Below are 144,179 nucleotides of genomic sequence, written 5' to 3' on the forward strand. Positions count from 1 at the left end.
GGAGCTAAAAAAGTTCAATTAAATGTATGCATGTTATTTATTTTTCAGAATTCATGTGCTGTATATAACCTATATTAATATATGTCCGACCACTTAGGAACTTGGAAATTACGTAAATACATGGCGAAAATGAACATATTTAGTTGATAAAATTATCTTGTGTCATTCTCAATAGCTTTAAATGATTCCTTGACAGAGAAAATGTATATTTTGACACCAAGATTGACCTTCTAATTGGTTGTCATAGACTTTATATGGCTGCCATCTCCGCTCCGCAATCTTGATGAAGTGGCTCCCATCAAAAATCCCCATTCTTCTCAGATCTGGTCCTGACTACTTTGAGTGGTCTCAAAGACTAGAAAAGCAATATATATGTGCAGTTTATTTACCATTAAGAGGAAAGCTTTCTTGGAAATATAAAAATCAGTGAAAATTCCTGTTTTTTTCACAGTTTCCCATTAAAGTTAATGGTGTCATTTTGGTGATAATTTTTAAGGAAACGTATCCTTCAAACCTGACGGCAGTTTTTAAATGGATAAAAACAGCCCGTCAGTCAGTTTGCTCAATAGCAGATTACAGATAACTGCTGAGCTGAGCGCTTTGCAAAAGTGCTGGGGATTACTGCTGTCGAGACAGTTAATGGAGCTTCAGTTTGGATGACAAGACATGTTGCTTACATCTCAGCCTTTTGAGTATCATGACTCTGCATGGTGCTGCCGTCAAATGTGATGTTCAAGGCCCTATGGATGGCCATACAAGAACCTCAACACTCACCTGTGCATCTGTTTACTTTAAGATTATAAACTTGTCTAAACATTACAAATTACTAGTTAAATATGCCTCAATATTTAGAACATTCTCTTTTTTTTCATCATGTAAATAGGTTTTTCAATTTAATTTCAACATCAAAACCTGATAACTTGAAATTCAAGCATCATCTTCTCATTCCGTAATCTCCAACGACTTGAACATTTTTCTATCTACAGGAAATTAGCTGATTTATTCCCACATTTTATAGATCAAAATCTAAAACTTAAGAATTAAATAGTGTTAAAGGCAACTAATATCGCTCATAAATCATCTTCCTTTACCTCCAAGTGTGGTGGTGAATCCATGGATAGCATGGGCAGCCAGTTGGTGTGATTGGGATGGTGAGTCCAAATCCTCATCATCAGTCCTCCCACAACTATGCTAACCAAAATATAGAAGAGAGGTTGTTGGAGCATCTTGGTTCAGGAACAATGAAGTTCATCATCAGATCAGGAGAAATGCACGGAAACCGACAATGATTTAAGAGATAAAAAATTGGGTTACTCTAAAAGACGTCTCACTATCCCTGTTGGACAGGGATGTATAGATGTTCTGTTCCCTGATTCAGTAAACATCTTCAGTAAGTGGGTGGTAAAGTTTAGCTTGTCTCAAGATTTGAGTGGATCACTGGGCTATCCACTTACAGTTACAGTGTTACTTACAGTTGTTATTAACAGTGACTTGTTTCAAATGACCTCAACGACACCTAATTAATCCAAAGGCACTTTGGATTACTGGAAGTAAAACTACAAAACCAAGTAAAAAACTAGATTAAAATAGCAATAAAAATGATATAACGATCTACATTGAGCAAGCAAAAACACTACCACAAACAAGCACAAAGCTATATTTCACAAACAATATGTTACATTTCACAAGCAAAAAACCTACATTAAACAACCATGACCTACATTGAGGAAGTGAAAAGACTCCCTTCAAGCAATCAAGCAGAAACCTTAAATTCATTGTAAATGTCTTAATTTAGCAGTCTTTCCTTCCAGTATATTCAAAATAGTGTATCATCTGTAAATTTGACATTTTTAATGGGAAACATTTTGTTTTACAGTGGACTAAGAATGCTATTGTGTCTGTGCTCTACTACCAATGTAATCCAGTGGTCCAACAATTATTATCTGCTTGAATTTACTTCTTTGACTTACTGACTTTTAAGAATGGGCTCCCTTCAGATAAACCATAGGCAACATATTTGATACTGTATGATCTTTGCCAATTATAGTGTTACTATAGCTAAATGAACATAAATTAGATTTTAGGACATGCTAACTCCAACCTGTTACCATTGCCATGTCATTCCAGGACAGCAGCTGAGCATAAACCAATGAAGATAATGGCACTAACAGGTCATCCGTGATTCCAGACTTATTAGCTTGTTTTCATGATGTCACAGGAACTGTTGTTTAAACCAGGTTGACTCTTTAAGCAGGATTAGGAGAAGGTTTTATGTGGAGCAAATGAATTCCTGCCCTCACAGTCCGGTGATAAGATTAATTACTTGTTCTCTTCACAGTCTTTTAATCCTCTTTTGGCAATGTAATAATTGCCAAAGTGGTGGGGTATAAAAACACACTCCACACTCTGTCCACCAGCAGTCTTGGTTTTTTTTAGCTGAAGAAGCTCAACAAAACAAGAGACTATTGAAGATGGTTTGGGACGGAGGAATCGAGCCTAATGGCACAGAAGGCAAGAACTTCTACATTCCCATGTCCAACAGGACTGGGATTGTTAGAAGTCCTTTTGAATACCCACAGTACTATTTGGCAGATCCTATCATGTTCAAGCTTCTAGCTTGCTACATGTTCTTCTTGATCTGCACTGGAACTCCCATCAACGGTCTGACCCTGTTGGTTACGGCTCAGAACAAGAAGCTCCGGCAACCTCTGAACTACATCCTGGTCAACCTGGCTGTGGCCGGACTGATCATGTGCGCCTTTGGATTCACCATCACCATCACATCTGCTGTGAACGGCTACTTCATTCTTGGAGCCACTGCCTGTGCTGTTGAGGGATTTATGGCCACACTTGGAGGTATGAAGTATACTTCACTACCACAGAGCAGCTATAATGACATGAATGGCTCTCTGAGAATTTGTGATGCTCTTGTCTAAGATGCCTTTTCTCTTCACAGGTGAAATCGCTCTCTGGTCCCTGGTAGTCTTGGCTGTTGAGAGATACATCGTTGTCTGCAAACCCATGGGAAGCTTCAAGTTCACCGGCACTCATGCAGCAGTTGGAGTTGCTTTCACCTGGATCATGGCTTTTTCATGTGCTGGACCCCCACTGTTTGGCTGGTCCAGGTAAATCACATTTGTATTTACTTACAATAAATATGACGTAAAGTATGTAGATTTAAAAACATTAAGAACCACTCAAAAGTGTAGAAGCATAGTTATGAGGTTTGCAGATACTTTAGATGCTTCTTGAACCTCACACAGGTACCTTCCTGAGGGCATGCAGTGCTCCTGCGGACCTGACTACTACACTCTGGCTCCAGGCTTCAACAACGAGTCATATGTCATCTACATGTTTGTCGTTCACTTCTTCGTTCCCGTCTTCATCATTTTCTTCACTTATGGAAGCCTTGTGCTGACAGTCAAAGCTGTAAGTGAAGTTTAGCATGTAATGTGTACCTTATTCGAAATGCAAATGCATCTATTCTATGGTTGCTTTTTTCTGTCTCTGCTGTGAATTCTGATTATGTTTCCTGGTTTCCAACACTTCAGGCCGCAGCAATGCAGCAGGAGTCAGAGTCCACCCAGAAGGCTGAGAGGGAAGTGACACGCATGTGCGTCTTGATGGTCATTGGATTCCTGGTAGCTTGGGTGCCATACACAACTTTTGCCGCTTGGATTTTCATGAACAAGGGAGCTAGCTTCACTGCCCCGACAGCAGCTATTCCCGCCTTCTTTGCTAAGAGCTCAGCCCTGTATAATCCTGTTATCTACGTGCTGATGAACAAACAGGTTGGTTCAGTATATTGTCTTTTTTCTAGTATTTGCTTTCCTGTTCTTTGTTCAGTCCTGAACCATGTAACTCGTTTCTGATTTTGCCGTCTTTGCTCTCTTTTTCAGTTCCGTAACTGCATGCTGAGCACTGTTGGAATGGGCGGCATGGTGGAGGATGAGTCCTCAGTCTCTGCCAGCAAGACAGAAGTGTCCTCCGTCTCTTAAATACAAAGACATTTTCGTACACCTGGACATTTTCCTTTCGATGGTCTCTTTGGTTGTGAATAAACCTGGATGTGGACTAAGTGAAGATCAGGGATGTCTGGAGTACTTGACCAGTGATGAACAGCTCCAGCAACAAAATCAGAAACTGCATTTTCTGTTTGTTTTTTTTATTGGAAGGATGTTGGAACGTGTTTGTCATGTAGATGTGATTTAGAATCATTGCAAATAATGGTAAGATCTGTGAATGCTCACTTTGACTCTTCTTGCTGTCAGAGGTTACTCACTGAAACATTTAAACTATTTTGCATTATGGAATCTGCTCAACATCCTGAAAGAAAATTTGGTTTGAATGCAACAATATTCTTTTCTTTCTGTTTCATCAATGGGAACACACTTTGTATTGGGTTTTGTTTTTTTTTGTTTTTTAATTGAGCAACTGTATAAGTTGTAAAACTCCACGTTTCTGTCACTTGCTGGGTTGGTCAACCTGAACTGTAAACTTTGTATATATTAATGAACATAGATAAATAAATGCATGCATAAATATGTGTTGTCACATTGAGTTAATTTCAAACAACATGCCAAAAAAATACAGGCTGCCAATCATGTAAAAAGGTGATTATTAGGGGGTAGTAAAGGACAAGTGATTCAACTAGTAGTTTAACTACATTTCGCAATAGCTTGCTGATAGGTCAACAATGTGTTTATCATATTTGCATAGTGACTGAAGTAATCAATTTTTTAAATAATCTCTTTTAACCCATTTTGTTTGAAAGTCAACCAATGAAGCTACAAACATTCTAGGGCCATAAAATGTTTGTTTTTTTCATTCATTATCCTTAACCGATTATCCAAACTGGGGTAACGGGGGGCTGGAGCCGATCCCAGCTGACTGGGAGAGAGGCGGGTACACCCTGGACAGGTCGCCAGACTATCACAGGGCTGACACCTAGAGACAGACAGCCATTAATGCTCTCATACACACCTACGGACAACAGAGTCACCAATTAAACCTAAGCTGCGTGTTCTTGGACTGTGGGAGGAAGCCAGAGGACCCGGAGAGAACCAACACTGAAATGGGAAAACGAGCAAACTCCACATAGTAGAGCAGCAGGCCAGAGTCAAACCAGCGACCCTCTTGCTATGAGTGCTAACCACTACACCATCCTGCACGCTCTTATCTCTTGTCCTTACTAATTTGATTTATTGCTCTACCATAATGCTACTTCTCTCATGATCCATTAATCCAACACGTCATTATTGTCAGATGCCTCCTGCACTGACCCTCTCCACAGGCAGAATGCAGAGGCATGTGTAGGGCTTGAGAAGAGATAAGACATAAGAGCAGGGTTAACACAAGCCTCGGTGTTGTAAGTCTTGATTCAGCAACATTAGTTCTGGAAAGTGATGTTAAAATAATACAATTATTAAAAATATTTTTATTGTCCTAGAATGTTTATAGCTTCAGTGATTGACTTTCCAAACAAAATGGGTGAAAAAAAACATTTTAAAAAATGATTACTTGACAATTAATAGATTAATTACAATGAATTAATTTCTAAACAGAACAACTTGACACACACTGATGAGCTGCATCTCAAATTCATTTTCAGGTTCACATCTTTCAGATGAACATCTATGTGGCATTTGTTGTTGACCTGCTATCCCCCCCTAAACATCCACTGCTCACAACCTTCAATTTTCAATAAACTAGTGTCTCCTTGATCATTCTAGAGGAGCAAAGAGGTTTAACAAACAAAGAACATCCTCTGCTTGACCTTTTTATGCATGTGACCTGGTTATATGTAATTATATGTACTGTAAAATATGAGAGTCTGTACATTTGTTAGCTGCCAGATTTTGCTGAATATTCAGGTATAAATAAATTGTCTGCTACCGGCAAATGTTTAATAAGTGGAGGCTGTATTATTAGCCTGGCTAACGCCAGACTAATCACAAATGAGATTAGTCTGGAAACCAGCCATTAATTTCTCCGTAGAGGAGGTGTGGTTAACGATCCTCCAGAACCGTTTATTGGGCGCTAAGAATGTCTATCAAAAGCGTCTGTAGGTAGCTCTTAGCCAGTCGTATCAGTTATTACCAGAAAACGTATGTAGAGCGACAGAAATGGATGTTTACATAGCCAGGCTAGCCCTCTAGCATCTCTACTTTGAGACTAAAATGCTCAGTTGTGCTTCTGCAACTTTTTTCTGCAGCATGTTCTGGCTCTGGCTGAATCCCATAGACGCCTGCCTGGTACTTGTCACCGGCTCATTCGAGGGACCCTGGCCCCACCGCCTCTGCCCCCTCCGGCTCTCTCAGCACGGGATAAACCACCAGCTCCTGAGGACGCTGCCTCGGGCCCTGATCCACCAGGCCACAAGCCCCGCCGGCTCCCACCAGGATCGTCTTGTTGAACGCTCCGGTCATGTCTCGAAGACATCAAGGCCTGGATGGCCTTGAACTTTTTGAATTTCAATGAGAAGAAGACAGAAGTGATGGTGTTTGGCCCTAGTGGCTCTTGTGTGACCTCTCCTGTTGACTTGGGTACTCTGGCAGATTTTATAAGGCCGATTGTCACAAATTTAAGTTTTAAGATGGACAGTGATTTTAAATTAGATCGTCAGATAAGTGCTGTTGTTAGGTCCAGCTTTTTCCAGATCAGGCAGCTGGCTAAGGTAAAGCCTTTTCTTTTGCACCAGCACTTTGAAACAGTAATCCACGCCTTTGTTACATCTCGGCTGGATCACTGTAACTCTATGTACTTTGGAGTCAGCCAGTCCTCCCTCGCACGGCTCCAGTTGGTGCAGAACGCGGCTGCTCACCTCTTAACTGGAGTTTGTGGGAGCACATAACTCCCATCCTGGCCTCCCTCCGCTGGCTGCCTGTGCATTTTAGAGTCCATTTTAAGATTATTTTATTTGTTTTTAAATTTTTAAATGGTCTCGCCCTGCCTTACCTCTCTGAGCTCCTCCACCCCTACGCTCCTGCTCGGTGCCTCAGGTCAGTTAATCTGCTGCTCCTGGAGGTACCGAGGTCAAAACGAAAGCTCAGAGGGGACAGAGCTTTCTCTGTTGTGGAATGAGCTGCCTTTGCCCATCAGACAAGCCTCATCACGGTCCATTTTTAAAACTCATCTTAAAACCTATTTTTATTCTTTGGCTTTCAACCGCACATGAGACTCTGCTCTTGTTTTAGTGTTTTATGGTTTGCTTTTATTTATTGTTTTTTAAATTGTTTTTTTTTTTAAAAGCAATATAACTATTTATTTATTCCTGTTTTATTCATTTTATTGTTTCTTGTTTGCTTGTTTATGTACAGCACTTTGTTGCAGCTGTAGTTGTTTTTAAAGTGCTTTACAAATAAAGTTGAGTAGAGTTGATTGTGTACCATGATACCTGTCAGCACCTAAGAAGACACATTTTTGCCAAAATGTGAAAATATGCACGTTCAGCAAGCAAGTATCTGGATGAGTGTGCGCGCTTATGCGCGCATGTGTGTGTGCTTGTGTGTATCTGTAACCGTAATCACATAAAGTGACCTGTGTGTGTGTGTGTGTGTGTGCGTCCTTGTGTGTGTCTGGGTCTCTCTTTCTGTGAGAGATACATCAAAGGATGAAAGGCTTTGGGGTCGACCAATCAGAGCAGAGCAATCAACGGAGTTAACTGCTGGTGTAGAATGTTCCTGCACAGTGACAGCAGCCAGATGTGGACAGACTGGAATTTCTGGCCTCGAACAGAAAGCATTTTTGGCGAAACCATAATACCTATCATTGATCCGACTTCACTTTGAGCGTCCTGAGTTCTTCCTGAACAGCTACATATGTTTTTGTGAAGAAAAATGAAGAAATAGCTTTGTAAGAGCGATCTGAAAAACTTTTAAATATGCTTTTCTACAGAAATCTTCCTGCGTTTTTAATATGGGAGTCAATGGGGTTGTTCGTGCATGTTGGTGGCGCATCTGTGCGTCCTACGCCCAAACTATTACTCTGACAGCTTTACCAGAGGATTATGAGTGAGAAGACACATTTTCCCACGTTTCAATGTATAAATTATTTCTGTAGACATGTTGCTTCCTTCTCTGCCTTTTGAGTATCATGACTCTGCATGGTGCTGCCGTCTGAAGGCATGAAATGTGATGTTCAAGGCATGGATGGCCATACAAGAACTTGTCTAAGTATTACAAATTACTAGTCAAATAGGCCTCAATATTTAGAACATTGTTATTTTGTTTTTCATCTTGTAAATAGCTTTTCAGTTTAATTTCAACATCAAAACCTGATAACTTGAAATTCAAGCATCATCTTCTCATTCCGTAATCTCCAACGACTTGAACATTTTTCTATCTACAGGAAATTAGCTGATTTATTCCCACATTTTATAGATCAAAATCTAAAACTTAAGAATTAAATAGTGTTAAAGGCAACTAATATTTCTCATAAATCATCTTCCTTTACCTCCAAGTGTGGTGGTGAATCCATGGATAGCATGGGCAGCCAGTTGGTGTGATGGAGATGGTGAGTCCAAATCCTCATCATCAGTCCTCCCACAAGTACGCTAACCAAAATATATAAGAGAGGTTGTTGGAGCATCTTGGTTCAGGAAACTTGAAGTTCATCATCAGATCAGGAGAAATGCACAGAAACCGACAATGATTTAACAGATAAAAAATGTGGTTACTCTAAAAGACGTCCCGGTATCCCTGTTGGACAAGGATGTATAGATGTTCTGTTCCCTGATTCGGTAAACATCTTCAGTAAGTGGGTGGTAAAGATGAGCTTATCTCAAGATTTGAGTGGATTACTCAGCTATCCTCTTACAGTGTTAGTGTTAATTACAGTTGTTATTAGCAGCGACACCCTTTCAAACAACCTGAATCAAATCCAATTAATCCAAAGGCACTTTGGATTACTGGAAGATAAACTACATTAACCAAGTAAAAAACTAGGTTGAAAAAGCAAAAAACCTATATTACGAAAGCATGATCTACATTAAGCAAGCAAAAACACTACGAAAAACAAGCACAAAGCTATATTACACAAACAATATGCTACTTTTCACAAGCAAAACACCTACATTAAACAACCTGTAGAGTGGAATTTGCGGCCTGGAGCGCAGTTTTCAAATTTATATTTGGATAATTTTTTCTATCCCTCTACCCTCTGCGCGATGATGTCACACACTGTGACACAAATTTCTCCAAAAATGATCATGGTCATTGAACAGGGATTGATAAAAAACTATATGACCTATCAAAACGTGGATTAATACACCAATACACAAGACTTGTGTCTACTGTTTAAACTTTAAATGGAGTCTCTAGGTGAAATTATGCCGGAGAAGTAGACGTTTGAAAATCTCCAATTATTGTTCTTTTTCACTAATTTTTTTCGGCCGTTCCATTCACTTCAATGCAAAATTTTCGGCAGTTTTTCGCGATTTATATCGCGAAAAATTCGTACTCCGTAGAGGAAAGTAATAGCATACCGATCCCGATCAAACCGCACAATTTGATATAGTAGCGGGACAAAATTGTGTACGGAAGAAGAGGAAGAAAAAATCCACAGTATAACAGTAGTGCTCGGTCCGATTGCCCCGTGGCCCTAACTATAAATATATTAATACCTTAGAATACATTTTTATAGGTTCAGCTTCCAAGCAGTATATACAGTAGTTAAATGAGCTCCATATTTTTAAGCTGTACCAGTTAAGTAATGCAAAATTAATGGGTCAGTAATATATTATGAAATAGGCCATTCTGCATGAGTACTTTTAATTTCTTTAATTGCAATCATTTGTTAATCCTTTGTGACATATATTCAATTGGCATCTGTACAAAGACAGTATTTTTAATGTTCAAACAGATTGTAAACATACACCAAATCTGATGTGTTCGGTTTTTATTTACATTTTAAACAGCACTTTATAAACTGGGTTGTATTTCTACTCTATAAATGAATTACGCACTTAAGTTATTAAGTACTTTTACTAGAGTAATAGATCTGATTTCACTTCCCACTGCTGGTTACTTCATGTAAATAAACCCTCTGAACCCCATTCTGTTTCAGTGCATTTTTAAAATGTTTTGCTGAAAAAAGTCCACAGATTTGAGTATGTTATCGTGATATTGTTATCGCGAGTCTGTGGCTCAGTTGGTAGAGTGGTCATCCAGTGATAGGAAGGTCAATTAGACCATGGCAGCCTACGTGTCCTATATGAGTATCCTTGAGCAAGATACTGAACACAAATTGCTGCGTTTGTCAGTGTGTGAATGAAATCCTGATTGTGGCAGTGGCACCATTTAGGGTAGCCTCGTCCACCAGTATGAGTGAGTGAATGTCTGTAGTCTGTAGTGTGAAGCACTTTAGTTAGGCAGCTTCGCGAAATAAAGGGGACATGCCGAACAAAAACACCAAATTTTTTGCAGCCATATAAAATCTATGAGGACCAATATATCTTCCAAGCTACTTAGATGGTCAATCTTCGTGTCAAAATATACATTTTCTGGGTCGCGGAATCATTTAAAGCTCTTGAGAATATCACTAGATGATTATTTGATCAAATAGATATGTTCATTTTGGCCATGTATACGTAATTTTCAACTCAGTTCCTAATCAGTGTGTGAAGCATTATATTCATTGTGTCAAAAGCCAACAGTGAACTGGTCAAGTGTGGTTGTAAAGGTGCAAGTGGCTGTGGTGCAAGTTGCTCATGCAAGAAGGCACACTGGAATTGCACAGATATTTGTAGTTGTAAATGTAACAAATAATACAAGTGGAGCTAAAAAAAAAAAAAAAGTTCAATTAAATGTATGCATGTTATTCATTATTCAGAATACATGTGCTGTATATGACCTACATTAATATATGTCTGACCGCTTAGGAACTTGGAAATTACTTAAATACATGGCGAAAATGAACATATTTAGTTGATCAAATATCTAGTGTAATTCTCAATAGCTTTAAATGATTCCTTGACAGAGAAAATGTATATTTTGACACCAAGATTGACCTTCTAAGTGGCTTGGAAGATATATTGGTTCTCATAGACTTTATATGGCTGCCATCTCCGATCCGCAATCTTGATGAAGTGATGGAGAGCATGTGGAAAAAATGTGGTGCTTTTGTTCGATGTGTCCCCATTCTTCTCAGATCTGGTCCTGACTACTTTGAGTGGTCTCAAAGACTAGAAAAGCATTATATATGTGCAGTTTATGTACCATTAAGAGGAAATCTTTCTTGGAAATATAAAAATCAGTGATAATTTCTGTTTTCCCATTAAAGTTAATGGTGTCATTTTGGTGATCATTTTTAAGGAAACGTATCCTTCAAACCTGACGGCAGTTTTTAGTATAAATGGATAAAAACAGCCCGTCAGTCAGTTTGCTCAATAGCAGATTACAGATAACTGCTGAGCTGAGCGCTTTGCAAATGTGCTGGGGATTACTGCTGTCGAGACAGTTAATGGAGCTTTAGTTTGGATGACAAGACATGTTGCTTACTTCTCAGCCTTTTGAGTATCATGACTCTGCATGGTGCTGCCGTCAAATGTGATGTTCAAGGCCCTATGGATGGCCATACAAGAACCTCAACACTCACCTGTGCATCTGTTTACTTTAGGATTATAAACTTGTCTAAACATAACAAATTACTAGTTAAATATGCCTCAATATTTAGAACATCGTTATTTTTGTTTTTCATCCTGTAAATTGGTTTTTCAATTTAATTTCAAATAAAAATAAAATAAAAATAAAATAATTTCAAAACCTGATAACTTGAAATTCAAGCATCATCTTCTCATTCCGTAATCTCCAACGACTTGTAGACATTTTCCATCTACAGAAAATTAGCTGATTTATTCCCACATTTTATAGATCAAAATCTAAAACTTAAGAACTAAATAGTGTAAAAGGCAACTAATATCTCTCATAAATCATCTTCCTTTACCTCCAAGTGTGGTGGTGAATCCATGGATAGCATGGGCAGCCAGTTGGTGTGATGGAGATGGTGAGTCCAAATCCTCATCATCAGTCCTCCCACAAGTACGCTAACCAAAATATAGAAGAGAGGTTGTTGGAGCATCTTGGTTCAGGAAACTTGAAGTTCATCTTCAGATCAGGAGAAATGCACGGAAACTGACAATGATTTAACAGATAAAAAATGTGATTATTCTAAAAGACGTCTCGCTATCCCTGTTGGACAGGGATGTATAGATGTTCTGTTCCCTGATTCGGTAAACATCTTCAATGAGTGGGTGGTAAAGATGAGCTTGTCTCAAGATTTGAGTGGATCACTCGGCTATCCACTTACAGTGTTAGTGTTAATTACAGAAGTTATTAGCAGCCACACCCTTTCAAACAACCTTAATCACACCTAATTAATCCAAAGGCACTTTGGATTACTGGAAGCAAAACTACATTACCAAGTAAAATAACAGATTAAAATAGCACAAAAAACTATATTACGAAAGCATGATCTACATTAAGCAAGCAAAAACACTATCACAAACAAGCACAAAGCTATATTTCACAAACAATATGCTACTTTTCACAAGCAAAAAACCTACATTAAACAACCACAACCTACATTAAGGAAGTGAGAAGACTGCCTTCAAGCAATCAAGCAGAAACCTTAAATTCATTGTAAATGTAATAATTTAGCAGTCTTTCCTTGCAGTATATTCAAAATAGTGTATCATCTGTAAATTTGACATTTTTAATGGGAAACATTTTGTTTTACAGTGGACTAAGAATGCTATTGTGTCTGTGCTCTACTACCAATGTAATCCAGTGGTCCAACAATTATTATCTGCTTGCATTTACTTCTTTGACTTACTGACTTTTAAGAATGGGCTCCCTTCAGATAAACCATAGGCAACATATTTGATACTGAATTACCTTTGCCAATTATAGTGTTACTATGGCTCAATGAACATAAATTAGATTTTAGGACATGTTCACTCCAACCTGTTACCATTGCCAGGTCATTCCAGGAGAGCAACTGAATATAAATCAATGAGGATAATGGCACTAACAAGTCCTCCATATGGAGCAAGATTTGGATCAGATAAGATATTCCTTATTGTTATTATTAGTCCCACAACGGGGAAATTTACAGTGTGACAGCAGCAAAGTGTACAGCAAAAATAGAAGCATCAAGAAATTAACACACAATAAAAACAAGCAATATTAACAAGAAATATAAAAGTATTAACAATTTAAGCAATAATAATATGAAACAGTTTACACCACAAGAAATGTAAAATTAAGAACAGTATATCGGTATATAATCAGGATGGCTTACATTTTATATTACATTCCAGAAATCATAAAGACAACCATTTAACATAGTTTGAAGCAGTCAAGGAAAGAGAGCAAGGAAATGCCTGAAACATAGTATTTAATGTTGTTGCTGTATGGATGTAATATTATTATTAGTTTCAGCTCTCAAAGTAAAGGCTCATGTCATACTTATTCTACATGTATATAGACGAATGATTCCAGACTTATTAGCTTGTATTCATGATGTCACGGGAACTGTTGAGTGAATCAGGTTGATTATTTAAGCAGGATTAGGAGAAGGTCTTATGTGGAGCAAATGCATTCCTGTCCTCACAGCCAGTGATAAGATTAATTACTGGTTCTCCTCACAGTCTTTTAATCCTCTTTTGGCAATGTAATAATTGCTTAAGTGGTGGGGTATAAAAACACACTCCATGCTCTGTCCACCAGCAGTCTTGGTGTATTTAGCTAAAGAAGCTCAACAAAACAAGACTATTGAAGATGGTTTGGGAGGGAGGAATCGAGCCTAATGGCACAGAAGGCAAGAACTTCTACATTCCCATGTCCAACAGGACTGGGATTGTTAGAAGTCCTTTTGAATACCCACAGTACTATTTGGCAGATCCTATCATGTACAAGCTTCTAGCTTGCTACATGTTCTTCTTGATCTGCACTGGAACTCCCATCAACGGTCTGACCCTGTTGGTTACGGCTCAGAACAAGAAGCTCCGGCAACCTCTGAACTACATCCTGGTCAACCTGGCTGTGGCCGGACTGATCATGTGCGCCTTTGGATTCACCATCACCATCACATCTGCTGTGAACGGCTACTTCATTCTTGGAGCCACTGCCTGTGCTGTTGAGGGATTTATGGCCACACTTGGAGGTATGAAGTATACTTTACCACAGAGCAGCTATAATGACATGAAAGGCTATTTGAGAATTTGTGAAGCTCTTGTCTAAGATGCCTTTTCTCTTCACAGGTGAAGTCGCTCTCTGGTCCCTGGTAGTCTTGGCTGTTGAGAGATACATCGTTGTCTGCAAACCCATGGGAAGCTTCAAGTTCACCGGCACTCATGCAGGAGCTGGAGTTGCTTTCACCTGGATCATGGCTTTTGCATGTGCTGGACCCCCACTGTTTGGCTGGTCCAGGTAAATCACCTTTGTATTTACTTAAATATTGTATTTACTAAATATGACGTAAAATATCTAGATTTAAAAACATTAAGAACCACTCAAAAGTGTAGAAGCATAGTTATGAGGTTTGCAGATACTTTAGATGCAGAACTTGTTGAAGTGTTAATGATTTGCAACCATTTCTCTTCTTGGACCTCACACAGGTATCTTCCTGAGGGCATGCAGTGCTCCTGCGGACCTGACTACTACACTCTGGCTCCAGGCTTCAACAACGAGTCATACGTCATCTACATGTTTGTCGTTCACTTCTTCCTTCCCGTCTTCATCATTTTCTTCACTTATGGAAGCCTTGTGCTGACAGTCAAAGCTGTAAGTGAAGTTTAGCATTCATGTAATGTGTACCTCATTCAAAATGCAAATGCATCTATTCTATGGTTGCTTTTTTCTGTCTCTGCTGTGAATTCTGATTATGTTTCCTGGTTTCCAACACTTCAGGCCGCAGCAATGCAGCAGGAGTCAGAGTCCACCCAGAAGGCTGAGAGGGAAGTGACACGCATGTGCGTCTTGATGGTCATTGGATTCCTGGTAGCTTGGGTGCCATACGCATCTTTTGCCGGTTGGATTTTCATGAACAAGGGAGCTAGCTTTACTGCCCCGACAGCAGGTATTCCTGCCTTCTTTGCAAAGAGCTCAGCCCTGTATAATCCTGTTATCTACGTGCTGATGAACAAACAGGTTGGTTCAGTATATTGTCTTTTTTCTAGTATTTGCTTTCCTGTTCTTTGTTCAGTCCTGAACTATGTAACTCGTTTCTGATTTTGCTTTGCTCTCTTTTTCAGTTCCGTAACTGCATGCTGAGCACTGTTGGAATGGGCGGCATGGTGGAGGATGAGTCCTCAGTCTCTGCCAGCAAGACAGAAGTGTCCTCCGTCTCTTAAATACAAAGACATTTTCGTACACCTGGACATTTTCCTTTCGATGGTCTCTTTGGTTGTGAATAAACCTGGATGTGGACTAAGTGAAGATCAGGGATGTCTGGAGTACTTGCCCAGTGATGAACAGCTCCAGCAACAAAATCAGAAACTGCATTTTCTGTTTGTTTTTTTTATTGGAAGGATGTTGGAACGTGTTTGTCATGTAGATGTGATTTAGAATCATTGCAAATAATGGTAAGATCTGTGAATGCTCACTTTGACTCTTCTTGCTGTCAGAGGTTACTCACTGAAACATTTAAACTATTTTGCATTATGGAATCTGCTCAACATCCTGAAAGAAAATTTGGTTTGAATGCAACAATATTCTTTTCTTTCTGTTTCATCAATGGGAACACACTTTGTATTGGGTTTTGGTTTTTTTTGTTTTTTAATTGAGCAACTGTATAAGTTGTAAAACTCCACGTTTCTGTCACTTGCTGGGTTGGTCAACCTGAACTGTAAACTTTGTATATATTAATGAACATAGATAAATAAATGCATGCATAAATATGTGTTGTCACATTGAGTTAATTTCAAACAACATGCCAAAAAAATACAGGCTGCCAATCATGTAAAAAGGTGATTATTAGGGGGTAGTAAAGGACAAGTGATTATACTAGTAGTTTAACTACATTTCGCAATAGCTTGCTGATAGGTCAACAATGTGTATCATATTTGCATAGTATAGTATATTTGCATTTGCATAGAAGTAATCATTTAAAAAATGATTTAAAATGTTTTCTTTTAACCCTTTTTTTTTTTTTTTTTTTTAAGTCAACCACTGAAGCTACAAACATCCTAGGGCAGACCTGGGCATTGGCCCAGAAATTACAAATAAATACAACCGCAGTGCTTTTATTTTGAAGGCGATTTACGTATAACTGAGTTACTCGAGGTACCTTGTCAAAAACACCTATTGCTTTTTGCATGAAGGTAATAAATTAACAAGTTAATAAATTCCTTGGTCACCTTGTGAATCCACCGTAAGAGCTACGAGGTGGGAAAACAATGACAAACATTAGCATTAGCACTTGAGCAAACAAGCACTTTTACTATAGCCTAGTTAAAACAACAAATATAGCCGCTAATAGGCTATATATGACAGAAGAAAATAAACTTTAACAAACCTTGTGTCCTGTCAGCCAGCCACTATAGAAGCCTTTTTCATACTTTATATCAACTTTATACAACACACTCGTTATTATTTACCGTTCATTTTTCATATTAACAGTTCCACTTATTTCCTGTCACTACCTTTCAAAATAAAAGCACCCGTTTCACACTGGACAGCACCTTTTCAAAATAAAAGCATCACAACATTGTAAAACACCTAGAAAATGTACAAACATCAAAAACAAGCTATATAATTAAACACCTATAGGAACCTTGCTAAATGTCATTTACAGTTGAGTTTAACATAAATGTTAGTGATTGGAGTATTTACTACTGGTTACTGCTGTATTTGATTTACTCCAAATTAACAGTCTTAACATAGATAGATAGATAGATAGATCGAACTTTATTGTCTGTCACGAGTGACAGAAATTCATTTTTGACAGGCTCATATAAAAAACACTAAGAAACAAACAAACATTAAAAACACAAAAAAGTGTACAATCATGCTAAAAAGGAGGGGGGGGGGGGGGGGGGCTGTTAAAAGCAACAGAGTGTTCATTTTTTGTTGTTCAGGGTGGTTATTGCAGAGGGGACGAAGGATTTTTTGTAGATGTTTTTCCTGGCCAGTGGAACCTTATAGCGTTTGCCTGATGACAGCAGCTGGAAGCAGTGGTGGAGGGGGTGAGAAAAGTCTTCTGTGATCAGGGTGGCCTTCCTGATCACAGACCGGCTGTACAGTTCTGAGAGGGGGGTTTGTGGTGCTCCAATGATTTTGCCGGCCTGGTTAACTGTACGGGAAAGTTTGGTCTTGTGTTTGGATGAGAGGAGACTGTACCAGGAAGAGATATTGAAAGTGAGTATGGATTCAATGAGGGACTGGTAGACCAGAGTTAAAACATGTGTGCTGACATTGAAAGTCCTTAATTTCCTCAGCAGGTAGAGGCGCTGTTGGGATTTTTTAAAAATGGTGTCTGCATGCTGAGAGAAGGAGAGGCAGTTGTCCAGGTCAGTTCCAAGGTATTTAAAAGACTCAACCTGCTCCACCAGCTGACCCTGGATGCTGAGTGGTTTAAAAAGAGCGGTTGCTGACTCTCTTCTGCCCCCACAGCACAGCTCTTTGGTCTTCTGGACATTTAGCTCAAGACAGAGCTGGTTAAAAGTCTGTGCCAGGTTTTCAACAGCCTGCTGATACCGGTCCAGAGCAGTGGTGTCAGTCAGGTGAGCCACCAGGGCCATGTCATCTGCATATTTAAAAAGGTTCATTCCCTCACTGTTACAGGTGAGGTTGTTTGTGTACACAGAGAAGAGAACGGGAGATAAAACACAACCCTGGGGAACACCTGTGTTTAAAATCAGCTTCTTTGATTTAAAACCATTTAAAAGCACCTGTTGTGGCCTGTCAGTTAAAAAACTCTTGATCCATAAAACCAGTGTGGGATGAACTTGGAGGTCTAAAAGAGCATACAGCAGGGTGTCAATGTGCACAGTGTTAAAAGCAGAGGAGAAGTCCATAAATAAGATCCTGGTGTGAGGGTGAGGGGAGTCCAAATGTTTCGTGACGGTGTTCAGCAATGTGAGACTTGCGTCCTCAACCCCCCTTTTTGCCCTGTAGGCAAACTGAAAAGGATCCATTTTATGTGACAGCATTTTGGCCAGGAGGTCACACAGGATTCTCTCCATGCACTTGCACAGCACGGAGGTCAGGGCCACTGGTCTGTAGTCCTTCAGCTCCTTAGCTGGAGTTTTTTTGGGGATGGGAATTATGGTGGATTCCTTCCAATTTGTGGGGACATTTCCTGAATCCAAGAGGCACTGAAACAGTCTGGTGACCACTCCACCTAGCTGAGCAGAGCAGTCCTTCAGTACCCTGCCTCTGAGCTTGTCAGGGCCAGAGGCTTTATGTGGTTTGACCCGGTGAAGGATGGAGGTTACCTGCTGCTTGTTGATGGTGATGGCTGGGTGGGGGAAGATGGTGGTTGAGCAGTCAAAGTCAAAGTTGGGTGGAGTGCTATTGTTGTTGAACCGGGCGAAGAAGATGTTGAGTTGTTCTGCAAAGGGGGCGGGGTCCGGAAGGCTGGCCACTGCGGGTTTGGCAGCTCTGTCCATCATAGTATTTAGACCCTGCCACGCTTCCCTTGCATTGCCAGATGTTAATTTTTGCTCCACCTTGTTCTTGTAATTGATTTTTGAGAGCCTAGCCATCCTTCTGAACTCTTTCTCCAACTCCCTCACTCTGAGTGTGTCCCCTTGCAGGAATGCTGCTTTCTTTTGGACTAGGCAGATTTTCATGTCCTTTGTAATCCATTTTTTATTATTTGGGTGAATAGTTATCTGTTTAGTCTGTGTCACTGTGTCCTCACAAAATAAAAAGTAGGAGGTTAACACATCAGTTAGCATGTTCAGATCATTATCACAGGTGTCAAAAAACAAATCCCAGTCTGTCAATTCAAAGCAGCCTTTCAGTGCTTCAGTTGTTTCATCATTCCAGACCTTTATTGTTTTTGTGATGGTTTCACCTGTCTTTAGCTTTGATCTGTATGTGGGAAGCAATAAAATAACATTGTGGTCAGAACGGCCAAGTGGGGGTCGTGGTTTTGAGGTATATGCACCAGGAATATTGCCATAGCACATATCCAGTATATTCTGTTTTCTGGTGGGGGTCGTAACATACTGCTCTAGGTCTGGCAGATGTGTGGTGACATCACACCGGTTAAAATCCCCCAGCAGAAATACAGGCTGTTCTCCAGTTTGGTTGACTACTCTGTTGTAGTGGTCAGATAAATGTTCAGCAGCAAGGTTAAAATCAGGGCCTGGAACATATGCTAAAATGACAGTGATCTGAGAAAATTCTCTTGGTAAATAGTGTGGTCTGAACGACACAGTCATCAGTTCATAGTGTTTGCAGCAGACAGTCTCTCTCACTGTGATGTTTGTTGCCCAGCTGTGACTGACAGCCATACAGAGCCCGCCCCCAATTGACTTCCGTGTTCTCGCTGCATCCCTGTCAAAGTGGATGATTTTAAAACAATCCAGACAGAACTCCGTATCCTCCGTCAGCCATGTCTCTGTAAAACAGAAGAGACTAGTCTGCCGGTAGTCCTGGTCAAACTGGATGAGTGTGGAGAGCTCCTCCGTCTTATTCCGCAGCGATCTTACGTTTGACAGCGTTATTGCAGGTAAAGGTAGACGGCTCCCTCTCCTCCTCAGCCTGTTCCGTATCCCTCCTCTTGACCCCCTTTTCCTTCGTATCCGTCTCCTTTTATGTCCACGGAGTAGTTCGAGAGGTATATTGTCTGTGATGGGGGATATTTGAGCGGCTGTCAGTGGCTCACGGCGGCCCAGCTCCAGCAGGTATTCCCGTGAATAGGTGAGCCTCTCTGGGCTGACAGTGAACGGCGATTGATAAAGTCCGTTTACATGCCTTGGACCGATGATCAAAAGCCAGAGATAGACCAGGGAAAAAACTGTTGCTATTAACATGCTGCCCTCCAAAAGACGAACAAAGACAAGCAGTAGAAGTACCGAAAAAACACACTTTTCCCACACACACACGTGAAGCCCGTCAGGAGTCGCTCACTCACGTAGCGCCCCCATCCATCCATAACATGTGTTCTTATCAGTAACAGCTCAAAACTAGATAATTTACTTTATTTCATAAAGCGGTTAAATTAATACTGAGCAGAATTTAGTTCAGAGTGTTGGTCCTGCCCCGTGACTTTCGTGGTATTGGTCATGTGGCCCCTTGGGAAAATTAATTGCCCACCCCTGTTCTAGGGCCATAAAATGTATTTTTTTTTTTTATTCATTATCCTTAACCGCTTATCCAAACTCGGGCAACGGGGGGCTGGAGCCGATCCCAGCTGACTGAAATGGGGAGAACATGCAAACTCCACATAGTAGAGCAGCAGGCCAGAGTCAAACCAGCGACCCTCTTGCTATGAGTGCTAACCACTACACCATCCTGCACGCTCTTATCTCTTGTCCTTACTAATTTGATTTATTGCTCTACCATAATGCTACTTCTATCATGATCCTTTAATCCAACACGTCATTATTGTCAGATGCCTCCTGCACTGACCCTCTCCACAGGCAGGATGCAGAGGCATGTGTAGGGCTTGAGAAGAGATAAGACATAAGAGCGGGGTTAACACAAACCTCGGTGTTCTAAGTCTTGATAAAATATACTGTCCTAGAATGTTTATAGCTTCAGTGGTTGACTTTCCAAACAAAATGGGTGAAAAAAAAACATTTAAAAAATAGATTTTTGTGATGACGGATTCTAATTATTTCCTGGATTAGCCTTTTAAACATTTCTGTCTCATTATTTAATGTATAACAATTTGTGAATTTATTTTCAATTATACTATATCACTGAATATATAATTTTATAGTTATTGTGTGCCATGATACCTGTCAGCACCTAAGAAGACACATTTTTGCCAAAATGTCCTTAAACCGAATAAAGTCTGCTGCATATTTTTGTTAAGTCCTCCAAAGTTATGTTTTTTTATTTTTTAGCATTGGTTTTAGTATTGGTTTAATAGGTAATTGTTATTTATAAGCAAATAAGAATAATTGCAATAGAAATCCTTACAAATCTCAGCTTCAAAGTAAAGTTGTGTATTAAAGAAAGATACCAAAAACCAAGAAGTCTTTTCATTAATGCATTTAATAGCTTCTATCAACACTTTTGTGTTTATAAAACATATACAGAATATTATGACAGAGGCCAACAGATATGCTAACCTCTCCTTGTCATAACCACTCACACCTCCAGGTGTTCTTTTTTTTTTTTTTTTGCTTGATTCTTTTTCAGATGAGGTGTGTTTTTTGGAGTCCAGTTGTTATCAAAGACACAAACTAATGAAGAATCTGCAAAGACAAAAAATGTTGTATCTTGTATACTGAAATCAATGTCCATTTGTTGCAGGAAAAAAGTACTTTGCTTGTATCCATTCATTCTTTTCCATTTTAAGACAGGCATTCAGAAGCAGGAAGAAATCAGGAAGGAGGATGTCTGGAGTTGGGAAGTTATTAAGTTTAAGAGACAGAAGAGACTTCTGTCTTGCTGGTTGATACTGAGGTCTCATCATCAACCATACCGCCCATTCCAACTGTAGAGAGCATGCAGTTACGGAACTGAAAGAAAAAATCCAGAGGTAAGATATCAGACCAAATTGAATTGTTTAGCTAATATATATGAAGTAGGACTTCAGAATTATAATGATAGATGAGTCGAAAGATTAGTCATATATTTAAAAATGACAAAAGATTTTTCACAACCTTGATCCTTAAACTGACCTGTTTGTTTAGCAACACATATATAACAGGATTGAACAACGCTGAGCTCTTTGAGAAGAAGGCAGGGATAGCCATGGCTGTGGCTGAGAAAGCAGCTCCTTTGTTGAAGAAGATCCATGCAGCAAAGCTGGCATATGGAGTCCAGGCCACGAGGAAGCCCAGCACCATCAAGAAGCACATGCGTGTCACTTCCCTCTCAGCCTTCTGGGTGGACTCTGACTCCTGCTGCATTGCTGCGGCCTGAAAGTTTGGTCAACATACTTCATTCAATATTCTTTAATATTTATAAGCTTAAAAAAACTACAATTTCATATGCAGTAAAAGCAATCATGTTAGATAAATCTTTCTTACCGCCTTCACTGTGCACACTAAGTTTCCATAACTGAAGAAAATGGTGAAGACAGGAACACAGAAGTGGCAGCTGAACATGTACAAGACGAATGACTCGTTGTTGTAGCCTGGGGCTTGAGTGTAGTAGTCAGGTCCGCAGGAAACCTGAATACCCTCAGGAATGTACCTGCAAATATAATAAAAACATAAAATGTGGGATGCATATATAAAATGTAAAACTGAGGTTGTTGTGTAGCCAGCAGATATCCAGATAATGGATATCAGTGCCAAGACTATTGTCTTCCATTTCCCATGCGTCAGTCATTTTATACAGTCCAATTAGCAAATCCAAACGCGAGAGTGGACCAGATTGTATCACAAATTGCCAGTTAAGCTACGTTAGCTAAGCTAATAAAAAGATAATCCTTGGTCAGATGATAGCCAATGGGTTCAAAGTTTGCATTTCGGCCAAGGATAATTACCCACAGTCATCCAAAGCTTCCTCAAACATGACTGGTCAATACTAATAGTTAAATTGCATTACAAGAAGAAAGTCCATCAGGGTAGGTATCAAGGGCACACAGGTTGTAAACAAACAGAGGTTAACACCACTCCAGATTAACAGCAAGGCTGAAGTGGATGTTTGATTACTTGTGTGATCATGTGACTGCTTGTGTTGTGTCCTTACTAGACCTTTTCTAGTAACAACACCACATTCCAACATCAGTCATTAGCCCAGGCACCCTTGCATCTGTGATCGACACTGGGGAATTACCTTGACCAGCCAACAAGAGGAGGGACAGCACAGGAGAGAGCCATGATCCAGGTGAATGCACAACCTGCTGCGGCATGGGCGGCTGTAAATTTGAAACTACCCATGGGTTTGCAGACCACAATGTATCGTTCAATAGCTAGAACCACAAGAGACCACAGAGACACTTGACCTGTTGATAAAGAAGAAAACAGACGTTGTTATGAGCACCTTGTGCTTAGGCTTACAGACTTGACTTAAAAGTCTGAAAGAACTACATTTTTCGCAATCTATGTACATGATAGCGGCATATCAACATTGTTCACAAGATTACCTCCAAGTGTAGCCATGAATCCTTCAATAGCACAGCCCAGTGTTCCCAAGGAGAAATAGCCCATGATGGAAGTATAAAAAGTGACTGTGAATCCAAAGCAGACCATGATCAATCCAGCCACAGCCAAGTTGACCAGGATGAAGTTCAGGGGTTGCCGGAGCTTTTTGTTCTGAGCTGTGACCAGCAGTGTCAGAGCGTTGATGGGGAAACCAGTGCACATCAGGAAGAACATGTAGAGAGCCAGAAGTTTGAAAAACCATGGATCTGCCAAATAATACTGAGGATACTCGAAAGGACTCCTCACAAGCCCCGTTCTGTTGTTCAGGGGGATATAGAAGTTCCTACCCTCTGTGCCGTTCTCCATCTTTGGAAGATAGGATTTGTATTGGCAGAGCAGAGCAGAGGTAGCCTGGAGCACTGTCAATGCAGCCAAGAATCTGTATACTACAGCAATGGTTATATAGTCCCCGGGGGAGCTAAGAACATAAACCAAGGGGGCTTTCGTGCTTCTAATCTGTCATATAATCTGTCATATAATCACTACTTGCACAACAGAACAGGTGTTGTTTTTTCAGGATTGGAATAATGAATGAATCAGAAAAAAAAATCAGAAAAACATCTATTTTTCATGAAGACAAATTCCACTCCATAGATCCACTTTTAATTGACTTTATACTACCTTAATCTACTACAATTAAAGGAAGTCTCGGACTGATCTGATTAGCACACTGTCCAGTTAGGCTGGATTCAAATATCTTAATAGGATTTCAGAGCGGAGGCCACTTTAGATGGCAAAGCCGTGCTGCAGCTGCACCAGTGCTGTAGAAGAAGACAGGATGGTTTTCATTTTTCAAACATGATAGATAGACACTGTAGTTGGATTTTTTTTTTTTTTTTAATGTACTGGTAGATTTTAAATGGAGCTAATGCATTTTCTAAAACATGTGACTTTCTGTAATTAATAATAATGTGATATCACAAAGACAAAAAGTTGCTTATCGTCTGCGTAAAGTTGAACTCAAGCATTATATTACTGAAATGCATGTTAATTTATATCGAAATCTTTCCTCCCAAACGAACATTTGTACCATGAGTGCAATTTCAGTGTTAGAGTAAGGGAAATTAGCAAGAGCTGGTTCACCACTTCAGAGCAAATAATATTTCGATTTTAAAGATGCAACGCTTTTACCTAGTTAACCCAACAAATACCTTGGGCTTCCTTACATTGATGGCAGTATTTAGCAGTATTCAGTGTGTAAATACCTCCCTTTTTCATCCTGAGCATCAGTATTAGGGAATGTATTGTTAAGCCATCATTTCAGTTAAGTGTTAACACATGCAAGAACCAAATTTCATGATTTTATTAACTTTGACAGAGTGCTAAAAGCATGCAAAACTGGTAAAGAAAATAAAGCCTATGGTGAAGGTTAATAAAAAAAGTAGGTTCATGCAGGACATTAACTCCAGTGACCTGATGCGCTATACACCAATCCAGCACTTTGAGGTGACATCATAATTTTTTGTGATATTATGGTGGTAGATAAAACTTCATTGTACCCATATGTAGCATACTGTTCCTCATACTTTTTCACTCACTGGCAGCACGCACAGGAACTGTTGTATGTATAGAATTTTTTTTTAAAGAGAATATGCATTTCACGATCAGCTATCCTCTTTTGTGTTTTTCTTGCTTTGAGAAATTAAACATGTGGATAGTGTTCATCATTAACGTAGTATTGCTGTAGTCAGGCTTTGGAATTCATAAAGACAAACTTAACACCTTGAGATGATCCTCTTACAGAGGTGTGAAGTCAAGCCTAAGAGCATCTACCATTCTCAGGGGGTTAAATAAAGGTAAAGCAATGTTGTTGTTTTGCAACCTAAAGCGGGTTAGCCTCATTAAAGTCCAGTATTACAAGAGAAAATGTGAATAGCGGGCTATAAGTTTTGTCTAATGTACAGATACATGTAAGTATTTGTTTTAGTTCTTCATAGTTTGGGCTTAGAGAGTATTGGCTTTGTTTTGATATTTCAAGAAGTCCACAAACCTTTTTCCATACCTGTTGGGCTCACTGGAACCTATTAAAGCCTGTTAACACACCGTATCATCACAGTATACAGTGCTATAGTCAAAAAAAGCCTAAACATGTATTTCTGTTCCAGTACAACTTCCCTGTTCTCACAGGTCTGAGTGTTACAACTATAATGGAGAGCCAGGTAATCCATTCATTGGGAGATCAGAGGGATTGTGTTCTTATTTCATTAGTTAATCAAGAACCCATTACCAGTTACCAACTACCTTGCATGCAAATGGCAGCAGTTAATTGTAAACCAATAGCTGCAAGTAGTTATAGTCAACAGGCTTTTGGATTTAGACATTGCTTGAATTAACTAACTGACTAGACTGTGCTTTGAAGATCAGACGGAGATATTTATGAAACCGTCAATCCTGTGAGTGTTAAATAAATTTAAATTCATGCTGTATGTTTACTACTGTAAGATGTCTACCCTCACTCGACTGCCCTGCCTTTAATTAACAGAGAATCAGCAGTGTTTGACATGAATTGTACCGACCCACAGCCGCCTAGCAACAGCCTCTGCTGGGTTACGGTAACGCCACATGCAGTGCACCTTAATGTAAGGATTGGTAGTAACAATAATGCTCATTTTAGTAAAAATTTATTTTTCATTATGATAACATTTGCTGAGGATTTTTTTTATGCATTTATTTTTATTTATATATGGAAAATAATCCTACAACCTGGAAAAGCTGGAAAACCACAAAAACAAAACTGGAAGGTTCAAACAATTTGTAATATTTGCAGTAAACTGTAAATTATCGGTGGTTGCCAAAGGGTTACATGAGAAGGTATTGTTATTATACTGTAGGCCTATGCAAAACAATTAAGTAATTTGGACTCATATCGGACGGTTGCCTCCACGGGGACCATTAATTATCAACACCTGAAAGGGCAGTAAACCGTTTATACCATGGTCACTTCCCAGATACTATTAATTTATATTTTCATGTGTCTTCCACAAACCATGGTAATGCCTGAGGGCTTAATGCCTGGAACAACCATCCCATGAGGTTCTTATGCACTAAAAACATTTTTTATTTCTTCAGTAAATAGGATGAGCCTTAGATTTGACTTGTCAATGCAAAATATTAAGATCACTAATTCCACCAAGCTTTTATCGTGTTTTTAATGTTACAGAAAATGAGCCCAGCAGTGGCGGCGCTCCAGACTACTGTGCTCTCTGGAACTGTGTCTTTTGTCTTTTGTTGTCTGATAAATAGTAAATTAATCAATGCAGCCATTGAGAATATTTGTGACAATAGGTGGCTTGTTAATGTTAGAATGGGCTGGGAGATGATTGGCAGGCTTTGTAGCTGTTTTCAAACCCGATCTGAGCACCCAGAGCGTCCGGAATCACATTTCTAACACCTCCAAATGGGGTTTGGATCAGATTTTCAAAAATTGCATTTCATGACATAAATAGTATCCACTCTGGTCTGCTGGTTTGGGTGGATGGCATGTTTAAAGTAATTGAAATTAACAAATTGTGTGTCTTTTAATCAACCATTTACACTGATGACACTAGGTGAGAAAGTAATTTGATTTCTACTGATCTTACTACCATGTATGGTAATGCCCTGCATGTACAAACAGGAAACCATCTGTCACACAGCTTTATGCCAACTCCCACAAGTGGGATTTCCAGACCAAGGAGCTTGTGTTTATCTGCTTAGCATCCAAAAATTGTCACTAGCAAGCTGTTAAACCGGAAGGGTTTGGCCCTTTCTAATCTTCAATCCTCACAAATTGGATTCACACTTCGTACGCAATTCGGTGGCACTGAGCAGGTTGTCTGGGAGTCAGGCCGCACGTTAGAGGTGACACCTGTCACTTTTAATTCACGTAGTCGTCACAGGTGATTACAGTGACCACACACTGTCTCCAGAGGTCAAAGACCTCAGGTTGACTCTGAAGGCAGAGACTCAAGGTCAGGTAGATTTTATCATGCTCCACTTTCCTATTTCTATTTCTTTTATGTAATAGAAGCTGCATGGTCTTTGTGATTCGATGCATACTCGTCTAATTATGTAGACGTTATGGTTCTATATGTTGTCAAAGACAGAAGTACTTGGATCTTTAAGTAAAAGTAGCAAAACTACACTCCAGCAATACTCTGTTTAAAGTAAAAGTCCTGCATTCAAACTTTTACCTTCTTAAAAAAGTAAAACAACTCATTGAACAGAATTGCCCATACAGAATAATATATATTAATAACATTAATAATATAAATGCATTAATGCCACTGTAACTTTATTTTTGCAGCTATACAGTTAAATGCAGGGTTTATTTATACTGTTGCGAACCCTTAATCAATCTTGTCTTAATTCATAATAATACATCACAATTTCTTTGTATTAATAATCTAAATTGGCAACGTAACTAAAGCTGTTAGATAAACATACAATATTTCTCTCTTAGATGCAGTGGAACAGCTGTATAAAGTAGCAGAAAATGGAAATACTCAAGTGAATAACTCAAAAATTGGTATTGAACAACGTTACTTCAGTAAATGTACTGGCTGGTGCTTGTGTTATATGGTGAAATTGTGTTAACTGTGTGTCAAGATAGACAGATGGATTGCTACTATTTACAGGCCTGTACAATATACTATACATTACGAATGAATATTTCTTTTGCTTTTTCATATTTTAATAACTGAAACCTTTTTATTGTATGCATTACCTTTAACCTAGAAAATCCAGTGTCCAACAATTTAAGTGAATCCAATGTCTTGATTTAGCCTCAGTGAAGGTGTTTTTGCATGAATTTGTTACCTGCTGAGCACTGAACAGTCAAACCGCAATCGAATAATACACCTCTTTCCAATGATAACAACTACAACTACAATTATTCATAAAGCCAGGTATTAAATACTTATTTAGCATAGTTGAAAGCAGTCAGAGTGTTGATTTGCTTATGTGGGGCATCAGGTACAGTGAGGATGTCGCAGCTGAGCTCTAAATGAGATTGATAGTGAGGCTTGGATGCTCCTAAGCCCGGCAGGTGAGAAGTCCAAAGCTTAGATCAAAAGGGTGCCGACCTCATGCTTACACTCACACGTATACGATGGTAAATTGGAATTAGCTTCCTGCTTTACAGCTACGCAAGTGCTTAGCACACTCCTGTGGAGGTTAAGTGATAAAAGTGTTACAGGAAGTGCTGCACTTGTAAAAACAGGAACTGTCACTAATCTGTAAGTGGGTCAGAAAGACACATTATATGACTGATCTAGAACATTTTGAACCACATTGACGTCAATTAATGACCATGCAAAGATGTTACAGACATGCACGCTAACGATGTTACGTGACATGGAACAAAGAGTTCATTTCCAAAAACAGATATCTCTGTTTTGATTTGTTTTCCTAACCCATTGTGACCTGCTGCAATGTTGCAATATTAACTATATAGCTTTTAAGTAACAGCCTCCAAAATCAAATCCCCTTCAGTAAAGAATCTGAATATTCTCCACACTTACAGAGATTTGTGTCTGAATATAAATGGATTGCACTTGTATGGCGCTTTTCTAGTCTTTGCAGCCACTCAAAGCCCTTAAACACGACTGACAGCGCTCATTCACCCATTTACACTCACATTCATACTGGTGGCCAAAGCTACCCTACACGGAATTAATTCACACACCGAAGAATGCAGCATTGGGAGCAATTTGGGGTTCAGTATCTTGCCCAAGGATACTTTGACATGTAGAATGCCATGGTAAGGGTGGGGCAACTGCTCTACCGAACTGAGCCACCACCCCCAAATATGGCCGTTCTAATTAATATCATGAAACAGAACTACTTGGTTACATTTATAACTACTTTCATATATGTCGTAGCTACATAGGTAAGGTAGAATGTGAGGTAGTAATGAACAAAAGTGAACTTACAATGATTCTCTTTAAATTATAGTAAAAAAAAAAACAGCGCTTAAAATTTAATTCATGCATTTGATGGACCTGTGTATTTTCATCATCATTTTTTTAAGCAGAATATTGGTTGTTTACTGGATGTTGCTTGTTGTTTCTCCTTTACATGACAGTAAGTGAAATATCCAAGGGTAAGAGGGATAAAAGGCTCAAAGAACATGGCTGTTTCCACCTCCACCAGTCTTTTCACTTCTCTCTTGTAAAAATCATTGTGAGAAATGATCCATTCATTCATTGTTAAATCGTGATGACCTTCCTGGTAAGTAAGCAAATGGGTCACTGTGTTGCAGTTAGATAAACATGAAATAACTAAACACTTTCTCTAATGGCCTCTCCACAGACCCCAGATCAGTCTAATCTCTGCTCTGGAGAGTGACCCAGACACTGAGCAGCGGAGGATTAAGATCTAATGTTCTCCTCACCTCTCCTACCTGCACATGCTAAATAATGCAGAGATATTACAACACAGTGATACCAAATCAAATAAATATTATTTTTTAGTACATTTCTTTATATTCCCCAACAATTCATGAACATAATGGATATAATTTATTGTCTGCTGTGACATATGTTCTCATTGGTCTGTTAAGCTGAATGTTTTGACCATGACTTCTATCTGATTATCATCCATCCTATTATCGTTTGAAACAGGTGCATCAAATATATGAAGGACACTGCATTTGTTTATGAAACGACCTCTGGTTGTTTGTTTTATTTTGCAGCCCAGCTCAATCTCACCATAGTGGTATACACTCACTTTGCAGTTTACATTAAAATCAGTGCAACCTAATGCAAAAGCGCTGCAAAAATGGCTGACAGCATGAAGAGCAATAAAGACTAAAACAAACAGTTTCGACCTTAAAGCTGTCATTGCCCTGAGCGCCTCCAAGAAATAAATAAATAAAATAAATTCAAAAATTCAAAAACATCTCAATACTGTGGAACAAACAGTGCAATATATTTATCTTAGGTGCAATAACTCCCATTATGTGCCTGTAAATATCCCAAACCTGCTGCTCTCCCCTTCTTCTTCTTGTGCTTTTTTAAAGGTTTTCTTATATTTTTTTCCACTATGTTTAAATTATTATATTCTGTTGAATTATTTTTATTTTTATTTTGCTGTACTTCTGTGCAATGACAAATAAAACTATTCTATTCTATTCTAATTCAGCTTTTGGTTGAAACGGTGTTGACAATACAATCAAACTGTAGATTGTGGTGCTGTGTTTTTGTGCTTTAATAATCTCTAATGTTTCTAATATTTTGTCCACCTAGTTTATCACAATGTTGGTGGAGCAAAAAACAAAAGCAAATGCTTCACTTCTGTGTCAGTGTGCAATGTGACAGCTTCACCAGCAGACAAGTAGCACTACTAATTTATTAATCTTCAGTTTTAGCACATTAGCATCCACATCATTCATTCATTAATTCATTATCCAGTATACATCCACATCGGCTGTTGCACATTTGATAATAAAATAATCTTTAATTGTGCAGACATGCAGGTCAGATCAGATCAGCTGTTGCAAATTTAATAAAACGTTTGTTGAATAACATTTTTCAACAGCTCAAACAATATACATTGAAAAAATATAATAAAAACAGGAAATATAAATTAAGTTTAACAAGAATACAGGTAAAGGTTAAATGCTTAGTGTTAGAGAGAAAGTAAACAATTTAAAAGACCCACTAATAAAAAATATCTATTGCATATTGAATATACAGTGCTACCCTCTCTTAGGTTCTGACAATGCTATGGAGATATCTGCAACAATATAAGGACAACTCATAAACATTATAATGGTAATAAGTTCTAAGTGCTCCTAAAGGCATGACAATGTTTTTAATTTATTTTACTTATGCAGGAATCAGCACCATCACAATTTGTATCTTACATTCATCACAATTTAGGAAATTAGGAAACTAATGTGTAAACAGTATTTAACAGCAGGAATATGAGAGAGTAGGTATTGGTATGACAGCCTACATTGGCAATGTAAAAACTGAGGTGTGTGGGTTTCTGCTGTAAATGAACCACAAAGCGCCCTCTGGTGGTACATTTCACACTGCTCATAGTGGCTCAAAATCAGCAAATGAATGCTGGGGTTTGTTTCTGTTGTTTGGTGCTGTTGTGTGTTGGGGTAACAGCATCGCAGCCAATAATAGGAATGTCATCAAACATGTATTGGTGCTGGTTCTATTATAGGTTTTACTTCTGATTCATTGACTAAAGGAAAATAGCTCAAACCACACCGGGAACTGACAAATTAATGATTCTACACGTGTTTTCTGTAATATTTGTATGTTTTTTTGACACAAGCTTTTAGCTTCCACTTCATATGTAAATCCTATCTTATTGGTCTGTGTTTTTGTGATTAATTTTAGTCGCTGTGCTACTCATACTAATGTCCTCTTGGAACTTGTGTTAGTTTGTCTGTAAGTATTATGTTGAAGTGTGACCAAAAGCAGTCTCAGATCTAAAATAATCCTTCATTTTAAGACTACGCCTTAGCAGAAGTTCCTGCTGGAGCTATGAATGTCATTTACAGCTTCCTGAAGTAAGGTCCTCTTTCATCTGTGGAGTGAAATGTCAGCCAGCAGGTCCTGCTGTCAACATCCACTAGAGGACAGCACTGCTTTAGGACCTGGCTGTAGTATCACTGCTATCAGGTCGGAGAGCCTTTCCTGATTTTACTTAATATTTACTTTTAATTGCACAGAATGTTGTAATTTCCTTATTTGACTGCCTTGGTATTTCTACACTAGAATTACTTGTATGTGTTGATTTCTGACGATTTTTATGTCTGTTTTTAATGGGCCATTGTGAAGCACATGTGTATTGAAAAGTGCTCTATAAATAAAGGTTATTATCATCATTATTATCTTATGTATTTAAAATCACACATACAGAAATAGCAATTCACTTCACTTTAAAGGAACTTTTTTTTTTTACAAAAACTTTACAGCTTGGCTCAGCTCATAAAACATATTAGGCTGCAATATTCTAAATATTCACAAGCAGGTTTAAGTTTCACACTGTGTAAGAGCATGGATATACTAACTACTGCAGCTAATGCTCTGTTCAGACCTGGAGGAGGAGGAAGATGTTAGAGACCTTATTGCAGCAGGTGGTTAGGAAGCAGGAAGTCCTGCAGCGCCCCCCAGAGGCCAAACAGAACAGGTGTATGATAGGAGACAAACTATGGCTGTGTTTGCTGTATTACTACAAGAAATGTGGAAAAAAAAATGCTCATAAAGTCATAGAGTAGTAGTGATATAATTTATTCACAAATTACAATATACTTTACCAAAATCATTATTGCACATTAAGCAAAAAAAGTACACTGTAAGAAATGTTTAAATATGGAGCATGTGGGTATAGAGGGAAACAACAAGTCTGGGGGAAGAGGTGTATTCTTAATATACTGTGGCTATAAAATACCATTATTATTATTATTATTATTATTATTATTATTGATTTTAAAAAGAAGCTTAGTTATTAGGCAAGAAGAAGTGAAACAGCCAGACACATGATGGCAGTCACTGTTTATGGAAATTCAAATGAGAGTCCTTTGTCATGTTTTTCAGATTTTGTTCAGAGTGTTCTTTGAAATTAATTTGAAAATAAGTAATTTAAAATATGATGTTGGGCTTTCTTGTGACTAACACCTGAAACCAGGGAAACTGAGAGTCAACAATGTCAGGAAACTCTTTATAAAGTAGTTTCTCTTTAGTTGTTCAGTGTGTGTGCAGTGAGCTCTTCTTTGTGTTAATTGTGAAAATAAAGTAAAAATAACTAAAGCCACAATACTACAACTATAACTATAACATTAAAAACCATACCAAGCTGTAACTCTTAGATCATCTTTAGATCAAGGCTAAAGATTTCATGTGAACTAGTGCGATTATTAACTTAACAATGCACTGTAACTCTTATTCATGTTTTTCTTTTTTTATTCTACTTTAACTTGTTCTTATTTCTATTCTCCTGGCTCTGTAATGCCAGTTTTACATTGTTAAGCTTAAGTTAAGTTTCAAATGTCCTTTTATATTGATGATATTGCACTTGGTCTTGATGCTTTTGTTTTATGTAAAGCATTTTTATTTTTTCTTGTTGCTGAAATATATGATTAAACTTGCTTTTCAAATGTTCTTATTACCAGCTAATGTCTATTTGATGAGATGTTACCTTGTACACAAGTTTTATGTTGCAGCCCACACAATGTGTACTTACCCGTAAATTAAGGTGTAAACAGGGACGTTTTAGGTTTCTCTGTAATTTCAATGAGAAAAGCTTGAAACATGCAATGTGTTGAATTACAGTCTGCATACCAAGTTTCCCCTCAGTTTCAGGTGTTAAAGGCACACAGGTGTGGTCTGTTCTACTATATGTAAACTGCTGTACTAAGCCAGCAATCTTTTTTTATCTCTATACTGTATTTTATATACCTATTTTCCTTTTGGAGCAAGTACAAAGCTAATTTACAAACAAGAACTGCAAATTTCTGTTGAATGCCTTAATCTTCCCAGGCTTCTTATTGATTCTCGAACAGCTACAAAAACAATAATAATGTGCCTAAAAGTTCAGTATTAAACATTCTAACATTCTCCATATTAAATGATACAAAACCATCTTAGTAGTGTGTTAATTGTGCTGTTATTGTTAATATCATTACCAGTTTTCCAGCTTCGTTTGCCACCCAATAAAGATTTTATCATAACTGACAATTTCATAGGATTCAGGTATTTAATTTTAATACAATGCCTACCGGAAATAGATAAAACCACGCATTAAACTATTTTGTAGTTTCTTGCGCCCCTTCTCCCAGACTTGTTTTATTCCCCTGTAACAATAATAATGTCACACTGTAGTTGTTTAATAAACACTCTTCCAAATGTATCCCAGTGTGATTTACAAAAGCATCTGAAATATATTGACTACGCAAAAGAAATAGTAATTACATGTATGTACAATAAGTTTTATATCTACATTCACAGCCTGAAAGAACACTGTAATATGTTGGGATGTGTATTTATCCATAAACTGTATTATGTTTGTTTGTTTGGTCTGTGTTTTGGCAATTTTCCCTGTTAAGTGAAACTGGTCTGGATCTTCCTGTTCCATTTGAGTACTTTTTTCTTGCAGTTTATACGACGGATGATCTGTGACTTTTGTCATGATGGCTCTCTGTCGTGGAGAGTGTGTATAAGTCCGTAAAAGTCTGAAATGCTTCTTTGTTTAATGCTTTCTTCCCCGTTGCAGTTGGTAAGTCTTTTGCTGGAGTGCACAGAATTTTCACTCTCTGTGAAAAAAGAAACAACACATTTTCATTCATGTCTACAGCGTGTTAAAGGAGCAGTGTGCAGGATTTAGCAGCATCTGGGGGTGAGTACTAAGTCCTTCAGGAAAGTGCAGCAAACACCACAAACCATTAAGAGTTTTTCAACCACAAATACATAGTTTTGAGTGTGATACTGATGTTTTTTAATCTGATAGATTGTCGGCTCATTGTGACTGATCAGTTGCATTCATTCCTATTCCTTTTACAGACCCTAATTTGAAGTATTCAGAAATTTATTTATACCTTTTATTTTAACTCAACTGTCTAACTGATCTATTTTTGTATATAATGGTAAGAACCTGGTCTCACAGGAATCCGTGAAATAGCCACGGATTCGCTTAACTCAAAATCCGTGGAATAGCCACGGAATCACTCAAACTTCCGTGAAACTGACACGGATTTCGCTACAATGCAAGTTAATGACAATCATATCCCGTGGCTATTCAATGGATATTTTCCTATTGGTTTGTTCCAAGTCACGTGACTTTTAAGGTCTCGGCGGTCAGAACAAAAAACATGGCGGACAGTTCTTTCATTTTTATTGAAAAAATCAATATTTTGACTTAGTTTCTGCATAAAAATGGATTTTGATCACATTTTTAGTGAAAAATATATGTTTTATTTTCTAAATATTCACTCAGTGAATGTACATAATCACTTTGTTATGTTGGACTAGCCACGGGATATGACTGTCATTAACTTGCATTGTAGCGAAATCTGTGTAAGTTTCACGGAAATTTGAGTGATTCCGTGGCTATTCCACGGATTTTGAGTTAAGCAAATCCGTGGCTATTTCACGGATTCCTGTGAGACCATGTTGAATGGTAACAACAGGTTACTGTACCTGTCTCAGTGTTCCTGGAGTGACGCTCACAGAATAAAGCATCCACAGAGGAATCATGAGTGTTGAAGAGAGAGTGAAGAATCCTCCAATGGCGTAGCCCCACCAGGGGTATTCATAAGTGTTGTTGAATTTCAGTGGAGTATATTTGATCAAGGCGAAGAGAAATGTGCACTGGAAACACAACACAAGCCGGGAGAAGAGAAGAGGAGAGGACAGAAAAAAAAGAGAAGAGAAGAGAAGAGAAGAGAAGAGAAGAGAAGAGAAGAGAAGAGAAGAGAAGAGAAGAGAAGAGAAGTTTAATACATTTTAATCAGCTGACTGGTAATATCCAGTTAAATTCACATTCCTGTCTTGCAATACCACTGGTGTCTCGAGAAGCCTTAGCGAGTTACTGTAGCGACCAGTCTGCCCTTAGAGAGGACGTAGAACTAGACACAACAGTAGCACAGTTAGCAGCTTTTCATCCAAAACTTGGATTAGGACCAACATCCGAACTGTGATTGAGCGACTAATCTCAGCCAGGGGGCATGGCTCTGAATTTTGGTTTGGAAAGTTCGCTATACTTTTTTGAGATTTCTTTGCCAAAAAAGATTCCAAAAGTTTTCTTTAGATAATCATATGATTATCTATTAGTAAATATGTATGGTGGAGTATCATGTCAGTGACGACACAGATTCCTCAAACACTTAATTCAGAATGACACTGAACAGCCTCGAGTTGCAACACAGTTGCCCATCAATGGTACTGGTTCCCATCTGTTTGAGACATGGACTACCTTTAGGACAGAAGCCTCTGGCAGCTGTCAAATACACTCGCTTGTTATAGACAGTGGTGGGAAAAGTATTCAGATCCCTTACTTAAGTAAAAGTACAAAAGTATCATCACCAAAATGTACTTAAAGTATCAAAAAACAAATGTTCTATTCCAAATATATTATTAAAAATGTATATATTGATGCATTTATGTAAGCAGGGTTTTAATTTTGTAAGGATAGGGCATGTCAACTACTTATTATGCTGTTAATGAGGTTACATTTAAAAAAAAAAAAGTCTTATCACTTTAAATTGATCATGTTTTTCATGATAAATCTTGACCTGAAAAGTAACTAAAGCTGACAGTTAAACACAGTGGAGTAAAAAGTATAATATTTGCCTCAAAATGTAGTGGAGTAGAAGTATAAAGTTACATAAAAGGGAAATACTCAAATAAAGCAACTTAAAATTGTACTTAAGCATGAACAAAGTTACAAAGGAGGCATGCCTGCATACTTACAGTACAGATAGCTGGTGTGAAGTACTGCCAACAATATTTCATAAAAGGCCAGGGTCGATATCCAATCATGTCCTTGACATTATCATATAGACGATCTGCACCTGAGGACAATAAGTCGTGTTAGTTACATCAGCATTTTGGCCAAATTTAAATCCTCTGAGTGTTGATATAGCTGCCTAAAAAATCCTTACCATAGACCCAACCGATGCAGACAGACTGGAGAACAGCAAAAAGCAGGAGTGTCATGCCACTGCAGGCATAGTAGTCAAACAGCTGGAAGATATAAAGGCCTCCCTACAAAGAAGAAGTTAAAGTCAAAACAAGGTTGTTACATGCATGGATACTTTTGTTCCTCTCTTCTCTTAAACCTTACAGAAGCTGCATTTATTTGATTTAAATGCTTTAAAGCAGGGGTGTCAAACTCTGGCCCGCAGGCCAAATTTGTATTTGCGAGGCAATACCAAATTATTATATTATTATTGTACTATAAAAGCTGACCTGCCGGTTTTATACGGCGCATTTAGAGCTAATTCTACAAATCCCACAATGCCCTGCTGTTGTTTTGCCGCCTCAATCAGGACAGGACCTATGGACAGGACCCAGAAACGCGCTCCTCTGTGACAGTCGTCATAGCAACATCAAGCTAGAGCTGTCTCCGAGCTACCCCTTCCCAAAAATGGCGAAAAGAAAGGCAGAATTTATTAACCTGTTGAAAAGGTTTATTTTGATATTTAAATCAGAAGGATGCAAATAGAAAAGAGGCATATGATTTTTATTGAATAATAAATTAATGACATTGATGTGTTTTTTATTTGAAATTTGATTTTGCATGTCTGCACTATTTAGTTATACATTGTATGTTTATAAGGGTTGCTGGTTCCATATTTAATGTTAAAGCAAAACATGTTTGGTATATATTAAAAGGTTTATTTGTTCAATGTTGGCCCGCGATTTTATTCAAGTTTTAAATTTTGGCCCATTGTGTATTTGAGTTTGACACCCCTGCTTTAAAGGCTTAATTGACTGAAGAAAGTTTTCACCACTCACCTCTGTGACCATCAGAAGGCCAATAAAGAAACTTCCAACCGAAATGGCAAGAAGCAGCAGTTTCCGGCGACCCTTCCCTTGAAAGAAGTCAGGATACATGTCGGAGATAGTTGTGACCAATGCCTCTTGATAGACAAACTAGTGATGAAAGAGGTTTTTTTAATTAATACAAAAGCATCTTATTATTGTGTCTGAGTAATCCAAACAGATTAGTGGTCCTACCTCACTATCTAATCCTAAAAAGATGATCATAATGAAGAAGAAAATCGCCCAGAGCTGGGGAAGTGGCATTAAAGCCACAGCACGAGGATAAGCAATGAAAGCCAACCCTGGACCTGCATGGAAAAAAATGACATTTTTACTTCAAAGATACAAACTGTATGGATGTGGGCTTCTGTTGAGCATTAACCTTCCATACCTGATTCAGCCACCATCGATATATCAACACCCTGCTCCTTTGCCATAAAGCCGAGCACAGAAAAGATAGCAAAGCCAGCTATGAAGCTGGTGAAACTGTTCAACAGGCAGAGGTAAACACAGTCTCTGCAGAGGAAACACAGACACATGAGTTAACCCTTATCCAAACTACAGTCTGAACTGAATTCAGTGCTGGATGAAAGAAATACAAACCTATAGCAGTTGTTGCTGTACTTGTTGTAACTTCCTAAAGATGTCAGCACACCGGTGCAAACTCCGTAGGAGTAAAATATTTGGCTGCCAGCGTCCATCCATACCTGAGGGGTTTGATGAATTTCAGAATCAGAATCAGAATCAGATCATCACAAATAAAATAAAATAAAATAAAATAAAATAAAATAAAATGAAATAAAATAAAATAAAATAAAATAAAATAAAATAAAATAAAATAAAATAAAATAAAATAAAATTGAATTAAATTAAATTAAATTAAATTAAATTAAATTAAATAGATATAATATAATTGAATAGAATAGAATAGAAAAGAATAGATATAATAAAATAGAATAGAAAAAATAGTATATATATAATAGAATACAATAGAATACAATGCAATAGAATAGAACAGAATAGAATAGATATAATACAATATAAAAGAACAGAATAGAATAAAATAGATAGAATAGAATAGAATAGAATAGATAAGATAAGATAAGATCGAATTCAATAGATGGAATACAATTGAACAGAATAGCCTGTGTGTGTGTGTGTGTGTGTGTGTGTCTGTCAAGGCAGAAAATCCTCATACTGAGAGTGTCTGCAATATGTTCACTGGCAAAGTATTTCATTTCAGTTTATCCAAAATCTGTGTGAAATCTGTTGTTAACGGTTATATTCAGCCACTCAAAGCATTTGTTGAGGTCGAGGGTGAGTCATACCTCTGGGTCTGTGAGGCGGGAAGGGTCTGGGTAGAGGTAGAACATGATGCCCTCTTTGGCCCCCGGTAATGTAAGACCACGGACGAGCAAAACCACCAGCATGACGTACGGGAATGTGGCAGTAAAGTAAACCACCTAAGACAGAAGTGTTAGCTATTTTTTTAAGATTAAGTATTTTAAGAACAGTGTTGACATGAACTCAGGTTGTACCTTTCCTGTTGACTTCACTCCATTCCAGACACAGAAGTAACACAACGTCCAGGCAAGAAGTAAACAAAGGGCCAGGTCCCAGCGAACATTACCAATGTTATCAATTCCATCAGACAGGCCCAGGATCCTCCTCCTGTAACAAGGTTTTATTAAAGGACATGCAATACAAAATAGAAGCCCTTAAATGATGCTTAAATTGATGCAACTTACTCCCAAAACTCTACGACTGAAGATGTGCTACTTCCGTTGAGGTTGAGAGAGGCAGTTTGATTGTGGCCATGCTCAAAACAGCCAGCTGACATGAAGGAAAAAGAACGGTTGTGAAAACTGAGGAAACAATTGATAGTTAATTAACCTTAAATTAATTTTAGTTACTGTTAAAAAAATCTGAAATAACAGTCAGTAATGTTAACTTATTATCAACAAGGCTGTAATTTGTGCTGTTTAACAATGTTGCACACAATCTAACCTCTTTTATTAAGTGTTTGTTAATGATTATCGAACTCTTTGTAAACATCTATTACATTATTCAGATAATTGCAGTGTGCATGCGATTAGGGAATAGCAGATATTCAAGTGTATTTGCATGAAATCTGGTTGTTTTAGTCAAGACCATGCTAAAATATATTTTCCCCAACTATACTTAAGTTCCCTTTAAAGGGCCAACCTTCAATTTTGTAAATTCACGCTTTTATTCCCGTGTATTCCAATAAATTCCCTTTAATTCCTATGGGAAGTTTCCGACTTTGAAAATTCCCACAATTTTGCAACCCTTATTATTACTGACTATTATTATTTCATTGTTTGTTTATAGTAAAACAACTTTTAACTACAGTCCAATTTACAGTCAATTTACCGTGTATTAATGATGGTTATTACAAAGTGTGATAACGCTTTATAATAAGGTCCTTAATAACCATTTATTAACAAGTAATAAGGCATTGTTCTCGCTTTAGATCCGGTAGTTGCAAAAAGCATAGTTAAATTATAGTTAGCTTATAATAGATGAGCAATAAAGTATATTTTAATATCAATAAGCAAACAAAATAAGATTAATAAAGGCATGGCAAAGACATAATGGGTGGGTCATGGGTGTTTGTAATGCCATTATTAACACTTATATAAGCTTATAAACACACAATAATGTTAATAATCATCTTGTAAGGACTTACAAGGGCCTTATTACTTGTTAATTAATGGTTATTACAAGGACCTTAATATAAAGCGTTACCCAAAGTGTTTCCAAAACAGAATCAACTCAGTGAAAATATCACACAGTTTTGCATCACAGCTGGAGAATGTCGTCTCTGTACCTGTGTTCCAGATGTTGCGGCAGCTGGCCCATGGGAGCTCCGAGCTGAAGGATGAAAACAGGTAGAGAAACGCCCAAGCTAGTATGATGATGTAATACACTCCCGTGTACAAAACAACCACCTGACTTCCATAACCTAAACCTGTTGAAACATAGAGATGTCATGTTCTAGTTCAATACATATAAAAGCATGTGATAAGCTTATAAAGTACATTGTTTCAGATTAAACCTCTTAGAGAAAAAAACCTTGTCACATTTCAGATGTTAAACTGTTTAACCTAGTTAACCCTATTTATGGTCACCTAACATATATATTTATAAAAAATAAAAATAAAAATTGCTTATTTTGTCTCTTCTTCTTTACTTCTTTAACATATAGCACTCCTGTAGCAATGACAGTTAGCTCTTAAAGTTATGTACTTACTTGATTCCTGTGGTCTAAGTCTAGTACCGTCAGGTTGAATGCACTTATTGTAAGTCGCTTTGGACAAAAGCGTCAGCTAAATGACATGTAATGTAAAATGTAATGTCATTAGAGCCCCGCCCTTGGTAAATATCAAAACTAATATTTAAAAGGGTATTATCTGTGCATGTGAAATGAATTATGCATATCAACTAACTTGGTAGAACTATATAAGATAAATTACTGGATAATAATCACCTACTAAGCCTGAAACGTGGGGGTAATTAAAAAAAAAGTTACTTGGGGGTCATTTCAATTAGATTGAGGGAAAAACCTGCTTACAATGAAATTGAATACAATGAAAAAAAAGTTACTTACAGCAGATTTTAATAGGTTAAGTTGACTTTAAAGGCAAACTATAAAGGAATTATTAATTAGTTTACTCTTTTTTGTTTTTGTTTTCTCTAGTGGTTAATTTTATATCTTTGGGCCCAATAGGCGACACTGAGAAATGTCCAGAGCAACAAAATGAGAACAAAAGAGCTCAGAATCTCTGCAGACACGCCGAAACACATATTGTGGGTCAAAAGTAATCACAACGAGAGATTATTTTGTATGAGTCTATACATCGTTTTTTTTTTTCTTTTAAGAAAAATCCTACAGAAGTGCATTGCATTCACTGAATAAAAAAAATTGAAACCTTTTCTCGTAATTAAGAGATCCTGATCTCGTAATTATGAGATTTTTTCTCGTAATTACAAGATCCTGATCTCGTAATTACAAGATATTTTCTCGTAATTATGGTATTAATATTAGTATGTCAACACTGCGCAGGCATCTCAAGTCGTTACATGCCCATAAAATTTCATCGGGATTGAACTATGTTTCGTTTGGATGGCAATGCTTGGTAATGGCTTTTAGCTGAGTTTCTCCCCGTCATTTTGATATGCTACCTGTTAGGATTGGTGCTTCTTAGCAGACACTGTTCGTCTGTATTGTGCATGCATCTCACGCTGTCCCCCGTAAGGGGTTTGATCTCGTAATTATAAGATCCTGATCTCGTAATTACGAGAAAAGATCTCGTAATTATGAGATCAGGTGTCTATTTTTTTTTTTTATCAAGTGAATGCAATGTGCTTCCGTAAAATCCTGCATAGTATATCTTTAACTCATAAGGACTTCATTGTGCAGCTGGAATTTCATTAGTGCCTCTTGGTAACACCTGGGCCCGGTGCTCCTCAACAACCCAGTCTGTTCATTATTAATAATAATAATAATAATAATAATAATAATAATAATAATAACAATAATAATAATAATAATAATAATAATAATAATAATAATAATAATAATACCTTCAAAAAGTGGGCAGATTTTCCTCCAGCACGTAATTCCACCTTGACTGGTGTACTGGCCCAGAGATGTCTCCAGGAAGAAGAGTGGGATGCCACAGGTGAACAAAAACAAAACATAAGGTATGAAGAAAACCCCTTTAAAAATAAAAACAAAATATCTTGTTAAAGTATTGATACAATTAAATAAATTGGTGAACACTAAATAATGATTTGTATAATGAACATTGATCCCCGATTCCAAAAAGTTGCAAAGTTCTCTAAATAAAATTATTCAACCGAAAACTGTACAAATATATTTAATGTTCATGCAGATAAACTTTTGTTTTTCTCAATATAAAGTCTTAATTTGATGAAGTCTGTTTTGAATTACACAGCATCACAACTTCTTTGGAATCAAGGTTATAGTTAGAAGAAACAAAACAATATATAAAGATATACAGCGCTTAACAAATTTACTGACCACCTGTCATAAAAACGAGACAACATAAATGTTTTACAACATAATATTTAATCTTTCAAAAATGTTGTTTGAAACTAAAAGAAGTCAGAGATTAATCAACCATAACATTCAACCAGAAAAACTAATTTGTCTGTTCAGGAATGCAAGGAAATAACTACAATTTGAAAATTCATTGATAACAATATTAATTATATTTTAGCATTAAAAATATAATTTTGGTTAAAGAGCTATAACATACTGGTGTATTAACCATTACAGAAAATATTTTGGTAATTACTAACGCTGTGAATTTAGGACGGGTGTGGCATAAAGCACTGTATATTCAATATTAAGAAAACATACACTGCAATAAATTATTCTGTAGTAATTTAATTTTACTAAATATATTTGATAAAATGTATTAAACATAAATGTGTCCTTGATTTTGAGGCAGTTGTTTAAGTAACTTTAAAATAAAAAATTTTGAGATATAATCTACTTATTTTGACCACATTAAATATAATCTTTATGTGTATGTAATCCTAAATCAAGAGAATTTTGAATGAATCCAACACAATAGAATTAGTCCGTTTTTAATTGACAGGCACTTCCTGTTAAGTTGTTATTAACTCAACTTGTAACATAGTTAGATTTAATAAATCTGTCAATCTGTTGCCTCAATTTTATTGAGTAGCTATTGTTTATCTTTTTTTACAGTGTAGTCTCCAGTGGCGGTTCTACACAGGGGCCTCCAGGGGCCACTGCCCCTGTGAAAAAGCCCTTGGCCCCTGCTGTGGCCCCTGTGTCAAATTAATAATAAAATTATCAATTTATAACAATGAACAATGGAACAATTCTAGCCATTTTTTGTTCAAACAATATCTCATTGTACACAAAAGGAACCCAGAATGTGTACATTGTATAATAGTTTAACTCCATGGAGTCTTATAGGGCTATTTTGTCCATTTTTGAATCCTTTTCATGTCTTTATGTGTCTTTTTTGGTCATTTGTGTCTTTTTTTTTTAATAATTTTGTGTCTGTTGTTGTGTCTTTTTTTTATTTATTTTGTGTCTTTTTTTGTTATTTTGTGTCTTTTTTGTCATTGGTGTCATTTATGTGTCTTTTTGGTGTCTGTTTTAGTTATTTTGTGTCTTTTTATGGTCATTTTGTGTCATTTTTATGTCTTCTGTGGGGTTTTTTTGGTTATTCTGTCTTCTCATGTTGTGTCTTTTTTGGTCATTTTGTGACTTTTTCAAGGCATTCAAAGATTTTGAATACTTAAATATCATCTTTGCCATTTTTCATGTGGTAATGTGCCCCTCTAATTAAACACTGGCCCCTCCTTGGCCCCCACAGTAAAATTGGTCTAGAACCGCCACTGGTAGTCTCTACTATTACTATCTACTGACAGAGTTGACCACATCAGGCTACAGCACAGGACATTGTACATGGCCATAACAATGAATATTTACCTCCTCCATTTTTGTAGCAAAGGTATGGAAACCTCCAGACGTTCCCCAGACCAACAATGTGTCCGGCCACTGCCAAGATGAACTCGATCTTACTGCCCCACTGCTCCCTCTCCTGAGGTTTGGCCTGAGTCATACCAAGGTTCATCAGAGTCCCTTTTACCTGTGACTTTTGTATTTGGTCCATTTCAACCTTTAGGAAAAAGAGAATTGGTGTATGTCAGTTTATTGTACAGCAGTTGACATGCAGATCCAGCACCATGTGCGATACAGTGGTGCAATGTAACTAAGTACATTTACTCAAGTACACAGCAAAATCTGTAGTGTTGTTTTTTCGAACCTGGTCTCACAGGAATCCGTGAAATAGCCATGGATTTCGCTTAACTCAAAATCCGTGGAATAGCCACGGAATCACTCAAATTTCCGTGAAACTGACACGGATTTTGCTACAATGCAAGTTAATGACAGTCATATCCCGTGGCTATTCCATGGATATTTTTTCCTATTGGTTTGTTCCAAGTCACGTGACTTTCAAGGTCCCGACGGTCAGAACAAAAAAAATTACGGACAGTTCTCTCATTTTTAGTGAAAAAATCAATATTTTGACTTAGTTTCTGCATAAAATGGATTTTGATTAAATTTCTAGCGAGAAATATATGTTTTATTTTCTAAATATTCACTCAATGAATGTACATAATCACTTTGTATGTTGGAATAGAAAAAAAAATGCACTTTAATTTGTCAAAGTAACACAATGAATGTTAAAAATTAACACTCACGGTGAAAGGGAATAACAAAATTTTAAGTTAAAAGTGCACTTATGTGGTGTCATAAAACAACACCAAGGATGTCAAATATTTGACACTAATAATAATAATAATAATAATGCATCAGTTTTATATAGCGCTTTTCAAAATACACAAAGAGTTAAAATATTAACACTTTTCAAAGTGTAATTTTAACTCAGATCCGTGAGAACTATATAAACTCAGAAAAAAGTTTTAAATTTAACACTCTGTGAGTTGAATTCACACTCTTGATTTTGCTGTGTACTGTACTTAAGTACAATTTTGAAGTACTTGTACTTTTCTAGAGTATTTCCATTTTATGTTACTTTATACTTCTACTTCGTTACATTTGGAGGCAAATATTGTACTTTTTACTCCACTCCATTTAGCTGACAGCTTTAGTTACTTTTCAGGTCGAGATGTAACATAAAAAAACATGATTAATTTTAAATTATTATGCATTATTATATGAAGACTTTTTTTTAATCTGGCTTTTCATTATTAATAATTTTACACTTTTATGTTATTTAATTCTGTTGACTTTTATTTGTTTTTTTAATTAAGCTGTTTTTTGCTGTATTTTAAGTGGTTTTTTTAGTGTACAGTGAAACACTGCTTACAGTTGCGAAAAAAAGTATGTGAACCCTTTGACATTACCTAGTTTTCTGCATTAATTTGTCAGAAAATGGGACCTGATCTGCATCTACGTCCTAAGTGTAGACAAACACAATGTGCTTAAGCTAATGCCACACAAACAATTATAATATTTCATGTTTTTATTGAAAAATATTGATATTGAATATGCAGCACTACGTGTAAAAAGGGCACCGCATACCAAAATGAAAACACCATTTTTTATTATATACAATACGGTGGTTTAAACTCAGGTGAAAATTGTATCTACATGCAGATTTTAGTATGTAGCTCAAAGTTCAATGCCATTCATGTTTTAATGCAAGTTTACAGTGAATTGTAGGTTCAAGATGATATGGAACTGACTGACAATGTGAAAGCAAATTAGCCTGGAAGCTCTGTATTTTTTTTTCTCAAAAAACATACAAAAGTGACTTACTGCATTCTTTCTAACTTAAAGATGCAAACAAATGAAAAACCCAAGGTGAAAAACAAGTTTCAGAGGCTATAAGATGGTTCCCCCAAGCTTATTATCATAACTGGTTGAATGTTTTTTGTTGCTAACTCTAAATAAACCCAATTTAGAGATGTTGGTTTTGAATTCACAAACATATCTCAGTCATGTGCAGGCCTGGAGGGGGATCGTGTGTTCTGCTGTCTATTTGCAGCAAATCTCTCATACTACTCGACCCATCACAACAATATTTCTGTGCACATTTTTGACCTTTCGTGGTTCAGTGATTCACCATTTTTGTTTTATACGGAAGAGGATTGGGGGAGAAATGTAGAGGAAAAAAAATAATGAGAGGAGGATATTTTTTCTCATCATGCAGTTTGAGAAAAAAGTAGAGATGGTGAGAATAAAGTCGTCTTTCCGTGTTCTGGATTGGTTGTTCCTGTGTCAATAAGTCATCAGAGGAACATTGTTTTAGAGAAACAGCACATCTACCCGAACAGTTAGCATGCTGCACGCTACAACCTGATTTCCATCAATGTCATAAAAGGAGCAACCCTTTGGGTAATGGCTCCATTAAGATAATCAGGAGTTAGCAAACTTGGCATCCTAACAATTAAATGAGATTTGAGTGAGGTGTAGAGATACTTTGACCTGTAAAAAAACACTTTTTGAGTTTGCTTTTCACAAGAAGCATCTGCTCATGTGAACCGTACCTTGCAAAAAAGAGATCTCCGAAGGCACAGCGCAGAAAGCTCAGTGAGGTAAAAAATAACTCCAGAGTAACAAGTAAAGACTTGAAGGAGTCACTGGAACTGGTTAACATCTCTAGTCATCTCTAGTCTACCACACACACGAGATTGAACCGGTGTGGCGTCCAGGGCAGGACACAAGGAAGGACGCCGCTGCTTTCCAAAAAAACATCACTGCATGCCACAACACTACTGGGAAAATGTTTTGTGGAATGATGAAACTAAGGCTGAATTGTAGAACACGTAAGGCTGAATTAAAGAACACGTAGCACTATGGTGTGAATAGGGCACCACATACCAACATGAGAACAGCATCCCAACAGTGAAGTATGATGGAGGGAGCATCATGACTTGGACTGTTTGGCTGCCTCAGGGCCTGGAACACTTGCCATCGTTGAGGGGAAAATGAATTCCCAATTTTATCAAGGAATCCTACAGGTTAATGTCAGGGTGGCTGTCTGCCAGCTGAAGATCAGTAGAAGTTGGGTGATCCAGCAGGACAATTGAAACTTTTTCCACCATCACTATGAATGTTAAATGGATGTGTTCAATAAAAAACATGAAATATTATAATTGTTTGTGTGGTATTAGGTTAAGCACATTGTGTTTGTTTATACTTGGGACTTGAGATGCAGATCCGATCCCATTTTATGACAAATTTCATGAAGAAAACTAGGTCATTTCAAAGGGTTCACATCCTTTTTTGCAACTGTACATAAATGCATCAAAAATAATAAAAATCAAGTAATAAGTGATTGAGTGGGTCCATTCTAAATGATGAATACTTTTACTCTTAATACTTTAACGGCATTTTGATGCTAATATTTTTGTACTTCAGTAAGTTTTGAATACAGGACTTTTACTTGTAGTGGAGTAGTTTCACACTGTGGTGTTAGAAGTTTTACTGAAGTAAGGGATCTGAATACTTCTTCCACCACTGGTGTGATACATGTTGGATTCAGTATTTTCAGTATCCTCTGGTTTCTCTTCAGTATTATCAAGTTTCAGTCAACATGTATGATCTAACTATACAGCAAGGATCTGCATGTGTGTGTGAGTGAGTGAGTGTGTCATTCAAAGATACATTAAAAGCAAAATAAAACTGACATGCAAAGTGAAGTATAAATCATGAATGGCTTGGAGGAGTACGGGAAGCATCATGCAAAGTAGGACATGCAAAGTGCAGGCAATAACCTAAAACAATGTTTAGCAGATAATTAGCTTAAGCAAGTTAAAACATGATAGCATAAACAAGCATTACATTATAATGTATAGACACTACCAAAAGGACACATTCTGAAAAATACATAAAAAGCAAAGCAAATAACAGCAGACAAGTCATGCTGTGACTATATATGACAGCAGGTCTGGTTAATTTTTAACCATGATTTAAAGATTACATGCAAGGAACGGTCACAGTAGTTATGTTGTATATTTAACGGCAAGATCCAGAACTGGCGAGCTGTCGATGTTTTGAGAGCTTAAATATTGTAGAGTCATTAATATTACCTCAGAAGTAAGAGACCTCAGTTATAAAAAGACTCATTGAAAGTTGTTTTTTTTTGTCAGTATAAGACTACTGAGATATTAATTTATATACACACATCTTCACCTATCAAAAACTGGATGTAATCCAGCATGCAGCCCTGTGGTTTCTAAAGGCTTCTGTACATTCTGTTTGTATTTTTATATGAAACTTTTAATTCTGCTGCCTATCTTAAAGGGACCTACACTACCAGTCAAATGTTTGAACACACCTTCTCATTCAATGGATTTTATTTGTTTTTTAAAATATTTATATTTATATATTTTACATGTTTGTAGATTAATACTGCACTGTAAACAATTGTCTTGTAAATTAACAGTAAAATACTGGCAGCAGGGTTGCCAGTATTCTACTGTTAATTTTACAGTTCCTCTACTGTTATCTACTTTACACTATGTTAATGTGATAAAACCACATACTGAATTACAGTAAAATCCTGCATTTCATTGATTTTTACAGTAGACTAAAACACAGTATAGTGCTGAAGCTAGTTGAAATAGTGTTGCAGTATACAATGCAGTCATTTTTTGTAAATAGAGCATATTACTGTCTGAAAGCCAATTACTATGAATTAAGCGCTGTCTTCACTGTAACCTTAGTCATTTTAATATACCATATACTGAATGAGTAAAATACAGCCATTAAAATGTGGACAAGAAGAGACTTATATTTTATGGGAAATGACAAGCTACCTACAAATATTGCCCAAAATGCATTGTTTTCTACAGTATAATACCTTTTTAATGGAAAACAGTATGTTACTGTCACAATTTGGCTGTTTTCTTACAGCAATTTGTTACAGTGTGCCATCAAAACTATGGAAGAACACAAGTGTTTTAGATTTTTGGAAAGTATCCACTTCTTGTTTTGATGATAGCTTTGCACACTTCTGTTATTCTCTCAGTCAGATTCATGAGGTGTTCACCTGGATGGTTTTCAGTTAACAGGTGCGCCTTGTCAAAAGTTAATTTGTGGAATTTCTTGCATTTTTAATTTGTTTAAGACCATCAAAGCAAAATGTGATTACTTAGAAAACATATACTGGTTTGTTTAACACTTTTTTGTTTACTGCATAGTTCCTCATGTGTCCCATCATAGTTCTGATTTTTATATTAATATTTTATATTAATATTAATCTACAATGTAAAAAATATAAGAAAAACAAAGAAAAACCAGTGAATGAGAAGGTGTGTCCAAACCATTGACTGGTAGTGTATATCTGCTAGTGCGTGTGTGGCATGAGGCCTGGTTGACAGATGATAACACCTGTTCATTTAACTGGAATATTCCACATGGTAACATATTACTCATTACCGTTCACATTCAGTATTTGTAACATGCATCTTTATTTCCTTCTAAAGGCCGCTTTTAAGAAATTCCCTCAAATAGGAGTCCTGGTAAGTATGCAATTGTTCTACATTTAGTTACTGTTCAGTAACAGTTCTAACATTTACAGGTAAATTCTCAGTGAGTTATAAAGTAAGAATTCAATGAATCTGTGTAACTATTTAATAATTGTTTTAGTGAGAAGATGAAGTAGCCTTTATATGAAACTTTTTATTCTGCTACCTATCCCTGGCAGAGAAGATATTTTGTCTCAATGGGTCCTTTCTGGTTAATTAAAGGTTCAAAAGAATATACATATAAGATATACTAGAAAACAGATCTAACTGCATAAATTGCAAAAAAAAATTACCTTGAGAGGTTGAAGTGTTTCCTCCTCTGACTGCAGTCTTCTGAAATAAAACACCAGTCGCTCTCTGACAATAAGTTGAGTGAAATGGGTTTCTGTGAGGAGTGGCTTCTGAGACCAACTGAGCCAGTCTTTTCTTTAGAAACAGACAGAAACCAATAGAGAAGGGTACACACGCACACACACACACACACACACACACACTCACACACACACACACACACACACACACACTCACACACCTACACACGGTCTCAGTGTTTTGCCTGTTCTCTAAGATAAAACAGATAACCACTCAGGGGGAGGGAGCTTTTTATCTTGGGGGGACAGACTCACGTGCAGCATATTTGTTTTACTCTTGCTGTTTTTGTATTACATTTAATGTTAACATATCAATAAAACCATTGGGAAACAATGGATTAATCTACCTATATATATATATATATATATATATATATATATATATATAAGTATTTAAAAGTCACCACTTCAGTCTCCAACAGTAAAATTCTACCTGCATTTATGCATGAGTGTTAACGATCAAATATCACTATAATCACTATTATCAAGAATACATGTTATTGGATACTTTAAGTACATTAAGCAGATAATAGGAAGAATTATACAGGATTTTGAATGAAAGACTTTCTATTTGGAATGGAGTATTTCAACATTGTGGTACTAATAAAGTAAGTAAAGGTTCCGAGTACCTCTTCCACCACGATTTACGCCCTGAAGTTGACATAATGTAACTCGTCAGCAGGCAGATTCCTGTTTAATAGACAGCGCTGAGGTGATCTCTTTCATATATACTGTACATTGTCACTTGGGGCATTGTTTATACAACAATATTCATCAGTGCAGCTTAAAGTACATAAAACAGTGTAACAAAAATATCCGGTATGATAAGCAGCTCTGTCTCTGTACATGGGAGATAAACAAACACACAAATTTTTCCAGCCTGACTCCACCTTTTATATAAGCTTACCCAGTTTAAAAACTTTCCATGCACAGGCTCACACAGGTGTTGTTATGGGGCACACAAGGCTTTGTGGGAAAAATATAATAAAACCTACAGGAACAAAAACGTGACTTTCTTAGTAGGTCATGAAAACATTAATGAATTTTAACACCTGAGGTTGTTATTGATGGATTTGCGCAATATTGCTTACATCACCTGTAAGTGGACAGTAAGTTGCAGGCAGGCTTAACCCATTTCTTCCCTGTTTTGAACCTTGTTGTCTCTTTTATTGCGGTCATTTAGACTTTATGACTCTTGAACTTAAAGAGACTTATATCTGCTAGTGTGTGCGTGGCATGAGGCCTGACCAACAGATGATAACACCTGTTCATTTAACTGGAAATATTCCATATTGCAACATATAGCACATTACCATTCATCCAGCATTAGTAACATGTGTATTTATTTCCTCCTATAGGGCCCTTTCAGGAAATTCCCTCTGGTAAGTGTCCTGCTAAGTATGCAATTAATCTACATTTATTTACTGTTTAGTTACAGTTATAACATTTACAGGTAAATTCTCACTGAGGTAAGTTTTCAGATAAGTATTCAATCGATATGTATCTATTTAGTAATTGTTTTAGGAGAAGATAAAGTCGCCTGTTTTCAATAAAATGCTTAAACAAATGTGTTTAAATGAATACTACTATTAAAACTACTATATTACTCGTTAATTAACCTGCTATAGTGGAGTGGCTAAGTGATATAATCGTTCAGTTTATGATACAAGCGTGAAAATTGGCATGAACACTCTCCATGGGTCACTTAACAAGAAAATTGTCCGAGACATTTGAAATTTTAAGATGGCGGCCATTTTTCAAGATGGCCGACACCTTAGTGAAGCAGTTAAGTGATATAATGGTTTATTTGGTGATACAAGCATACAACACATTTTCCCAGAAGTGTCATGGGGTGTCAGGTTGCTCTTTGGCAAACTTCAGGCATGCAGTTATGTTTCTTCCTCCGTAGTGTCCTGCCAAGGACACTTCACCTTTTCAATTTTGTTTGTGCGGCAGACTCATGACTAGAAATGTTAATCAGTTCCAATGACTCCTTCAAGTCTTTACTTGTTACACTGGAATTCTTTTTTACCTCACTGAGCTTTCTGCGTTGTGCCTTTGGAGTGAACTTGGGTGGTGCCCACTTCTAGGAAGAGTAGCCACAGTACTAAATCCTCTCTATTTGTGGACCATTTGTCCAACTGTGGACTGGTGAATACCTAAAGTCTTGAGGTTACTTTGTAACCCGTTACAGTCTGAAGCAATAAACAATTCTTGATCGCAGGTCTTCGGAGAGATCTCTTTTTTGCGAGGCATGGTTCACATGGGGAGATGCTTCTTGTGAATAGCAAACTCAAATGTTTGAGTGTTTTTTATATGTCAAAGTATCTCTACACCTCACTCAAATCTCATTTTATTATTAGGACTTCAAGTTTGCTAACTCTTGACTCCAATCAGCTCTTAATGGAGTCATTAGCAAAAGGGTTCACTTTTTCTACTAGCATTAAGAGTGTCTCATATATATATATTCAATAAAACATGGAATATTATAATTGTTTGCATGGTATGAGGATAAGTACGTTGTGTCCATAATCAGGACTTAAATGCAAATCAGATCACATTTTATGACAAATTAATGACGAATTAACTTTTCTTGCAACTGTATATTTGGAACAAAGTTATTGGGCCATCACAAATTCAGACCCTGGTTTCCATGGGGCTGATGGTTTCTAAGCACTACTAAGAACAGAAGTGCTTGCTCTCCAATCATTGAAATTACTAAATCTCCAAAATGACTAAGGTTTTTGAAGACAAATCACAGCAAGGATTTTTCTATGTTGTTACAAAAGTCTGGGTATATTGATGTAATATTCTGGAGGGGTTTTGATCATTTTTATACATTCTTGATATTAGAGAAATGCCTAATTCAGCAACAAATGTATGTAACAAATGGTATCAACTTGTGGAACATAGTTGAGCATGGACCTCAGACTTCAACTTCAGAAAGAAAAAATGTAATGTTCTTAACCTGGATAAACCTTAATAGGTTTATTAGATTCACAGTGCTAGGCTGCATCTCAAATTAATCTTCAGGTTTACAGTTTTCAGATGATGTACACCACTTTAATGTGGCATTTACTGTTCCTCCAATTGTCTATACAATGGGGCGGGAACTTAAAGCGGTTTTAACTGTAGCACTTGCAAGTACAGTTGCATGTTAACATAGGCCATGTTACATTGCTACACTTTGATGTGTGGGATACAACTAAGTTTATGCCTTAACCCTACACTTAGTCCGATCGTTCATCCAATGCCATTTTTACCCTGTACGATCTGTACACCACCCGATTAACTAAAACTACTCAGAGAGTTGTCGTCTGTTCTTTGACTAACTTTACAATTGGCTGACATTGAACCCCACTCTGAGTTTAACAGCAGTCATATATCACCAGTGTGCCCTGGTAGTGCAGATACTCACTCTTGTCTAATCTGTCTGTGATCAACAAATCAACACAACTGTATTTTGATGTGTTAAAACTTGTTCTTTAGAATAATCTAAAACCCAATACATTTCTATGAGAAAATTGATCTTTTGAGGATCAAGGGGGCGGCCATCTTGAAAATAGAAATTTCAAGTGGCTGGGAGTGTTTTTTTTGTCAAACCAAGTAACTGTGGGTGGCTTATTGTCAAATGACCCATGGAGACTGTTCATGCCAATTGTTATGCTTGTATCACCAAATAAACCATTATATCACTTAACTGCTCCACTAAGGTGTCGGCCATCTTTAAAAATGGCCGCCATTTTGGAATTTCAAGTAACTGTGGGTGGGTTATTGTCAAGTGACCAACAGAGAGTGCTTATGCCAATTTGTATGCCAGTATCACCAAATAAACCATTATATCACTTAACTGCTCCACTTAGGTGTCGCCCATCTTGAAAAATGGCCGCCTTCTTAAAATTTCAAATGTCTCGGACAATTTTCTTGTTAAGTGACCCATGGAGTGTGTTCATGCCAATTTTCACGCTTGTATCATAAACTGAACGATTCTGCCAAAAATGAGCACTTAGTCGCTCCACTACTAGTTCGATTGGCTTGTTTAGCATACAGCCACCAACTGCTCATAGCTTTACAGGGCTAAGTGAATGACAGTGCTAAAAGATATTCATCCAAATTGTAAACTGTAACCCAATGCACTCATTTTCCATATCGTCACCCTGTTAAAAACTTAAAAAACGCTAAAAAATCATTTCACTCAAAAATGATGTAACAAAGGATGGCTATTGGCATAGTGATAACACTGTGTGTAAATTATGTAATTTAAGAGAAATAAATGACTTAGGCAATTTTTTGAACATGCTTTTGTGACTTAAGCAAGATATGGTAACACTTTATTTTGAAGGTGTCTACATAAGAGTCACACAAGCCTGTCAGAAACATGACATGACAAGTATCATGAGCACTAATGTTACTTCAAAGTGTCATTAATGTTCATGACACATCCCATGTCATGTTTATGACACGCTCTGATAAACTAAACTGATAACTAAACAATCTCCCCTATGAATGTGGCAAATTGTCACAGTGATGATCTTAAAGGGGTAAAATCACATGACCTGATCAACTGAGGATGTAGGTGATTTTACCATAGGTTGCCGGCGTCATGAGGAGATGATTTAGGCAAAAAAAAAAAAAAAATTGACAAAAAAATGACTTAGGCAATTATTTTAACAGTGTGACGATATGTACAATATACTCAAGAACCGTAGCTAGAATTAATACATTACAAAATAAAGTGTCAAGGTGCCAAAATATAATCAAAAGGAAAATAAGTTTTCCTAGCCACCTTTAACCGTCAGCTTTCGTTTAAACTCGACATTAAACTTTATATACAAATATATTTGATATGAAATTCAACAATTATGAAGTTTAGTACTTATCCTTACCATTTACAGTGTTTCATTGTGATTCTGCACATTAGAAACCTGTTTAGGAGAGGAACAAGGAAGAAACAAGAATCAGACAGTCTTCATTTCAGACTCTTTTGTTCTGAGGAGAGAGGAGCTCCCCCTTTTATAGACCAAGTACAACACAGCCCACGGCTCCCTCTGGTGGCAGCAACAAGTAAATACATTTTACCACAACAATGGAAAGATGGCTCAGATGGACATGAACTTATTTTAACATAAATTGTGACTGCATATTCTGGTGCGTCAAATGGAAATGCAATGTCTGTACTTTGCCTGATGCTTCACTATGGGCTTATAATAATTCCATGATAATATTCATCAAATTAAGCTGCAGTAATAAAAGATTGTGGATGCGATATTGTAAGCAAATTAATTGTCGCTGATGTTTTTCCATGTTGGATGCGGTTATAATAAATAAATAATACTTACCTCAAAGTTCAGTTCACGCACAACAATCAGCAAATTTACATTCATCGTTCATAGTTTAAATCTGAAATAAGTTCACTGTCCCAAAACATGAACTAGTTCACATTCCTTTCTTTATTATTTTTTAATGCTTCTTGACACATTCAGCCGAGTCACTTGTTAAACACACGGATCACCATTTTAACAGAAGAAAACGTTTTATTTTGTAGCAAATAAAACAACCTGACTATGAATAATATTAACATTCACCTTCAGTTAAAGAGAGCACAGGCCTTTTAAAGATTTATTGCTTCAAAATATTTTTTAAAGATTCAAGATCATTTATGTTGTGCTAACACTGTCAGGAGTAAATACCAGCTGCGCATTCCTTCAGATGAATGCATTTTTACAAAGGTACATTTAAATTTTCCAAGCTAACTCAGACAGGTTTTTACCTCTTTTCTCATTTGTGTCACATTGCATAACAAAAGGAACAAAAGCAGCTTGTCAGAGGATAGGATTTCTCACCTCACACAGTCTCATTGTTCTTCCAGGAAATTACAGCCTGAGATGAGACATTTTTATTTGGTATTGGGTTGTCGTGTGATGTCTTTGCATAAATCTGCATAACTGCTGTTTTTTTGTTCGTTTGTTTTCTTTGCGGGAGTAATAGAAATTCTCAGATCTAAGTTGCTTGATATACTATGGTTGACTAATAAGGAAATAAGTAAATAAATAATAATAATGATAATAATACATATTTATTTGACATTAAGTGGCTATATATAGAGATACAAAAAAGTGTTGAGTATCAGGGGATAGGCCTAGATAAGTATTTTATACTTCAGCCTACTCCCTTTTTTTTCTAACCAAAATAATATAAGGAAATGCATATTGAATATTAAGTTAACTGGTTCTTATTTCTATCTTATTACTTAAACGGGGCAGATGCATGTATATGTATAGGGCTTTATATACTGTATGTGTGTAAATGTTTATATGTTTATGTACATCTGTTTAATGGTGCCTATGTGAGTATGTGTATGAATATGTTTATGCATCTAGCCTACGCTGTTGTAGTTTATGTTTATTTTTTTTCGGTTCGAAAAGAACAATTAATAAAATGAAAAAAAAAAAGAAAATACTTGAACAGTTTTTCATACATATACAGTATATAGTGGCAACGTGTGGCAAATACTCATTCAGACTGAAATTTTGGAAAGGTTTAATAACATTACACTATCTACATGGAGGCATAAAACACTGTTGAATATATCAAGACTACGAATGCAACTGGGTACCGGTAAAGTCTCATACATACTCCGCAAGAACAGAGAAATCTGTTCTCTCTCCCAGGGCTATAGGAACAGAATGACATCATTCCGAGAGAACAAATTTATCTGTTCTTGACACACATTATCTGGGCAGAACTTGTTTCTTGTGTGGTGTCTGAGAACTATTGTGTAAGTGCTCAAAACATTATACTATATTATATATTTTAATTTGATGTGTGCTGCAGTGGGAGGGCCTTATGAGGACTTCCCTGGAGTTCTGCACTTAAGTTTCTTGTGAACCACCTAGAGTACCAAGAAAAAAATTCTGTTTTTGCAGAGTATGTATTAGCCTAAATATTCAGCGTTTTCTGGCAAACATGATTTACATTAGTTATATTAAGAAGATCACATTCAGTAGGTTTCAGAAAGGACAGTTGACCAAAACAGGTTAACACAGTACTTTCAGTGAGCAATTTTAAGTCTATTTAATTATATTAAAGATATTACAGAGTTTTTCCAAACCATCTATGTGCTGTTTTTTTCTCTCCTCTGTTTCTGGCTGATGTAGGAGATCTATTTTGGAATTGTCTAAGATGGTGAAGAAGCTGCAGAGTTTGCCATTACAAAACCCCTGAACCCCCACTGGAGACTGTGTGTCACTAACCCATTGACCCACGGACAAATTATGAGGCCCCTATAGACACAGGCATGGAAAAGGCCTCACCACCATGCCATCTGTTTGTGATTGTTGTTTTCTGATTGTCTCTTTTCTGTCTCTTTACAAGTTTTTTTGTTTGTTTTTGCATCACTATATTGGTGGTCCTGAAGTGCAAATCACAACGGCAAATCAAAAAACTGATTTGTCATTGTGTTTTTTGATTTGCCGTTGTGTTTTCTGATGTGTTGTTGTGTTTTTTGATTTGTTGTTGTGATTTGCACTTCAGGGCCACCATACTTCATGGTTAATAGTTTCTTTGTGGTCATTTTGAGTCTCTTGAGGTGTGCAGTGGTGGAAGTATTCAGATCCCTTACTTCAGTAAAAGTACTAGTACCACACTGCAGAATTACTCCACTACAAGTAAAAGTCCTGCATTCAAAACTTACTTCAGCATCAAGATGTACTTAAAGTATAAAGTACTTTAATTAATTTATTTTATTTTTTCCAAATATAATATTAGATTATTTGTATTGATGCATTTATGTAAGCAGTGTTTGGTTTTTTTTTTCAAGTTGGGTTCATTTAACTATACTTCATATACTGTTATGAGGTTAGATTTTTTGTTTTGTTTTTTATCATATTTTTTATGATAAATCTTGACCTGTAATGTAAACCTAAAATGGAAATACTCAAGTAAGTACAAGAACCTTAAAATTGTACTTGAGAAAATGTACTTAGTTACATTCCACCACTGCAGGTTTGTGTCTTCTTCATTGAGGTTTTGTAGATAAGGCCTGAGGGGATCCTGACGCTTTGGGCCCCTGGGCCTGTGAGCCCCCCTGTGCCAGTTAGACCCAGAACTAAATCTTTTAGGTTTTGTGTTCTGTGTCAGCAAGTAATGTTCATTTTACACACAAAGTAATGCAATATTAGATAAATGTTTTACTTGGCACAATGACCCTGATGTGTCTGCATCTGCGGAGGTTTGTTGGAGCTGTTGTTGTTTCACTAGAGCTGACATCTTGTTTGTTCCTGTCCTTGGGTGTGCATTGAAGCTAAATCTGTGTTGTTGCAATTAAAGTCAGGAAGGTGTGTAAAGCTATTTAATTTAAATGCATTTTGTTTGTAATTTTGTATTCATCACTCACTTTCAATCACACATGGAACAGAACCCAAAAAACAGCAGAGAATGTTCCGTGTTCTAAGTGAGATCATGTTTATACACTAACTGTAGAATCGGTCACCTTGTCGACAGTTTAGTTGTGTTGTTTTTGAAAATTATGGAGAATCAAGAAACCTCCAACATCTTATGTCATTTTAGGAAGTGGATGCAGAGCGATGGCGATGATGTTGATGTATGTAACCAACAATAGTGATCTCTGACCTTCCCTAAGTCTCAGTCAAAGCTGCATCCGGAGCATCTTTGAAAAGTATTCTCATCTTTCAGTCAAACTTGATCAACTCAACAATATTTTCTTGTACTTTATTTCCACAGCAAACTGGGAGCCAGTGTAGACAGCAGAACTCTGATGGCTTCACCAGTGAGTCCAGGATCCTGGACATACAGAGGGCTGAGAGGGCTGTGGTAACTCAAAATGCAGAAAGGCTGTGTGCTGCAGAGAAAGCCAGAACTGATGCTGTTCTGGGGAGACTGGGACTCTCCACTCAGGAAGTCAGCCAGCCTTCACCCAGACCACAGGCTTTTCCCAGAGGAAGCATAAAATCTAATGGGAGGAGAATCAGATCCATGGCAGATGTTCCTCTGGAGAACATCGAAAGAAACCAGAAGAGGCCTGAAAGTTTGGATGAAGAGGATTTCTTCTGGGACAAGGTTCTTCTTGGTAGCCAGAAGGCTGTCCCTCGATGTGAGACACACAGAGACAGGAACCAAACTGCTTCCATTAGTTCTGTGCTCAGCCCCAGCCCTGTAGATACTCACACACCCAGTGAGCTGAGGGACATTTGTTTCATTGAGGATACTTTCAGACTGACTCCTCCTCCTCCTCCTCGAGCAGGTCCACTGTCCAGGGGCAGAATGTCTCGTCTGCCTGTGTTTTCTGCCAAACTCAGTGGAACAGGTCAGTTAAAGGCATCTTGTTGAATGGGATTGTCCCCAATGTCCACAATGGGAAGCCCAGCTGTTTGTTCTATGTTTTTAAGTGTCTGGCGGAGTAAAACAGCATTGGAATGTTTTGCTCAACCTTTTACATATAACACCTGCATTTTTCAAATTTTCCGTTGACTTACTGAAGCCTATTTTGCCATTAATCTTAATAGACAAAGGGGTAGCTGATGGATTTAGGCTCCAATCGGCTAAAAATAAAATCGAGGCTATTGAGGAAAAACTGCAGCACTTAAAGCTAAACTACGTCGCTTCACCACTGCCCCCAACGACCCCAAAGATGACCCCTGCAATGGCTCCAAAGAAGCACTCTGAGGTGCCTCCTTTAGCCCCAACCCCTCCAACAGTTTCCAAAACCAAGAAAAGAGCAACTGGTCCTGGGCTGGTCCTGCACCGTGCAGAAGGTGTCAGTGAAGCTGGTAAGTAAATCCTAAACATCCCGAATAATTTTAGTTTAAGCTGTTAACTGTATTCATGGCCTTCTGATCATTTTTTTGTAAAGAATTATAGCAGTTACGATGATTTAAGTGAGTATTTGTTTGTTTATCAGGCAGGAAGGCGGCCAGCGACCGCAGGCTCCAGGCAGCAAATGATAAAAAACTAAAAAAGATTGAGCTGCAGCCATTGACCAACCCTATGGAAAGCCTGTCTGCCTGCTTGGAGCCGCTCCCTTCAGATGACTGGTGAGGCACTCCAGATCAGCGAATACTTGATCTAAAGTTTGAATTATGCTCATTGAACCATGATCTGTGAGAGATAAAGAACACCATTGCACTAAATATTGATTGAGATGGTTGGTAATGGAGTTATTAATGAAATATAATCAATGTTTATTGGGATTTTTGACACTTTTGGATAATTAAACATGCCACGGGTCAAATTGACCCACAAATATTATTGCTGTGAGAAACGAACATAACAGCAGGGTTAACCTGCAGGTTTGTTGGGGCTGTTTGTGATGTGCAATGTTGTTTCTTAACCTAATTCTTGTCATGTAAACATACAGGATGCAGAAAATAAATGACTTGAAAACAATTCAAGCTCTGGCACAGCACCACTCAAAGACCCTGAAGCCCAAACTCCATGAAGTGTGTCTGGTTGTCATCGAGCAGGTGTTGTACTCACTTTCCTCTTTGCATTTCTTCTTCTGCAGTCTTTGTGTCTTTGTGTGCCATGCTCCTTAAGTCTTGACTGACTCTTGTTCATTCCAACCATACAGGTAAATAACCTTCGCTCAGCAGTGGCCTGTGCAGCTATGAACACCTTGGCTGAGCTATATGTGAACATGCAGAAGGCCATGGACCCGGAGGTTGAGGGAACAGGCCGAGTTCTGCTTTTGAAACTGGCACAAACTACAAACGCCTTTATTCATCAGCAGACCAATCTTGCACTTGATGCCATGGTGGAAAACTGCAGCCACGGTCGTATCGTGAGCACTCTGCTGAACGTAGGGCTCAAGTAAGACGAGAAAGGAGGCAGCATTCATTTTTATAAGCAAAGGCACTAAAACGAAAGCGAATTAGATCAAATTAAATTTGACTAGTTTGTTGCATACAGTGGTGAAATGTAACTAAGTGCATTTACTGAAGTACTGTACTTAGGTATTTCCTTTTTATGTAACTGTTTTACTTCTACTCCACTAAATTTTGACGAAAATATTGTACTTTTTACTCCACTACATTTAGCTGCCAGCTTTAGTTCCTTTTCAGGTCAACATTTAACATAAAAAACATGATCAAAAATGAGCCCTATCTTTACAAAATTAAAAAAACTGCTTACATGAATGCATCAAAACAAATAATCTACTAACATATTTAGAATACATATAATCCATTCTGCATGACCAGTACTTTTACTTTTGATACGTTAAGTACATTTTGATTCTGGTACTTTTGTATTTTACTTAATGAGTTTTGAATGCAGGACTTTTACTTGTATTGGTAAAGTGTGGTTTGAGTACTTTTACTTAAGTGAGGGATCTAAATACTTCTTCCACCATTGGTTGCATATTGACCTGTCTTTGTCCCTCCTCAGCCACCGTTCTGTCACAGTCAGAGGAAGCACAGCGCAACACCTGCACCAGCTGGCTGACAGACTAACCGCAGCTCACATCTTGACAGCAGGAAGAAGCTTCACCGAGCGCTTCCTTATTGCCGTCTCTAAAATGTGTGTGGATGCTGCACCTGAAGTGAGGTGGGTCATCAAGTTCTAAAGATTTAATGGACGTGTAGTGGCTATTTTGTCAGAAAAAATAACAAAATTAAACTTAAAACAAACTTAATCAAAATGCCACTGATGCACCATGAGCATGTGGTGTACGCAGGCAAAGAAGGTGATGTCCATGCATGAATGTTAGTTCCAAGGGTTTATTTTATCCATTGCGAGCAAGCAAACAAAAAGAACAAAGAAACATGGCTCCTGCTGCCTCTCTTCGCGGTGGTAAAAAACCATCGGCCCACCCAGGTGCATGACGGCCCTCTGCCTACCCACCAACCTAAATAACATCAGGCGCCCATGGTGCCAACCCAAATTCCATAAAACACAAAAAATATGTAAACTAAATATGCTAAACAATAACGATGATTAAACTAAACAATTAAGTAGCAAACCCAAAACAAACATCTAGAATAATCAAACAATACTGATTGTTAATAATAAACTAAACAGACAACTAAATACTATCCATCCATCCATTTTCTTCCGCTTATCCGCAACTAAATACTAACAAGAACTAAATAGCTCCAACAGGACAACATTTGCGTTGTGTAACTTTTTCTCTCTTATTTCTTTGTTGAATGATCCCAATACCTTTATTTTATTAATCTGAATATTGTCCTAACTAACTAATGTAACACAGAAGTATAACGTATAGCACATTCCTTCACCAGGCACCACGGAAAAATTCTCCTCCAAGAACTGGCTCTCAACAAGGACTTTCTGACCCTGTGGACAAAGATCGTTCCAGAAAAAGAAAGGCGATCACTGGATAAGATCTTCAAGAAGGCCAAGCTTTAAAAAAAAGAAAAAAAAAGCTAAGTAGTAATAAACATAAATTGCTAAAGCACTAAGTCTACAGTTTCATCAGAATAATAATCAGTTTGCTATTTGGGAAAACAAAGAACACTATGAGCATTTGGAAATATATTTACCAGAATGGATTATATATCAATATTACATCAATTTGATTCTTTGAAGGCACAAAAATTGCATTGCCCAATTTAATGTGATTTCAGGTACAAACCAAGGCCACTTCTGGTCTTTTATCTGAATACATGTAGCAACCAATAACAGATCATTTTCAGAACATTGTGTAACAAATTTGCAGTGTTGGAAAAAAATATTCTGATCCCTTACTTAAGTAAAAGTAAAACCACACTGTGAAATGACTCCACTACAGGTAAAAGTCCTGCATTAAATATTTACTTAAGTAAAAGTACAAAAGTATCAGCATCAAAATGTACTTAAAGTATCAAAAGTAAAAGTCCTCGTTATGCAGAATGGCCCCACTCAGATTGTTTCATATATTCCAAATATATTATTAGATTATTTGTTTTGATGCATTTATGTAAGCAGGGTTTGAATTTTGTGTTGATATGGCTAATTTTACCTTATATACTGTTATGAGGTTTAATTAAAGTGTAAAATGTTTTTACCTTAAATCTCGACCTGAAAAGTAACTAAAGCTGGCAGCTAAATGTAGTGGAGTAGAAAGTACAATATTTGCCTCAAAATGGTGGAGTAGAAGTTTAAAGTTACATAAAATGGAAATACTCAAGTAAAGTACAAGTATAAAGTACTAAGTAATTTATATATATTTATTTAAAAAAAAGAAACACTAAAAATTCAGCAAAAAATGTTTAATAAAGAACAAATAAAAGTCAACAGAATTAAATAACATAAAAGTGCAAAATAATTTATAATGAAAGGCCAGATTTAAAAAATAAAAATAAAAAAGTCTCCATGTGAATATGTATGATCATTTCAAATCAATTACGTTTTTTATGTTACATCTCAACCTGAAAAGTAGCTAAAGCTGTCAGTTAAATGTAGTGGAGTAAAAAAGTAGAATATTTGCCTCCAAATGTAGTGGAGTAGAAGTATAAAGTTACATAAAATGGAAATACTCAAGTAAAGTACAAGTACCTCAAATCCAAGTCCAGTACTTGAGTAAATGTACTCAGTTTCATTCCACTGCATATTTTTTACTGGTGTAAAAGTGAATAGGAAAACTGCATGTGGAGAATTGTAGGTAATGAAAACTTCTGGTTCCTTTCTGTACAACATCACAAAGTATTGCCCTTGTTGTTAAAGCTTTGAAACATTCTGATTTTTGCGACTACCAAATACTGATACTGTGAAGCACAAGAAAATACATGAAAATGTATAAACTAGAAGAGTAGTAATTCTGTCTTTTTCCCCCAACAAAGTTAAATGCCATTTATTAAAAAACAACAAGAACTGATAAATTGTTTTAGTGAAACGATCCTCGATTACACGCTCTGTACGTCTAATGTCTTTGGTTTTGCCTAAAAATATGTGTACTTTCCAAAATATTAAGTGGTGTATTATATCTTCTTTGTGCATACAAAAGCCTGTTACAATGGCTTTGCAAGACTTCAAACTATTATCGAACAATTCATTACAGTTTTCTGATTTACTAAACTGTGAGTTATTGTCCAATATCAACATAATTTTAGTATTTGTCTGGTTATGTTTGCATTCCACTGAATCCAATGAAGAAGGCTGGACAGCTCTTTTTTTTTAGTTTTTACCCTTTCTTGTACCTGTAGCCCCAACACTCAGTGCCTCTGTTTCCAAGAAGCTGTTGTGCCTGCATGGCAAGAGCGTTGCAAAACAACCAATGTCTAAGGTCGTGGTCAAAAAGGGAAAGAGGGTTGTAAAGGTTAAATATTCGGATAGCATATGAACCACAGTGACCATACAGGCAAACCATCCACCTTAAAAAAGAGAAAGAGCTTGAATAACAACATCAGGAGTTGCTAGTCAGGAAAACAATTTCTATTTTTAAGCATTTGAACAAATATTACGCCATCTCTCTATTTAGATCTTTGAGTGTCATTCCTGCGTGTCTTGTTTTACTCTGGAAATAAATTAATATTGATACAGGTAAAGTAAATACCAACACAAGTATGAAAACTCAGTTACTCATCCAATGTTGTGCTTTTAGGTATTCAGTGTACTTAGAGTAAGACACACTGTTTTACATGTAACTTAATGTTTTAATACATCACCAAGGGAGCCAACCGTGGGTTAGCTTAACGGTTAACATATTGTATGATAAGGTTGGTGGGTTGATGTTTTTTCAGATGTTTTAGCAGAGGTTGAAACAAAGCACTTACCAACTTAACTTGTATCTGAATATGTTATTAAGGGGAAAGGAAACCTCAGTACAAGTACAGTATTAAGATTTGGAAATATGTATCAGAATTAATTATATGCTTATTTAATCAGTGCAAACAGGAAAACTCAACATACAATGTATATAAATAATAATAGTACCGTAAATATACTAATGTGTTATTATAAATATTGAAATGGTCCTATGGTCTATGTCTAGTACCATCAGGTTGAATGCACTTATTGTAAGTCGCTTTGGACAAAAGCGTCTGCTAAATGACATGTAATGTAATGTAATGTAATGAAATATTAACGTAACAGTTGTCACAGGGCGACTATAAAGGAGTACAAAGGGAAAAGCTTTCAAGGGCTCAACTGCTAGTGGGGGCTCTAAAATAATCATGTTCATCCCACAAAAATTATGAAATACTTAGAATAAGTTTTATAATGAAAACACTTTTTTGTGCAAGAAAAAATGGGCGGCTGACAACTGAGAAATGCACTGATCTAAATTATTAGCTGATTGGGGTTGCCCAGCCATTTCTGTGGGCGAGTATATACAGTGGCTTATGTTTAACTGATGTTAAGTGTCATCAGACGTAAGAACATGTTGTTGTGTCTGGTTGTTTTAGTGTTCAGAGCTGTGTAACATCTACCTGAGAGGAGAGGCCTCGGGGCAATCGCACCGAGCACTACTGTTATACTGTGGATTTCTTCTTCTTCCTCTTCCGGACGCAATTTCGTCCCGCTACTAGTCCTACAACTTGAAGAGTTTCAGGACAAATTATATATCAAAACGTACGGTTTGATCGGGATCGGTGTGCTATTACTTTTCTCTACAAAAACTGCCCAAAATTTTGCATTGAAATGAATGGGACGGCTGAAAGAAATGAGCGAAAAATAACAATAATTGGAGATTTTTAAACGTCTACTTCTCCGGCATAATTTCACCTAGAGACTCCATTTAAAGTTTAAACAGTAGACACAAGTCTTGTGTATCGGTGTATTAATCCACGTTTCGATAGGTCATATAGTTTTTCATCAATCCCTGTTCAATGACCATGATCATTTTTGGAGAAATTCTGAGATTATAATGGGTGTGTATTGCAGTCCACCTCTGGCTGCTGTCACTCTTTCGGAACATTAACAGGTGTCAGTTAATTCTGTTGATTGCTTTGATCTGATTGCCTTTGATCTTTGATGTGATTACAGTTACAGATACACACACACACACACACATGCACTAAAGTGCGCCCACTCCTCACACATGCATACACATGCTTCATACACGCACACACTGGATCAGAAACGTTTCATAACTGCTGAGTTTTATGTTAATCAGAAGTATCCTGTAATATAACAATCAGGTTTAAGGGCATTAAAAAAAATGTAAACTTAATTAATTATAATGTGCAAAAGAGGAAGTGATAGTATTATTAGTTGAATAAAATATGTGTGCAGCATTATTTTTTTTACAAGGTACATTATAACAAGCCTCTCACTATGTGCGATTGAACCCAAAAGGTTATAATAAAAATAGTTGGAAGAAAAAGGTTTAAATATAAATAATACCAGCTTAAAGTTACACTTTGAGATTTTTGAGTGCATGTGCAACCCAGTTTGATGAAGACTTGTGTTGTTGCCTCAGGTGTCAGCTGTGTTTCGTTGAACTCAAGTACCGCCTCACTTTGACGGAGGTTGCCAAAGATAATTCATTAACAACCAATGCAATGAATTGTTAAACACAGCGCTTTGGACACTTGTTGCAAGATCATTCTGTCAGAGATACACAGACAGACATTAGCACGAAACTAACGAAGACAAGTATTTCAAGATGGAAATACCTGAAAAAGAGTCAGGACAACAACAAAAAGGCCAGTCTGCTTCAGGTTATGAAGAATGGTGAGTTAACATAACATCTCGTTTTTTTGCCAAGCAATTTTAGGGTTTTGGTTCAATGTCACCTTGTGTCTTCTGTTGTTTTCTGCAGCGACAAAACAAGATCTTAAAACTTATTGTACTTGCTGAGCAGATGGAAACGAATGTAGTTGAGCATTTAGCAGCTAAAGAACCAGATATTTACCTCAGTTGTTGGAGACCAATACTGAGCTAAAATAGAGTGAATATTTGACTTTCAACAACTGCAATGTCATGGTGATGTAGCTACATAAGTGTGGAATATAAAGATAAACAAATGTTTGCTAACACGTTCAGCATGTCAACCTAAAAGTTCCCAATGGAGCAAAAAGAAAACCTAATATTGTAGGTTTAGCTACTCTACATATAAAGGAAAACTAATATTACAACTATAAAAGAAAACAGATACTAAGATTAAAGTGAAAGTAAACCGGATGTCGATGATGAAAAAATAAGCAAGAGAAAATATTTTCGACTGAACGCACTCATCAGAGCACCACACACTCCACATACTTGACACTTTTGTAGTATTTCACACAACGCGTGTTGAATCTAACATGACGTTGTGGTGGAGGACCTCGGGGTGCTTGTGTGGGACAGAGTATGGCGCAGAGGGAGGGAGAGAAAGGATCATCCTGGGTCACCAGCTGTGCCTTCGTGTCAGGAAAAAAATTATTTTGTGGCTGTGAAAGATTGCTAACCTACTCTAGGATTAAGTGACTTTAAGTTGTTGTTTTATACATGTTCCCCCAAATTTTCAGGTTAATTATAACTGTGTATAGGGTATATCTGTTCATTTATATTTCCTTTCTGGTGCTGTAGCTTTTTAATCCTCCACATTTTGTTTCCTCTCTTGGTATTACAATACTTAATTTTGACCAGTTTGTCGCTGAATTTAAAAAGGTTTACACATGAATTGCACTTGTTGTTTATTTTGGAGATTTGTTTAGCAAATTACGGCTGAATGATTTATTATTTTAATAAGAAATGAAATTTCAGCATGGTAAAACATGATACATACATGAAAATGTCCTATTAAATAATTTTTCTTCAGATGAATGTGTTCCTTCCTACTTACGATCGTACAATAGAAATCATTTTTGGCAAAGTAAGGCTTTATAAAGGAATAACATGCTCTTACTCAGCTGACCCTTTAACCAGGGCAATTCATAAAATATCAAATAAAAGCCAACAATTTAGTTCCCCAGCTGTCAACTGTGTGCAGATGTGCAGGCCTCTTTACTTAAATCTTGTTAAAGAGCGTCAGTGCTTCAATCATTTTCTTGTTTTCTTTTTTTTTTTAATGGAAGTATTTAGAACCTACTAGCATAAATGGAGTTCAATATTCATTATTATATTTAGCTTAGAATGAGCCCTTCATATCTACACAGGAAGCAGGTCCTCCTCCCAGTGGCGGTTCTACACAGGGGCCTACAGGGGCCACTGCCCCTGTGAAGAAGCCCTTGGCCCCTGCTGTGGCCCCTGTGTCAAATCAATAATAATATGATCAATTTATAACGATGAATGACGGAACAATTCTTACCTATTTTTTGTTCAAACAATATCTCATTGTACAAAAAATTTACCCAGAATGTGTACATTGTATAATAGTTGAATTGTGCAATAAAAGCTTGTGTGTATATATATATAAAAAAGATCATTCTCACTGTGCTGCACTTTCAAAATAAAAAAAATAGTTGTTATTGTTGGTAAGTCTCATTGTTTCAATCAATGTATTTGTATCTTCCAAATATACTTAAATTCGATTTTCAAATAACCTAAGATAAAGGATTTGAATGCTTAAATATCATCTTTGGCGTTTTTTTAATGTGCCCCTCTGATTAAACACTGGCCCCTGCTTGGCCCCCACGGTAAAATTGGTCTAGAACCGCCACTGCCTCCTCCACAGAGTTTTTCATTTTGCACTGCCAAGTTTTCACTTCAGAAAGGACCGTAGTTCTATGACAGACCTGGGCCTTAGGCGGTTACTGGGAAGTTAGAGATCAATACAACCGCAGTGCTTTTATTTTTTAATGTGATTTCTGTTCGTGCCTGCATGCATACGCACCTGCACAAAAATGTTTTCACAAAAACACCTTGTCAAGAACACATTGCCTTTTGCATAAAGTTAATAAATTGCTGGATTACTGCAAAACATACATGCTCTTTATTGTTTTTGTGATTTTAATGCATGTGTTTAAAATAAATGGAAAAGGGAGATAATGATTGGAGTTTTTATTATTTTTTACGATTATATTTGAGTTACTCCACATTAACATACCTATCATAATATGTATTCTTACCGGTAGCAGCTAAAAACAGCATAATTTACTGCATTTTATAAAGCAATGAAATTAGTATTTAGCAGAATTAAGTTCAGTGTATTGGTCTGGCCCCTCCACAACCTTTGCAGTATCTCATGGGTAAATTTAAAAAAAAATTACAGGTTAAAGTATCTCTACATCTCGCTCAAATCTCATTTCATCGTTAGAACTCTTGTTTTTCACCTTGGGCTTTTCATTTGTATTCAATTTGCATCTTTAAGCTTGAAAGAATGCAATGAGTCACTTTTGTATGTTTTTTGACAAATACCTACAGAGCTTCCAGGCTAATTTGCTTTCACATTGTCAGTTAGTTCCATATCATCTTGAACCTACAATGTACTGTAAATTTGCATTAAAAACGAATGGCATTGAACTTTGAGCTACATACTAAAATCTGCATGTAGGTACAATGTGTGTGTGTGCATGGTGAATTGAGTTATGGTGTCGACACATTTGTTTCCTGCATATCTTAAACCAGAAAAATCTATATTTCCAGATTGAAGTGTGACTCATTCACTGTGCAATCTTCTCATTCATCATTCATTCTACCATCCCCAAAATGTTTTTTTTACCTATTGTTAACACATTTTTGCTCTTAAAACACCTTAAAATGCATATATTTAGAACAGGGAAATCAAAAAATAGTTTCTAAAACCCATCCATGGCTTCATCACCATCATACTAAGGATGCCCCTTTCATAGTGCCGCTTCATGCCGGGACATTTACGGCTCTGTAACATCTCGTCTGCACTATGAACACTTAAAGAAGCGGGGTGCTGGGATCAAGTGATCCCAGTCAATTTTCGGCCTCTGTGACTACCTCTGGAGGCGGAAAATTGGTGGGACTGTTGGAAACGGGACCAATATAAACAGGCCATCCCGGCAAAGCGGAATATTTAACGTTGCGCTTGACGTCTAACACACGCCTCACACTTGGTCCGACAGTCATCGAATCAGCAGCACGCGTGGCCACCTTTGCTACAGAGTGTCCTCCGCTTATTGTAAACAAACCGGTATGCTAACTGTACACAAAGTGTCTGCCGCTGATTGTAAACAAACCGGCATTGCTAACTGTGCACAGAGTGTCCGGTGCTTGTTGTAAACAAACGGAGGTCGCTAAGTGAACACATCCTGCTGCAGCACATACATACTGTACTGCTACAGAGCTAACTGTTAGCCTGTTAGCACTGTGCTACTGTGCAGCACTGCTGCTGCTCTGTCGGGACACCGGACTTCACTATGAAAGGACACAAATATCACGCCTTCACGGGATCACTATGAACGCCCTAAAGTGAAAAGCCGGCATAGATTTTTCCAGCACTATGAAAGGGGCTACTGATGGGATTGTTGAGATTTGTTTTGCAAAGTACTGGGCGATTTTGAAAAAATTACCAGTTGGTTCCCTTATGGAATTAAGGACATCCACTCAATTCATTGTTGAGTCTATTCACTAAGAACTCAACCAGTTCGTGGCGCTAGCTAAGAGAAACAGTTTCATCCTCTGAGTGTGGAGCATGACGACCTACATTATCACCCACAGAGCCACGCAACGGTCTGCTACTGTGCAAATCCCCTCCTCTTTACTGTGAGACCATGTGGCCTCCATGAACAGTCTCCGCCTTAAGTTGCTCATTCAGAAACACATAACAACCCCGCCCCCTCCTCTCTGTCCCTCTTGCTCTTTCTCTCTCCCTCATTGTCATACAAACACAGCTCTCTCAGACCTCTACTCATGGGCTCACTCATGCTCAGAGCTGAGAAGAGCACTTGTCCCGGAGAGACTGGGGGATCTAAGCTTGTATTTTCCCCAAAAGGCATCTGATGAATCCCACCTAGGGCTAAATGGAAGCATAACCACAGACTCCAGACGTGAAGCGACCTTTCTCAGGTACTCTTTATAAATCCCTTTCCCTTAAAAGGTCACAAGCAGCTTTTTTTCTGTCTGTATCATTTTATCCTTTGTACGATTTGTTAGTGTACACATATTTGCTTTCATTTCTTAAACGGGAAACAAATGTAGCCTTGCGGTACAGAGACAGCTGGGTTTTAGCGGGTGCACTTCTGCTTGGCGCCCGTAGCTGCATTAAGTAGGCCAAAGGTTACCGGCTATGCTGCACTGAGAACAGCTATTTCCCGTGTTTAGTGTGTGTTTAGTGTGACACCTCAGGCTGCTCTGTAGTCATCGCTGCTGAAAACTCACGTGGTTTTAAACAAATTCATTTTTCAATATTGCAAAATAATAGTTACTTTGCCAAAATGAGAATACATAAGAAATAATTCAATCTCTTTCTCTGATTGTTTTCAGGAAATACAAGCTACATTTTTTTATTTTATTTAACCAGATAAAGCAAATTCAGCTTTTTCCATGTCAAGCACACATCGAATGCAGACGGACTATAAGATGTAGAACAATACATCACAAATGGTGTAGAATAAAAACGAAAGCATCAATAGAAGAAGTTAAGTAAACACACACAGTGTACAACAAACAGTCAGGAAAGACAAAGCTGTTTTGCGTTATAGCAAGAACAGCTTGTAACAAAAGTGCCTGACAGGTTGTTGTATTCAGCACCGGGGGCAACTTCAAGTGTATCCAATTATTGGATCTAAGATTGTAGGTAAAGATAGATACATATAAATAGAAGTGTTTTCATTTATCTTAAGTCCTAAAAGCCAAATAGCTATTGACGTTGATTAACAGCAGCATTACATGTTTGTTTGTTCATGTCTGGTCTGGGAAGATGAGATAATCAAAACAAAAACAGAAAATTATTTGCCACTGAGCCCACGCTTCCCTGTTGGTGGTTGACTCGGATAAAAAAAGACTCTTACTCAGCAGAAGCGACCAACAACTATTCCCTACACTGCCGAGGTTGAGCCACAAGTAGAGCAAAAATATTATCCGAGCTATTATTGAAAACCCACCATAAGTTGTTGGCAGCCGTTGTTTTTGACACCTGGCTTGATTTTTGACTCCTCGTGTATTTACTCACTTACTTGAGCAGCTTTCCAATTAGCTGCTAGGTTCAGTGAGTCTGGTGCTAAGAACCTTTTCCTCCCGTCACCCCATCTCCCCGGGATAACATTCCTGTGCAACTAATTTGAGATAATGTTATCTGTTCCTCCAGCCAGACAAAACATTTTCCAATGTTTTTTTTTTTAAAGCTGCAACAATTCTGGGGTGTTTTGCCTGGTGATCATAAATTGGCACACTATGTTTGAGTGAAGTTAGAGGCATGACTGTATGCATGGCAGTGTACCACTTTGGACTAAAATATAAACTCAACTGTTGCATCGCCATGAAATGCTGTGCAGAAATCCCTATCAGATCAGTGGTGGAATGTAACTAAGTACATTTTCTCAAGTACTGTACTTAAGTACAAGTTTGAGGTACTTGTACTTTACTCTCTCTCTTGTCACTAGCACTTGTCATTGATGCACTAATAGCTCTTACTGCACTATACCTTGATTGTTTGCTTTCATTTTTCTTTAAGTTGCTTTGGATAAAAGCGTCTGCTAAATGACTAAATGTAAATGTACTCGAGTATTTCCATTTTATGTAACTTTATACTTTTTACTCCACTACATTTAGCTGACAGCTTTACGTTTCAGGTCAAAATTAAACATAAAATACATAATCAATTTAAAGTGATTACACATTTTCTTTTAAATAACCCTTACAACAGTATATTTAGTAGTTAAAATGAAACCTATCTTGAGAAGATTAAAACACGGTTTACGTAAATGCAATGCAAAATAGTAATAATCCAATAATATATTTGGAATATATAAAACAATCTCAGAGGGGCCATTCTGCATAACGAGTACTTGTACTTTTGATACCTTAAGTAAATTTTGATGCTGATACTTTTGTACTTTTACTTAAGTAAGTTTTTAATACAGGACTTTTACTTGTGGTGGAGTAATTCTGCAGTGTGTTATAAATCCTTTTACTGAAGTAAGGGATCTGAATATTTTTTCCACCACTGCTCCAGATAAGGATGTACCAGTCAGTATGACTCCTACTGACTTTGCTGGTACCCTTACTTTTCTTCTTGTGCCACAAGCAGGTCAATATTTTTTTTTTGTTTGAATACATGGCAATGACTTATCACAAAAAATGTTTTTCACAATGTTTTTTATGCATGTCCATCTAAATGTAATGCCAGCTTTAAGAGCTAGAAAACAGAGGTAAAAAACAAAGCACCCTAAAAGAGAAACTTCTTCCATTCTCCCTGTTCAACCGGTCTGACCCTAACCCAAACCCTGACCCTGACCCGGCCTGTCACTGCATGCCACAGCGCCTAGAGCATCCCTCACTCACCCGCCAGCAAAATTCCACTGGATGACAGAGAGGGAGACTGGGTTGTTTTTACTATATGTAGTGTTCATACCTACATCGTAGCATATTTAGTCGGGCCTTCCACAGTAAGCCAAACTAGACATTTGGACAAAAAATGATGTGTGAACGTAAAATTCCCTTGAAATTAGTTCTCAAAACAAAAGCTGCATTCATTGATTTATTCTCAACATGTTGAATGGTGATCTCTTTATTATTAGTTGTACTGTTTTGTTTTTTGTGGCCAAAATAAGATGTTTTCAGAGCAAATGTTAATGAATAAAACCCATTGTGTTTGAACATACTCTTCTTGTCTTCCAGGACAACAATGGTGCCATTAAGAAATGAACTCGATAGATGACAGTTATGCCATATGCTCTATATATACATATGTTATGTGAATTTCCTGGTTTCCTGAGAAATTTCTCAATTAAAAACAGAAGAGTTAACACCCTCGATAGGGGGTTGTTGGGTTGAAATCTCACTTCAATGTTTTTGTGGAAGACACTGAGCCTCAATAGCGCTATTGTCTCACAATTGAAGATCACTTTCACAGAGACACAGAAACACCACATCCCTCACCATCCCTCACCATACTGGCAGCAAAGCGCATACAGCCAGCAGCTAGTTCCTTCCCCTGCTGGTTTATAAAATAGAGTGAGCTTGGTAGATAGTGTGCCGGGTGTGGAACATCTTTAGTTGTATGTCAACAAGACAGTATTGCTTTTGGTGAGAGTATGTCATGGAGAATCAGTTGGAATGATTGTAGTTATGTCCTGAGGGCAGGAATGCTTCGGTTGTTTAGTTTATAACTGCATTCAACCCATCCTTTTTTTTGACACACCAGTGAACACACCATGCGGGTTGCCTTGCTCAAGGGCACTTCAGGTTGGACCTGTCAGTCTTGCATTTTCTTGCATTCTAACCAGGCCACAGCCTTTTTTTCTCACACTGGATGCCAGAAAAATCCAGGACAAGGCAAAATGGATTATTGCAAAAAAAAAAAAAAAAAAAAAAAAAAAGCTAGAAGAAAAATGTGCGATCGGATTACACAAGCACTGGATTTTGATTATGTTGTGCCCACATGATGGGAATATATATTACTTATTTAACAGACTTTTCCCCAACAGGGTCACTTATTATTTGGGATGGCATGTTATCTGGCGACTTTCAACTTCCACCTGTTACAACTGCTGCTGGGAACGGGGCTTGTGCTTTTACGCTTAAAAGGACTGAATAGCTCATTTACGCAACACATCATTACATACGACGTATCTGTTTTCAAACAGAATTTTTTTTAAATGAATGCCACAAACCACAGACACATTCGGCTAAAATCGCCAGTTAACATGGTTACTTGTTAATCAGTAACACTGGCTGTTTTGAGACTCGTGAAAATCATGGTGTTCATTTTGAAAATGAAGGTCTAATGTAGAGTAAAATTAGCCTGGGTATACCCATACTGCCTTGCACGTTCGATTTCATTTCGAACCTGCAGCCAGTCTGGAAACGGCGTCTGTTTCTTAGCCCTGTTTTAGGGATCCAATCACAGAACGGGGAGGGACGGCAAGACGATGACGCGTACTACTCGGCAGACGGAAGCTTGTAATTTTGTAGTTTTCTTACGGATCCAACATGGCTGCTGCAGACGCAAAACACTCTTTCAATCTAGCTGTAGACGGCGTTTTAAATAGTTTAGAGCGAAACAACGTTTGACTTTACACTCCTGTTTCACCACGAAAATAGGATGTTTTAGCCTTGCTTCCGGCTTGGTTGGCCAAAACCTAATCTACCAACTAGCCCCGCTACCGTTCACTGCTGTTACGCTGGGGGACAGCGGAGCCACCAAGAGAGCCGCAGCAGCTTGTCTATTGCCCATAAAATCAGTTGATGTATGTGACATGAGTGGGAAATAAGGTAAAAATAAATAATCTTGCAGAAAGCGAGAACTGGAGAAGCAAAGCAGCAAGCAACACTCTCTCACAGACACACACACCAACACTACCGGTAGACTGTGAGCAGCCAGAGCCAGAACATGCTGCAGAAAAACGTTGCAGAAGCAGAATTGAGCATTTTAGTCTCAAAGTAGAGATGGGCTAGTCTGGCTACGTAAACATCAATTTCTGTCGCTCTACATACGTCATCTGGTATAACTGATACGATTGGCTAAGAGCTACCTACAGACGCTTATGATAGACATTCGTAGCACCCAATAGCACTCTGGAGGATCGTAAACCACGCCTCCTCTATGGAGAAATGAATGGCTGGTGTCCAGACTAATCTCATTTGTGATTAGTCTGGCGTTAGCCAGGCTAGAGTAAAATAGAAGATAAACTCTAAAGTCTTGAACTTTGACTCTCTCACCATTTTCACTTCATCAAAGTTAACTAGAACATTTTGGTCGCTTTAAAATGTTTGGTTGGACAAAAAGACACTCTAAGGAGTTGACTGTTCATTTTGATAGTTTCCCCTTGATAACCAAATTACTTAGCTAGAACTAGCAAAGTGGATCCATCATTGATCATGCAACTCGAGGCGCCACAAACCAATGGGTGACATCTCAGTGACTATGTCCATTATTTTAATAAAGACTATGGTTGTGTTCTAGAACTACCTAAAGTTAGACAACAAAGCCACTTGTTTAAGGTTAGGAAGAAGAACACATACAGAACTGGACACAGGTTCCTCTGTTCCTCTAGTGACACAGCCTTTTAATGCCCACTAGATTCTACATTATTAATAGTTTGTGCACCCACTGTCTCATGCATATCACCTCTATTAAAGGATATATGCCTATTATACATTGTATGTACATACACTAACCAGCTGGCAGCCCACAGTAGCAATCTCCAACATGTTGGCTATTTATCCAACCTTTCAAGTTTAACCATGACTAGATTTTCCAGTTTATGGTTATTGCAGTGTGCATATTTGCTGGTCACAAACATCAGGAGATGCATCATATAGTAAACATGCAATATGTTACGGCCCATCTTTCTTTTTTTGTACAATTTAAAATTCACACTTTTAGTTGTAAGTATTTCTACTTTTACTAGGTGAAAGATATGAGGACTTCTTCCACTGCGGGCAATTACGGGCATTAAAAGTAATGCCACCTAATCATTTTACTCACATAGGAAAAGCATATCAGTATATAACAGTAATAAATGTAAGTTAAAAATGTATTGAATGTTTTAAACAAACAAGGAAAGCTTATTTTGCATTTGACAACCCACTTTAAAATAAATACCATTATCCAGGCCTATCACTACATTTATGAAAGGCTAAGAAAAAAGGAAATTATAGAATAAGGGATGCATGAAATGGATTTTTTTTTTCTACCCGATACCATTAAAAGATAAATAATAATTTCACATTTTAGTATTTATTTCTATATTAAAAGCATCATAACCTTTAGTTTTTTGCACACATGAAGGTAAGAAAGAAGATGAACTGGGCAAAGTTGGATGATTTAATAATCCATCGCTCAAATTAAAAAAAGCTAAAGTAATGACTCTTGAAATGACCAGAATCAGTTTGGCTCCAGTGTTTACTGATGTACTTGTCAAACTAGTTGTACACAAACTTTAAACACTATTGTCTCTTTATTTTTTTGCCGTTGCTATTCTAGTTCTCCTGGTTCTTCGATGCTGCACATAATTAACACTTGATTTTCGACTTCTGGTGTTAACTTCTGGTGTTGACTTCTGTTGTTGAACATCTTTCGGCTGATTTTCATTTTCATAACTCTCCTCTCAGTAAAAGATCCTGAAAACAGCGTCTCAGCATTTGCAGCTGCTTTTTAACACTAATGTAGTGGCACAAATATTTTCCACTCTATTTGCTTCCCTCCCACATCAAATCCAAAGCAGCAACACAAAAGCAACATTGATGGAAGAATTAGCCTCATGCCAAGCGGCGCTGACCCTCCGCTGACCTAATACAGCAAGACTGCTGGCATTGTGCAGAATATGAACATTAAAATACGATGATTAAATCATGCCAATATTCCTGCTGCGGCTCGTGATTATGTTGTTACCTTGTTTTCTTGGCACTGATAATACATTTAAACCCTGAGAAATTTCTCTTTAGTCAGCAATTCTACAAATAACATGACTAATTCTTATTAATAAACAAACTCTACATAATTTAAAAAAAACATAAATACGCCGACCACTCACCCACTACCTTGCTCAGTTTATTCTGTGTTTGTCTTTTTTTCTAGTACCTGAGTTCATTGTAAAACTGGAGTCGAACCCCTTGTATGTTGCACATTGATTAGCATTGTAACCCACAGGACTGCAATTTCTGCTTCTTGGAGAATGAGCTATGATCAGAAGCCCTTTTGATCTGTTATCTAAACCTGTTGTGCTACCTTTTCTCTCGTTACAGTGCAATGGACAAGCCTTTTGGGTCAGAGGTCAAATTCATGCTGGAATTGGGCACAGCCCACCCTGCACCCAGCACCCCGACCAGAGGACAGTGGTCCAGCAAAATTGAGTTCCTCTTAGCTGTTGCAGGACAAATCATAGGCTTAGGAAATGTGTGGAGGTTCCCTTACCTGTGCTACAAAAATGGAGGAGGTAAGTTTGATAATAGTTACAGAAATGACAACCAACACTGCTACTTTCTTCAAAAGTACATGTGCAGAATGAATATAACAACTCAAACTGCAGTAGCACTTGACAGCAACAAGAAAAAAATATTGAGTCAAGATTAAAAGCTGCGACAGTGAAATTTTATCATAATAATGTTTGTCAATGCCAAAATCTCATTTCAGAACGACTTTGTTAATACTGTATAGCCACAAGCGTCCAAGCTGAATTATCTCAATATACCTCATGTAGGAACTGCTGCACTGTTGTTCAGTAAGACTTGGCCACCTGGGATTCAAACCCTCAACCTAATAGTATCCCAGAGAAGGTGACTTACTGACTGCAGCATGATTTTTCACAAACCTTCTCACAAGTTCAGGCGATGACATCATATGTGCAAATGTGCTACATTCATTCATTTACATAATGCGGCCATCAAAGAAAAGAACTAAGGCCATATTTCGCAATTATGAATTTTGTATCTCGTCATTTTTTCTTTTCCTTTCCCTGTGGTGACTAGGGTTGCAAAATTTTGGGAATTTTTAAAACTTTCCATGGAATTAATGGTAGGGAGCCTAAATATAGTTGGGGAAAATAAATTTCAAAATTTAAATCTTGACTAAAACAACCAGATTTCATGTTGTACACTTGCACATATTTTTGAATGGATGGGGTCAGAGAGGATGAGAAATATTTAACTTAATATATGTTCTTGTTGTTCAATGAAATAATTAATTGTTAAATAAAATACATAAAATTTGATACAGTTCTACAAATAAATCTATTGAAATGCTTTTTCAAATTGTATTATTTTGCATCCATGGATATCTGCTTATGACAAAACAAGATTTTTATATTTATGTTCAGATATGATACAGTTCATTTAAATAACCCCCAATTTCTAGTTAATTCCCATAAATCTCCATAATTCCCATTTTTCAGAATTTCAAAAATTCCCCATCTTAACTTCCCATGGAAAGTTTCTGGAAATTTACCAGACATTTGCCACCCCTTTGCAACCCTTGTGGTGTCTATTGTGCCATGTCACACTGGGTGTGGCTAAATTCACTCAGTTGTCAGGGAGCCAGTAGAGCTCAGCCGCCTGCAACCAAGAAACCACAAGCAAATAAACAACACACAAGGAAATGAAAGTAAATCACTTTCTAAATCACAACACCAGGGGGAAAAAAAACACTGCACGTTGCTCAACATAGATAAAGAAACCTTGACAACATAAAAGAAAAACAGTGGTAGTTAAACACTAGTTAAACTCAATAACCCTCTGTGGTGCTGAGTGTGATGAACATGCTCAGACGGCTGAACTGACAATGTTTTCTTTAGATATTATGGAAATTTGATATGACTTTTACTGATAATAAGAAAAGCTCTCTTGTGTTCAATACATTCCACTGGGATTATTGTGGATTACCAGAATTCTTCAACTAATGTGCTGTAACTTTCCATTTTCCCAAAGGTGTGTTCTTCATCCCTTATATCCTCTTCCTCTTTACCTGTGGCATCCCCCTGTTTCTCCTGGAGACGTCTCTCGGCCAGTACACCAAACAGGGGAGTATTACCTGCTGGAAGAAAATCTGCCCACTTTTTGAAGGTAAAGATGTGGAATTATTATCAGAGTATCAGTGTTGGAATGTAAATGTATTTCCATTTTATTCAACTTCATACTTATTACTCCACTACATGTACCTGAGAGCTTTAGCTACAGAGAGAAACAGACATATTGGTTAAACATGTACGTGTCCAGACATGTCTTGACTTCGTCTGGCCAGTAGACTTTCATGACGGCAGGTATTTCAGGAATCTACACGTGAACATGTGACATCTGTCTTTGACATGGTTCACAATGGTAAAACATTGTCTCCTGTGTGTTAAACAATCAGTTACAAAAGTTTTCTGTGTTCTGAACATTAGTAAATGTACAACAGTTGGCAATTCAACGTACCCGAATATAACTAACTACTCAGTTTGTGCTTTGTTTTTAATAGGATGGGGGGGAGGAAGGTGGGTGGGGTGGAGGGTGTTTGTGTCTATGTTTTGTTATCTTTTTATTATCATTATTTTATTTTCTCCTTTCTTTTTTATGTAAAGCGCTTTGTGTTGCATCTCGCTTGTGTGAAAAGTGCTATGCAAATAAAGTCTGATTGATTGATTGATTATTATTATTGTTATTAGAATATTTAATTGACAATTCAACAATGTCTCACTTTCAACAGTTTATCAGTATTATTTTATTTGTCTTTTATTGTTTTTAAATGTAAGTATGCCATATTGTATATTCAATCACTGCATTACTGCAATTTTTTCTCTATTTCATTCTTTTTTTTTTTAAACATTTTTCTTAACAATGTATTTTTAATATACGTTATTATGATATTAGTATAATTCACCATAATAATTGTATATTAAATTTGAGCTATTTATTTATTTATAATTAATGAATAACAGTAACATCCTGAATAATTAGATATTACTTACTTTAAAGTGTTGTGATTTAAAGACTTTCTGTTTGTTTATTTGTTTCTTTGTTTCTTTGTGTCAGGAATGGGTTATGGCAGTCAGGTGGTTGTTTTATACTCCAGCATCTATTACATCATCATACTGGCCTGGGCTTTCCTGTATCTCTTCAGCTCTTTCAACTCTGAACTTCCTTGGGCGAGTTGCAGAAACAGCTGGAACACTGGTACGTGACTGACTGCATTCAAACAACGTTTAGGGATAATATGATGCAATTATCTGCTTAAGAATCAGATTTTTGGCTTTTTACATTTGGAGTGCAAGTTTCAGCTGCTGAACACGTTTTAAGTTGTGAGGTACTGGGTTTTCTCCATGTGGCTTTTCTTCATGTTATGTTACATAAATCTCCTCAAGACACATCTCTTAAACAAATATTTTGTCATTTCAATTAATATCTTCTGTTCTCAGTGACTGAGAAACTGAGATTTTAGATAGTAGAGCATAGTATGAAATGGTATTTTAATCACTTTTTTGTTGTCATTATGACACTAAGTTATATGAAAACATACCTCGATTTATTTTTTTGGCAAAATAAGTGAATAAAATAAAGTAAAGGCTTTGACATAAACAACATTTTCTGATGTATATACTATTTGTCCTTGAGTGCCTTGTTGAAAACATTGTGTACGATTTGCAACAGAGACCTGTGTGGAGTTTGATCGAAAGGCTTATCATTTAAACTGGACTGTCTCTGCAAACGCAACATCCCCAGTGAGAGAGTTTTGGGAGTGAGTATGAAAACTAAATCTAAGTATGACAATAAGTTCTGAAAGTGATATTTACGAATTACAACTGTAAATGTGATTTGCAGGAGAAGAATTCTGAATGTGACAGGAAGTGTCCATGAGTTAGGCAGCATACGTTGGGAGCTCGCTCTGTGTCTTCTGTTGTCCTGGATCATCTGCTACTTTTGTGTCTGGAAAGGAGTAAAGTCCACTGGGAAGGTAGGATGAACACTTTAGCATTTGTTTTGTTGTATGTAAAGTACTAAGTACTCTGAAACTGTATTAAAACCTGCAATCTTTCCAATTTCCAAAGTCTAGTTGTACAGAAGTCTTTAAGACTGTGTATGACTATACTTTCCACTTGTTTTATTACATCAGTGAATATTTTCTGCAGGGATATGTGAACGAGTTGGACAAGTTATGTATTTTAACTTTTCATCATGAAGTAAATGCTAAATAAGTAAATTAAGGCCTGATTACAGCACAAAGCAAGTGCTTATGAGTTGCACCTTTACTTACCAAGCTAATAAAATAATAACATGGTTAACATTCAATGCATTGTTACTTTCAAGTCTTTTTCAATAGAGCATGATGTTAACTTAGTAAGATATGCTCCTTGTTAGAATAGAATAGAACTTTCTCATGACAGGTCACAGCAACCAGACCATAGCGATTGAGTGATACGTGTCCATGTCACTGTGAACTTTAAATAGCCAAGAAATTGTGAAATTTTGTTTACCTTCACTGACTTTGTTGGCAATTACTTTGCACAGGAGCCAGGTACAGTCAGGTTGCACGTGTAAGGGCCTCAGGTTGTCAACCAGATTAACCTTCACCCAGGGCCAGATTAACACTCTGCTGTACCCTGGGCAACAATATTCAAGGGCCTCATCATCACGACCCCAGAATCACCATCATCTGGCAAAATACAGACTAAATTACAGTAATATACAGTTAATATACTCAAAACATCAATAACTAACTGTTATCAAGTGCATTTTCATGGACAGATGTGCAAACGCTCATAGAACTACAAATGCACCACGATGTCCTCATAGAACTACAAATGCACCACGATGTCCTCATAGAACTACAAATGCACCACGATGTCCTCATAGAACTACAAATGCACCACAATGTCCTCTTGTCACTCACATATGATGTTATGAAAACAAAACACATCAGCATCAGTATAATCTGGCTAAATTAACCCACTACATAGATAATAATAATAATAATAATAATAATAATAATAATAATAATAATAATAATACCTTTTATTTGGAAGGCGCCTTTCTGGCACTCAAGGACACTGTACAAAAAGATAGAAAAAGATCGGGAAGGAAATGTCCTCAATTTTCACAAAAAATTAAGTAAGCAACCACTTTCAAAGTATCCAATATTTATTTAACAACACCTATTCCCAGCAGCACAAACGTATTGAATTGATAGAGCCATCACAGAGGAAGACAAGACACCAACAAAAATCAAGAATCTAGAAAAAATAAACAGAAAATCACCCTGTCACCTCAAAATTCATTTTTCCGATGGACAGTTTAACCTATAAGCGAGAGATAACCAGATATTTTGCTTGTGCCCATACTGCCCCGGGGCCTTTTAGAGGTCGTGGGCCTCTGGGCAATTGCCCAGTTTCCCATATGGTTAATGGGGCCTTGCCTTCATCCAAAGATGGTCACTTCTGGCTCCAAAAAGATGGCAACAGCTAAAATACCAAACTCAAGGCTTCAAAACAGTAGTTCACAAGCCAATGGGTGACGGGCCACTCTCACTTCTTTGATGCAATTCATTCTCCCTCTCTCTGAAAAACACTGCAATCATATCACTTTGCCAGATATGCTGCTTCTGTAATTTAATGACATATTAGGAACTCAAGGTGCTTGTTAATGTTTCCCAGACCACAAGTATAAAAAAGAACAGGGCGTCCTGGAAATCCTGGAAAACCTGAAAAATGATTGACCAATTTTCCAGTCATGGAAAACATATAGAAAATGAGAAAAAAGGTCAAATGTCCTTGAAATTATTAAAGGAACACTCCACCGTTTTTTCATATTAAAACATGTTATTCGGGTAAGTAAGACGAGTTGATACAGACCTCTTGCGTCTCAATGCGTGCACTCAATCGCCCTGGCACGCGGAGCTACTTGGCTAGCACTTAGCTTAGCCCAGTTCATTCATTAGGATCCAAACAGATGGACAGTTAGAAGCGACCAAACTCCTCCACGTTTTCCCTATTTAAATACAGCTACACGAGTAGTTAAACGACCAAGTATGGCGACACAAAATAAAACGTGGCGCTTTTCGAAGCGGATAAAATGGATAACTATAATGTATGGCGGAATAGCACTTGGGAGCACTTCCACTCGGCGCAGTAATATCATCACTCCAGACGGAAGTGAGAGGGAGCGGAAGTGATGATATTACTGCGCCGAGTCGAAGTGTGTATTTAAAGTGTATTTAAATAGGGAAAACGTGGAGGAGTTTGGTCGCTTCTAACTGTCCATCTGTTTGGGTCCTAATGAATGAACTGGGCTAAGCTAAGTGCTAGCCAAGTAGCTCCGCGCACCAGGGCGATTGAGTGCACGCATTGAGACGCAAGAGGTCTGTATCAACTCGTCTTACTTACCCGAATAACATGTTTTAATATGAAAAAACGGTGGAGTGTTCCTTTAAGTTATCCTGGAAAAAATGTTATCCTCCCCCTTCCTTGTGAGCGAATGCAAACAGGTTAATATTAATGCACATGCATGTCTGACTGTTGTCACCTTATCTTCTTGGCAACATACGGCACAGAGCCTCTCAGCTTCTAGCCATAGACTGTATATAAATGTGACACTCTCAGCCAATCAAATTTGACTTTGTCGCTAGATTTAGCAACTTTTCAGACCTCTAGAGTCAAAAGGGACTGTAAGTTGAAAAGTGTTGAAACAGAAAATAAGTGAATGAAAACAACTTTAGGAATTCATTTTTTATTTCTGCTGTTGTTAACATAAATGGATGTGATTTAACATGGCTAAATTGGCATTAAAGCTATCAATCAGTCAATGTTCAAGAGTCAAGAAGAGAGTCTTTATTGTCATTATGCTGGATAACAAAATATTGGTTGGACCCGTGGCTTACATACAATAGAATAATAAATAGGAGGCACATGTTAATAAATAAAAAGTATTGCATATTAAGGCACACATTAAATAAAAATAAAAATAGGACAAAATGATTTACACAGAATGGATATAGGTTGGCTGGGGATGAGAAAATGTGAAAATGAGAAACACATGTTTGTGTTGTCCTCTAATTATTATTATTATTATTTATTATTATTAGTGACAATGTCAGGAAGACAGACTAGAAACAACTAGCTAAATTTAAGTTACAACTGTACAAAATAACACTTCTAAAGAATGAGCGGGACAGGGGAATGTATTCGTGTATGACATGATAACTTGTCTCTGTAGCGGCTGAAAATGTCCTGGAAAATAATTTCAGGTTAGGAGTGGGAACCCTGCTAGAGTGGGGAGGCCACTACACAGTTGTTTGCACAATTGTAACACCACTTGAAAAAATAATATTTCATGATTGAAACTGTCAGTTCTTATCAGTCATGTCAGACTGAAATATCTCAAGAACCATTGCATTAATTTTCACTGATTGGGGGCAGACGGTGGCCATGACTTTGATGATTCTCTGACTTTTCCACCATGAAGTTCAAATTTGTGGTTTGAGTCAAATATCTCAACAACGATTGGATGGATTCTTGTAAAACTTCTCCTCAAGATGAATTGTAATCATTTTTGGGAACTTTTCATAAATAATTTCAGGTCAAAACCTAGCTTCAAGCTTTTTGGTTTAAGACCTGGCAACTATCAGAGTCGACATTTTACCACAAAATAACCCTAACTCTTCCACAGGTTGTCTACTTTACTGCCACATTTCCATACGTGATGCTGGCCGTGTTGCTTGTTCGTGGAATCACATTGCCGGGGGCCTTAGATGGGATCAAGTTCTACCTCTACCCAGACCCATCCCGCCTCACTGATCCACAGGTATGTGCACATTTCACTACATATCTGTTTGATATGTGGTTCCTACCCTCATGCACCCACACTTGGTCCCATCATTACAAAAGCATTCAAGTTGAAATTGTAAAATTTTTCCTTGCCATCAGTTGACCCTTTATAAGTTTAAACAGGGAAACTCAACTGGTTTTTTTCAATGCTCTCTTTAAAATCACCAGACTCCATTGACAAGAACAAAAACAGTAATTTAACATTTACATTTACATTTAGTCATTTAGCAGACGCTTTTATCCAAAGCGACTTACAGGAAGAGTAAAAGCAAACAATCAAGGTATAGTGCAATAAGAGCTATTAATGCTAGTGACAATTCTTTGAGGAGTAGACTTATCATGTGGTCTAGGAGAGAAGATGCTCTCTGAAGAGCTGGGTCTTCAGGAGTTTTTTAAAGGTAGAGAGGGACGCCCCTGCTCTGGTAGGAACTGGTAGTGTGTTCCACCAGCGGGGAACAAGAAGTGCAAAGAGTCTTTAAAACAATAAATTTGCAGAACACAGCTGCTGGTCTACCGCTGCCTTGCTCAGTAAGTAGGTTTGTGTCATTGTGTGACTTTGGTGTTTTAAATGGTTCGTTCAGACTCACCAAAAGCACACAATAACACAAAATAAACAATGGAAGCAGCAGTAGAACAGCAGCTCTAATGTTCTGTCAGGTAAAATTACTGTTTTTGTCAATGGAGTCTGGTTGTTGTGAAAAGAGCATAGATGAAGACAACGACTACAATAATATATCATATTTAGCACCTGCCCTCGTCCACAGCAGTACATTGTTTTGTTTCCATGATGGTTCACCTGCCTGCTTCTTCAGACTGTGAGCTTGCCAGTTCCCCCCAAAAAAATGCTTTTAAGAGGATGCTTTTAGAGATTGAAAAGATCAGATACATGCACTGTAACTGTATCTCCAGATGATTGTCTTGCTCATGTTCCATAAGTTAATAGCAGTTTAAAACATTAGCAAATGTGCATGAGGTGGTTCTGTCTACAGTAGATTCACCGCAGAGTTGCAACACACAGTCAATGCTTTTCATAGAAGAAAACATGTCCTTTATTTGTCTTGCAGGTGTGGATGGACGCTGGCACACAAATATTTTATTCCTATGCTATTTGCATTGGGTGTCTAACTGCACTTGGCAGTTATAACAAGTACAACAACAACTGTTACAAGTAAGTTTGATTTCATATCGTTTAAGTGCTTTTAAGTTTACACACCAAACACACACACACAAAGAAAGAACACATCTAACAATCAGTTGCCCAGGCTGCAGCTTCAGTAGGCCAGAGATTTGAAAAGCAAAACAGCTGCTGAAGATATACAAGACCCTTTTGAGCCTTCTGCCAGAGCATCGTCAATGCCCATTAAAGGGAGCACATTCTGGAGTTGTTTATACAAAGGAAACCACATTGTTTGATCTACAGTTTCCTCTCCTGAATCACTTTTGGTCATTCAGGAGTCATGCCATGAATATAGCAAGACTTCTTGAACCAGTTTAGGATGCAAGTCACAACTATGGAGGGAAAAATATGGACATTTTATCCATCTAACACAAATTAATGGAGCATAAAATATATTTGTGTCCTTTTTTTGTTCGTTTTTTTTAGGGACTGTGTGTACTTGTGCCTTCTGAACAGCGGGACCAGTTTTGTTGCGGGCTTTGCCATCTTCTCTGCACTTGGATTCATGGCGTATGAGCAGAACACAGACATATCAAAAGTGGCAGAGTCAGGTGACAATATAGAACCAGTCAGATGTGGAATGAGAACATTTTGATGCATTTAGTTTTTTAAGTGACATTTTTTCACTCAACAAATATTCTGACCATCTCATTCTCCCTGCAGGTCCTGGCTTGGCGTTCATCGCCTATCCCCGAGCAGTCGCCATGATGCCTTTTCCTCAGGTCTGGGCGATATTCTTCTTCATCATGGTCATTTTACTGGGACTGGACAGTGAGGTGAGCTGCTTCTTCTGTAGCACCAAGAGAATCATAAACAGCAGTTTTGTTTCAGTCTTGAATAAATTTTTTATTTGAGGGTATTATTTTGAATAATCATGAAGTGAAATTGTCTTCTGTTCACAATGACCTGGGCATTTTTTTTCCATAACAAGTCTTTATGAGGTTGAGGGATGTTTACAAATGGAAAGCAGGGCGCTTCAGATACCAAAACCATGTCTTGTTGCAGACAGATTCTGCAATATATCTGTATGTATTAAGTATTAAGTATATATAGTAAGTAACCATGTTTTGATTTGGTCAGTTGCAGTTCAGATGCAAGAAAAACATTTTAAGGATGCAATCTGCATTATTATGAACTACTACACTTTAAAAATCTGCCTCATGTATCCTTTGATTTTATTACTTTTGTGTGTGTGTGTGTGTGTGTGTGTGTGTGTGTGTGCGTGTGTGTCCGTGCATGTGAGCGTGCGTGCGTGCGTGCATTTGTGCGTGTGTGTGTGTGTGTCTCGATGCAGATCCAGATCCGGATGCATAATAAAAAAATTCTAATCTTCCACATTTTGATAAAATAACTAGAATAGAGGATTGTGCAGCCTTGGCAGAGGTATGCACTCTCTGAGTACTTCTACTAAATTATTATTATTATTTCTGTAAAGTTTGTGTGTACTGTGTGTGCGCAGCATGTCGAGAGTTATCGCGTAACTGGGAACTCTGTGTGTCAGTTTGTAGGTCTGGAAGCTATGGTAACAGCCATTTCTGACATCAACCCTTCCTTCTTCCGCGTTGGCCATCGACGTAAACTTCTCCTTCTCGCTATCAGTGTTGTTAGCTTCTTCATCGGCCTTGTGATGGTTACAGAAGTAAGATTATATTTAAACTTCACCATTTATTTTATGCTGAAAGAGCATAAAACAACAGCTAACTGACTGGATCTCACACACAGGGAGGACTGTACATCTTCCAGTTGTTTGACTACTACGCCTGCAGTGGGATGACTCTGCTTCTCTTTGCAATACTGCAGTCTGTTTGTATTGGATGGATATATGGTGAGTTCATATACAAAAGAAACATGCACGGTTTCTTCACTGTTATGTTAAATTCCCCTCACCTCAAAGATTCCATCTCCTCACAGGGGCCGACCGGTTTTATGACAACATAGAGGACATGATTGGATACAAGCCTTTACCCCTGATTAAGTATTGTCTGAAATATTTCACTCCAGTAGTATGCATGGTGAGTTGGAGTAAAAGTTCACTCAGTCAATCATTCATCCTTAACCCCCTGCGTTTGGATTTGTTCTTTCAGAGACTGTAGCTCAATGTAGCTCAATTTTAAGGCAATAGAAAAGATTACCTCGCTGTATAGAATGACCTGTTGTGACAACAACAGAAGATTTATAGCTTACCTTTCTGGACCAAATGTGTTTAAAACTTTTAAGTTCTACTGGTTTAAATTGTTGATTGTTAATACTTTTAAAAAAATATATTTTACTTAATTAATTGTGAATACCTTCTTATATTCCTTATTTGTACTGCTTGTTTACTATATATTGTTGTTCTTATTGAACCTTTTCTCTATCTTGCTATCCACTTTGCTGCTGTAATACTGCAAATTTCCCCGTTTTGGTACTAATAAGGGGATATCTTATCTTATCTTATCTTATATTATCTTATCTTATCTTGACAAATGGTATCAACCCAAAAATTGCTGCAACAACTTTTGGAGCATAATTGAGCATTTCAGAAAGCCAAGCATGTTCTGAACTCTTATACAACTTATTACTTAATTGATTAATTAAGAGAACAACTCGACACACAGTCATTAACCTTCTTATCCCAAGCTTTCAGATTATGTGTACTATGTGGCATTAACTTTTGACCTGCTATCTCCCCCTAAAAACCCACTGCCCTCAACCTCCAATTCTCAATTTAAGAGGGCAGAAGGATAATTGTTAAATTTAAAATATTCACTTTTACTTCACTGTAGCTGATTTGAGCTTCTTTTAAAACATTTTCTAAATTGTCCAACGAAGACTTTTAACTGCTTTCTTCATGACTCTTTTCAGGGAACGTTTATCTTCTCCCTGGTCAAATACACTCCTCTGAAGTTCAACAACACGATTGAGTATCCGTGGTGGGGTTACGCTCTCGGATGGTGGTTCACTCTCTCCTCCACACTCATGGTTCCTCTATTTATGTTGTACAGAGTGATCACCACTCCCGGAACACTGCGGCAGGTAAGCTGTGTGTGGATATAAATGGGTCGACATGTCTCCAAAAGCTATGTGTACGCTTTATTAAAACCTGTCTTCTCCTTTTTTAGAGGATGTCCATCTTGTGTACTCCAGCTGAAGACTTGTCTCTGGACAAATCAGAGAAGAAAACTCTTGAACTGCTGGACATGCCCTCGACTCTTGACAACCTGTCCTAAAAACAAGCAAAGAGGAGCAACTTCAGATTTACTGAACACTACGAGGCATAAGGAAAAGCTTTACTTCGATCCAGTGGACCTTTAAAAGACAGTGCTTCCTAATCTTTTTTATGCTCTTAAAACAAAGATTGTTACCCCCTGGCACTTGTCAAACAAAAGCACATTTTGGTTTGAGCACAAACTCAAAAAACTACATTTTTATGCAGCAGAAATGTTTTTTCTGCATCCTGTCCTGTTAATAATAATAATAGTGAGCCCTCAGATTTAATGTGTGACACCTTCTGGGCATTACTGCACTTAATGGATTCAGATTTACTGATTTTACTTTCCACTTTATTAAGCACTTCAGACTTTGAATGCTGACTGAGAAATGTTTTTTCAGAGGACAATCTAAGCTCAAAGATCCACTTCCACGATTAGCGTTCTGTTGATCCATTGATTCATCTCCTGGTGGTTTTAGCTCTATAGCGTCTTTGCATATAGCGTCATAGGTCAGTACGCTCTCCAGATGGAGGAAGTCACCTGGAGGCAAGATCTGTGGCAAAGATACCATCACACCACACAACTGCCTTTGAGTTGCACTGTTTACAGTTGGTACAACCTATCATATCAGGAAAAACAAGGAACAAGGAAACAAGGAAAAACAAGGACTACTTTTGAGTCTCTAAAAAACTTTTACCAGCCTCTCTAGCACCTCTGAGAGCTAGAAAAAAATGTAAACTAAGATTAGTAGCTAATTACCCAATCTGGACATTATCACACTTGAAAGGTATTTATCAGTGGTTATCATCCAATAAGTATGGGCAAATAGGGGCCTTCTCCACCTTCTAGTAGGTTTAGTAAGTTGTTATTAGCCCATTCAATGGCCGATCGCTGTTTTGTTACATTTCACTTTCAGTTTTGTCCGAATAAGGCCGCAGCGTGCAGGCTCATCCAACCCAACCCAACACTTTCCTCTTTTCTTATTAGAGCATTAGTGATTAGCCCAGATGAGAGAGAGCTCCGTCACTCTTGCCATCTGGTGGTAGCTAGCAAATTCACTGAGGGAAGACTTAAGGGCTAAAGATATCAGAAGTGTTCTTTGACAGTAAAACAGCGGCAGAGTGGATTAAAAAGCATCAAAAAAGGGCTTGTATAAAAAGCTAAACCCTAAAATTTGAAATTTACAGACATTGTAAATGGTTACTTATGTGTTGAAATGTTCTGAGAATTTGCTTTTTTTAATTTTAGTTTTGTTTAGTTTTAACACAGTTGTATAAATATTAACTATTTTGACATGAGAGAGGGCTGCTGGTTGTTATACAATTGGGACCTGGTCAGTTATTAGCAGCACGGTCACTTTCAGTTCAGTCTGGAAACTTAACCTTCAGGCAGCAAAAGGAATTTCTTTTATTACAGCGTTCTCATGAAAAAAGAAAAGCCGAAATTGAAGCTGAAAAGGGAGTTGAAAAGCAAAACATTGAGAAACATTGAAAAGCATAAGCTGAAAGAGGAATTAGCAAGAGACGGTTGAACGGTGTGAGACAGAGCAGAGCAGGCAAAGATAGTGTTGCAGACTGTTAAGCTGGGGTTGGTCAGGGATGGTAAGCTTTCTCAGGATGTTTTTACGGAGGAGAAGATAGTTCATCTTCGTCATTGGGGTCTCTTGATGTAATTTGCGTTTCTTGATGTTTAATAAGAAGGATCCGGATGTGTCTTTCTCTTTGTATGAGCGGATTGCAAAGATAAGAAATTGGTGAGACTTTGATCAAACTTTGCCGTTGCAATGCGTGAAGTCGGGAAAAAGCAGGAGGCGAATGCATCTTTCAGTAATGATAACCTTCCTTAAAAATCAGTCAAGGCTGCTGTATTTAATAAGGCGTATGTGTTAGTCCCAGGCCAGCGTTTTACAACATGGGGAAAAAAGGGTTCTGCAGTCACATATGGTATTTGTGAGGGAGCTAACTAATCATTTTAATCATTGGTGCATGAAGGTGTGGCTTGCCGCTGTGCATAGGATGAACCTTGACTGTGGCTTGGTGCAGGGCGAGGTGGAAAATATGTTTTTGGATTCTGTTGTAGTTGTAGTTTCATCCAAGCTCGGGTGTCCAGAAAACATATGACAAGATTTTGCACCACTTCTCCTGGCCATAACTGAAGAAAGAAGCTCTGCTGCGCATTAAAAACTGTAGTACTCGACTGGTAATCCCAATCAGGTCATTAAACCAGCTCTGTTACAGCCTCTTCCAGCTATCAGTCAGCTGTTTCGGTACCCTGCAGGGTCTGGTAACCAGTATCTGTTCACTGCCATGTTTCAAAGAGTGGGTGGGGGGCTCGGAAGAGGGGATACAGTGGTTTATTTTAGATGCACAGGAGGAAAGTACAGGGTTTAACCCAGATGATTTTGTCTTCAGCCACATTGTACAGGGTCAGCCGTCTGTGTTTAGGGATGAATTGAAGGAATCAGATCCACTAATCAACCATATTGACTACATGAATAGTTAAGGCATTGGTTATATACTGCAGGGGAGCGGTTAGTGATGGAGAAGAGGTATGATTGCCATGCTGAGGTGTATGACTTTAGTGTGGGTGAGCAAGTTTCTGCTCTTTGTCCTTTGCTGAACAATCAAAAACCCTGCAGAGTCCATGTGCTGGCTCTGTCTCCTCCCTGGGACAGTAAGCTGGGTTTTTGGTTGCAGTTGTTGGGTTTGTGTTGCCACACCCTACAACATTGCACATACACACTCTTTCCCTCGTGCCATTTTTGCTTATGTTATTCTTTTACTAATACTTTTTTTTTCATGGCCATGCCGCCTGGTTGGTGACAATCTGGAGTAACACTGACTGTTACTGTTGCCAAATAAACCATACAGATTGAACGCTTGAGTCACTTTTAGGTCATTGTGAAAGATACATTTTTTTAAAATTGCCACTAAAATTAAATAAAACAGTGAAGAGAGAAGGAAAGGATGTCAGACAATAAGATTCAGATTCATGCCTGTGCAATTCAGCATTATCAAGTTTTCGTTTGGTGTTAAATAAAATGAAACACCAGCAAGTTGGATTGTAATGATGGAAGAGTGTATTTTTATTGAGTAATGTAAATTATATTGTAGTCTCAACTCTATGCTTGTTTTATTGTAGTTTTTATACAAAAGGTGGAGGTTAATATTCATACTATTTTGTATCATTTTTTGTACCATATATCATTGAAATTGTGCCAATAGTATTTGTGTAGCACGTAAATGGTGTAAGACTACATTTTTCACATTTAAGAATCAATCAAGAAGCTGTATTTTTTCAAAGAAAATTACCATTTTTAAAAGATATCTGTGGCACAAATTGTGTGAATTCATGTTTAAATTGAAAATGTCACATTTTACAGATTTCCGAACAACCAGTTAGCAAATGTTTTGCATGTTTGTGTGATTGATTACTGTATGTTAACACCACAATTTAAATATTATTAAACACTGTGCCAATCTTAAAATATAATCCATGAATGAGACGATCTGGTATTCATGTGATCAAGTATTTTGTAGGCTTTAGTAAACTGGCGGCTGATCATTATTGATTTATTTCTTTGTTTTCATCTCATTTGGTCAAACTGACTAATAAATCTGAAAAAGACTCAAAACACAGATTAAATAAAGAGATAAAATTTAGTGAGGTTGCAGTAAATCCAGTAATGAATATAATTTACAAACAATTAATGTTTCAGTTTAATGATCACTTACCAGTTTGCTGTTTAATGATCAATTTTGAACTTTTTGTAAACCTTAAAAAAATCAACAACTTGTGAATAAAATTGTAATAAAATCAAATTGAGTTACTTAAGTGTCAGTAATCCATAAATTATTTGTTTTGTGAACGCGACAGTCATGCTCCTGATGATCCTGTTCTGGGTGGTGGAGTGTTTAGAGCGCATTAAAGGAGTCATGATGCATGAACTATTGTGTCCTTGAATGCACCAACACAAGTATGACTTCAAATCATGTTTTACTAAGCTGCAATGTGACACATCAACTGTTCCATGGCTCCATGGATGGGGTTGCAGGGACAAGAAGTCTTTAAAGTGCTCAGAAAACTTCATGTAATATATTATTACTCTGCAAGAAAGCCAACTTGTATTTTTTTGGCCTAAAACAGTGATTTAAGTTGGTAAAACTTGGAAATATAAATTATTGACATTTAGGGCAATAATGTAAGTTAGCACAACAAAGGAAGCCAGTTGTCTGCTCAAAAACAAGTTTGTGAGTTGTTGTTACTTATATCTTTAAGTTGGGGTTCACAACAAGGGACAATAGTTCTGCTAACTCTTATTTCTTTGCTGTGAAATGCAGGAAAGCGGTGAAATTTGGTCATTAGCAAAAGCTAGCGGCTAACTGATGCTAGCGGCTAACTGATGCTAGCGGCGCTACTTGTTACAGCTACAAGAGTAGCCATTAGCGTATCAATGCTAACTCAAAATTGTGGTCACAATATTAGCTGACAAGTTATTACAATGTAAATTATAAGTTAGTGCAACTTACAGTTGAGTTGACAAAAATCTGAATTCAGAGTTAAGCAAATTCAAAAACAAAACTTAAAGTATTTTTTAATTGTCCACCAAAAATTTTATCGAAGTTTGTTGCCTTGAAATTTTGAGTTCACCCAACTTTTCTTTTTTTGCAGTGTATTATATTTTCATGTAATATAACCAAAAGCTCCACACGAAGCCATATGGTGGTGAGATCATTTTCTCAACTGCTGATTCTAAAGTCAAGAATAAACCCCGGAGCTCAGGTGAATTACTTACTTTGACGCCCACAAAAAAGGGAAAATATTACAATAATCAATATTTTTACATGTATAAATAATGTGCTTAAAGCGATGAACCTCGCTGATGATTATAGTGGAGCATTTAGCAGCCAAAGATCCAGATATTTCTGTCAGGAGCTGATGGAGACCAAAAATAAGCTAAACGAGAAAGAAGAAGAAATTATTTTTCATCAGGCGGCCAGAAACACGGCTCCCAAAAAAAAAAAAAAAAAAAAATGAGGGTGTTGCTCCATAACTGCTGGATGTGCTTATGTAATAAGCTGCTGTTTGCCTACAGGTTCACCAAATATGTCCTGCAACCCATAGGACACACCAGTGGCAGGAGATCAGCACGTCCTTGTACCTAAATGTAACAGTTATAGTTTTAAACACGTCCAAGGTTTGGACTTTAAAACACAATTTTATTGGCGTTTTCAGCTGTTATAATTCTCATAGTTATGGGTTAGCAGGGGCCTTCTCCACCCTCTAAATGGTGAAACTGTTTCTACGGTCATGGAAAAAATTATTAGACCACCCTTGTTTTCTTCAGTTTATTGTTCATTTTAATGCCTGGTACAACTAAAGGTACATTTGTTTGGATAAATATATTGATAACAACAAAAATGGCTCATAAGTCTTTAATTTAAGGGCTGATATCTAGCCATTTTCCATTGTTTTCTTGATAATGATTTTGGTTATTATTAAGAAAACCATGGAAAATGGCTAGATATCAGCTCATAAATTAAACTCTTACGAGCCATTTTTGTTATCATTATATTTGTCCAAACAAATGTAGCTTTAGGAATCAAAATGAACAAGAAATTGTATAAAAAGGGTGGTCTAAAAATGTTTCCATGACTGTAAGTATCTCTTATAATACCAAATGCTGAATGAATGTAACGCTTAAATTCACAAAATCTGTGCAGGTTCAGATAATTAAATGTGATGTTTCTTTAAAGAGGAAACTTTAGGTTCAAACTTCAATTAAAACACTGAGAAAGTAAATTTAAATAACAAGATATGATGGTAGTGCTGATGCTGAAAGCTGAAGCTATCCAGATACTGTATTAGATACACAAACATGTTACTCATTGTACAGTTATTGACCTATAACTTGAAGAATGCCATATTTCTTTAACTCTTGGATTTATTTAATGCTTTTAAAGTGCAAAAAAATAAAAATAAAAAAATATATAAAGAAGACATGAACAAAGGTACCATACGTAGTTTTTGTCAGAAAATATTTCTTTTGCATAAATGCCGGTTTAAAACATTTTTGCTTTACAAGGGTGAAGATCTTTTGAATACATGTAAACATTTTGTACGACATAACAGTTTCTAATAAACACAATCTCACATCGGCAGTGCTGCAGTTCAGTCAACTGAACTGACTGCTTGCTTATGTCAAAAATTTCCAAATTATATCCTGTGATTTTCATTGTCAAGTTATTAAAAATGATGAACTGAATGGCCTGGGAATCTCTTTGTAGTTGACACTGAGGGATAAATATTCTGTAAATTCTTAAATGCAATTTATAATTGCTAGAAAAAAAGTACTTCATGCTCATTTCCACTGTACAAAATGTTTGAATGTTTAGAGCCAGCAGTACTTGAAAACATATAGCAGTAAGCTGTTTAAAAACCTCGCTAACATACAACAATATATATTAACACACACACATACACACTGTTGTTGGTTTTTTTTGTTTTGTTTTTTTTACACAAAATATTTAAGACAGCTAAGGTTTTCATTCTGCACCAACCAATGTTTAAAACATCTTGAGATTACTGACGGACATGTCATGAAAAGATAACAGTGTTGGTTTGACAGTCACCAAAGTGCATCATTGTCAACTACCCACTAACATTCACACGTTTAAAAATAAAGATAAAAAATAAAAAAGTGAAATAAAGAGACACCAGTTCCAGTACTGAGGCAAAAAGAACTGCACATATGTAAAATGATGTGGTTGACATCACATTACCAGAGTTAAACAATTCATGACATGTTGTGAAAGAAAACTGTGGTTCTGACCGTTTTAAAGCTTGACTGTGGTTCCTGTCAAATACAAAGGTGGGGGATGGGGGTGATGTTATGATCAAACGCCTCCTATTGTAAGAACATTTAATCATAATTATGAGGATTTATGACAGTCAGCTGCTGAATGAAGACTTTATGTTGGAGATTGTGCCATGCTTGTTAATGCAATGAGCTGATAGATAAAGATACAATGAGTGCAACAGAAGAAGAAAGTCCTCAGTCACTAAAATCCACCAAAGCTCAAGAGCGGAAACGTTTCATTTGATATATATTTTAATTTTTGTATTTTTTTGTTTATTAGAGTTTATGCAGCTGCCACTGTCTTAAGATGTAATCAGTCCATAAAAATGATGTAAGCGTGTTAAAGTTAATTGTCGCTTTACTACAATACCAGACTGGCTTCTCATTAAAAAAAAAAAAAGTACTTCATGATGTTTTAAATTGATAAAAAGCATAATGCATCATTATTTGCCATGTCTTTCTGAATAAAAGAGATAATTATTTCAGGAGTCTGGGAAAGGTTTTCATGGAAAAGGTTTTCTGCTGTCTCTTTCAAAAATAAATAAAGATAATTATCTTGTTAATTCAGAAAAAAACAACAGCAGATTTTTTTAAGCAATATCTTGGTTTTCTGAATTAACGAGATAATTATTTGGGGGGTTTTTTCCCCCAGAATTCTGAGATAATTATCAAATTAAAAGGTGCAGTATGCGATTCTGGAGAAAGATAGTTGATTGTGAGTCTCATTCTCAAGTCATTAAAGACAGACGTTGGTATTTGACAATCTGGGAATGAGAATCCAAAATTGAGTAATGCACCTTTAATTAAGAAAAGCAGGGGAAATATTGTTCTCCCAATTAAAGGCATTATGCATCTGTATAAAACACAAGATCTCAACAAATTAAAAATGATTCATCATGCATGTATTCATGAATAAATTATTTTAGTGCATGACTGTGGTCTTATCCGTCGTAAAAAAATAAAAAAGCCTCATCGTTATCTCTCTATGTCTTATAGTTAAGCCTTAAAAAACAAAAATGTGCTGATTTTGGCTTTTGTCACAAAATAATATTAACTCAGCTGCTGCAATGACCTAATGCAGTGAATCCGCCAGAACACCAGAATTACAGATTTATGTTTGGTTTAATTTAGTAGTTTGTGGTTGTTTCAGATTCTTCTCTCTGCCTCTGCTGATTGGAAACTTGATGTATGGTAATATTGCAGATTTATTTTTAGTGGAATTTTTTTTTCCTGAATTTGTGGTATTTAAGTATTTCTGTATTTTCAGTTTTTCCTAACATTAAATTAAATGCAGTCTTTTCTAAATTGTGACTATTTTGTAATAAAGCAAGATAAATGGACAGTTAACCCCCAAATCAGCAAAAAATGAATTTCTTTTTACCTGTAGTGTTATCTATTGATCTTGATTAAAGCACCAAGAAATACATTTGAAAATCCAAACAGCATTGTCTCTTTTCAGAAATCCTGACGTGGTTATTCAAGATAATCCCCAGACCTTATTATGAGCAGTTTCACATATAAAAAAAACGTATTTGCAGTTAGGTTGTAACCCTTGTTCTCTGAGTGAAGAGACTATCTCTCCAGCTACATATTGTAATATGTAACGGAGCGGAGAGACGATAGAAAACTGTTCATAACAAGGTCCGTTATATTGGAGAAAAGGCAGACATCTCTACAGTGGATATCTCAACACTCACATGAAAACAATCAAAACTGATAAACAGCATTACAGGTAAGAGGGGAAATATGTTTTAGAGTGAACTGTCCCTTGGAGGCCATTTTGCTTTTCTTACTTTTGCACAGAAATGGTTAAAACACCACTGAGCAAATGGGACTTGTTACACTTTCTAACCAAAGTAAATATTGCACATTTACTGTAAAATAAAAATTAATTTAAAAAAAATAGCAAAGTTTCAAGTCTGAATCCCAAACACCACGTGATGCATGCATGCAGCTGCCCAAGAAAAGGCTTAATACCAAATACAAGCCAGAGGACTGAAAACCAGCAAGTAGAGTTTAGGAGTTGGAAACACACTGTAGAGGCACGTCTGAGCTCTCCACAGCAGCCGAAGGACTAATAAAATGTAATCCTCTGTGATTTTTTTTCAAAATAAAAGGTGGGGGCTAGAAGTGTCGTCAGTCTTAGCTCAGTGATTCTGCGGTACTGATTCCACTGGGAGGTTCTTCCTGGCAGCCGAGCCGTCCATGTGACAGGGGAAACAAGCGTCCCTGCTCTCACTCTGCTTTGTATGCAGGAATGGTAACGTTGGATTTTGGGATAAAGAGGTTTGGATAAGAGGCTTTTATACGACTTCGTTCCTGCCTCTGCTCCCTGGGCTTGGAAAGCAAAGGAAGCCATGTCTTTCTTTTTTTCTCCTCCCTTTCAAATGTCACTTCTTTTTCAAGATGGACAGTCCTGACTCCTCCGCCGCCGCTTGATGCCCACTTCACCGTTCATGCAGCTCCTCACGCTCTCATCCCGCCTCCTCTTTGTCTTCCCAATCTGTTGAGGGAGAAGAAGATGAAGCACACGTGACTACAGCGGTCTAAAATAAACCACTATCGATAAGTCAGGTCATTAAACTTCATTAAAACTCATTCATTCGATTAGGCTTTTAAAGTTTCATTCAGTTCAAGACTTAAGTCACAAAGATCGACAGATCATTGGATTTATGCCCTGAAAATTAACATTTACAGTTTCAAATTATTTCTAAATAAATTACACATGGTATCAATAGTCATATAACTGCCATATTAATTGTAGAATCTACCACACTAGGGAGTTATGGTTAAGGATTTCAATTTCAATTAACCTAGTTTTGATTTTGACAATTGAAGTTGAAAGCTCATTTCGATCTATTTTAGATTCTGCATTGAAATTGTGACACCATAATAATAATAATAATGATAATAATAATAATAATAATAATTCTGAAATAACTTAAATCATAAACTCAGCATGCATACCGGTTTCCATTTCCATTTCCTGTTCTTTAAATGTTCTTTAAAATGTATTTTAACTATATTTTGTGTGATTACTTCTCTTTTTTTTTTACATTTTTTATTATTTTTTTATTCTAATGTATTAAATGGGCAACTTTGTAACCTTGTTTAGATAAGTGATATGCAAATTAAGTTTATTATCTTATTATTATTTCATAACAACTGGAAATCAGTTGCAGTATACATAAATAATTAAACCTGTAAAAACCAACCACGTTAAGAAAATAACCATGAATGGACACTAGGGGTCAGCATAATACTGAAGAAAGCACAATGACAAAGGACTGCCTACAGCAGAGCGCTACACTGTCAACATGTGATTAAAAAATTGAAAAATATATAACAAATCAGCTATATAATTTGAATAATTTTTGAATAAGGGGGGGGTCCTGTCATAAACATTAAATTATTTTACAAGGCATTTGTCTGGTAGCGGTGGGTTTGTATCAATAATTCTCATCATGATATCCAAAATGGCTGAACATTAGTTGAAAAAAAATCCCCACCAGGTCGATTAGTAAATTTATTGGAGTCGGTTGTGCCTCATGTTATTTCCAGAGCTGACATACAAAAATGAAATTTTCCTCATAACTGTCACATATGTGCTACAAAATACCACACCTCGACCTCCTCACGGCCGTGCAGTCCCTCAACTCCTTGTTGTTTGAATGTTATTATATGAGGATAATGAATGCAGTGGGCTTTAATGTTAACATCGGTGGAAAGTGAGAAAGAAATTAATTTGTTTTGGTGCTCATCTAATTTAATGTTGTTTTTCGTTTCTAAAGCATTTTTTAATATGCAGCAACATTTCTCTTGACTTTGTAAACTCCATTCAAAACTTTCTAATGCTTCTAAATCTGCTGCTGAATGGCGAATCATGTGTAATTCATAATAATAATTAGCACAAATAACGCCCCCTAAATACAACATAAAGGCAGGTGTTGTGCCATGTGCAAATACTCTGGCAAAGGGCCAAGAATCAAAGAAATGCAACCAAAAGACGGTAGTAAGAAGAGAAGAAGAACGTCAACAGCAGTGGACTGTTAAATAATCTTAAAGCAAACAAGATTGTTTTTTTTTTTCCAAAACATCAGTAGTGGTGGTAAAGGAAAATTAAAAAACACTGCTAATATATATATATATATATATATATATATACATATATATATATATATATATATATATATATATATTAAGGTTTTTTTATGTTATTCAAATTTAAAACTTGTCTTCTTGAGTCGGACGAAAAAGATTGTGGAATACGAAAACAAGATGGGGGTTTTTTTTATGTTAAAAGTCACATTAACCACTCAGAAAAGTTTCTCTTAAAAAGTACCAAACTAAGTGGCTACAAACAAAAAAGAAAAGGAAATGTGTTTGTATATTGCTTCCTGCATGAGGCCACAGGGTGCAATGTAAGTTATAAGGTATATATGGGTTGTTTTTTTTTAGGAAAAACCTGTACATAAAACAATAAAATAAATGTTTCCGTCGTTCATAAAACTCTGGAAAACTGTGTGTATGTGTGTGTGCACTTGTAAATCTATGTCTGTGACGACCAATTTTAGTATTTAACCAACAGAATGAGGACATTTTTGGAAAGTGAGGACATTTTCTTCACTTCTTCAAAGGCCTCATGATGTGGTTTTAAGTTTCAGGATACAATCAAAGTTAAGCTAAGGGGCTACAGGCAAGCATTATGTCAATGAGTGTCCTCACAAAGATAGAAATAAGTACAAAAAATCTCTGTGTTCACACAAGTTATATTACTCTTAAGAGTTTTAAATTGTTTCTTGTAAAACAAAAGAAAACACACTCTGGGCCAGGCTGAGTGTTTGTCTACTTTTGGCCAAGAACAGTGGGTTTACAAACCTTGGCGTCCCGGTCTGCAAATTTCTGGAACATGTTGGCATAGGTCTTCTTGTCCTGTTCATGATGTTCCTTAATCTTGCTCTGGCAGATGGAAATCTGAGCACGAGCCGCTCGGTTCGAAGGGTTGACTTGCAGCACGTGTTGGAAGTCTTCCATGGCCAGACTGAACTCGTTACGGAGGAGACGGGCTTCTCCGCGACGATACAAAGCCTTCTCATTGCTCTCATCGAGCTCAATCACCTTAAACACACACACACACACACACACACACACACACACACACACACACACAGTAATTAGTTAAGCTCAGGGGTAAAAGGTAACTAAGTACATTTACTCAAACACTGTCCTTAAGTATAAATTCCAGGAACTTTACTTAAGTATTTCTGCAACTCCTTCACCACCAAATCTCAGAGACAAATATTGTCCTTTTCCTTTCCACTACATTTGTCTGACAGCTTTAGTTTCTTAACATATTACTGTTTTAATCCGCTTCCTGTCCAGTGAAAACCATGTCTCCAAATTTGGAGATTTTTCCGATAAACTGAAGAATGAAGTGTTCCTTTCTGAGATAATCCTCCTACTTCTTAGGCTAAATAAACTATGTAAAAACCCTCTTGGATCAGCTGGAAAATGCATCGTCACAAAGCTGAAAACAACTGACACCATGAAAAGACACATGGTTCCCACAGCACAGCCACGCTGCGGACAAAAGGATGATCTTATATAATAGGATGCATTTCTGTCGATTAAACTACCCAACAGTATATAAAGGAGCTAAAATGTGCACAACCTTAAGCATCTACAGCAGCATACACATTAATGAAAATCCAAAAGCATGAGAAGGAACATTTTACTGAACAATGACTACTTTTACTACATTTTTTTCAATACAGTCCTTTTACTTATAGATTCAAGAATACGTTTTTACCTACTGCAATTGCACTTTATAATGACTCCCCTTTTAGTAAGGACAGAAGAATATTTATTTAATATTTATTTAAATTTTAGCTTAGCTGCTTCTACTGTATTTACCAAACTGTATTTTTGCACCTGTTTTGTGCACACCTGTTTATTTATGTACACAACTGTTATCTATGAGTAACAGCTACTAATGCACATGGACCATCCATTCCACTTCCTCTATACTAGGCTATGTATTGTGGGGCTCATGTTCTGTATAGGTGGAATATGTATGTATACATGTGTTGTGTTGTGTTGTGTTGTGTGTATGTTGGCTGCTGGAACACCTACATTTCTCTGCTGGGATGAATAAAGTATTTCTTATCTTATCTTATCTTATCTTATAGTGGATTAGTTTCACAGTGTATAATTAAACTGAAGTAAGGGATATGAATACTTCTTCCACCACTGACTGAGATACAGAGAGGCAAAGTAGTGAAAGTAAATGGTGTTTAAATATGCATAAATGTCATAAGGCTCTTGCAGCTCACCTTGTTGCAGTTCTCCACGACTTGTGAGAACTCTTTTATCCGCAGGAAACACAACGCCAAATTGAGGTGTGATGTCAGCATAAAGGACTGTATCCTCTTCTGCTGTTCTACTCCAGTGCCACACTCCATTTCGAGCCAGGACACGATACGCTGGTACTGGATGACTGCCTGGTGGTACCACCCTGCCTAATACAGCAAGATAATTACATTTTATGAACATGTTAACAAGAACAAATTGCGAGGACAAAAGATCAGCATGGGGGCTGTACCTTGAAATACTGATTCCCTTTATGCTTGACTGTCGCAGCCAAATCCAGCTTTTCAGGCAAGTCCATTTCCCAGGATTCTTTAGCCTGGTGGAAACACAATTAACATCACAGAAAGTGAGTTATTATGATTTTAAAGTTTTAGGTTGTAAGCCACTCAAAGAAACTGACTCCCTCCAACTGACTTTACAAAATACTTAAACAACAACCTAACAACATTGGGTCTCATGCAAGAAATATCGTATTAACAGATTGATTCTGAAGTGGCTGGTACAATTGATTCAGAGAACTATTTCTCTTATAGCGATATAACAATTTACGAGTGGTACAGACTTGTAGGAGTTCATTTTTGCATGCCATTGACAATCCTTTATAGATAAGAATGCAAAAATCTCCAGGCCCAGTGTTTCCCGTCTCTTAACTTTTATTCGATCTCGTCTTCATCGTATCACCAGTAGTTATTGAAGCTAACACTACAGTCATGGAAAAAAATATTAGACTACCCTTGTTTTCTCTAATATCTAGTTCATTTTAATGCCTGGTACAACTAAAGGTACATTTGTTTGGACAAATATAATGATAACAACAAAAATAGCTCATGAGAGTTTAATTTAAGAGCCATTTTCCATGGGGTTTCTTGCTAATGATGTTGGTAATTATCAAGAAAACCATGGAAAATGGCTCTTAAATTAAACTCTTATGAGCTATTTTGTTGTTATCATTATATTTGTCCAAACAGATGTACCTTTAGTTGTACCAGACATTACATGAACAAGAAATTGAAGAAAACAATGGTCTAATATTTTTTTCTATGACTGTATGTATAGCAGGTCTGCCCGAGGTGCAGTCTCGCTGCTTTCTTTCATCATAAATACCTATTTATGTGTGAGAAAAGGTGCTTAAACATCTGAAGACTAATCAAACTCATTTTGATGTGCCAATGCCACAAAGCTGTAATTGAGTGAACTTTACAAATATTGGAAACTTTTAAATATCGAAAAATGATTGTGAAATAGAAGTTTTATTTAAAATATAAAATCACCCTTGACCCTTCATTTAAAAATCTTTATTTCCGTGGACTTCAATAAAATAAAGAGCAGAACAGATTTGTTGTACTCAAAGTCTGCTTGAATGTATCTGTGTTAAACAAAAAAAGGAACCAAAACCACACTGGTGCATCAAGTAGAATGTGAAATAGAAAGCATGGCTCACCCTTTGAAAGTTTTTGAGAGTAACTTCGTAAATGATGTCTTTGTCTGGTCCAATTTTGTACTCTGGTTTACCTTGGGTTCCAAAGCCATACCTGCAACAACAAAAAAACATCACAGAGCATGAGCCTTTTGTTAAAACAAACTTTAATTACGCTTTCTGGTTGTATTCCTCTGCCAACAAGTCAAGTTGTAGTTTACCTCCGTTCAGACTCATATAATACTGTATACAGTATTTTTTTTGGTGAAACAGAAGCTATCGTTTTATTTTAGATCTATACTATCACCATAGTTTTAAGGTGGGCACCCAGGATAAGTGTCTCAAAAATGGTCACAGTCTCCCCTTCTGTTCCTGAGGTATGGCATTGAATAATGGCCAGAAAGTGTTTTTGCAGAACATAATGCTGTCGCAATGAAGTTGACCTTTGACCTTTTGAAAATAAAATGTCATCACTTCTTCATTTTTTACTATTAGACATATGTGTGGAATTGTTGTCCTATTTAGGGTATATATTGTTGAGTTTTAGCCCCAAAAAGTTTTTTTTCCCTGTGACCTTTCACCACCAAAGGTCAAAAATACTAATCAGTTAATCTTTGAGTCCACGTGGACGTTTGTGCCAAATTTGAAGAAATTCCCTCGAGTACTTCCTGAGATATTGTGTTGAAATCGTAATGCCCCGGGCCACGGCTGTTCCCAGCGCAGAGGCATAAAAATAACTGTTCAACCTTTTTTTTTGGAGCATCCCAAATTCTACATATAAAACTGAGGATAAAGATTAAATCAACTGTCTTTGACTTGTAAACTAAAGTGTGGGAAATCACACATGTGATTAAATTGAAAACATGCCACTGGTGAATGTCTTCTTCTTGCAAGTGCTAGGAAAAAGTGTCCCCTTGTAATTTCCCAGTTTCCTTTAAATTATCCCTTCTTTTTTTTTGCTTTATTTTAACTCTTGCAGCAGGCAATGTCTTTTAACCCTTTTTTTACCATTGTCAATCCTGTATTTTATTGCATATTGTGCACATTTATGTAAAAGCACTTTGGTGCGACTCAGCTGTCTGTAAATGTGCTAAAGAAATAAAAATTGACTTGACTTGAAATTGACTTGAAAACTTCCAGCAAGTAACACTAAGGTCAAAATTCAAAGTGAAATTCCAGACAGCTGCACAAAATGATGCAAAAGGAAACACTGTTCTAAAATATTCTCAACATACACATAAATACACTTGATATTGGTTCTTTTTAGGTGGCTAAGATACATTAACAGCTGCTTCTTTATTCTCTACCTACTGTACTGACTTTGGATGAGTATGTCATACAAACCCACTTTAAAAAATCGGTAACGCTTTATATTAAGGTCCTTGTAATAACCATTAATTAACAAGTAATAAGGCCCTTGTAAGTCCTTACAAGATGCTTATTAACATTATTGTGTGTTTATAAGCATATATAAGTGTTAATAATGGCATTACAAACACCCATGACCCACCCATTATGTCTTTGCCATGCCTTTATTAATCTTTGCTTATTGATATTAAAATATACTTTATTGCTCATCTATTATAAGTTAACTATAAGTTAACTATGCTTTTTGCAACTACCGGATCTAAAGCGAGAACAATGCGTTATTACTTGTTAATTAATGGTTATTAAGGACCTTATTATAAAGCGTTACCAAAGAATCTATCACTTTAACAGGTGTAATGAAGGACAACAGCATGAAAATTAACCACACATAAAGACTGTCTCACTGCAGACTAAAGACCAAAAACAGTTTAGTTTTTTCAGTAACTTACTTTGGTTTTAAGTAAAGTACACAACATTCTCCTTTCTGCATCTTGTCCATGGCTCGGTCCACGCCGAGAGGAACGCCTTTATCTTCAGCCTCACCAACAACAAAGGTGACGTCCCTGCGGTCAAACAGTCGACCTCCACATCTTCCTTCCAGATGCACTGTGGATAAATAACGACCTCATTTAACCCCTGCTATACCCTTTTAATTTTAGTTATTTGGCACAACATCATCAATTATCTGTGAGGAAAAGAATGACCTCACCTTCAACGGTCGATCCATCGTTGGGATTTGTGTAACCGTCACCTTTGACCTTTATTCTTCTGATGACGCCGGAGTCGTCTGTGAGAGCCTCTCCTTCAAACTTGAGTAACTCCATCTGTTTAGTTGTAAACATTTATTCAATCACTGTTCGACACATATAGCGATGTGAAATAACAGCTCTGCTGCACTCGGTGTATGGTGTTACAGTAGGCGTGGGAGGAGAGAAAAAAAAAACATAACGAAAAACAAGTAGGAGTAATCACATCAAGTCACGGAAAGAAAAAAGAAAAGAGAAGCAGATTTAGGTTTAAAAATCAATCTTGTTCCATTTTGTCTCACAGTATGTCTTTGAATTGCTGCAACTCGTCATTGAAGTTAGAAGATGTTACATTGAGTAAAATATTCAGACCCAAGGCTGCACCACTCCTTCAAATTGATTCTTTTTTTTAGATCCTGTGCATTATTTTATCCACATTTTCCTAATTCAGCCTGACATATTTGGCTTATTTGGAAACTTTAAGATCTTCACTCGAATTTAAAATAAATTCCAGCAACACTTTACTTTGAGTCCCCCTATTTAGCTTTTATAGGTGGTATGTCTACATTTAATAAATGTTTTATAACATACTTTAATGTAGTGAGAAACTGATATAAAGACATTTTTAAGGGTTTACTATAAAATGCATAGTTCCGGCCCTTAATTAACCGAGCCAAATTCAAAGCTGCCGTAAAAAAAACTCTATAAACAGACACATATGGCAGCATTACATCAGTGTTACTGTGCCAAATAAATTGTTTTAAAATGTCAGATTTTGTTGTTGATTCACTGGGTGGGCTAAGATAGAGCAGGCATGCTGAAAACAATTGATCTGAGCCGGGAAAAGTCAAGAAACAAAGCCTGTGTGGTGTTTTTGCAGCAGAAGCAGTCGGCACTGAGACAACCACTAAACCATTAGCTGCTTGCGACTGTACAAACTGTACAAAGACTTACAGGCCAGAGAAACCATGTCAGTGACAGGGCATAAATGTGAATCATCACTGCAATCTTACTGGCACTTTCAGTAAGAGAAGAAGCTTTGTCCGTGCTGCTGGTACCAGCAAGAAAGCATGGCAGTGATATGATGATATATGTTTTAATTATTATAATTGTTGTTGCAGTATGCTTCTTGCCAGCTAGGCAGATATGTACATGGTCACCCATAAAGTAAATAGAATATATTTTCTACCTCTTTCCATGAAATGATTGTGACAATATCTTCTCAAAACTTTATAAATCAATCTCTTCCAAACATATCACAATGAAAATGAAACCACAATTAACAGAGGATTGTGTCTGAAAACAGAATTATTCCAACTTAATAGGCGACTGTGTAAATGTTTAACAAGTTGTTTTTTTTTGCTTTATTAATTTACAATATATGACAGCAAATATGACTCCTCCTTTGAAGACATATTCAATATTATTATACTTTGTTTTTAATATCGTCATTCACGCAGCAGCCTTCACTTGTGAGTTCTGACAGAGTAGTGACAAAAACATTAATTAGCAAATAGGTGCTTACAACTACATCATAGTGAGTTATTAAGTGTTTATTGTTTGTTTATATACTGCTTCTAAATGCTAAATAGGGGCAGTTTAAGTAAAGTGCTGCCAAATAGTCAATACCCGGATACTAAATGAATGAATACTATGAATACTGAGCAATTGCATATAAAGTTGGCATTAAATACCTAATTTTGAAATGCTTGTTAACATGTGACACAGTCAGATTACACAGGAAGCACTGACAAAAGAAAATTTATACGGGTGTAAAATGAAATTTTTCATGACTAAGACGTGCCCGGGGGGGTAACGTCTGAAGCGCAGCAGTTGGCTAAATCTCTTTAGATATTTTTACAGAACGGAAGTATAATTATAATTGATTATAGAAGACAGAGAAAGCCTAAATTGTCTACCCACTGAGCTCAAACTGAGTGGCAACTGAACCACTCAGAGGGATTAAAATAGACAAACCAGTTCATTTTATGACCAGAGAGCTCCCTTTGCAGAGACTGACACATGCTCCTAAAATTATCAGGGTCCTGCAGTGTGACGCAGAATTAATGTCAGACCTACCTCAAACACTACTAAAGAGCTGGGAGGAACTTTGTCGGGATTTCCAGCAGATCCATAAGCGTATTCTGGTTTACACAGCAACGTGCACACCTCGCCTCTCTGCATGGACAGCACACCGATATCCCAGGCCTTCAGGACTTGTCCTAAAGGAAATATAACAGGTGCTGATGGTTAATTGACAAGGGCTTAAAAACTGTGGAATATTAAAAAAAATATAATGATACAAATGTAAAGGACTAGTTTGAGTCAAGGTTATAATAGATAGTTTTCATGAGTTTTAGTTGTAATTTCGTTGTGAATTTTTGTTTTCTAATTCAGTTCATTTTAAATAGTTTTTAGAGTGAGTTTGCTAGTTTTAATTCGTTTTTCTTTTTTTGAAAATGCTTAGATTTAGTTTAGTTTTTATTAGTTTTTTGTAATGGGGTATTTGTTGGGGGCGAGATTCAAAAAAGTCACATTAAATGTTGCCTTTATTTCCTTTGTCCTATCACTCTTAGCCCCTATAGGGTTATTAACTCATAAAACCAGATAGATGAAATTGTTTATATATCAACCAAAAAGGTTTATGTATGAAAAAAGTTGACACACACCCCCTGATATAACTTCAGGCAAAATGAAGCTATTTTTATCTAAATCTATTTCTATCTATCTTTTATCTACTACCAAGTAGTTTCCGTGTGTCCTTTAGTCCTGTGCACCTGCAGAAAAACGTATTTGCCCGTAACCATGAGTGGTGAGTTGCACAGCAGCCGGTTAGTAGAAGGTTAAAATGTTTGCTACATTTTTCTCTCCATTTATGAAATACTTCACCGATATTGAAACGTTTTTTATTGTGTTTATTGCAGACTCTTTCAGACTCTCTGATGAGCAGGTCTTAATGTTTTGCTATTGCTGTGTAGCCTAGTGTAGGCAATTGTTGCTAATGCAAGATTTTCTGCAGGATTTTCCACCACTGAATCACACGTTCAACATCTGGAGGGACCTGCATGTGCATTTGTACTAGACCAGCCAATAGGAAATAACTTTTCTAAAGCCAAGAGGATGTGCAGGCGTCTGTTTTTTTTTCTTAAACTTGAAATACAATATGCTGGAAGGTTTTATTGAATTTTTACCTAATGATGCCAAATCTATCTACGCCAGCTTTAAGAGACAACACTAATGCACCATCAGGTATGACAGTAATGCATAAAGCCACCCACCTTTGCCCACATTGAAGGAAAAAGGCTCTTTACGATCTCGACTGCAGTCAAACTTCTTTCCGGCGAGCAGCTTCCCAGTGTAGTGGACGGTCACTCTGTCCCCTATCATTGGTCGCTCTCCATCGAGACCCTGGCGCTTAACAACCTGAAGACAGAAAGACGAGCTTCCAGTTCAACTGAGATAAAAAAAATTTAACAGAAAATATAGATGGCATGAGAGGAGAAACATGCCATATGATGGAACGATGAATCCTTCTTGTGTCTTAACGCCCACAATAAACATTAAAATGAAGCGATGACAATAAATACCTTGATAACTCCTTGGTCTTTATTAGGTGTTACATCGATGCCCTTTGCAGCAAACATAGCTGTGGCCGGCTGGCCGTCCATAGTCACATCCTGATCAGTGGTCATTTCTGCGTGTGGGCACCACACGGTGACACTGTAAACATTGTGAACACACAAGCCTACGCGTTAGCAATCTGAGCACCATAAATAACATGTCCTCCTGTCTCGTGTTTTCACTTTGGGACAAACTCGTAACAAGGAAGATGGTACGAAAGAAATCTAATTTGTGGAGCTGGGCTGGAAAATCACAGTCTCTGACAAAATATCATTGCAGGATCTCCTTAATACACCCAGTAAATATGACTTTCTCCTCCACATTATATAACTTGTAGCTATTTAAGAACGCATGTTCCAAATCCCTGTTCTGTACTGGAGATATATTTACAGTTTTATCACCAACAGCCACATTGATCTGATCTGTATGAGAAACATTACTCTGCACTTCAGTTGTGATGTTACTTAACTGTACCGCACCTTGTCTGAGCCCCACAGATGAAGTAATTACGTAAATATAATGCTAAAGGCAGCAGCAGCAGCAGCAGCAGCAGCAGCAGCATCATGTTGCTTGCTTCAGTCTTTTTATTTTGTAACACGAGCTGTGCTCACCAAAGAACAGTGTGTCCAAGAGTATTAGTTAATGGCCCTTTGTGCTCTTTGTCAGCCTATAAATGGCAACAACATATTTTATGGACACCAAAATTAAATCTGCAGCGCAGCAGAGCCTCATTTCGATATTTTCAACATTAGTCTTGTTTTCCTGAAAGCCTCGCATCTGCAGGAGAAGTGTGGGCTCGATAACGCTCACACACTCTGATAAAGCTGATAAAGCTGTGACATCACAAAAACAGTCATGTAATCTCTCTCAGTGTTTGTGATGAGGCAGGTTCAAAATCTTGAATCTGATCATGACTCTCCAACTCAGAGGTGACACACTGATTTAATATATTATCAGAATATGAGGCTGCATGCTGTCTGGTTCTGACTGTTGATGCTGTGATATAATTTAAATGCCGTCTCTTCTTTTTGGCTGCATTAATGTTAAGCAAAAACATTTTAAACAATATTTTACAGTAACTACGAGTACATTGTCATCTTATCTAGATTTTACTGTAAAATAATATTTTTTGTGTGTTTTGTTTCCTATGATACAAAGGAGGTTTTCTTTTCTTTCTCTTGAAAACAATGGCAAAATAAAACACTGTGTTAAACACTGTGGTACAGAGATAAAAAGATGGATCAAACCAGACATTTGATGGCAGCTTTTGGCACTTTACAGTTTCCACTGGTACTACGGCAATACTCAGGTTTGATATCCAGCCAGATGAATAAAACAATTAAAATCAAAACATTTTTATGGTGTGCCAAAATGAGAACTTTTTGGTGCATTACTTTGAGTAACATAAAACGTTGAAACTGTTCTGAAAATATAAATAAAAGCTCTCATGAGGCAGTCTGAATACACGTCTCTTTGCTTTGGAAATAATTCCATATCAAAAACGTTCAAAATCCAGCCTTACAGTTGGATAACCATCTGAATAAGTCTACAGTTGTCAAAATATTGTAAAATCAGGCAGTGTCAACAAGCTGACTGATCCAAGCAAACATTCAATGCTCGGTGCTATGGAAACATTCAGTCTGCACCAAAGTAATAATGCGATTTGTTACTCAGAGAGATACAGAAATACATAAATTGAGATTAATATATAAATAGCTACAGATATAGTGTGGATATGATACTTGAGGTTTTGGTATCGATGCCAAAATGAGAACCTTACTTTGAGAAATCTAAAACCTTGAACCTGTTCTGTTTAAGAATATATTTTTGAAAATATAAATAAAGGCCCAGACACTGTAGCCCCCGTACGTACAATTAATTAGCACATCCACAAATAGTCATTACGGTTTGAACTACTGCTCTGCGTCAGACAGTCTGAAGAATAAATTACAGTGTGCACCTTAATTTCTATACATAATTATTTATATATTGCTGATTTCTATTGATCCAGCACCTGACTTAAATCTGGAGGTGAGTGACCACTACACACTGTTTGTCAAGATGACATTTTTACAAATAATAATGGATTTGACAGGACATTCAGGACACGTGTTGCTATGTTGGAAACCCAGACAGAGAGAGAGACAGATAGATAGATAGATAGATAGATAGATAGATAGATAGATAGATAGATAGATAGATAGGTAGGTAGGTAGGTAGGTAGGTGGTAGGTAGGTAGGTAGATAGATAGATAGATAGATAGATAGATAGATAGATAGATAGATAGATAGATAGACAGATAGACAGATAGATAGATAGATAGATAGATAGATAGACAGATAGATAGATAGATAGATAGATAGATAGATAGATAGATAGATAGATAGATAGATAGATAGATAGATAGATAGATAGACCTCCATGTGGCAAGAATACACCGGCAGCTTTGCCAGGGCAATAAAAGTGTAATGACCTGTTGGTGTTCCAGCTGCTAAATGTTGCCTCTCTCATCACAGGAGCAATCTCTGTCGACATGCTGTTACTCAATGCCTCAGTGCACATGGCTGCAGGCATTTCCACCCTGCCCTGGCAGAATAGTCTTGACATTGTTTGAAGACAACGAAAAAGCTACTTAGCTATGTTAAGCATGTTGGCAAACACTATTTGTTGATTATTATCACATGCAACAGCTGAGACGTTAACACTTGCTCGAATAGCATCAGTTCACAGCTGCTCTGGGACAGTGCCAGGATGTTACTGGGACTCACTTTAGGCCAGAGTGGTTGAGTCACAATCGCAAATTACAATCTACATTGAGGAAATCTAATGTTAGCCTGAACATGTGTTTTCTGATTCTCAAAGACTCGAACACTGTAGAATCTTTCATTCATAATGTCCTTGTTATAGTGCAACATGTCAAGCACGAATTGACTCCTTATTTTTTTTTTAAATCAGTTTTACTATATAATATATATTTATTTTATAGTATCTTTTCATCTTTTTTTCTATTCTAGACTGTTACTGTCTTTGTCCATATTTTTAAGTGTGTATTGTTTACACCAAACACCAATAAACCTGCTTCTAATTTTCTGATTTCTTCAGGTAAAGGAATAAAGCCAATATATATCTAAAGTGTTTTTGAATGGAATAAAGGAAAAACGTAAGGAACATTCTGCAGCTCTTTGGGAAGCTGAACTCACTGTACAGGTATGGACCCAGCACCTGGAAGGGAAAGATATGTGTCCACTTTTTTTCTACAAGAAATATGTATATATAGCAAGTGAAAAATTGTGTGTGTTGTGTCTTAATTTGTAGGTTGTATGGTGGTGAGCCACCAGGGAAATAGAGCTGTCCTCAACTAAAAACATTTTTAGTCAACTAACACTCATATGATTAATTTGAGTCATTCTTTGATTAGTCGACTTAATGGACAGATCTGTAAAAGTGAGTTTCTCTGCAAATAATCATGCAAAATTCCCACTCTGAATCGTGTGTTTATCAGACATTAGCTCATAAGTTTCTTGAAAATAAGTCATGAAAAAAAGCATAAAAAATGACTAAGAGGTTAAGACGAATACTAATCAACGAGCAGCCCGACAGGTGAAATATATGAATCGGTAAAGGCTTTGTTTTAAATGTGTGATATCTGTGATTGTGAAAAAAACTACACAAATAAAGATAAGAGATAATCTCAGTGATGCTGCAGTGAAGAGTCTGAAGCTTGAAATCTTTTATCAGATTACACCTCACTGTACGTCTCAGCCATCATTTGCTCTGGGTATCAAGTTTGTAGTGTACTGAAGCAGACGTACAGCACTTTTAAATCAAATTTAACTTGTCTGTCTGAGTAAAATCCTATTCATATTTACTGTGACCGTGCCACATGTATGAGGGACAGCAGTGTGCAGATCAGATGGCAGTCTCGTGGCCACTTAAGGTTTCCACAGAGATGGTTTAAGGTTAAAGGGGAACGGCAGTTTTCTAGATTTTTCCACAACTTGTCCTGCCTTCACTCTCAGATCATCCCAGATGCTGCTGATGACCATGTGCAAATATGAGGATATTTTGCCGTGCTGTGACTAAATTCTTAAGGAGCCTCTAAGTATGAAAGTGTAGCAACAGAGCCTGGCCTGAGATGCATCAACTTGGCTCATCGCATCTGGATGTCGATTAAGAAATAGATCTGAGCTTGTTTAGTGTGAGAACAATCTGAGGAACAGAGAGGCCCAAGACATGGCATGCCCATGTTCCTGGCCCTACAGGGTAAAAACCATAAACATCTTTCTTTCTGATATCTGCTTTATTCTGCTTCTTCAACTGTGTCACTTGCAAAGATCAACTGTCGCCTACTGAACTCTCTAACACAAGCGCAGGACAAAATGTCCCTGTCTTGTGTAGCAACACCTTGTCTTGCGTCTTTTAAATTTCATGATTTCGTTTTACATGTAACTCATTGTACGTGCATGAGTGTGCGTATGTGTGTGTGTCTGTGTGTGTTTTTGTGTGCAAGTGTGTGTCTGAACACAATGTTCCTTCTATTCACAGTTCTCCGCTGGCAGAGCCTGATGGTGTTCACCAATCTGAGACCCCCTCACGTACAACACTGCTTCAATTTTTTTTTAATGAAACTGTGCAGATTGTGATTATTCAAATTGACACATTGATACATAATTTGAATTTTAAAAAAGGGGAAGTGAATGGTGCGATAAATTACCATCATTAAGTAAATGCCAATAATTCAGACTTATTCATTCCATCATTTTTATTGTTTAACTTTTTGCTGTTCCTGTGTGAAAGAACAAATTATCACACACTTAACAGGGAAACTAACTCATGTAAACAGTTACAGCTCAGATAAAATGGCATGTAGACTACATGTACCTAAACTCAGATACCCTGCGGAGGAATGCAGGAACAGAACACAATGAGGCACAGACCACATCCAGTCGAACACGGTGTATCTGTACATTCTGTCTCATCCGTGCTCTGCTGCTGATTCATACGTGAACATGTGAGTACACTGTGTGCATGACGGTCCTACATGCTGACATCCTGAGGCAGAGCTTTATCTGTCATGGGAGCTTTTTTTCTTCTTTTTTTTCTTTTTACCTGACAAGGCTTACGTAGGGTGTTAGAAATAAAATGATGCAAGAAAAGCTGCTTTTGAGGACATCACTTTTTTTGGGGGGGGTGGGGGGGGGGGGGGTGCTGCTTTGTGCTTTTAATGTGAATCAGCAGCACAAACAAGAATATATATCGATCGATTGTCATGACACAAGACTAGATATCGTCTTATTTTTGGATTTTTGATATCCTAATGTGACATAGTCATTTTTTCCAGGTTTTAAAACCTGCACTACAGCAAAGTGATGTCATTTTCTGAACTTACAGACCTATGACTTCACCAATAGTTCTCGCTGTTCGTGTAGTCATTATATCCACATTGCTGTTATATATCAAAAGCCTCACTGTGTAAATATTTTTGTGAAAGCACTAGTCGTCAACCCTCCAATACCTTTGCAATATTGAGGTATTTTTGGTCACACATATTTTGATACTTGATTCTCACCCAACCATTCCTGAATTTGACCGTTTTTAGACAAAGTTGAAGGTATAAACTAGACAATCTACACTTGTGTGTTCACATCTTTGTGTATTTGTACAATAACTTGTTCATATTCATTAAATATCTCCCTCGGGCAGTGTGATTCATCTCTGAGACTGTGCCTCCATGTCAGCAGGCCAACTCTGCTTCAATCAAACCAGCCTCATCGAAATCTATACACATGCATGATATCACCCATTATGTTTTAACTTGCTCCGAGGTTACAATTGAATGTTCTCCAATGTACAACTTGTGTGGGGAATGAGCACGAATCAGCACAGAGTGGATTCGAGCTAATGTTACCAATTCTCAGAAAGCACTGTTACAGCCTGTACTTTATGAAGATACACCTAAGCCTAGAGGGATTCTGGATGTAAACTGTTGTCCTCATCCGCCTCTATTGGGAACCACAGCCAAGTGCCACACACACACACACACACACACACACACACACACACACTCACCTATAAACACACACACACACACACACACACACACACACACACAGTGTATTATCAGCCCTTATTTTCTAGAGCACAGTGGGATACAGCTGTAACCTTAAATGCCCCCACACGTGCGACAAATTCAGCATGCACGTCTTGTACTGAGACATCCTTAACTGGATACTTCAAAAAAAAAAAAAATCATTAAAAGGTTTTTATTAGACTCTTTTCATGTTTTATGGTGTATAACAAGTGTCCATTTAACTCAGCCAGGCGTGACCAGAGAGCACTAGAAAGCCGGTATGCATTAATTAAGTAATTAATTAAATCTATTAGCAGCAGAATAAAATAAATAAAGGAAAAAACACTCACGTGTCCTTGCGCTCCTTTTTTCAAGTTTCTTCCACGGAAAATCGCAGAAATTTCAGTCGTTTCTTCTTCTTCTATTCCTCCTAATTCAAGCCCGCCCCTCTCGACTCATATCCAGGGTACTAAATGTTCTGCCCATGTGGTTACTATGTCGCGCTGTTTTTGTCCCGTTTCCCCTTTCCTCCTCTAGTGGCGATATAAAAAAAAAAAAAGAAAGAGAGGGAGAGACGTGCCGGTGAAGTGGCCACATGGACCTCAGACTTGAAAATGACACTGCTGAGGGAGAGAGGCAGACACACACCGGAGAGGAAAAGAGAGAGAGTAGAATAGAGTAGAGTTGTGGGAGGGCGTTTAGTGTAAAATTAAGGGGCAGGTCTTGGAAAGCAGCCACAAAGTAACACAATGTTCCGGCTGTACTGTTGCTGTACCGCTGCCGCTGCTGATGAGAACACTGTGTTCCAATAGACACCCTGACCCTGTAACCCGTTCCGTGCCGAGCCAGGCCGAGAACAGCCTGTACCGCAGCAGGCTGTCCTCTCCGCCCAGCTGACAACACATATCATCAACACTGCCGGGTAATAGCCGAGCCTTTTAGCCACACAGACGGGATGTGTAAGCACCGAAATAAAAGCACACCTCACTGCCCGATAAGACGCGCGGTGAGACGGATTACTGTTTCTATAAGAGACGGTACAACCCCGCCTTTTTGTTTTGTTTTTTTGTTTACTGTGGGATTTTTTTGTTTTTATTTTTTACGCTAAAGTACAATTGGTTTTCTATAACTTAAGTGAAGGTAGGGATCTCGACAAATGCGAATAATAAATGTATGCTTTTGTTGTTATTATTTGACTACTGCCGGGTGGTAATTTGACTTTATTGTGATTTTTACTGGGTGGTGACTTGTCAACAACATAGCTGTGGTGGTGCAGACAAGTAGTCAGGTCTTTATTTTTTAAAACCAACAATATGATGAAGAAATACCACAAGTATAAATCATAATTTTCAAAATAAATGTAAAATATATTTATATATCTAAGGATTAAAAGTAAGCGGGCTACTATATTTTTCTTGTAATGACAGTTACCCTGGTCCAAATGTTAGGTATGTTTATTTATTTTCATTTTGGGAAGTATCCTACAGCCTAATGTATGTGTGAAACTGTAATTCATTTTTTTGATGCAAATATTTATCAAAAGTAAATTTAATTATATTAAACAATATTTAATTTATACATTTCTGAACTTTAAAAAAAATCATATTCCCATGAGTCATGGCATCATTGTACAGCTATTTTTCATCTTTATCTCCCCAAATGAATTGTATTTTCTATTCCTTTCTTCTTTTTTTGATGATGTTTCTCTGTCAGTGTTCATCAGTTAATGTTAATTTTATCAGTTTTTTAAATGTTAATGTAGCAGTTATCCATATCTCACACATATGGTGGCCATCAACAGGTTTTAAATCTCACACTCAAACTCTGACAGCACTTGTTGACACCAGCGACATTCTTGATGAAGACATTTGGCTATCTGGTGTCTGCTTTGGCTTAAGTTATTATGTATTAATTGCAGAATTATCAGTGGACCAGATATTATGATATTGATACTGTATTAGGACTCCAACATCACATCCAGATATGCAATGTTATCAAACAGTAGACCAGGACAAATTAAATGAAAACAAATATGACACCTCATAATGTTACTTTCCTCTGTAATGCCAAAAAACACTCCAAGAAGCAGTAAAGTGTAGCTCACCACAATAATTAAATTTTTCTGCAGCGTGTTCATGTGTCTAAGGTTGGAAGAAAATATTTGTATCATGGGTCAACATATCACAGGAGTCACAGGACTCTGCTTACTGACACAATTTGCCACCAAAAGGTTTAGATAAATGTAAATGTAGATAAATGACATTGCATGGCAGCTCACCATAGGCCCCACAACACAATGTTATCAGTGTGACTCTGTTCAAGTTACACAGTAATACCAAAAACTACTTTAACTATTGTAGCATCAGTACGAGTTGATGACGTTTATGTCGGCATAGCTGTAAATTTGTTAGCACTACAGTAATTTAAGTAATTAAAAAAAAAAGTAGCTATTGCTTAGAATTAATGTTCCTAAACCAAAAGGCATGACATCAGCTTTGCTGTTTTTGATACAGGATCCATATTGTGAATTTCACCTTTTATTTATTTTAAATTTAGACATAACGTTAGCTTAAGTTGATCAGTGAGCTAACGTGAGCCGAGCTAATGGTTGATGATAACCTAAAAATAACAAACGCTAGATAGTTCTTATGTGACTGTAACTATAATAAAATGATCATGTGAAAAATAAAGGGCTTAGAGGAAATTTTGTTTTTAAAAGTATGATTTTTTTTATGGATTACCAAATTTAAAAATGACCTACTATGGCTAGGGCTCAATTCTTGCTTTCCTATTGGCTTACCCTATTCTTATCCTAACCTTAACCAAGCTCACTCCTCATGCCTAAACCTATCCAACCCAACAAACAAAGGCAAAGAGTATTAGCCAATCAAAGGCAGAGTAGGGCGGGCCATGCCTTCGCCATAATAGGAAAAAGAAATTTGGCAGCTGGGTCAGTGCTCCATGGACGAGGAGCAGAAGCCTACTCAACCATTTAGACACACATTGACAGCTCGCTGAGAATGGCACTCGGGTTCTGTAAAGGTTTTATAAAAATATCTTCCTGGTAACGTTTCTAGAACATTCTTGAAAAATTGTAAAAATATCACGTAACAGGAACCTTTAGGAGACTTCCAGGAAGGACACCTGTTTGCTTTTGTGTGAAATGATAAGTCACAGGGAAAAACCTGGTCCAGGTGTTATGTAAATATTTCTTGTAATGTATAATAGCTTACTTCATGCTTTATGAGCACGTTTGTTTTGCAAGTCAAACCTTTATGCAAAGAAATAACTGTTCTGCAGTAAGTCATAAAATCATTTTCTCTAAAATATAGTTAACAAGTATAGGCCTAAGTAAAGTACCAGTATGTCAAAATTACTTTTTACTGCTATCTTACTTATATGGTTGAATAATAAACAGGTGATAAAACTATTAGACCTAACAGTGAAATACAAAGTATTGAAATAAAAAAAACTGTTAAGTATAGTGTCTATTTTTAAAGTGTGTTAAATTACAAGCTAAAGTAATAAAACTGGTCCAGCTGTGGTTATGCAAATAAAACAGTGCAGCTATTTTACAGTAAACCATCCAGTAACATTGTCGTTACTTCCTCTTTAACTGTTACTGAGTTATTATGTTATTATTGTCTGACTAAGTAAATACTGAAAGTAAAAGAGCTTGCTGTCAACGTGTTCAATGATGAGGTGAAGTAATAGAGCTTGTCCGGGTGTTGTTATGTGTAATTATGTCTTGTAATGTTGGGCCGTTGTATATTGCATAAAATGTTATGAGCTCTTGTTTTGCAAGTCCAATTATAATCTGCAAAGATATAGTGCAGCTCTCCTGCAGCAAAACATAGGAACATGTTCTCTGTAATGTAGTTTAAATGTAATAATAAAGGACCAATATGTAAGAACCGTAACTAAGCATTATTAAATAAAAGTATTAGACCATTCAAATACAAGTATTCAAAGTATAACTACTCCTCACTGTGGGATGGTAAGAATAGTCCCTGTAAACACGTCAGTTGACAACTTGAAGTTATGAAGCTGGTCCAGGTGTTGTAATTACTTCATGTAAAGTTTATAAGCTCTTGTTTTGACGGATGCATCAATCTGAAAATAAAAGATTTATCACAGTTATGAGGGAAATACAATAAAGTACAGCTTCTCTGAAACAGCAGCCGTGGGGCATATTTTAAAATTATCTGTTTTGATCTGAGGGTTTATCTCTCCACCAGGTGATTCTCTGATACACTCCTTAGACTAATGGTGTAAGAAACATTGATTTAATAAAGTATGACAATATTTTATTTTATGAAACTGTAACAATTCTTAAAAACACTGTATTGACTTTCAAACAAAAGTATACATGCAAGGATTCATAGCAGAATGTTGGATTTTTTTTTTCATGCATATGGTGGTGTGCTCATTGTACTTTGAAAAAGAAAATCACAATACAATGCATTCCTTACATTATAAGACCCAATAAAATGCTTTACCTTGGAGCAGGATGTTGTCTATACATGCCAGTGTAGTTACCATATAGAATAAAGAAATCACAAAGACAAAAGAGGCACAGAGGAAGATATGAGTGAGTGTGAAACTGTAGCCGTGGGTGTTATTGTCTTGACAGCTTGGAAAAAATGCATATGTGCATATTGATGAAATCCTGTTTTAACTGAGTCATTTCAAATATGAAATCTACAGTATTGCTAAAAAAAATCTGGATCAAATCTGCTTAGTTATCTGATTTTGTGTTTAAATGAAAAACCTGACATGTTTAAAAAGGAAAACACAGCATGTCTTTGATGAAGTCAGACGTATACATCAGTGTACGCGAGAGCAGCTGAATTTCCCATAAAATATTTTTATAGCCTTGCTTTTGTATATTCGCGGTCTGAGGATACTGGTGTATTATTATGTCTGCATAGGATGTTTGCAATACAGCATGTTTTATGACCGCTGCTTCTATTTATGTTCAGCATATTTTCTGCATTAAAATGTTGAATAGACTCTTGGAGTGAGTGAGTCCTTCCTTATTGCTTGACCCGAGGTGCTCGGATAGTTAAAACTTTATTGCAGGTTTCTGGTGGTGAATCCTGCAGTCAGAGGTGGTGAGGACACTGTCTGACCACGCTGCTGCTGGCAGACAGCCAGGCAGCTATTGAAGGGAACATGATGATCCCGTTAATTATAAAGGTGACATAACACGAGTGAACCTGATTGTGCAAAACCCACAGGGATGTTATCAACCGGCTGAGTAATCTTCTGAGCTATCAGTTATCGGAAGAAAGTAGGTTTCACACACTTTTATTAGAACATTTTATTAAAAGGGGAAAATAGTACAGAAACAGCCTGCCCTCACCGTGCACCAACATTAGAAGAAGAAAAAAACATAAATATTTTTCAGAAACTCATCAAGGCTCCAGCTCAGGCAAGGATTTGTTTGTTTTCCCAAACCCTCGTCTGTACTGCGGTGTAGCTTTGTTGGCACTTCCTCCAGTTTTGTATGCGTAAGTGGAGGTCAAAAATGAACTCAGCTGACCTGAGCTGAACTGAAATGCATGAATAGATGTCTATATTGACACACAGGCCAAGATGTTGTCTTCCTTCCTGAAACATTGTGAACATCTTGTTTCTGTTGTGGTGAAAGCAGCAGCAGCCTGGTGAGGACGAAGGAAAGTGAGATGCTAAAAGGTTAAATCAACAGTTTGAAGCTGTTTAATTTAAATACAATAACATGCCTATATAGACTCATTACTCATTTTTGGAGCTTTAGAGCCACACACTGCCTGGGTAAGATGTCATTAGTGGCTTAAAAGTATGTTTTTCTTTTGTTAAAATAAACCAATAAATTCTTGATAATTGTTTTACACATTTACTAAATGTTGTATGAAGTACTAAAATGTGACAGGCAGTTGCGAGAATACGTCTGTGTGAATGAGTGTCTTGGTGTAACGAGAAGCACGCGGGTGAGTTCATTCAGGGATACAGGCTGCACAGTCATCAGGAAGTGAAACAGAACAGAATGTGCTGTACTAATCTGATTGAAAAACACTGCCCTGAGTGGAGGCATGAAAAAAAAAGGATGTTTCATTTAAACAGCTAAAAGGAGAATCCTATGGCAGCGGGGGAGTGTACAAAGACAAGTACACCAAGCTTTACTCTTCATTTGCTGATATAAAAGACAAGTGGTGAGTGTAAGGTTAGGAAAGCAGTGGCTCTCACACGAACCTGCACACTGCGTCTAAAATAAAGCTGGGCAACATAATGCTCTTTGTTTGTGTTCTAGGCATCCGTGTTACGTACATGAGAGTAATCTCCTGAGTGATCCCCTTTATCCCTGAACTTTTGCCCCCTGAAGCAAGAGTTTATTACTGCGCTGTCTGCCAAGGATCCTAAATAAATGATTCTTTGCTGTCTCTGATAAAAGAAACACGATGAAACAGTGACCAACAGGACAAATCTTTATTTTGTTTGCACTTGAACCTTAAATGACCATGGTATATGTTATATTTCTGTTTTGGTGCTCATTTTATTTCCTTTGACAATATGTTATGATGAGTTAACTAAATACATAAAGTGAGTGGGGGAAGAAGAATACTGCTGCATTACAAGAAAAGAAAATAATTACAATTTTACAGAAAAAGTACAATATTGCTATCATAAAGTGCATTTAAAGAAAATTGAGTTAACTTTTCAAGGGAGATGAATGGGGCAAGTTTCAGAAAATATACTTAAGTGTGATTTTGGTTGAGGTTTTTTGTGTTTGTTTTTGGTTTGTTTACTTTGGAGTATGATGGTACTCAGTGTACTGCTATATTTGTATATTCAGTCAATAGTGATTGCTGATAGTTAATAGAAAAAAAGAAAGGTGATTATGGCCCCTGTCAGTGCTAGGAGTGCAATGTTAGTTTAGTATTGTCTTAGAAGTATTAATAAATACTGTTGAGTAGTTTAACCTGTAACGATGCATTGTTTCTAATGAGCTAATCAGCTGGTATCATTTTCAGATAAATGTAGCAGTGTAAAAAGTAAATTATTACCATCTGAAATGTACCAAAGTAGAAGCATAAGGTGGCAGAACATTAAGTAACTGTATTAAGTACAGTTCTTGAGTGAATGCACTGAGTTAACTTCAACTGCTGACTGTGGTTGAGACAAAAATATGCATATGTTTGGAAAGGTCAAAAGGTTAGCTGAGGGGTTGTTTTTGTTTATATCTTTTGTCTGAAAAAGTGATGCATTATATTGAACTGATGACTTAAGAGTTGATTAATCCTACAATTGATAAATATTCCTTAACTGGATTGTAATGCTGCAATAAAAAAAAAATATATATAATGTAACCTTCACAAGAGTAGGATTTTATTGCCGGATTGTTGTATTAGACTATACTAGTTTTAGGAGTACTTAATAAACAAATGTGTGTTTATGTTTAGCTGATATAACACTCATAAAGCATGACATATTTCCTTAGTTTGATGTGAAAACGATGCTTTATGGTAATTTCCTCAATTTGTCACACTGTGTTAAAGGGGAGTTAAACTACTTCAGTTATTTTCTACACAATGCAGATTGATAGAATCCAAACAAAACAAAATTGAGGGAGGAAAATTGATCTTGAAGTTATTATCATTATATGCAGCTGTGGGGTTTGTCAGAGCCTGAACACTGAGGAAAGTGAAGCCACTGTCACCAAAACACAAACATGAAAATGAAAGTGAACTTACTGCTTTCTGGGCGAAAGCCTTTCGACAAACCTGTTCTAATTGGTGGTATTATTCTTCATTAAACTATCTGGCATCAGTCAGAGCAAGTCTATTACGTGGTAATTCCATAGTAAGCTAAAATGTCAGACAGTCATTAATCAAAGCAGAGACAAGTGTGGTAAATTGCTTGATTACTACTTTCACTGCTCACAATGGCAGTCCCAGCCCTATCCAAACATATTATAGAGAGACATCTTGAGAAACAATGACTGCAAACAAGACACATGATAAGTTTGGTTTACAAAACAAACCACATCATTATTGCCTCCAAAATGTGTTTGATTAACAGCTATATTTAGAGCTAGTGTGGAAACACAACAGCAAGATGCACACTTCCAATATGTAAAAAAAAAGAAAAGAAAAAAAGAAAGATTAGATAAATATTTCTCTTGTCTTGTGTCTGACTTTACAATGTGAAGAGTTCAGGGTCAGATGGGTACAAAGGATTCCGTCACTCACACCCCTTCCCCTGAGTGCGCCTCTGTACGGGAAGTGTACATGCAGTGTCTAACCACCCACCTGAACACTTACAAGGGGTCGTTTGTGGTGTTGAGCAATAACTGTCCTGTTGATTTACTGATGTTCCCTGCACAGTAATCACTACATGGCAGGCAGTAACTGCTAAACTGCAGGAATACAGTTTGTGTTTCCTGTCAGCGTGAAAAATAACAGCTACATGTTGTACTCTCCGCTTGATACATTTGATGTAGCATGACATAAATATGGCAGTGAATTTACTATGATCTAAACAGTGACTGGATATTTACAGTTAAATCTCAGTAACTTAAAGCTTCTTATTCCTCTTATTAGTGGTGAAGGAAATACACCTTTACATGAGTAAAAGGACCAATACAAAATGTAAAAATCCAAGTGAAAGCAAAGGCTTATGATAAGCTAAATGTAATCAAAGTATGAAAAGTAATTGAGTAATTGAAAAAAATTGGCACTTATAACTAGAGTTGCAAAGGGGTGGGGAACTCTCAACCTTCCATGGGAAGTTAAGCTGGGGAATATTGGAAATATTGAAAAATTGAATTATGGAACTGTATGGGAATTTATGGGAATTAACTGGAAATTGGGGGTAATTTAAACAAACTGTATCATATCCAAATATAAACATAAACATTTTGATTTGTCATTAGCAGACATCCATGCAAAATAATACAATTAAAAAACATGACATTTCAACAATTTTATCAAGTTTTAATTATTTTATTGAACAACAAAAACATGAATGTTGAGTTAAATACTCATCCTCCCTGACCCCACCCATTCAAAAGTTAAGTAAAATGACCCCCCCCTCCAAAAATCCCCAAAAAGTCAAATTCCAAATGTAACTATATGTAGTATGTGGGCTCAAATGTTTGGCTTCAATAGTCTTGTGCTCTGGGCTCACAAGTGTGGTTCAGAAGAATGCCCAGGGCATGTAGGGGGCGTGGCCACAACAGCCCTGCAGTAAGCAATGTGCTAGTGCATTATGTATATAAAGTCTATGTGTGCATGTGATTCCCTGTTAAGGGAACTTAAATATAGTTGAATAACTTGTGAATAAATGTCTGGTCTATTCCTATAAATCCCTATTAATTCCCATGGAAAGTTTCCAACTTTAAAAATTCTAGGACTTTTGCAACCCTTCTTATAACCGATATAATAAATATTGTAATTAACACTAAGATAGGAATTTGTTTTAAAGGGAACATATTGTGCTCATTTTCAGATTCATGCTTGTATTTCGCATTTCTACTAGAACATGTTGGCATGCTTTGATGGTCAATTTTTTCTCAAACATAACAAATTTCACTCGGAATTATAATGCAGTTAAAGCATCAAACAGTGTAGAAGAAGAACATCCTCATCCCTGAAGCACAAACAAGGTTTGAAATGAAAGTAATCGATGAAAGAAGTATATAATTGAAGGTAGAGGAGAAAACAAGTAGACAACATTTCTGTCTATAATATATTTTCTAGTGTTGCACTGATGTAAAGTGTGTAACTGTTGCAATATCATTGTACAGTGTACATTCAATACATAGTGTACATTAAGAGTATTGTTTAGAATTTTAATGGCTTTTAATGTATTTTGTTCTTATCGCTTCTGTTTTGTGATTTATGTGACTGAGCTGCTATAACACTGCAGTTTCCCATTATGTTTAATTGAATACTCCATCTTTCTGTCTGTCTATCTGTCCACAGAGTGCAGTGGATGGTTATGGCGATGGTAATGGGAGAAAATGTGCGTGGAAAGTTAAAGTGGCTCACTTTGAGGAGGACACATAGTGTTAACTGAATGATGAGGCTATTACAGCCCATACAGCAGTAGACTACACAGGCCTTCTATAAAGAATGTAAAATAGCCGAGATTCTCTTAATTTGTGTCAGAATGTCAACACTTAGTTTGCATTAAGCTGTTCATTTACTTTTTTTGAAGGAGTATTGAACTATCTGTCTCTTATATAAATGCTAAGTATATTTAAAATGATTGTAAGAGGAACTTTTTGATCTGTTGTGCACCATATTTTGAAAATAAATAAATAAACTGAAGTAATCATGCTTCTTTGGAAAGAAGCAATATGTGGTCTAGTTCATTTTTTTTGTTTCAGGCATGATGATTCACTGTAGTGTATTGTGAGTGTTCCCACTCCGGTACACTAGATGGCGCTGCGACTTTAACAGTGGTTTGCAAAGACAAAACACAAAGAAGACTGGCAACATAAAAGCCAAGGTGCAATATTAAACTTTTTTTTCCCAGACAAACAAGCATCATATAACAATGGTCTAAAGAACAAAAGAGGGGAAATAAATAAGTAAATTAAAATAAAAAAGAGAAGTTTAAGGGTTCTCTGTAAGTTTAAGTTCCTCTAGTTTTAAATAATTCTTCTGCTCAACTAATTACAATGATATGGAAAAAATGACATGGCTTGTTTTGAAAAAAATATGAATTACCCTTTATCAAATTTTGGGGAAGTGATATTGTGTAAGTTGAAAAATTTATCTTGAAATACACTCTGTGAAGGTAGGAGATTTATCCACAACTGTAACAAATACAAATAATTTGCAATAAAAGTACAAACAAAATAAAAGTAAAAAAGGTTAAATATTCCTATTATACTCATTTACAGAGTCCCTAGTTATTTACAAAAGCTATATGTGTATCAGCAGTGAAATAACTTAAGATTGTGTGTTACAAATTTAGCAATGTTATTACTTTGAAATGTATTAAAAAAAAACAGTTTTCCTTATGTCACACAGGCACATGTTCAGGCGCCTGCCTGCAAAAATAAACTTCAGCTACAAATTAACCTGAGGATTTACAAATGTACTCGCTGTCATGACAGAGACGTTCTTTTCTCATACACATCTAACAACAACAACAACAACCCAGACCTGCTTTCTTAAACTGCCACTCTGCCATTGTAGATTGTGAATTTTTGCCTCTTCTAAAAGCTGCTCACAATCAAAGATAAAAGGCTAAAGCAGTGGTTGTGTAAGCGTATGTTTAATCACGACTCACCAGGGACACAGTGCACTGATGTGCTACAAACTGTTGAAATGTTTCTCAAGGTTAGCATGTGGTAGCTATCACAAAATGATGTTGCAGCCTCACAACCCAAATTGTTAGAGCATTCGTAACATGAAATCTGCGTGTGTATTCTTGGTTAAGCATCCAAAACTAGTTGGCAGGTCAGTGTGGTCAAATATTAACCTAACTGTTCTCATATGAAGAGGATGCAATGTCAGAGTTACAGTGCCATTCTGTGCTCTGTGTTTCATTGAGAACTGCAGCAGCAGTCCGAGAGTTGGTGGAAAAGACACTCAAGTTGTTGGTCCATCACCTGATATTCAAAAATAGATAAATCCTAAATTAATGTGTTTTTTTAACCACATTCAACTAGGATTGTGCGGTTAAATGATCATCTCTTACCTGAGGCTCTGATGAGATTAAAGAGGAATTGGTACATACACACAGCAGCTCTGACATCATCAGAGTCAACATGGTAATGTTGATGACAAAACCAGCCACAGACAGATACCTGAAATATAGAAAAAATGACAACTTACTAGATAATATATTATATTTTTATTTTTATTAGATATTTATTCTGCACTGGAATTATACTCCTTCTTTAGACACTTTATATTTTAGTGTATTTTTATTGTATTTTTATATTTTATTGCTTGAAGTATGCCTAGGTTGTTCTTTTTATTTAATTGTGTTGTCATTGTCCCTGTGTGTAATGCTGCTGCTACACTACACATCTATAAAACCTGCTACTTAGTCTTATGATATTAAACAATGTTAACATGAATATTGTTGCATTCTTTGAACCAGAACACACATGGACAATGGGCACTGTAAAGAAACTACAACTATGTTTGTAGTAAATACCAAAAAAGGGCATGTAAGTGCACAATACATTCAAATTGTTGGATACTTTAATTACATAGCTGATTATGTCCTGATGTTCATTTTCAGCTAACAGCTGAAAATGAACATCAGGACATTCTGAAGCAGCTTTGTTTTTGAGGTCCTGGGTGTACTGGTCACCTGGAGATAGAGTAAAACACAATTTCAGTCAAAAGGTGCATTTTATATCAGTTTAATGTTATTGTTGTGTTCAGTGGGCACATGTTAGTCAGAGATATACTGATAAGGAAGCATTTTGCCAATTACACTCAATTTGAAAGATGGTCTGGAGACATAAAATAACTAAAAAAGACACAACAAAAGACACAAAATGACCAAAAAAGACACAAAATGATTGAAGAAAACACATAATAAGACACAAAGACACAAAATGACTATAAAAGACACAACAAGACACAAAATGACAAAAAAAGACACAAAATGACAAAAAAAATTACACAAAATGACCAAAAGTGTTATGCTAAACACACAAGAGACAAATAAAATACAATGACACTAGGATAAAAACCAGAGTTGGATGACAGGATCACACACAATCACAAGATCACATTTATGTTTTTTTTCTTTGTTTCTTTTTGGTTCAAAATGTTGATCGAGTAAGTCAGAAAAAAAAATCAATTATTATTAGGTCATATAGTTGAGGTTGTGCTGAAAAAAAAAAAACAAAGCAACATGGCATTTAAACATTTTTTAAGTGGTGTATCAAGGCAGGATGAAAAGGATTCAAAAATGGACTAAATAGCCCAAGACTCCATAGAGTTAACTAGCAAACCTCAATTTAGCTCCAGAGTCGGGCACATAGGTCTGGCACCGTAGATATATATATATAAACAAAGCATTTCTTATATCTCTATGTCTGGCACAGCCTTCTCTTTGTATTTTAAACCGCTTCCGGAAACGGATCTCACAAACCGGATGTAGCGTCGACGTGTATATCTACGTATGGCTGCTCACAAAGTTAAGCTAGCGGCTAAAACGGTCGGTGTGCAATCTGCCGCTAACATTTTTTGACGAGCCGCAGATACGAAAAAGGGTGAGCTACATGTTTTAAATACGGTGATTTTCTTGATCCCTTTCGCCACCGTGTATCTTACAACGTCGGTTGGTATGTTGCTGGGCGTAGAAGTAATTTATCTTACCAACAGTTTCGTCGTGGTGAAAGAAAAATGCAACCTAGTTACGGCATTCTCTGTTAGCTAAAAGAGCTAACGTTAGCCTTAACGCTCGCATGGCTGATCGGCGGGGGTTGGGAATCTTGGTCAACATAAAGGTTTAATAGCTAGAGGCGTATTTGTCTGGACTTTGCAGTGGGTTTTTTTTAATCTGGCAAACCTCAAACTCACGATGAGTCCGAAAAGAAAGTCCAACGACACCCGGGTTATTGCGCACAAGCTAACAAATCCCAAATGCTTTGGTTGCTAGCTAGCATTAGCTTGTATTACAATGTGCGAAAATTAGCTAAACATTAGCAACATTTAATTAAAACGACATAGCCAATAATCGAGTCCAGTTTGTTGCCAGAAATACACGATTGGCTTTCCATTATCAGGGTTCATACGGATGCTTGAAATCCTTGAAAATGCTTAAATTTTAATGTTGTATTTTCAAGGTTTGAAAAGTGCTTGGATTTTGGATGAAGTGCCTGAAACTCCTACTGTATTTCTCTTGCAATCTGACTATAGATAATCACATGTTTAATGAAAAAAATAATAAATTGAATATTGAGATTGGCAAACTGTACTTTGGGATATTAAAAGTGTAAAACCATCGCTGTCGATATGGTTGAGTGAAATTACCCCTTTTTGCATGTAAGTACTCATCTAAAACATGCAAATTACAACCGTTGTAAGGTCCTGGAAAAGCTTGAAAATGGACCTTGAAAGTGCTTGAATTTGACCACTGAAAATAAATGAAATCTGGAGCTGCAAGCTACCAATGTATAACCTTAGCCAAACACTGATACCGGGGTTTCTGTCAGCACATTGACGCTAAATTGTGACAGTTGCTTGGATTCATTTTAGACAGAGACGATGCTTGTGGCTGTAACAATTTCTTGTTTGTCTTTCGTTTCAGGGGCATCCAGTTGTGGGAGTTGAACAAGAAGATATTTAATTTTTTGGCAAAATGAGTAAGTTTTACTTTTTTACTTCGCTTGAGTGCTTGATTTTAACCTTCACGGCAGCTCTGAACACTTCACGGTGTTTCATAGAGGAAATGGCCCAGGTGATAAGCCATCTAAGGCCTGATCTTGACACACCCATTTTCATTATCACTTTATTATTAATTAATTTATTATAGGAACCTGGACCCAGTTATCCTTAAAGGAACATTATGGGGAATATATCACATACCAAGTTGGCCATATATAACACATTTATGATGATTTTTCAAAAATGCTACCCCTAAATGTCAAAGATATGAGATGTGGCATATACATTACAATGGGCATTTATGGTATTTGTTTATATTTCTTATTTTAAAATAACACCTTTTCTGCTTACAGAAACACAAATTTGCCTTTTCTTTGCATTTCCAAAACATTTATCAATATATTATAATTAAATTTGTTTTATTAATTAACAAAATAATAATAAATCAATAATAAATAAAAAACAAATAACCATTTGCCTTTGTTTGCATCTCCATAACGTATATCAAAATTCTAACTTTAATTTGGTCGGAACAAGTTAAATGCAATACAGGACATTAACAGATTAGAACTGTTAAATGGGTTTTAACTTAGCCTCTTAACAAAAAATAAGCTTTTTGAAATTGGCTACTATTTCAAATTTCTGTTTCCAGTCACACCCACATTTTTGAGAAGTCACTTCTTGTCAAAGTCACATGACCACCACACCGGGGTGTTGAGTATTCATCGCTTAGGGATTTAATAAGTTAAGGTGAAGCTTAAAGCTGAATATGGGGGATTCTAGAAGACTTAAACTGTTTGTTACACAGGTGTCACCATGGGTTATTATAGGTTAATAGCATTCAACACAGAAGTCACCGTCGTGAATTGTATGGTATTTGATGTGAGAAATTAAACATTGGGAAACCCCATGCTACTTAAATTATCCTCAGCATTTAATGAGTCAATATAATTACAGCAGGACTAGCAGGTAGTCGACCACTTTAATTATGATTAGAATTAAATAATTACTGACAATTATAATGTTCACTGTGAAATATTGCAGTTATCTGCACATTCTGCAAGAAATTTAAGACTACTATCCTACAAGTGGTCATTAGAGATTTAAAAATGAGCTACTATGTTCCTGTGTTTTTGCCTTCAATCGGTTTGGTAGCTTAGTAACTTAGTTGTAAATTGTCCTTGTATGTTGTTCTGTTTAAATGTTTGCAGGTTTTACATGACGCAATGTGAAATGTATTTCATCCATTGCATCACTATCATATTGAAGTTGAGTGTGATAGGTTTTTGTGTAAAGATAATTTTGATGAGAAGTGGTGGTGGCATTTTACACAACTTAACACTAACTATTTTTATTGCAATTTGATATTTTTATGGTGTTTACAATTTTCATGCTGATTCCATGAAACTGATTTTTAACTTTAAGCATTTCATAATTTCTGGTTTGGTTAATTCTTGCAAAAAAAACCTTTTAAAAATAATTTTTAAAGCATTGTGTAAGAGCAATTAACCTGACTGACAGCACTATTAAAAACCAGTTTCTCCACATCCAGTCCTAATTAAAGAGTTAACTTGGAAAAACAAGCCTAACTTACGCTGAACCATGTACTTAAAGCCCTCTCCTGCGAGGCTTTCGCTCTTTTTAATGGTTAACATTCTCTCTTAAACAGAGCATGGGGGTGTGCTTAATAGTTATACATTATCTAATACTCTGGAAACCAGACTTCCAACTAACCAGCTAGCTTACAGTAGTTTGGATACTGGCAATATAGCAATACATTTGAATTAATTTACAGTTTCAGACAACAAATGAGACAAAAAATAAGCAAAGCACACCAACTATCTCTCTGAGTTTACTTGTTCTTTAGTTTAGTTGTTCTACTATTTACCTTCTCATTTTGGTGAGAAGAAGCCAAAAAGAAGCCAAAATACAAAGACGGGGTTTTCATTAAACATTTTTTAAATAAGATAAATGTTTGTGGTTGTTATAGGGCCGGGACTAGATTAAAAAAATTAGAGTCTTTGTAGTCATTGTAGTTAATTAATCGCATATAAATATTTCACTTGAGAACAGTGAGAAGTAATTTTTTTCACATGGATTTTTAGTATGCCATTGAATAATGACTGAATACATAAGCTTAAGCAACAAAAATATTCTTTGTGGACTTAGTCACCCTCGTCCTCAAACCAGTCAACTGGCTGAGTGTGGGTTGGGTGTGGGTCCTTGTACTTGGAGTCGAGCTAACGTCCACGCTAGCTACCACAGCTGATATATGTTTTGCATTGAGGTGATACTTGAGGCTCGATGTGCTGCGGTGATATGCAAATTCCTTGTTGCATAGCTTGCACACAACCACGCTCTTATCGACGCTTCCATCCGTTAGTTTTTGGTAATAAAATTTCTGTGTAATTAATTAATCTATGATGGGTGGGCTGCTTTCATCATTTCACTCCATGTTTGTCTCTCTCTCTCTCTCTCTTTCAGGCCAAACTGAAAGTTTCCCCCTTGACTGCAAGGTTTATGTTGGAAATCTAGGCAACAATGGAAACAAGTCAGAGATTGAAAGTGCTTTTGGGTACTATGGTCCTTTAAGAAGTGTTTGGGTTGCCAGGAATCCCCCAGGCTTTGCTTTTGTAGAGTTTGAAGATCCCAGAGATGCATCTGATGCTGTGAAAGAACTGGATGGAAGGTAACTCACAGATGTTTTTATAACATGTCCTTTTTGCTGTGCATGTTTGGTTTGGTGTTTTTTTTGCACTTGTGCTTCATATGATGACTTTTTTTTAGGAGCATGTGTGGCTGTCGGGTGCGTGTCGAGTTATCCAATGGGGAAAAGCGCTCAAGGAGCCGTGGGGGTCCTGCAACCTGGAGTGGTAGACGCCCTCGTGATGATTTTAGGCGGCGTAGTCCTCCAGTCAGGCGCAGGTATGTATCTTCTACTTGATGTTTCAGTTTACTGTTTTATTTACACTCTCATTTGCAGTGGGTTTTCTTTTAGCAAATGACAAAGCATAATTACATTCCCCCACACACTGTAAACATGCATTTGGTTTACTCCATCGAAAATATTATTTTCTCCCAAACTGACGAATAATCTGATATCTTTTAGATGTTAGACCTTTTTTAAAGAGTAGTCAACTTCAAAGCCAAACCAGGTAGGAGGATGTACGATTGGTTGCCACTATAGCCTAAATTTAATTGTAAGTAAGACGTGTTGGTAAAGCAAAATTTTTAGCACACATACAAAATGAGTTCATCAATGTGGATCTGACTGTTTCACAATTTGATATTTTGATGTCACTGCCTTGTGTTTTAAAATGTAAAATTTCATAGATTCAAGGGTATTCTTATCTTTGCCAGTTTTACAAAGTTTGACACAATTCCAAAGGCAGCTTATGTCACACACTATTTATTAACTCTTAAAACAGTGTCTGTTTTAAAAAAAAAAAAAAAAGCAAAAAAAAAAGACCAAGCTCTACCAGAGTGGTATTGCTTTACGGGAACATCTTAAGAAGCAGTTTGCACTTCACCATCCATCAAACATTTTAAAGGTACTTCCTAGAATAACTTTATGCAGGTGTAAATTTTGTTTTCTTTTTCTGAGTTCAGTTGCCATCTATTAATAAAGCTGACCCCCGTTGCAGAGTCACCACCACGCTTCTCACCATCTGAGTCAGTCAACTAGTCTTCTTTCAGCATCATGTGACTGCTGACCAGGGAGCCCAAATCAGCTTGGCTGGTGTTGTCACATGACCAAGACGCACCGCCAGTCGTCAGGTTCCACCAACCTTTTGGTTCCTGAGCATGCAGTTCCCAGCATCCTCCTCTTCTTCCTCCAACCTTAATCCAATCGACAGAGGCCCACTTCACATTATCAACCAATCGGCGTCTTTACTCACTCTATTCTCCACACAACTACTGTATCAACCGGGACAGCCCTTGGCTTACATCCCTTCCCATCTTCCCCCCCCAAAAAAAGGCAATGAAAATCTACAACTACCCCTTCCAACCAGCCACCAAGCAACTTCATATCTCCAACATTTGCATCATGTGGCAAATCCTCTCTGCAATTCGACTTCCCTCACCATCAGTCTGGCTTCCTTGCGTCATTTCTATCTTGTCCAAATGCCCCAAAATAGTAAGTTGCTTTTATCCTGCTCTTTGTAGTTTGTATGCTTGATCTAGCTTTCAAGGGTGCTTAACAGTTTTCCCTCAACAATTATGTTGTCAAGAGAAAGTTCAGTGCAGTGCTGCAAAAAACTAAAGGACAAAAGTTGTGGTTTAACAAACTTTGCCATCAGTCTTCCAATTCCAATTTGCAAAAAAATAACTTATCAAATGTTGGTGGTATAATTAGGCTACTGAGTGCATTTTCATGGCTCGACATTAAGCCAGTGTGAGTGATAATCTTTGGAATAAAGATTTGTTTTTGTAGCTTTTGTTGCGCTCCCCATTTTCCATGACAATATCCTTTCACCTTGACAGCCCCAGCTTCTTAATTAAAAAAAACAAAGTTGTTTTGCATCAATCTTTAGAGCCAACATGTAGGTTATTCAGTCATAAGAGCTTTCAGTGATCCGAGATAGGGCCTACATCCAGGTTTCTTTGAATTTAAAAGTGAAGACAATCAGAGTCTCTGTTTCTGATCAGGTCCACCATGAAGAACAGTTTTCTTTATTGTGGACTTTCTGTAGATTATTTTACAAAAATGTATACCTCCTGTGTTTCAAAGAAATTGTATAGCAGCCTTGCAGCAGATAGCAGATTTAAGAACATGTTTTGCCCACTCGTCATCATTTTTAAGCTGTAAGATGTTTTGGTTGACTTGGGCAGGCCTTAATGTCGAGCCCTGATTCTGTTCTATATTCTCAAATCTGGCTCCATGATTGATGCTCATTGGCCAAAGTTTCCTTATACTGAGTTGATCTTGATGCAGTTCATGGATGCAAATGATCCTTCTATTAACAGACAAGGAACTATGTGTAACCACGTTTCCACGTGTAATCCATGTCTCTGAGGATCAGGAATACGAAAGGTTTCATTAGTGAGAGAAAGGTTAAATTCTCTTTCCTAATTTTTTTTTGCTTCATTTTTTTTTTTATACCTCACGTACACTATAGGAGAAGGACCCGCAGTCGCAGCAGGTAAGCTTGGGACAACTGTTTTTATTTATACTATGGGTTTGTCGATAACTATTCACAATATTTGTGATAATTGCTTTTTGGTTTGGATCACCAGGTCTCTTTCAAGAGAAAGGGACAGATGCAGACATCGATCTCTGTCCCGAGACAAGAAGGGCCCAAGATCTATCTCACGGTCCAGGAGGCAAGTTTAGATTTTGAGTTATTATACTGTACTATTAAGACTTAATCCTATAACAAGTATTTTTATTTACAGTTAAGTGCTAATTCATTCGTGTGTTTATTTTACAGTCGTTCCCGGTCTAACGGGAGAAAATGAGGACCTAAAACAATGGTTCATCTGCAGGAACTTGCTATGGTTTGGGAAAAAAACAAATTTTTATAGTAATGTTTTTCTTTTCTCTGGGGTTGGCCAAGTTACATATTGTGTAATCGCAGTCTGTTGAAATTAACAACAAAGGACTGAAGTCTTTTTCTGCTAAAGCAAATTCTGTCTTACCCTGCATGTTTTTAAATGAAATACTGGATTTAGTTTTACATTACCATCCTGTTTTTAAACTGTTGAATTAAAGCTTGTGATGTTTTTATTTGTTCTTGTTTGCTATTTTTATTATTGGTTGACTCTTCAAATACTGGCAGTGGGTTAATATGAGATGCATCACCAGTAGGAGTGTACTTAATAGAGACAGAAATCAGACTGACAACAAACCTTGTTCAATACTGGTGCTGTTATTTGCAGACTCTTAGAAGCCAAAACATCATCTGTAATTCTGTATTTTATGTGTCACTTTTGCAAAAAAAAGAAAAAAAAGGCTTTTATTCCATTCAACTTTGCTTAACTCTCTGAGCTCTGATACTCTGTGCTGCAAACACAACTTATTCAATAAATGGTTTTTCAAGGTTACATCCTCTTTTTGTGTGTGTATTTCCTTTCCTTTAAAGAGACTCTTAATTCCAAAATATAAATGACATTTATTTCCTCTTGTGTGTAGATCTATTTATACATCAAGATTTGTTTGGTGTGTTTCCAAGTACTTGAGATTTCGGCTGAAGAAATGGCTGCCTTCTCTCAAATATAATTTGACTGTAAGGCGCTTCACATGTAGTGCTCAAGGCGCCAAACAAATATATTTTAAAAATTCCTCAATATCTCTGGAAATCATGACCCAGTTACTCATGATAATCAAACTTTGAAGTGAGCAGTTTGGTGTAGGAACTACTTTCTTTTTTAGTATAGTTCAAAACACCCTTCTAGTTCCATTATATTCAAGAGAAGGCAGACATCCCTGTCACTGGTATCCAACATGGCACCTCACATCAAAACAATGTAGACTGAGAAATGCCACTCAGGGACCCCTTGTCTATCATTAAGTATTCGTTGTCCATTCAGTGCATAACACATACTGAACACAATAACAGACATTTATGTAAAACCAGCATTTTGGATTAATTTTGAGCGATGTTCTGTTTCTTTTAGATAATTTTCACATTAATTCTTGGATTTTAAATATTTTAAAGGCATACAGGCCTAATGTTTTTTTTCATCTATAAATCCCAAGTTTTTACTCCCTGATGCTTTGACTTTATAGTTTTAACTTTTAATGATGGAGGTTGATAATGAAGGCTATGTTTATCAATGTAAATTAATGAAATGCTGAGATGTAGGTCAATATATGTATATATATGTATTTTTTTTTTAACCCTTTGATGCACAACATGGGTCAAAAATGAGTTTTTAATTTTCTATATCTTTGCAATAAATTAATTTCATCATTCAGTATTCCAGGTTTTCCTTAATCAACTTGTTTTTGATCATCATACATCCTAATTTTATGTTTTAATTTCTTACTTTTTGAATAAAAACCCTTTTTGTATCACTACGCTTCTAATGCACAACATGGGTCAAAAATTTAATTATGGGGTATTGTGTGTATAATTTCAGACACATTTCAGATTCCAGACACACTGTATGTGTGACAAAATGATACATAAAGATGTTAAATATATGAGTGTGGAAAGTAACTATTTGAAACAAATTACTATTATTATAGTATTAGGTAATTTAATTTTAAATCAAATTTGGATGAATGAGTCATTTTTGACCCATGTTGTGCATTAGAAGGGTTGTCCATATGTTGTGCATCAAAGGGTTAATTAAGATGTCATATCCCCTTAGTTAGGACTCACAACCCCTGTGAAGCTTTGTTGACCCCTAGTGGGGGCCTGGGGCCCAAGGTTGACAACCAGTGATATAAACCAATGAGATTACATTACCACTGACATCAAATGCTATTTAGTAAAGTAAATAGGGTAACTTAATAAGCTTTACTCAGTTCAGGAAGTTGTGTATGTTGTTTCTGTTGCCTGATAAAGGCTGCAAGAGTAACCCACACAGGAAGCTCTCAGTCACAGTTGCACTAAAGGAACAACCCCCATGTGTGAAATGTTCTGGCAGAGGCAGATGACTTGACATTACAAGACAGCACGCGATGACAGAGGTGCCAGATTTGGGTGGTAAGTACATGTGTCGTCTTAACAATTATGTAGAAGCGTGGAATTATACTTAGCAAATTAATTTGCTCTTCAAACCCGTTTTATTTACAGATGAATGTAATTGGTGCAGTTTATCCTATTAAAAGGAACGGACTTATTAACAGTTAGTTGTATGATAGAATTAGTAAATCCCGAAAATCAGATTGATGTGGATATTTTGTGGTTTGTTGGAGAACAAGATAATTGTTTTGAATGTTTCACGGGAGTTAAGACAGAAATTATATGTTAATGGTAGTTTATATTTTGCTATCTGACACAGTAGATTTAAATGTGATTTGCTGACAGGCTGCATAACCCTAATGTTTCATGTTTTAAGAGAGAAGATAAGAAGTCATGTCTGCTCAAAGTGCAAAGAAAAAAAGACTTGGTTCTCGTCGTCGAGGAGCAAACCAAAATCAGGAATCAAAGGCTGACTTTCCCATAGAGGACAGTACCTTTGTAGCTCAACACCACATACCAGAAGAAAATACTGAATCATATGCATTTGCTAATCCTGACAATTCACAATCTGAAACCAAACATCCACCTTCACCAGAATTGTCAGGGAACAGAAGGAAACTGGGGTCGAGTCGAAGACATAAAGGAAAGTTAAGGGATATTAAGGATTCTGCAACTGAATCGTACAATGAACCTAGAGAGGAAGTGGAGGAAAGGACTGCAGGAATGGAAACCACCAGTAAAACACAAATGTCACACGCAATGCAACCCGAAAGGAAGGAAGTATTAAGTCATGGTACTGCGCATTTAGTGTCTGAAACACATGACAGCTATTTGTATTCAGCCATTACAGCTGATAATTCATCTGAGCTACAGAACACTACCACAACAGACTCCACAGAGGCTGACCTGGAGAGTTTATTTCCCAAAAGTAAACACCAGCAGGCTGACCCAGGTGAAATTGAGGCTGAGTCTAAAGTATCTGACTCTTGTGAATTACTTGAACCCATACAGGAAGTAATTGACAAATCAGACACACTTTACAGTGAGGAAGTCATAGAAAGTGCAAATCTTGTTGACATCTCTGAGTTAACTAGTTTAAGTGTACTTTCACACCAAACAGTATCTCAGCAACAAATGGACCAATCAAATGTATGGGAAATGCCTGAAGAAAAACTCTCCACTGTTTATTCTGAAGCTGAAAAAGAATGCAAGGAAAGAGACGAGACAGAGTTGTTCAAGCATGATGGAAATTTCCTGGGCAACGGTTTGGTGAGTGAGTCACATGTAGAATCAGTTGATTTGCAGTTTTCTACCACACCGGAGATAACCACAGCACAAATCAGACCAAGAGACATCACTGAAATTGAATGCAGTATTGGGGGAGCAACAATTTCTTCGACGAAAGAGGAGTTGTATACAGATGAAGAACACAATGAGCATTTCAACTTACCTGAAGTCAAGAGTGCTCAACAGTCAGAGGATGCTGTAAATATGGTGCATGGACAGGAGGTTAGGCCAACAATAGTTCAAAAAATGCCTCAAATTGGATTCTCTTCTGAAGAGTTGATACATGATGCCACAGAAATAATTTCTGGAAACCAAACTGAAAAAAGTAATGATCGTCCTTCAAAACAGGACATTTCAAATCCTGATGACAAACGGGATGACCCTCCTGTAAATGAAAATAACTTTGAAGCTTTTGAGCACAATCTTCATATTTCTGACACCAATAAACCACCAATCAGTGATACAGAAAGAGCAGACACTGCACTAAGTCAGGCATATGAGACTGAAGACCAAGTAGAAGATGATATAAAAGCCAGTGTTGAACTAACAGCTCATCAGGAGAAGGAGGGACTCTTCTCTGAAATGGTGGAGAGTGAATCCTCTTCACAAACCCTGCAATCAGAAATAAATGCTCCTTTTGATTCTGAATCTCAGGAAAATGACACCAGCTTCAACCCCATTGGGAACAGAAGAAAACTGGGGTCAAGCCGAAGACGTCGTGTCAGGGACTCTGCTGCTGAATCACACCATGAACCTGCAGAGGATGTTGTTGGTAATACCAGGGATAATGAACCTTCTGAAACAACAGACATGTCATTGACAATAGAGACATCAGTGCAGGAAAAATCAATGGAAACCATGCTGGAGGAAATGGACCAATTTGACACGGCCAAGACTGAAGATGTTGGTGATCAAGTCAGAGAAAATGCACATTTTGGCATTGACTTATATTCAAGTTCAACAGGAGATCAACAGACAGTCGACCAGTCAGATGAAGATCTTCTCAATGTGTTTTCTGTAACAGAAGAGGAAAACAAAGAGAGAGACACAGACACAGAAATGTTCTGGCAGGATGGAACTTTACAAACCAACTATTTGTTGAGTGAGTCTCATGTGACATCAGAAGATATCCAGTTTTCTATCACACCAGAGATAAACACAGATAAACACAGCAGCAGAGAGCATACAGAACCTGAATGTAATATGGAAGAACCAACACGTTTGTCACCAATAGAGGAGTTGCCTACAGATGAGGAATACAATGATATTTTCAACTTATCTCAAGTCAAAAATGCTCATCAGTCAGAGGATGCTGTAAATGAAGTGCATGAACAGGAGGTTAGGCCAACAGAAATGCCTCAACTTGATTACTTTCCTGAAAGTGCGATGCATGGTACAACAGAAAATTCTGAAATTACTTCTGCAAAACTTATAGAGCCTACTGAAGACAATGACGAATATCAATCAGAGTTGATAATCAAAAGTGCTGTTGATTCTCCTGCCAATCAGGAACTTTCAAATCCTGACGTCCAACAGGATGAGCATCCTACAGATGAAACTAACTTTGAGGCTTTTGAGCAAAAAGATGAGGCTCATCATATTTCTGACACCAATAAACCACAGACCACCGACATACAAAGAGGAGGCACTGCATTAAGTCAGGCATATGACACTGAAGACCAAGTAGAGGATGATTTAAAAGCCAGTGTTGAACTAACAGCTCGTCAGGAGATGGAAGGACTCTTCTCTGAAACTGTGGAGAGTGAATCCTCTTCACAAACCCTGCAATCAGAAATGAATGCTCCTTATGACTTAGAATCCCGGGGAAATGAGACCAGCTTCAGCCCCATTGGGAACAGGAGAAAACTGGGGTCAAGCCGAAGACATAGAGGAAGACGTCATGTTCAGGACCATGCTGCTGAATCACACCATGAACCTGTAGAGGACGTTGTTGGTAATACCAGGGATAATGAACCTTCTGAAACAACAGAAATACCATTAACAGTAGAGGCAGCAGGACAAGAACAATCAATGGAAACCATGCTGGAGGAAATGGACCAATTTGACACTGCTCAGTCTGAAGATGTTGGTGATCAAGTCAGAGAAAATGCACATGTTGGCATTGACTTATATTCAAGTTCAACAGGAAATCAACAGACAGTCGACCAGTCAGATGAAGATCTTCTCAATGCGTTTTCTGTAAAACAAGAGGAAAACAAGGAAAAAGACACAGACACAGAAATGTTCGGACAGGATGGAACTTTACAAACAGATTATTTGTTAAGTGAGTCAAATGTGACATCAGAAGATATCCAGTTTTCTCTCTCACCAGAAATAACCACAGATGAACACAGCAGCAGAGAGCATACAGAACCTGAATACATTATTGAACAAGCAGTATGTTCATCATCACCAGAGGAGCTGCCCACAAGTGAAGAGCAAAATTATGTTTTCAGTTTATCTGAAGTCAAAAGTGCTCATCAGCTAGAGGATACTTTAAATGAAGTGCATGGACAGGAGGTTAGGCCAACAGAGATGCAAGAAATGCCTCAACTTGATTACTTTTCTAAAAGTGTAATGCTTGATACAGAAGAAAATTCTGAAATGACTTCTGTAAACCTGATAGACCCAACTGAAGACAATGACGAATATAAATCAGATTTGATAATCGAAAGTGCTGTTGATTCTCCTGCGAATCAGGAACTTTCAAATCCTGACGACCAACAGTATGAGCATCCGACAGATGAAACTAACTTTGAGGCTTTTGAGCAAAAAGATGAGGCTCATCATATTTCTGACACCAATAAACCACCGATCAGTGATACAGAAAGAGTAGACACTGCACCAAGTCAGGCATATGAGACTGAAGACCAAGTAGAAGATGATATAAAAGCCAGTGTTGAACTAACAGGTCATCAGGAGAAGGAGAGACTCTTCTCTGAAACGTTGGAGAGTGAATCCTCTTCACAAACCCTGCAATCAGAAATAAATGCTCCTTTTGACTCAGAATCTCAGGAAAATGAAACCAGCTTCAACCCCATTGGGAACAGAAGAAAACTGGGGTCAAGCCGAAGACATAGAGGAAGACGTCATGTTAAGGACTCTGCTGCTGAATCACACCATGAACCTGTAGAGGACGTTGTTGGTAATACCAGGGATAATGAACCTTTTGAAGAGACAGAAATATCATTAACAATAGAGACAGCTGAACAAGAAAAATCAATGGAAACCATGCTGGAGGAAATGGACCAATTTGACACTGCTCAGTCTGAAGATGTTGGTGATCAAGTCAGAGAAAATGCACATGTTGGCATTGACTTACACTCAAGTTCAACAGGAGATCAACAGACAGTCGACCAGTCAGATGAAGATCTTCTCAATGTGTTTTCTGTAACAGAAGAGGAAAACAAAGATAGAGACACAGACACAGAAATGTTCCGGCAGGATGGAACTTTACAAACCAACTATTCGTTGAGTGAGTCTCAAGTGACATCAGAAGATATCCAGTTTTCTATCACACCAGATATAACCACAGATAAACACAGCAGCAGAGAGCATACAGAACCTGAATGTAATATGGAAGAACCAACAAGTTTACCACTAAAAGAGGAGTTGCCTACAGATGAGGAACACAATGATATTTTCAACTTATCTCAAGTCAAAAATGCTCATCAGTCAGAGGATGCTGTAAATGAAGTGCATGAACAGGAGGTTAGGCCAACAGAAATGCCTCAACTTGATTACTTTCCTGAAAGTTCGATGCATGGTACAACAGAAAATTCTGAAATTACTTCTGCAAAACTTATAGAGCCTACTGGAGACAATGACGAATATAAATCAGAGTTGATCATCGAAAGTGCTGTTGATTCTCCTGCCAATCAGGAACTTTCAAATCCTGACGACCAACAGGATGAGCATCCTACAGATGAAACTAACTTTGAGGCTTTTGAGCAAAAAGATGAGGCTCATCATATTTCTGACACCAATAAACCACAGACCACCGACATACAAAGAGGAGGCACTGCATTAAGTCAGGCATATGACACTGAAGACCAAGTAGAAGATGATATAAAAGCCAGTGTTGAACTAACAGCTCATCAGGAGAAGGAGGGACTCTTCTCTGAAACGTTGGAGAGTGAATCCTCTTCACAAACCCTGCAATCAGAAATAAATGCTCCTTTTGACTCAGAATCTCAGGAAAATGACACCAGCTTCAGCCCCATTGGTAACAGAAGAAAACTGGGGTCAAGCCGAAGACATAGAGGAAGACGTCATGTTAAGGACTCTGCTGCTGAATCACACCATGAACCTGTAGAGGACGTTGTTGGTAATACCAGGGATAATGAACCTTTTGAAGAGACAGAAATATCATTAACAATAGAGACAGCAGAACAAGAAAAGTCAATGGAAACCATGCTGGAGGAAATGGACCAATTTGACACTGCTCAGTCTGAAGATGTTGGTGATCAAGTCAGAGAAAATGCACATGTTGGCACCTCCGAGCTGTCGGGTTCAATTATACCTTCAAGTTCAACAGGAGATCAACAGACAATTGACCAGTCAAATGTCAGGGAGAAGCTGGATGAAGAAAGAAATGCTAATCAGTCAGATGCTACTGTAAATG

The 144,179-nt window shown here is 37.1% G+C and overlaps 8 protein-coding genes across 9 annotated transcripts; 5 read left to right on the top strand and 3 right to left on the bottom strand.

Moving 5' to 3' along the window:
* Nucleotides 1-2,465: 2,465 nt before the first annotated feature.
* LOC131966036 (green-sensitive opsin-like) lies at nucleotides 2,466-4,544 on the top strand. The gene is made up of 5 exons (XM_059328542.1): nucleotides 2,466-2,856; nucleotides 2,957-3,125; nucleotides 3,264-3,429; nucleotides 3,552-3,791; nucleotides 3,900-4,544. Exons 1-5 carry the CDS (start codon nucleotides 2,472-2,474, stop codon nucleotides 3,996-3,998), a joined length of 1,059 nt encoding a protein of 352 aa, XP_059184525.1. The 5' UTR covers nucleotides 2,466-2,471; the 3' UTR covers nucleotides 3,999-4,544.
* Nucleotides 4,545-13,778: 9,234 nt separating this feature from the next.
* Nucleotides 13,779-16,145, top strand: LOC131967680 (green-sensitive opsin-like). The gene is made up of 5 exons (XM_059328662.1): nucleotides 13,779-14,163; nucleotides 14,261-14,429; nucleotides 14,618-14,783; nucleotides 14,910-15,149; nucleotides 15,254-16,145. Exons 1-5 carry the CDS (start codon nucleotides 13,779-13,781, stop codon nucleotides 15,350-15,352), a joined length of 1,059 nt encoding a protein of 352 aa, XP_059184645.1. The 3' UTR covers nucleotides 15,353-16,145.
* A 5,026-nt stretch (nucleotides 16,146-21,171) lies between these two features.
* Nucleotides 21,172-23,689, bottom strand: LOC131967696 (green-sensitive opsin). Its single transcript, XM_059328663.1, has 5 exons — nucleotides 23,221-23,689; nucleotides 22,911-23,079; nucleotides 22,157-22,322; nucleotides 21,806-22,045; nucleotides 21,172-21,643 (listed from the first exon to the last, which is right to left on the bottom strand). Exons 1-5 carry the CDS (start codon nucleotides 23,582-23,584, stop codon nucleotides 21,545-21,547), a joined length of 1,038 nt encoding a protein of 345 aa, XP_059184646.1. The 5' UTR covers nucleotides 23,585-23,689; the 3' UTR covers nucleotides 21,172-21,544.
* An 8,840-nt stretch (nucleotides 23,690-32,529) lies between these two features.
* On the bottom strand, nucleotides 32,530-50,230 carry LOC131968625 (sodium- and chloride-dependent GABA transporter 2-like). Its single transcript, XM_059329587.1, has 15 exons — nucleotides 50,148-50,230; nucleotides 44,282-44,471; nucleotides 42,370-42,504; nucleotides 40,613-40,753; nucleotides 39,510-39,594; nucleotides 39,300-39,432; nucleotides 39,090-39,224; nucleotides 38,365-38,468; nucleotides 38,153-38,277; nucleotides 37,957-38,069; nucleotides 37,735-37,872; nucleotides 36,879-36,981; nucleotides 36,688-36,788; nucleotides 35,416-35,586; nucleotides 32,530-34,532 (listed from the first exon to the last, which is right to left on the bottom strand). Exons 2-15 carry the CDS (start codon nucleotides 44,463-44,465, stop codon nucleotides 34,377-34,379), a joined length of 1,824 nt encoding a protein of 607 aa, XP_059185570.1. The 5' UTR covers nucleotides 44,466-44,471; nucleotides 50,148-50,230; the 3' UTR covers nucleotides 32,530-34,376.
* LOC131968626 (TOG array regulator of axonemal microtubules protein 2-like) lies at nucleotides 49,827-62,938 on the top strand. The gene is made up of 9 exons (XM_059329588.1): nucleotides 49,827-49,848; nucleotides 51,584-51,607; nucleotides 58,968-59,550; nucleotides 59,750-60,013; nucleotides 60,145-60,277; nucleotides 60,601-60,706; nucleotides 60,814-61,052; nucleotides 61,629-61,787; nucleotides 62,483-62,938. Exons 3-9 carry the CDS (start codon nucleotides 59,220-59,222, stop codon nucleotides 62,607-62,609), a joined length of 1,359 nt encoding a protein of 452 aa, XP_059185571.1. The 5' UTR covers nucleotides 49,827-49,848; nucleotides 51,584-51,607; nucleotides 58,968-59,219; the 3' UTR covers nucleotides 62,610-62,938.
* Nucleotides 62,939-70,913: 7,975 nt separating this feature from the next.
* On the top strand, nucleotides 70,914-93,711 carry LOC131968339 (sodium- and chloride-dependent GABA transporter 2-like). Its single transcript, XM_059329170.1, has 15 exons — nucleotides 70,914-71,081; nucleotides 77,925-78,115; nucleotides 79,602-79,736; nucleotides 80,685-80,825; nucleotides 81,300-81,387; nucleotides 81,471-81,603; nucleotides 85,311-85,445; nucleotides 86,533-86,636; nucleotides 87,072-87,196; nucleotides 87,309-87,421; nucleotides 88,147-88,284; nucleotides 88,368-88,470; nucleotides 88,557-88,657; nucleotides 89,490-89,660; nucleotides 89,747-93,711. The coding sequence occupies exons 2-15, from the start codon at nucleotides 77,929-77,931 to the stop codon at nucleotides 89,852-89,854; spliced, it is 1,782 nt and encodes a 593-aa protein (XP_059185153.1). The 5' UTR covers nucleotides 70,914-71,081; nucleotides 77,925-77,928; the 3' UTR covers nucleotides 89,855-93,711.
* Nucleotides 93,712-95,762: 2,051 nt separating this feature from the next.
* On the bottom strand, nucleotides 95,763-117,344 carry fkbp5 (FKBP prolyl isomerase 5). The gene is made up of 11 exons (XM_059329316.1): nucleotides 116,637-117,344; nucleotides 110,183-110,315; nucleotides 109,874-110,018; nucleotides 108,675-108,817; nucleotides 106,559-106,673; nucleotides 106,299-106,455; nucleotides 104,506-104,596; nucleotides 103,297-103,380; nucleotides 103,028-103,213; nucleotides 101,574-101,813; nucleotides 95,763-99,198 (listed from the first exon to the last, which is right to left on the bottom strand). The coding sequence occupies exons 2-11, from the start codon at nucleotides 110,285-110,287 to the stop codon at nucleotides 99,097-99,099; spliced, it is 1,368 nt and encodes a 455-aa protein (XP_059185299.1). The 5' UTR covers nucleotides 110,288-110,315; nucleotides 116,637-117,344; the 3' UTR covers nucleotides 95,763-99,096.
* A 12,023-nt stretch (nucleotides 117,345-129,367) lies between these two features.
* srsf3a (serine and arginine rich splicing factor 3a) lies at nucleotides 129,368-136,679 on the top strand. 2 transcript variants are annotated; one of them, XM_059329370.1, is made up of 7 exons: nucleotides 129,368-129,517; nucleotides 130,558-130,612; nucleotides 133,119-133,323; nucleotides 133,422-133,559; nucleotides 135,755-135,778; nucleotides 135,873-135,959; nucleotides 136,067-136,679. In XM_059329370.1, the coding sequence occupies exons 2-7, from the start codon at nucleotides 130,609-130,611 to the stop codon at nucleotides 136,092-136,094; spliced, it is 486 nt and encodes a 161-aa protein (XP_059185353.1). In that variant the 5' UTR covers nucleotides 129,368-129,517; nucleotides 130,558-130,608; the 3' UTR covers nucleotides 136,095-136,679. The 2 variants fall into 2 exon arrangements, with proteins under 2 accessions (XP_059185353.1, XP_059185354.1); XM_059329371.1 differs by lacking the exon at nucleotides 135,755-135,778.
* The last annotated feature ends 7,500 nt before the right edge of the window (nucleotides 136,680-144,179 follow it).

Source organism: Centropristis striata, chromosome 3 (genome assembly GCF_030273125.1).
Source record: "Centropristis striata isolate RG_2023a ecotype Rhode Island chromosome 3, C.striata_1.0, whole genome shotgun sequence".
Taxonomy (NCBI): domain Eukaryota; kingdom Metazoa; phylum Chordata; class Actinopteri; order Perciformes; family Serranidae; genus Centropristis; species Centropristis striata.

Coding starts and splice junctions, on each gene's coding strand:
- LOC131966036 (XM_059328542.1), top strand. CDS start 2,472: ATGGTTTGGGACGGAGGAATCGAGCCTAATGGCACAGAAGGCAAGAAC. Junction 3,126..3,263: donor CCACTGTTTGGCTGGTCCAG/GTAAATCACATT, acceptor AACCTCACACAG/GTACCTTCCTGAGGGCATGC. Junction 3,792..3,899: donor ACGTGCTGATGAACAAACAG/GTTGGTTCAGTA, acceptor TCTCTTTTTCAG/TTCCGTAACTGCATGCTGAG.
- LOC131967680 (XM_059328662.1), top strand. CDS start 13,779: ATGGTTTGGGAGGGAGGAATCGAGCCTAATGGCACAGAAGGCAAGAAC. Junction 14,164..14,260: donor ATTTATGGCCACACTTGGAG/GTATGAAGTATA, acceptor TTCTCTTCACAG/GTGAAGTCGCTCTCTGGTCC. Junction 14,430..14,617: donor CCACTGTTTGGCTGGTCCAG/GTAAATCACCTT, acceptor GACCTCACACAG/GTATCTTCCTGAGGGCATGC.
- LOC131967696 (XM_059328663.1), bottom strand. CDS start 23,584: ATGGAGAACGGCACAGAGGGTAGGAACTTCTATATCCCCCTGAACAAC. Junction 22,323..22,910: donor CCTCTTGTTGGCTGGTCAAG/GTAATTCCCCAG, acceptor TTATATTTGCAG/GTACATTCCTGAGGGTATTC. Junction 22,046..22,156: donor TAGTGTGCACAGTGAAGGCG/GTAAGAAAGATT, acceptor CCAAACTTTCAG/GCCGCAGCAATGCAGCAGGA.
- LOC131968625 (XM_059329587.1), bottom strand. CDS start 44,465: ATGGACCAAATACAAAAGTCACAGGTAAAAGGGACTCTGATGAACCTT. Junction 39,433..39,509: donor TCAGTCGTAGAGTTTTGGGA/GTAAGTTGCATC, acceptor ACCTTGTTACAG/GAGGAGGATCCTGGGCCTGT. Junction 38,070..38,152: donor ATCGATGGTGGCTGAATCAG/GTATGGAAGGTT, acceptor TTTTCCATGCAG/GTCCAGGGTTGGCTTTCATT.
- LOC131968626 (XM_059329588.1), top strand. CDS start 59,220: ATGGCAGATGTTCCTCTGGAGAACATCGAAAGAAACCAGAAGAGGCCT. Junction 60,014..60,144: donor AGAAGGTGTCAGTGAAGCTG/GTAAGTAAATCC, acceptor TTTGTTTATCAG/GCAGGAAGGCGGCCAGCGAC. Junction 60,278..60,600: donor CCGCTCCCTTCAGATGACTG/GTGAGGCACTCC, acceptor GTAAACATACAG/GATGCAGAAAATAAATGACT.
- LOC131968339 (XM_059329170.1), top strand. CDS start 77,929: ATGGACAAGCCTTTTGGGTCAGAGGTCAAATTCATGCTGGAATTGGGC. Junction 81,604..85,310: donor GAGTAAAGTCCACTGGGAAG/GTAGGATGAACA, acceptor ACTCTTCCACAG/GTTGTCTACTTTACTGCCAC. Junction 89,661..89,746: donor CTCCCGGAACACTGCGGCAG/GTAAGCTGTGTG, acceptor CTCCTTTTTTAG/AGGATGTCCATCTTGTGTAC.
- fkbp5 (XM_059329316.1), bottom strand. CDS start 110,287: ATGACCACTGATCAGGATGTGACTATGGACGGCCAGCCGGCCACAGCT. Junction 106,456..106,558: donor CGATGGATCGACCGTTGAAG/GTGAGGTCATTC, acceptor ATTTATCCACAG/TGCATCTGGAAGGAAGATGT. Junction 99,199..101,573: donor TTGCAGACCGGGACGCCAAG/GTTTGTAAACCC, acceptor CTCCCTCAACAG/ATTGGGAAGACAAAGAGGAG.
- srsf3a (XM_059329370.1), top strand. Junction 135,779..135,872: donor AGGACCCGCAGTCGCAGCAG/GTAAGCTTGGGA, acceptor TTGGATCACCAG/GTCTCTTTCAAGAGAAAGGG. Junction 135,960..136,066: donor TCTATCTCACGGTCCAGGAG/GCAAGTTTAGAT, acceptor TTTATTTTACAG/TCGTTCCCGGTCTAACGGGA.